General features: G+C 46.3%; 8 protein-coding genes across 10 annotated transcripts in view; 3 read left to right on the top strand and 5 right to left on the bottom strand.

Moving 5' to 3' along the window:
• Positions 1-1,328, top strand: part of LOC118769014 (cortexin-3-like) — a 13,357-nt gene extending 12,029 nt beyond the window's left edge. The window contains exon 2 of the mRNA XM_036516013.1: positions 488-1,328. Coding sequence (XP_036371906.1) covers positions 602-838 — 237 coding nt within the window. The 5' untranslated portion in view covers positions 488-601 and the 3' untranslated portion in view covers positions 839-1,328. The remainder of the gene's footprint in view (positions 1-487) is intronic.
• Positions 1,329-18,731: 17,403 nt separating this feature from the next.
• Positions 18,732-30,093, bottom strand: gabpb2a (GA binding protein transcription factor subunit beta 2a). Its single transcript, XM_036515612.1, has 8 exons — positions 29,931-30,093; positions 27,547-27,654; positions 26,502-26,669; positions 25,608-25,802; positions 24,700-24,838; positions 21,513-21,680; positions 21,028-21,146; positions 18,732-20,001 (listed from the first exon to the last, which is right to left on the bottom strand). Exons 2-8 carry the CDS (start codon positions 27,652-27,654, stop codon positions 19,627-19,629), a joined length of 1,272 nt encoding a protein of 423 aa, XP_036371505.1. The 5' UTR covers positions 29,931-30,093; the 3' UTR covers positions 18,732-19,626.
• Positions 30,094-32,701: 2,608 nt separating this feature from the next.
• mllt11 (MLLT11 transcription factor 7 cofactor) lies at positions 32,702-35,534 on the bottom strand. Its single transcript, XM_036515950.1, has 2 exons — positions 35,353-35,534; positions 32,702-33,316 (listed from the first exon to the last, which is right to left on the bottom strand). The coding sequence occupies exon 2, from the start codon at positions 33,308-33,310 to the stop codon at positions 33,038-33,040; it is 273 nt and encodes a 90-aa protein (XP_036371843.1). The 5' UTR covers positions 33,311-33,316; positions 35,353-35,534; the 3' UTR covers positions 32,702-33,037.
• Positions 35,535-46,189: 10,655 nt separating this feature from the next.
• Positions 46,190-57,202, top strand: LOC118769281 (CDC42 small effector protein 1-like). Its single transcript, XM_036516327.1, has 4 exons — positions 46,190-46,417; positions 48,948-49,055; positions 53,799-53,870; positions 54,843-57,202. The coding sequence occupies exons 1-3, from the start codon at positions 46,364-46,366 to the stop codon at positions 53,865-53,867; spliced, it is 231 nt and encodes a 76-aa protein (XP_036372220.1). The 5' UTR covers positions 46,190-46,363; the 3' UTR covers positions 53,868-53,870; positions 54,843-57,202.
• Positions 57,203-62,418: 5,216 nt separating this feature from the next.
• Positions 62,419-72,423, bottom strand: LOC118769091 (BCL2/adenovirus E1B 19 kDa protein-interacting protein 2-like). Its single transcript, XM_036516103.1, has 9 exons — positions 72,416-72,423; positions 72,170-72,180; positions 71,877-72,119; positions 71,000-71,197; positions 68,957-69,059; positions 68,118-68,249; positions 64,768-64,854; positions 64,160-64,258; positions 62,419-63,456 (listed from the first exon to the last, which is right to left on the bottom strand). The coding sequence occupies exons 1-9, from the start codon at positions 72,421-72,423 to the stop codon at positions 63,432-63,434; spliced, it is 906 nt and encodes a 301-aa protein (XP_036371996.1). The 3' UTR covers positions 62,419-63,431.
• A 10,426-nt stretch (positions 72,424-82,849) lies between these two features.
• On the bottom strand, positions 82,850-96,059 carry LOC118769026 (exopolyphosphatase PRUNE1-like). Its single transcript, XM_036516031.1, has 8 exons — positions 95,605-96,059; positions 90,259-90,363; positions 88,820-89,025; positions 88,244-88,428; positions 87,722-87,880; positions 87,119-87,213; positions 86,573-86,731; positions 82,850-85,495 (listed from the first exon to the last, which is right to left on the bottom strand). The coding sequence occupies exons 1-8, from the start codon at positions 95,641-95,643 to the stop codon at positions 85,016-85,018; spliced, it is 1,428 nt and encodes a 475-aa protein (XP_036371924.1). The 5' UTR covers positions 95,644-96,059; the 3' UTR covers positions 82,850-85,015.
• A 979-nt stretch (positions 96,060-97,038) lies between these two features.
• mindy1 (MINDY lysine 48 deubiquitinase 1) lies at positions 97,039-107,606 on the top strand. Of its 2 annotated transcripts, none has more exons than XM_036515633.1 (11): positions 97,039-97,506; positions 98,828-98,885; positions 99,897-100,607; positions 100,982-101,039; positions 101,283-101,347; positions 102,280-102,438; positions 103,071-103,173; positions 103,809-103,951; positions 104,637-104,825; positions 105,293-105,445; positions 106,067-107,606. In XM_036515633.1, the coding sequence occupies exons 3-11, from the start codon at positions 99,900-99,902 to the stop codon at positions 106,148-106,150; spliced, it is 1,662 nt and encodes a 553-aa protein (XP_036371526.1). In that variant the 5' UTR covers positions 97,039-97,506; positions 98,828-98,885; positions 99,897-99,899; the 3' UTR covers positions 106,151-107,606. The 2 variants fall into 2 exon arrangements, with proteins under 2 accessions (XP_036371526.1, XP_036371525.1); XM_036515632.1 differs by having other exon boundaries at positions 98,828-98,945.
• Positions 107,607-110,474: 2,868 nt separating this feature from the next.
• LOC118796579 (phosphatidylinositol 4-kinase beta-like) lies at positions 110,475-139,530 on the bottom strand. 2 transcript variants are annotated; one of them, XM_036555549.1, is made up of 12 exons: positions 139,177-139,530; positions 126,890-127,894; positions 120,583-120,627; positions 117,173-117,400; positions 116,510-116,737; positions 115,663-115,772; positions 115,349-115,453; positions 115,038-115,161; positions 114,673-114,938; positions 114,118-114,250; positions 113,233-113,353; positions 110,475-112,494 (listed from the first exon to the last, which is right to left on the bottom strand). In XM_036555549.1, exons 2-12 carry the CDS (start codon positions 127,892-127,894, stop codon positions 112,313-112,315), a joined length of 2,547 nt encoding a protein of 848 aa, XP_036411442.1. In that variant the 5' UTR covers positions 139,177-139,530; the 3' UTR covers positions 110,475-112,312. The 2 variants fall into 2 exon arrangements, with proteins under 2 accessions (XP_036411442.1, XP_036411441.1); XM_036555548.1 differs by lacking the exon at positions 120,583-120,627.
• Between the last annotated feature and the right edge of the window lie 3,149 nt (positions 139,531-142,679).

Here is a 142,679-nt window from a genome sequence, read left to right as displayed (position 1 = left end):
AAACGACATGTAAAAATCCATTTATTCCCTACGGCTGAAGAGACACTCGTTGTGCGAAGGTTAAAGATCATTATTTTTCCCCCGTTTGGTTTTTTTTTTTATTTTAATGAGGGGTTTGAGTTACAGCACATCTGAAGTTGGAGAACGCTACATTAACACGCAGCACATGCTGAGGCAATAAAGAGAACAGCGAGAGGAAATGGAAGCCGAGAGGGATCTCATCAATAAAACCGCATTGCCCAAGTCAGCGGTCTGACATAGCTTAGATAAAGGAACATTTGAAATTTTTTTTCCTGCAAGGCCACAGCAGAACAAATACGCCAAAATGAAAAGGTAAGACAGCATTGAAGATTAGCGATTTAGCCGAGAAAGTGAAATTATAGCCATTAGTTGCTTTCATTGCTCTGGGATGGCATCAAAAAGCCATCCACTCCTAACGCACCCACCACTCTGCCATACAGTAATGGTTTTGCTTGCTTTTGTGCAGGACTCTCCAGAAAGCTCTGTCCTCCCAAGCCACACCCAAGATGGCCTCCTAACCTGGACGCTGGCGTGGCAGCAGCAGAGGGGAGAGTCGCCGGTTGAAACCACGGCGCTCAAGATGGGGGGGGAGTACCTGAGCAGCACTCTGTCCTCCCCAGGGTCGGCCCTGCCAGTGCACTCCTCCCTGACGCTGGAGCAGAAGGCTGCCTTCGTCTTCGTCCTCCTCCTCTTCGTCCTCCTGGGTCTTCTGATTGTGCGCTGTTTCCGGATCCTTCTGGACCCCTACCGCAGCATGCCCTCCTCCACCTGGACGGACTACATGGAGAAGGACACCTTCGACTACCGCATCGCCTGAGGAGGTGGGCCACGTAGGCGGCTGCTGCATGGCCTGAGGGGTCCTTTGGTGCAAAATGCACGGGTGGCCGCAGCATTGCCTGAGGGTTAAGGATAGGCAGATTTCTCTGCTTTGTCCAGTTTGCTTACTTTCCAGCACAAGCCACTTCCTGAATGTGTCACTGCGCCACTGGTGGAAAGATGGATCCCCTGTGTATGAAAGACTTGATCAGGAGATTTCGTCAGTGCCAAAGCTATGGTGGTAACAACACAGTCGCAAACTCCCCACCATCTAGACTGGGAATGCTCTGAAGCACAAACCTTTAAAAAGCTGTAAAATGACACGTAAAGTTTGGGTCCAAAGCAAAAAGCTTAGTTTGCTCACACACACACACACACACACACACACACACACACACACACACACACACATTTGTGTTATTTTGCTTTACCACTGAAACTGTCACCAGCTCCTGCTGATTCCAGTCACGTCTAGGAAGAGATCACTAATAGTCCCGTAGTAATGAAAAAAGAGTAGGTGGTTGTGGGGGGGGCTATGTTTGCTCCTGCTGTTATCTCTCAAATTAGCCAGCATCTTTGAATTTTTTTCAGGCGGCGCATTAAATTTAGCCGCTGATATGCTAAGTCTCATTACTTCCGCGGTGAAATAAAGCTGAATGAAAGCATTCGGATCCCCCTCCTCCGTCACGCCTCTCCTAGCATTCTGTTCGCTGAGGTCTCCGTGAGAAGTCACCCGGGTGCCACCGCAGCGGTCTGAATTGAGGCTCACAGCGCCAAGCCGAGTCTGAAACCAGACTGAAGCGTGAACACCGCTGGAGCACTTCTTACACAGCGTGGAGCACAGAATTGCACAGCCCAGACCTGGGATGCCCTCAAGTTACTGCCTTCTCCAGGGCAGCTTGGAATCAATACACATCCATCCTGAATCAACAAAAATAGGACCAAAAACATTGTGTCTTCTCCTCCTCACTTTTTTCCAGCTTCTTCTGGGCAGGAATTCAAGTACTGCTCTCCTTTTTAGTCTTTGAGAAATGTACCCAACATCGGTTGGGACTGTTGGCTTTTTTTTGTGACTCGTCTAAATTGACTCGTTTGGCTGCACTGATTCATTAGTTCATTCAATCAGTCGGTCATTTGATGAATAGAACATAAACATATCGCCAGAGGGCGAGGAGGAGGAGGGGGGCGTGGCAGTTCTCTTTGAACGAGTGACATTTTTATTGGGGGTGAAAAGGACAAGTGAAGAGACATGAAAATGTCTCATGAAGAAGATGTCAGCCAATGGGAAGCCGAGCACCAAGTAGGCTGGATCTCAGAGTTAAAGGAGATGAAGGAGTCACAGAACTCAACGTGGTCATGGGGTGCAACAATATCCAAGCTCTGATGCTGTAAATCCAAGGGTTTAAATGTTTACATGTTTTTTTAATTATACACTATATGTAACGGTCTTTGAGTGGTGTTTGTAGGAGAGCTCTCTATTGGTCCTTCTGCCCACCTCTGATACTAGAAATTTGTTGTTTCATTCTTACAAGATTGTAAGATCTGTCTCGCCAGTCAGAGGGACATACGCAGCGGATATTGAGGTCACACAGTGACCTCATACAGCGGGCTTGAATTCTCCAGACTGTGATTGTGAGTCACAAGATGCCATCAGAGGAGCAGAGTCGTGAATCTTCTCACAAATAAACAACTATGATCTGGTAGCGTCTTAATTATAGTTTGAATTAGATTGCAAAGTACCACCAGTCATAGCACTTTTCTCCAGACGGGAAAATGGCATAAAATGGACTTGTGGTAAATGTATGAGCTTGCATGACCTTGGTGTAGAAAAGCACAGCATCACCTTTAAACATTATATGGTACAGTACACTGGTGTTAGAAGTGGGATGGCACAGATGGTCAGCATATTGAACTTTTATATATATATACTACTATCCCTTTATTGCCAATGTCTGCAGATCTCTGTGTGGACCACTCCACCTTTCTAGTTAGCTCTTTGCCTTATGAAGTAGCTTGTTTACAGTCCGCAGCTGGAAGAAAAATCAGCCCAAGCTCCTATGAAGACACCGCACATCATTTGAATCGGGGAGCACAAACCCTCTATTCAGCCTTGTGTAGGGTGTTGAGCTATGTATTTGCTACGCTGATGGTGTGCACTCTTTTCTATGGTACAAAGTGGTCTTTGGTGTACAAAAAAAAACAGTCACACCTTATTGTGCACAGTTGTGTCTTCATGTTGTCGATGCGCAGTATGTCTTTCTCGGCAGACTGGGAGAGGGCCGAGGAAGTCCAGAACTCTGGTGCGCTCTTGCAAATTCTGGTGTTTGAAGACTCTATCTGCGACTCACGTTAGGATTTACTCTGCTGTATACCTATGATTGTCCAGCCTACTTTTCAATCCGTTGCATATTTTCCAGGTGTTTTTTCTCTCTCTTCTTTTGTAATAAAAAAAGGTGCTTGAATTAAGGTGTGCCGTCACTTTGTTCTTCATTCGTTAAGTGGAATGAATGACAATGGGAGGTCCAATGAATTGGTCCAATTCGCCCTTTTCACATTTCAAATGTGGGCTGTTAGTCGAAACAAACGATGCTGACCTTTTCTGTACAGTAGGGGCTCTCAACCTTTCTGTGAGTTCAGACCCCCCAGGCAGAGAGAAGACAGCAAGACCAGAGGCCCCCGGCGGGCAGAACATGCTACCTTACACATTAAATATTTTTGGATTTAACATTTGTAAATAAACAGTGACTTAACCAGAACAAACAGCTTGCATTTTTGCCGTTACCATGGATACGACGGATACCTTTGCAAGTTACATGCAGCACAGCAGACTTCATTTACAATCAATACGTGTTACATTTTATTTACACGAATTTTTCAGATTGCTTTGTTTTGCTTTGTTATGATTTCTTTTGTATCCTTCAACAATGTGAATGGACCCCCCCCCCATCCTATTAGTTAAAAACTTATTGCATGCTGTTATATAGTAACGCTATTGTGGGTACACCTGGAATCTGGATTTGCTAATAATAATAGGAAAAAGAAGAAGAAGAATAGCTGTTGTACATAGTGCCTTTCAGTGATCTCAATGCACCTTACAGTGAAGGGGAGATGATTCATCCGCACGGGAGTCCTTTTGTATCAAAGCACTCACTACCCATCAGCTGAAATGGAGAGGGAGGGAAATATATACCTTGTTAAGCTAAGGGATTATTAGATACCCAGAGTGAAAGAGCCTGACTGGGAATTTAGCCAGGAAGCCAGAGAACCCCCTAAACCTCGCAATAAGTGCGAAGGGATCTTTAATGACCACAGAGAGTTGGGACCTCAATCCAACATCTTATCTGGAAAATGGCAGTGTACCCATTACTGCTCCTGGAATTGGTTTTCTTTTAGGTCCACAGGGAAGACTGCCCCCTACTGGCCCATCAACCCCCTTTCCAGTAGTTAACCCAATTTTCCCAGGAGGTCTCCCATCCAGGTGCTAACCAAAGCCCCGCGTAGCCTCAGCAGTGAAGCAGGAGACGGCGGCCAGGCAGTACGGCTGCGATGATGGGTGTGTGATTAAGCCCTGCGGAAACGCTGGCACGGGGTTGCGCTGAAAGCCTCCCCCAGTGATCTCCCACCCCACGCTGCTCGCTCCATGCCAGCGCCGCCCACCACTCCAGCACCGGGGGGGGGGGGCACATTGTGACAAATGGTCCCCCAAAATCCTGTTATTGCGGGGGGGGGGGGGGGGGGGGGGGGGGGGGGGGGGGGGGTTGGCGGTTTCGCTTGTTGGCATTCCTCTGCCTCTCACTCTCGAGAGACGATGCACAGAACCCACTACCGAATTGGAAGGAACAGCTGGTAAAAATCTGCAGCTAGGAAAAAAAAAAAACTGTGATCACAGTGGGGTTTTGCAAAGCTTAGCTACCCACAACATGCATCAGGGAGTGCTGGCGAGCGCAGGGTTTCTGGTGTGCTGTGAAAGCCTGTTACTATTGCATGCTGGGAAGCCTGAGTCTCTGTGGCCGTGAGCTCTGTGATCGTCTGAAAGGATGACACTAGTCCCCCCCGATACTGTGAGTCTGCACAAATGCGCGAAAATCCAAGGGTCATCATTTTCGCCAAAAACAGGGTCCTCATACATTTGTTGAATAGGCAGTACTGAAAATTCCATCACCTACTTCTCTAATTTTTGACCATGTTTAAAGGTGGGAATGGCCGATAATTCTCTACCTGTGATTTATCATCTTGCAATTAAGCTATATTTTTTCCCTTTTTTGATATTACAAAGTCATAAAATAATGTTATTTCCCCCAAATCGGCTTCGTTTAGGTCTTAAGAATTTTGTAATTTAGTTCTTGGCTGCTGTGTGTTTTGTCTACAGTGTAGTAATAATAATAATAATAATAGCAATGACAACACTAATAACAGTCATCATTATCATCCATTATTATTATTACATTATCTAACTAGGCAGGTTTACAACTTTCTTTGAGGTGTTCAATAGCAATTCCCTCCCTGTTAAATTCAACCTCCAACCTTTTACACTCTAATGCCAGCCCACACTGAGATTTGCCCCCATTTTGTCGGTGTGACGCTGTTAGCAGCAACACGTGATGCTTGGAGTGGCCCAGTTATTTTCAGCGTAGTAGACTCCACCATGTCGAGCAGAGGCCTATAATTACACCATGGGGCCCTTCATCAGAAGGGTTAGTGTGTAATTATAATGACAAGAGGCTTCTAACCCCCTAACTTCTAATGTCCCGCATTAATAACTGGTGGGGTGATTTAGCTCCTGATGTAATTGCATAATGGTGGGGACCTTTTGTGAGTGGTAATCTAATGTTTTCCCAAATTCACCAGTGGGGGGGATGGGAAACATGATTTCAGTCCTGCTGAACCCCGTGGAAATGGCAGCACAGGGTAGTTGAGGTGGATTCTGGGTAATTTTTAGCTGGGAAGTTGTACAAATTTTATTCACTGCCTGTCATCAGGCAGAAAGTAGCTGAAACGTGCTGGGAATCTTCTGCATATAAGTTGTGTGGGGCTTTTTTGTATAATTGTAGAATGGTTGTTATTCATTGACTGACACCTGTGCAAATGGTGGGCGTTGCAGCAGCAGGTAATGAGAATCTGTCCATCCAAGGTAGTCAATGCTTAACCAACGCAACGTAAAACTATATATATGCGAAATACACACGTATGACAAGATGTGGGGCGAAATGACATCCTGATGGGTTGCTATGCTTCCTTGCAAAATGACTCAGAGACGAGCGCACTGACCAATCAGAAGACGGTCTGTCTGTCTGGACACTGGCTGCACTGATCATGTGACCATACTGTCTGCGCGGAGGAACTTTGATTGACACACCCACCCCTCCTATCTCACCACAACGTGCCTTCTGCTCTACCATTACAGCTGGTTCCCATGGAAACTGCCCCCAAAATAGGTCCTGATGGCAACGCTGTCTCCCACCTGCAACCACGGTTTTCAGAGAAAATCACCGACCGCGGAGAGAGGGAGAAAAAGGGAGAGAAGCGGAGAGACAGGCTCAGACGTCTCCTCTAACGCCTCGTCTGCACACGTCCCTTGCTCTGCACCATTGCAACAGCTGATTTTCCTGTTGGAGCCAATTGCATGCTGTTGCCTGTGCTGCTGCTTCTCTGTCCAAATCCAGCTTTCTTTAGTTTTAAGCCTAAAATTGCTTTTATCACATTATTGCAGCAGCCTTATAAGTAGACCACCCCTGCATTCAATTTTTATATTTTACACATTTAAACATTGTATGGTAAGATCTCCTATGATAGCCCATACTAAAAAATAGGTCTGTGGAGACCAATACAGGAGAATGCACATTCCAGTCAGGCTTGGTGGATACAGAGGGGTGTAATTGCAATCCATAGGGGTGCACAAAACGTCATATCGTAATAAAAACGTAATAAATGCTATGTAGACATCGGGATATAAGAAGACAACTGGGGGTGCACTGAGGCCAGCTAAGTACCCACATAGCACCAGCCCTGTGACATTAAAGAGTAAAAAGCACATACCAGCCCAGAGCTTACGCAGGGAGGTCACATTCGGAAACACTGTGAACTTTTGACAGAAATGTTCGCCACCTCTTTTTCAGGTTAATTACAAAAATGAGCGTTCAAATAAACAATTCACTCTCTGCAAACACGGAGTCGGGGGGGGGCTTATGCGCAAACCTCTGCCAACGAAGTCGAGGCACTTCCTTTGACACTGTTGACACTGTTCTTCCCGGCCGCTTAATCAACCTGAGCCAGGAGGTGGAAGAAGAGGAAGGCGGAGAACAAAAGGGGGAGTGGGAGAACGAGGGAATGAGGAACACACGGCACGGAATCGGCGCCGCCGCAGTTGTCGTCTCTTCGGCGGACAGATCGAGGCGATACGTGCGTGCGGCTTCTTGCGCACGCTGAAAGGGCATCACTGTCCCGGTCCCGCTTATCGGGCCACAGCAGAGGCGGCTCGCGGCGATCGCGCACCGCGCGGCTTTGTCTCGCTGCCAGACTGCCAGGCACGCCTGTGTCTGTCAGCAGAGGCGGCGGGCAAGGCGCTCTTCAAAATACGCCATTTACGTACAGCACCCTCCTCAGACGCATTACCACACACCACAACAGATTATTTCAAAATCAGAGGGTGATTATTGAAAGGATAAAACAGTAATTAGATAACAGATAATGCCAGAGATAGACAACTCTTCAGCCTTTACACGTTATTAAACGTGACTGAAACCAAGGATTCAGACTTGAATTTACTTTTACCGTATGCGTCATGAAATATGTAACTGCAGTTTTCGTTGAAACATACAATGTTGTGAATTCATGCAATGCCAGCCCTAACCCTAAATATGTTCTTTTCCTTCTCTTACAAAAGGCCTACAAAAATCCTGCCACCTTATCAAGATGTGATACACGCAGCTGTGTAGTTAGGTATTCATTTCGCCAAGTCCTAAGACTGTGTGTGTATCATCTGAGAAGAGAAGACAGTAGGACAGGCAGTGGCGAAGAGGATGTGGTGGACCTGCCTGAGGAAAAATCGGACTTCTACAACACAGAAAAAAGTCAGCCCGATCAAACAGAACTGCAGAGTCCAAGGCTTGGCGGGAGAACTTCTTGGAATTAAATTGAATGCATTTTTCTTTCTGTGACTAATAATGAAAAATATAAGCCGCGAAACTCATGTTAAAAATCAATCGTACTGTTCGGGAGCGTACATTTCGTTCCTCTCATGAAGGCTCGGTGGGAGGGCCCGTGGGTGCTGTGTGGGCAGGTTTTATATGTCCATCCTGATCATGACTGATATTAAACCAACTGGCAGTGGTTTTATGTAACCGAGCCTTCAGGTCCACTGTACCTCCACTAAGTAGAGCAGATGGGTTTGCATATTAACTTGAGTATTAAACTGTAGCCTTAAGTTTAAAGTACCCAAGCCAGGCTGGGTCCAGTCAAAGTATGTCAGGTGTGTGCAGTAAAATGAGAGAGAATAACTCTGAGGAATTGATGCCTTCCTTCCAAATCTCATGTACACAGCCGGTGCTGTAAATGTATTGCCTGCCACAGTGTCAAACCCCTCAGGTAAGCACCAAAAAGTGTCCATTTCTCTCTCCTGCTCCACTGGTGCTGCAGTGAGGCCTACCAGCCTCGCGGCTAACAACGCATTTGTCTGGAATATTTTATTTACAAGCCTACATGCGCCGCCTGTGAGAACAGTGTCTCTCCCTCGTCTCTTCTAATCCGGAGACTCAAAGTGCTGTCACATTCCACAGGCAAGTCTTTATTAGAAACAGTATGGTAGAAAAAGAGAGAGGACATCATTGGAGCAACACACAGAAGTGATTCTGCAGCGAAAACACCCAAAGGTCCACTCAAATGAACAGACTGCTGTGTTTTTAATAAGCTGGCTTTTTTTGCAGGAGTTGTGCTGTCCAAGATGGCTCAAGTCCCAGATCACCAAGGAATTTGTTTGAGAGGATGGTGTGACTGTGATTGTTTTGACTTCATTCTGGGTTGCCTAAATCAGGTTCACAGTGGGTCTCCAGCACTGTCAGTGATAATGAATGTCTTGGCATATTTAATGATTATTATTAATGTTTTAATTCCTTTTTGAGCTGCAGTTAATGTTACAGTCAATATGAAGGCAAACCATGGTACGTTGATGAAATAAACGTTGTATACTGCATGGCCAAAAGCAATGTTAATATTACGAGACTTTTAATTCACAGTGAGTTATCAGTGCAATGCTGTTTGATACATAAATTAACATTGCAGAAAGTGTGCCATGGGCATTAATTGTTTTTTATTTATTCTAATGTTCAGTATGCATTATTGAACAAAGGAATGTGGAATTTCACAAGCCACTCCATTTTTTCAAGTTAATTTTCTAACAGAGGTGGGAGGTGTCTGGCAATTGCTCCATTTCACTAACCAGAAATGAACATGTTTCTGTTCCACAGTGAGGCTTCAAGGAAAACAATGCCTGCATTGCCTTCAGAATTTAAGAATTTGAGGAAACGACTCTTGTTACATTTATTCACATGTGCTACATTGATACTAAACATGCAAATACAGTGTAATAATCAATCATGGCCTCTGACTCCGCCCTTTAGAGTATCCCCACCCAGAAAGAAACATTGCACCAACATCCAGCAGGTCTGACTGGCAGCAGAGGATTAAGGACAGCAGAACCTGCCACTTCCCTGTTAGGCCAAGACAAAGAGCCGGAGGCGAGGCTGAAGGTGGGTACTGCCGGCACTGCAAGCTTAGCGTGTCTCACAGCTAGCCAGGAGAGTGTAAATAGACTCACATACCTACCCACGGGAAGAAATCAATACTTGGCTGTGCATGATTGGAAACAGAGGCAATCAGGTGTCAGTAATGATGCCCACTAGTGCATGGCAGTGCACCGAGGTCCCTGCCTGAACCAGCCTCCCTCACTTTGAGTAAATCATCATTTTTAAAAAAAAGTTCCAGGTAGTCACGTACTGAAACGAAGGCAGAATATTCGCCCCCCATTACGAACGCGTGGGTGTTCCCGATGCCGAAGGAAAGGGGTGAGGAATGAGGCGCACCCGCCCCGGAACTTCAGTTCATTTGGAAAAGACACAGTGTTCCGGAACCAGTGGGGACGTTGTCGGGGGTACGCTGTAAACCTGAGAAGTGCCACCCCCCTGACAAATCCACCGCCATAACGGCTCTTTTCTGAGCAAATTAAATGTGAGTGGAAGAGACTGTTTGACTTAGATCATTTGCTAATAATGGAAGCGTGTCCCTATTTCATTTTGAAGTTGGCAGGCCTGCCAGATTGCCCCATGCTAGTCAGCTATTTTTGAAAAATAAATCAATGAATACATTAAAACTTGATCACATTCTGCAGGAGCAGTTGCAGTCGTGCTGGGGTCTGCCACTGAGGTGTCTGATTGACAATGAGACATATTTTGTCTGGCTCCAGTTTGAATCTCACATGATACTATCCCACACATAAGAGCACCTAGAAAAAATAAGATTTACTTGTTACTGACTCTTTAGTCTAGTGAGATCTTACAACCTTGATGATGATCACCTTGATGGTTATTTCCACAAAAAAAAAAAAAAATCAGTATATTAATTTTGTGTGTGTGAGAGAGTTTGCAAGCACAGTGGAACCACTTACTGGGTATTTGTGATTCTGCTGAACTGCTTACACAGGAAACAGTTTATTTTAAATCGCACTCATAGCATTTGGCACTTTCTGCCTCACTGTCTGATCCAGAATCAGATTACCTAAAGTTAATCCTATAGCTCAATGTGTCAAAAAAATTTTAAGCAAAGTTGATAACTCCGGGTGTCCATCATCAGCGTCTTCAACTAACCTACCACATCATTAAATAATGCTGGTGGCTTCTCATCTGCTTCAAAATTCCACAGAAACCCACCAGGAAAAAGCCAAAAGGTTTCCTCTTCCTGCAATCAAAAATAATTCGTCTTCTCAAGGTGACTCTCTGCTTCACTTGCTGCCGCTGCTCATTGATTAAGGGACTGAAATCTCCCCCTGGGTAAGTGTCCCAGCAGGGGCCCCCACCCACCCCAGAACGGTGCCCCCAGGGGGGAATAGCTCCTGTATCTCTGCCCCTCTCCGCTGGCAGCTCTGAAGGCTAATTAGCCAGCTCACGTGTCTACAATGAACTCCACTGTCCACGACGCCCTCGGCTCTCGCATTATGCCTTTGTGCTGCCTTAAATGCACTCAGTCATTTCAACAAAGAGAACAAAATGTTCCCCAGAAGCCTTATCTTCCCGATCCCGCGGAAAGCGGAATTACGCTGTCAGCGCCGAGAATAAGCAGGGGCAATTAAGGAGCTGGTCTGAATCCAGGGCAGTCTTTAATAACGCATTTACTTTAATATTTATTCATGCTGGGCTAAACATCATCAATGTGTTTTTTTAGCCTATTTGAGAGTAAGAACAGCAAATGTCATGCTACTGTTGGCAGAGAAGTACATCAGGCATTGGGAATACAGTGGACGACATATAAAACATGTTGTTGATTGACAATGCATTATCTTTCTGACTCATCACAAGCGTTTTAATAATGTAGAAAGTTTGTAGCTTATTAAAAATGTTTAAAAATAGTTTAAATGTATTTTAGTTCTAATATTCCCATTATTATCTATTATCATATTATAAAGCTATATAGACTTGAGTGTTCCAGTGTTATCGCTACCTTGTGTAGTTTTTATTCCCCCATGACTTAAACATTCTCTCATTCCCTGCTAATTCTCACAGATCATTAGACAAAAGAGTCAAAGATGTATAACGGCATTAGTAAGGTTTTATTATGCGTTAATAGCAACACCATGTTCTGAAGTCCGCCCCATTACATCCCCTGTTTTCTATCTCTAGAAATTTCTCTAGATTTCTATCTGCTTTCTATTTAATTCCCGTCCCAGAGCTTCCCGTGGAGCTTTAATTTGGGGTTTTAATTCTCACCTGAGTGGGCGCGGTCTCTCCCGTGTTGTTTCCAGATGCGTGAGAGGACAGACGCTGATGGAGAAGTGACAGGGGGATTCGGAGAGGGGGGGAGGGGTGTGGGGGAGGGGTGTGGGGGAGGCGTCTGAGACTCCCTCCATCCATTTTCATCACCTGTTGTCAGCCGGATGAGGGAACGCCCTCTCTCTGTCCACGGGCTGGCTGACAGGTTGATTTCCCCCCTTCCGCTCTGTAACCCGAGATGAGGTCTCAGATTGCGGCTCGGCCGGTCGAGAAACCGCGCAGATCGATACTCATCATCAGCTGTAGAGCAAGAGCTGGTGGAAGACTGCTGACCAATCAGACAACACACTGCCCATGGCACACATGCACACACACACGCACACACACACACACACACACACACACACACACATACACACACACTGAACCATACGCGTGCTATATGCATATGCACATGCGTGTGAACATGCATACTCATGCATACATGTATGCAGAAGGACATGCACCACACACACTGCACCATACACATACTGTACACATACACATACACACACTCATACACATATTCATAAAGACATGCTCTCACACACACACACACACACACACGCCCGAAACTGATTAGGGAGGAGGCATGGGGACAGCACAGTGCTGCTTTGATTTATTGCTTATGTTCAGTGTTCTGTTGAAAATACAATGGAATAAATAGAAGCTCTGGTGGAAAACGCTGCTGTCACAAGGGCATAGAGACGCTTGCTGATGTCATTTTGGGCTTTTTAAGTGATGAGAGAGGCAGGGCTGTGGCACCCTGACAGCATTTATTTTCCAGTCAAAAACAATACCGGTGAGCATTTATTTCTCTGAAAGATGTGCATTTTTAGCAGAAAAAGTCAGAGAAGGAGGAGGAGGAGGAGGAGGGGAAAGACAGGTAGTTGTTGTTCTGTTAGTGGTAGGAGGCAGAGGATGAGTTGTCATGTTACAATGTTTCTCAAATCCTCTCTTATTTCAAAATATTATAACCAGTGTAAAACTCTTAAGGACCCAAACTCCCCACCCCCAGCAGCAAAAGCCCGTAACACGTACCAGTCCAAAATTCGACCTCAGATTTCATAAGTACACCAAGCAAAAGTACATGCTGCACCAAAACATAACATAATTACCAGCAGTTCGTTTTATATTGCAAGCAAAGCATCGTGAACTATCATTATCAAAGTCTGTTATCAAAGTCACTGCCAGTCAGCGCGCTCCTCTGTTCTTCTGAGTTTACTGTAAAGCCATTTGGACACATTGCTGCCATTAAGTCTCCACCCTGTGATCATTTCTCTCAGAAACGGGACTAAGCGTTTTCGCGGTGATGTTGTGTCTTCGCAAAATTCATGCTGTTGCGGCTGGGCGTATCGAAAGTGCTCCTCGGAATATGTCTGCACGGGTTTCTGAACACGCTCCAGAGAGGGAGACCGAGCAGGTGTGCGTGCGTACCAAAAAGCGCACCCAAGTCATGCTGTGTGCACCTTAGTGCCAGGAGAAACCAAGGGAGAGGGAGCATTCCTATTCTAGACACACTCTAGACAACAGCATCTCTGTTCTGTAGATTATAACCATATATGGAAAACACATGCTATTCCATCAATCTTATTTAATCTATTTATCGACCCATTGATTATGTCTTTCTTAGTCATTTATATTGCACTGCATGTAATTATTATGATTGTGGAAAGGTGTGGTTGACACGCAGAGGGTCAAAGTTAAACTGTTGTCCTTGAAGCATGGAGACATTACAGATCGCATTTATTAGTTTTATTGCAGACAGCTTCATGCAGCATGGGTGCCATCGCATTAATTTAGCCACAGAGTCCTTCCATACAGCCAGGCTGTGATAATAGTAATCTGTGCAAAATGAGTGAGTCTGGGGTCCGGTGACAGTATCTCAGGGTAACATTCACACCCATACCAATCAGGTCACATGACTGGCTCTGCCCACAGCCCTTCACTCGCTCTTACACAAAAGCTTGGGGCTGCTGTGGGTACATTTTTATTTTTTTGAATAGATCTGAACGTTATGAAATGACATGATTGGTATAACATGGGTGGTTTGAGAACAGACCACTTTTTTCCATTATTACCCAATTAGCATCTCCATCTGCTTTCTGCCTGCCTTTATGCTCAACTCCCCCCACCTCCACCTACACTTATTTTCATATGTATTTAAATGCATTAAACGTGTATTCATTTTAACACTTAAGCGAAAAACTTTGCTGTGTGCCACATAACCAAAAATGCCACATTTTTCGACATTTGTGAGGCTTTCAAATGTTTTCCTCAAAATATCAAACATGGTATATCAAAAAATCCAATACATATCGCTAATATTTTTCTGGCAAAAGTAACTGTTAATTTGAAAACTGGGATTCTGTAGCGACACCTCCTACACAGAGACCAGTGAAGAGACTGTGAAATGCTCTCTTGGTTCTATGAGTAGCCTCATTATCTCGCTGTTCATGGGCGAAGTCACCAGAGATGTAGTTGGAGACACATAGCTGGTAACCAAGGTTACATGGTGGTTCATATTGACCAAGCTTAGCTGCAGTATCTCAAAACTTAAAGAATGACCTGTAGTAACCCTCACACAGTCTAATTGCATGGGTTTCATTTCAATACATTTCCATGGCCATGACTCCCAAATCTGCACAGAACTGTAACTAGATGTGCAAACATTCTTACTTAAACACCCTATGTAAATACATAATAACGTTATACACAATATGAAAATAATGGATTCAAGATTAATGCCTTGGAGGTATCAGCATCTCCTATGGCTTGTTTCTGTTCTCAGTGGGGTTTTTTTTTTGTTGTTGTTGTTTCTGTCAGGAAAGAATTGGCATTGAACCTACCATCATCCTTGGCAATGCTAATTTCCATATTCATCGCAGTATTGCACTGCTTTTATGCACATGACAAATTTCAGTTCGAACGGGGGGTCAACAATATCCCGTTTGCTGAATGTACAGAGTGATTATGCCTCTTAAAAAATAAAGAACAGCTGAAAAAATTGCCCATTATTCACAGCTGCTATTAATGGCAGTAGCAGGCACCATTAAAATGATTATGTAAGTGCTTCATGTACAGACATTTTGAATCAATTGAAAGGTAATGGACTGACAAAGGAAAACCAGTGCGGCGCCCTGGAACATAACCATTTTCTCTTTATTTGTCAGTCACATTGTTCTTCTATAATAACCGCTGAGGAAAAGCACTTACATGCAAAATAATAAAATATATGATTTTGCTGGGGATTAAGTACAGAGCTTTGGGAAGTGGGGGGTGGAGGGGCCGGGGGGGGGGGGGGGGGGGTAGGAAAGAGACACTATCACTGTAGTTGTCGTTCAGCATATCGCAACTGTCAAACTGCAGCCAGCGCTGAATACAGCTGCTCAATGGAAACTCACAGGTTTAGCAGGTCCGGTGGAATCCATCACGGCTGGTGCAGGTTGTTAGGGTTGCCAGTTCAACTCCAAGGTGGAACTCTACCATAATGCACGTTTTCCTTCCTTCTCTCTTTTCTTTTATTCCTTCCCTCTTTCTTTGGCAGCTGCTCTTATCTTGGGTAGCTTTCAGAGCAACACGGGTTGCAATGCCAAAGACAAATAAGCAAGTGCAGTACAGCCCACAAAACGAATTAAAACGCACCACAGAGCCATCCTGTCTGTATACAACATACTTAATATGTACACACCAGGTACCTAATATTTCAAGGCACCCAGAAGGTTTATGCGTGATATAGTGATATGTGGCCACACATGGAAACCAGGAGAGAAGACTAAGACTTGATTAGTATAGTGTACACTGCAAAAACTTATTTCATATTTCTTTGTTGTTGTTAAATAGCTTGAGGCTTGGACTCACATCTGTAGCACTGCAGTTTGCCAGCAGCTTTGAACAGGTTTTTTTTTGTTATTGTTGTTAAATACTGGCAGCTGGCAAACTCATAAAGCTTAAAACCTAGAATAAAAGTAATGCTTGCCAAATTTCATTGATCAAAATTTAAAGTAATGTAGGATCTGGACATTGGAATAGTTAAAAAAAAAAAAAAAAAAGCAGGACCAGTTGAGCTTTGCGCTGGAGGTTCCCACATGTAATTTACAAGTACGCGTTTCAGAAATACACCTCTTGTAAGGTCACACCGATACTCAGGAGCCAGCTGAGTCAAAGTCATTGTTTTGCATTCTGATAGTGACACAATGCAAATGGACTTACCACCGGGTTCTGACCTTCCCTGTCACCCACAGACGCAGAAAACTCCCCGCTGTCTGGGAATTTCTCCCCGCCTGTAGAAGCAGACCTCCCTCCCAGCGTGCCTTGCAACTTCCTCCCCCCCATTATCAGCCTCTTACCTCCCGCTCCGACCATTACACCACCCAGGAGGCTGTGATTTTAAATCACACCCTCTGCGGTCATTCACGCTTACCCCCCGCCCGTGTGCCCCATCTACACATCTCATGTGCCCAAAGGCATATTTAATACAAGGATACCGCAGAGGTTATATTCCGGATGCTTAGCTACAACTGGCTTTCAGGACAGCTTGTGCTCGCTGTGCCATATGGCACAATACATCACACAGAGTGCCTTAGGCCTGGGGCAGCGGTGTGAAGCTACGGTTATGGGAACCGGACGGTTGTAGGGTGGAATCCTGTAAATTAAGCACATCATGTAAACAAAAGGAACAAGACCAGTCAGGGAGGCGTTCATGTTTTCTTGTAAATGAGTGCATATTTATTGGATTCTAAAAAATACTTGATCTGTTTTTTGTCTGTTTGTTTTTTTTTTTTTTTTTTTTAAAAAAGGAAGTCATTCAATCTTTTACAAAACTATTTCACTTTTTTTGCTTTTCCTTACTCTAACATTTCATTTGTATTGGTTTTGTTGGTTCTTGGGTTTTTCAAAAACAGAACAAAAAATAAACATGTCTGGAAGACAATCCCTGATAGTGTTTCTGTACATACATACATAGATACATACATACATACATACATTTTAAAAAAAAGAACAGAACTTATCAGATGTCCCTAACTGAAGAAGGGACACATGATTCCGTGGCACAAAACAGGAGTCCTGTTGGAATTCTAAGACCCTGAAAGATCTGTTGAAATAAGTGAGGCAAATGTTTTTGCATATGTCTGAAGCACAGGCCTGTCTCTAAGGCCTGCCTTCACATTACGCACCTGGTACTGAATGCTCACAGACTTAACGGACCACTGTAGTTGCCATTTTAAATGGGTGGACAGTGCTGCTTGTTGAAAAAAGCTTCCGACTACTTGCCAAGCATTTTAACTAAATATTTGTTTAGATAAATCTACAAAAAAAAAACCCTGAAAAAACCTATATGAACAGACCCAATGAAATTTCTGTGGTAATTCACCTGTCCAATCAGGTTAATCTCTTTAAGTGTAGTGCCACCTGCTGGTTGAGGTAAGGAGGAGTAACTACCCCCAAAAAAAGATCATCTCAGACATCAACACAACTACCAGCTCTACTTGCAGACACCTATACTGATCCTACTAATTTCCTTTAACATGTGTACGCTGTCAGGTAGCAGACGATGAAAAAATGATAATAGTTACATCTTCAAATGTGGGAGAACCCCACCCTTCTCTGAAAAATTAGTAACCCGGATGTTCTATCGCAGAGCAGGGACAACTTTACCATGAAGATGTCAGACACCCCTGTCCTTCACACCTAACCTGGTTACACATGTTAAACAAGTTTTTTTTTTTTCACCAACACACCTAATGAACCAAGGAAAGCCATAACCTGGAAGGACCCCACGATTAATAATTAATCAGAGTCCAGAGTAAAAAAAAACAACAACACAAGTTATACATGTATAAAAAAAAGCAAGTTCTGTAGAGTAAGTTATCTGCATAATATTCACTTCAACCAAGGGGAAAAAAAAGCAACTTGTCATCTTCAACAGACACACTTATGGGTTTCTACATGAAAAGGAGGGACAGACAGAAGGCCCTCATCAAACCAGCGGTTTCTCCCTCAGGCATTGTGAACAGGACCCTACAGTGCAAGTCCAGTAGGCAGGAACGGGGTCTATTTCCAGGGTAAGAGAGGGAAAAGCTGAAGGGTCACGGCCAGAGGAGAGGGGGAAGAGAGTTCAGTCTTTCCCCCCTGCAGCGGCCACACCAGGATCCCAAACGACGACCCAGTAGATTCGGGTTCTTCAGCGGAGGCTGCCTGCTCACCCTGACTCCCGACACTCTCTGGATGACGACCACAGACACGCGTGAAGTTCTTCTGCGTTACAAAGTATGCATGGTTTGCCCAGGAAGACGACTGTGATCAGCACAGCGATGCATTGCACTAGACCTGGTCCAGCACGCACTGGGCTCAGGCAGACACCCTACCCAGCATGCAATGCTTCAGCAGTCCTTACAGAGAGAAGCTGCTGGAGGTCCAAAGAGAGAGAAAGACAGCGGGGGAGAGAAACAGAGGGAGAGGGAGAAAGAGAGAAAGGAGGACATCCTTCCGCATCCATAACGGCCAACGTAATGGAAAACACTTCGCAGGCCATTAGCGACTATCTGACAACAATCAATTAGCCGTTAATTACAGCGAACGACACAGGACTGCGGGCCCGAGGAACGCCAGGAAGTTCACGGCAAGGACGCCAGGCACTGAGCGGACGCCGAAGCGGAAACGCCGGCGAGGAGAAGACAGGAGAACGCAGAGAGGAGCCGAGGAGATGCACAGCGAGGGCATCTGACACACTTCACTCACAGCCGCGCCGGGGGGGCTGATTATTCGCTCTGCAGGAGCCCAGATTGGCAGAGTCCATCACTGGTTTCATTGGCACCTTGGGGGTGGGTGGTCTACGGAACACGTGCGGTCGTCGCCGCGGGCAACGCGAAAGAGCGCTGATGCCAGCGACGCAAAGGTACTTTGCACTCAGGAGGACAAAGTTGAGGAGATTTCTGACAGCGCTGAGACGTATATAGATATAAAAAAGGAAAAGAAGCGGGGGAGGATGCTGTAACAGTGTTCTCACTTTCACTGCTCGCTGCCTGCCACCCACGAGCTCTCGCAGGCAGAGAGCTGTGACCAGCCGCTGTGGAGGAAAGGTAATCTGGAGACACGGGGAAGAGAGACGCCGGATCAGTGAGTCTGCGGGAATGACACGAGTGTACGAGTCCCACCTGAGGGAGCGTGCGTCCCTGATAGCTGTGTGTGCCCAATATCCTTGCCTGCCCTTCGCCCGTTAAAGGATTTTTCCATTACTGCAACAGGAGGTGAGGTGCAGTTCCTCTCCCACTAAGCTTTCAGAGCTCCTGCTGGAGAGAACAGGCTGCTGACAGCCAAACCTACACCCACGTCTGCGGGCGAACATTAGCCAGGTGAAAAGCGTCTGAGCGCTGCCAGAAACCTTCAGAAAGTGCAGCTGTAGTGCTCAGGGTGCAGCCAGGGATCAGGTGACCGGAGATGTCCAGTAAGGCGGCAGTGACATTTCTCAACAACTCTGGGCCTTACTTCCCCTACGCTGCTGCCTCTCTTCGCTCCCCTGGGCTTCTGTGTCATGTGAACATTACGTCCCCAACACACCCCCTCCCGTCTGGCCCTCACCCCAAACAATCCCCACCCCTGTGTCCCTCCCCTGGCTTCTTCACACATGTCCATTTTGGGGGGGGGGGGGAAATTTCAACAACAGGAATAAAAATAATTATTATAATACAAAAACGAAAAAAAAAAGAGAAAAGGAAGTGAAACAGGACGCCGCCCGTCCCGTCCGTGTGCCGTCCCCCTCTGAGGCCTGCCGTTACGAGGCCACCTCGGCGTGGGCCGACTCCGCCTCGCCCGGCGCCGTCACCTGTTCCTCCGTGGGCTCCAGGGCCAGCTCCTCCGCCTTGATGAGGATGGCTCCCTCAGGTAGCACCAGCACCTCCTCCCCCTCCACCCCCGGCCCCTCTGCCTCCCCCGCCTGCGCCTCCTCCTCCCGCGGGCTCTTGCCGCCAGCGGCAGGGGCGGCGGCGGTGCCATTGGCCTGGCCGTGGCCCATGGCCTCCAGCTTGAGCCGGTACTGCTCGGCCTCCTGCTCCTTCTTCAGCAGCTGCTGCCGGTACTCCTGCGCCTTGCGGTTGGCCTCCTGCAGCTGCTTCTGCAGCAGCTCCCTGCTGTCCTTCTCCGCCGCCTCCTGGAGAACGAGGGACGGAGGTCACACCGCAGCCCACGCCCCGCCTACACAGAGAATGGAATCACACACCACAACCCCCCCCCCCCCGATCACGCCCACTATTGCGCCCACACCCTTCCCAGCGTGCAACGCTCTCATAGCCAGGAAATGTTCCCTGGGAGATGGTGCTGAGAAAACGTGGGCTGGGATACTCGCTGGACTCTCGACTGCCTCTCCCACACACCCACACACACACACACACACACACACACACACACACACACACAGGCACACACAGGCACACACAGGCACACACAGGCACACACACACAGAAACACACACACAGAAACACACACACAGAAACACACACGCGCCAGCATCTCAGAAGAGCCTTTTACATAAGACCTGTTCTGCTCTGCCAAACTGGCAGACTGGTATAGTTATTACTGCACAAACTTTACCAGTGTGAGAATCGCACACACACACTCGGCCTCAGAGATTACTATCTGCACTTGGCGTACATAGCAAATCCTGAGGTCACTGCCAAAGTCAGGCGCCAAACAAGGGGATGCGCTGGCCAGATGGCACGGGCCAACAGTGTGAATCTGCTGCTCGGGACACCAGTGCACATCTGCCGCACTGGTACGGATCCCGCGAAAAACGTCGCCATTTTCTGCCCTGCCCAGTGGAGCGCTGCCGATCACACTGACAACTATAACCACAGCGGTAAGAGCTCCAGTTAGAATGAATGGAAACGACATTCACGCCATAATGCGAACTATAAAACTGGCCTAGAACAGTAACCACAGATATTTTTGTGATCACTTCCAGAAACACTTTTCTATGCATAATAATATGCCAAAATAAACATAAAATGCATAAGTCGGATAAATCAGAGCTATTTTTTAAACTAATGCAGAGGTCACTGTAAAAAAAATCATGTTTCTGAATAGACCCAACTGGCAGGTGTTTTTAGACTAATGACAGGGATAGTTACCATTGTGGTTATCATTCTCAGTGTGACCAGCTACGCTCGACCTCACTGACCTTGTCCTGGGGATCCGTGTGATTGGCTGCTGACTCCACTCTCCTCTTGCGGGAAGGCGGGGGCTGGACCTCCTCTTCCACCACCTCCTCTGCCACCTGACCGGCTGGCACGGCCACCACTGTGCACACGACACCAAAAAACAAGGCCTCAGGGCGTGACCCTCCAACTCTACCCTCCTGCCAAACAGCCTATGATCCCCTTTCTTGTCCCTGAAGGGGACAGAGTCTCAGCTGAAATGGGTCACAAGATCACTTCTGGTCTAGATTTCTGCACCATAAGACTATCAATCTTTAATGACCGTTGCACCAGTTTTCAAAATGGCAACTCTTTCTCCTTTAGCTTCATTTGAAGGGTTATAGCTAACATGAAGCTGCTGGGACTGCAGACAGCATTCAGTTTACATTAGGCATACTACAGGTACATTACACTACTCCCTGATCCTGGCTAAAAACTGATGTGTGACGGTTCGCCCCCTAGTGCTCACTCTGCTGCCCGTGCTGCATGGTGACGAAGAACTGCTGCCCCAGCCCGCCCGTCTGCAGGTTGCCGTACTGGTCCGTCACTATGGTGATGACCCTCTGACCCCCCTCGCCCACCATGTGCTGGATGGCAGAGTCCACCGATTCGGCGGCGATGACTTCCTCGGAGTCGCCTGGCGGAGACAGAGAAGGGGAGGGGGGGCAGAGGTCAGTCCCGGGAGCCCTGGACAGTGTGGCTGTGTCACGAATCTGCGGTCAGCTTAGCGCGGATGCTCTGCAGCTAGCGGGGCTAATGAGTTAGAGAGAGTACATTTGGCAGTAAGGGCAGGACTTTTTCAACGCATCACAACACATTGAGGAAAAAGAACTGAGAGACACAACAGCAATGCTGTTTCCAACACTCAGAAACTCACCCCCATACCCTGGTCATTTCCAACAAAATAAAACAGGCACAGCTGAATAAGAAGCTTTGTGAAATATGAGGTAAAGGGTTTTAATTTCAATCCTATCTGGTACTGATACATGGCAGGCTGTTTGTTATCAGTCTCATATCCTGAGCTGAAAGCCTTGTTTTAATGCCAGTACAGGAGAAGACAGTGTTATCGATAACACTGAACAATATGAGCTTGTGAGACAGGTAACAGCGAGGCTGGTAACAGAGCTATTTTTACACTGTTCAATGTAGAGGGTGATGAGAGAGATTTGGCTATACTGCTCTTTTTCACTGCGCTGCTCTTTACCAGATTTTCAGGTAGCGACTGAAGGCCAACATTTTCTTTCTTCGTCCTTCATGTGGTCCGGTTGTTCAGAACGAGTCAAAGGACCGCATTACTGGGTGAATTTTTAACCGGCTCGCTAAAGAGGCTGGCTGTATTGATTACCGATGAGAGCTCCATAGATTATGTAATACAGGCAGCCACAGGGAGCAACATATTGGCTGCCCAACTGTAATGTGGCTGTAGACAACACTACGTGCAACGCATAATAATTTCACTTTGCTGTGATATTAAAAAGGGCTTCATGTAGCAAGTGACAGAATGTGATGGCAACAGTTTATTTTATTTGGTTTATGGACACATTTATCAAGAGCAACACGCATATTAGACAGTCTGTGTACTCATCTGAGCACTTCCCGAAATCATTAAGGTTCAGCACCTTGCTCAAGGGAACAGTGGCTTTCCCCCACTTGGGAACTGAACTTGTAACCTACTGTTATGATGACAGAAGTCCTGACTTCTTGGTGTGCTATGCCTGAATTGGCTATGGGAGCAGCACTACAGTGGAGGAAACAGATTCCCCTGGAATCATTACAGGAACAGAGGAGGCCACGGCCACAATGTGCGTGCACACACACACACACACACACACACACACCCAACAGAGGCACCATACTCATAACTTCCCTCACACGCTCATACACAAACATGCATACACACATAGCACATAAATATGCACAACACACACTCGCTTGTGGACGCATTCATGAAATAATCTCCACACGCACAACGCACAGACATGCACACAAACAGTAACATACGCACACATACACATACCCATGTATAGACAGGCACAAACACAAACAGACAGACTCGCATATAGGCGGGCACACACACACACACACACACACACAATCTACACAGACTCATGTCCGTCCACACACACGCACACACTCTCACACACACTCACACACACTCACACACACTCACACACACACACACACACACACACGCGCACACACACTCACACACTCTCACACACACACACACACACGCGCACACACACAATCTACACAGACTCATGTCTGTCCACACACACGCACACACACTCACACACGCGCGCACACACACACACACGCGCGCACACACACACACACACTCACACACACAGACTCCATCCTCCTCTGTTCCAGGCTATGGAGCAATCCTGTGCAGCGGAGCGGAAAGGCTTTCTCAGGACAATCCTCTCGGCGTGTCACTCCCAGCGCTGGTATGAGAGCGATCCTGTGCTAGAGCGGCTTTATGCTCCCTGCGCGCACCCCTCCGCAGCCCAGGGCCCCAAATCCACACCCCTCCGCAGCCCAGGGCCCCAAATCCACACCCCTCCGCAGCCCAGGGCCCCAAATCCACACCCCTCCGCAGCCCAGGGCCCCAAATCCACACCCCTCCGCAGCCCAGGGCCCCAAATCCACACCCCTCCGCAGCCCAGGGCCCCAAATCCACACCCCTCCGCAGCCCAGGGCCCCAAATCCACACCCCGCCGGATCAGCCCGCCGCGCCGGCTCAGTTTCAGCGGGAAAAACGCGGGCGCTCAATCAGAAAGCCTGCCAAGCAAGCACACGCTGCGTGTCTGGTGAGCGCTCAGCTCGCTGCAGACCTGTGGTGTCCGTAATTACACCTTTATCAGCTCTGTGCAGCGACTTATCCTGCCTCTTTCGCCGTTTCTTTTTTATTTCTATTTTTGATTTGTTTTATGTCTAACCTCATCCTTGCAAACGGTGCCATGGTTATGTCTGCACTTCCTCCAGCATGTTTCTTTGGTATATCAGATACCTAGCAGCTTATGGACAGCTACTGTAGATACAGATCTGACTAAAGACATTCAGTTCCCAGCACAGAGAGCCTCCATCAATCTTTCTTGGTGCCTGAGCCATATGTGACCCTTCGGACAGTTATCCCCATGTCTGTCACTCCACCTAACCCTAACCCTAACCCTAACCCTAACCCTTCGGACAGTTATCCCCATGTCTGTCGCTCCACCTCTGTTTGCACCAGTGGTGCGAGAGAAGGTAACAGATTGCCTAGCTGCTACAAATTCTGTCCCGTTTTATTAAACCACACGCAGCCAGCTACATAGTCGGCTAATGTTACCTGGAAAGTTACGCATTCAGATAGGTCCTGGTGATACTTTCAGAGTTTATTCTCTTTCTATTCTGGTTTTTTTTTTTTTAAACTTTTTTGTTTAACGGATCTTCTTAAACATGATTTTGTGGCCTCATATTCACATACCCTGCCCTTTTTTGTCGCAAGAAAGGTACATGAAATGCAAACATATATTTTATCATGTTAGATGTGTCGCTCGCTAGCCAATACCACGGTCGCATCCCCAGCTAGTCTGACGGCACTAAGTACCTGTCAGCTGCACCACGTGGGCATCTGGTGGCCTGAACGGGACAGGTGGTGCCACCGGCCCTACCTGAGGTAGTCTTGGCGGTTGTAGAGATGAGGTCGGCGAGGTTGACCACCCCCCCGGAGGAGATGATGAACTGGGGGGTCACAGCGCTGCTGGGCTGGCTGGAATCGGGGTTCACATTCACCTGGTTCTGCATCCCCTCCTGGACACACACAAACGCACACACAAACACACACATACACATGTCAAGCGGAGGAGACAGCAGCCCCTAGCAACAGCTACAGCTCCCACTAATGAAAGCCCTCAGGTGTGTACCACATTGATCCCTGCTTTGTTTGCCTTTTGATTTTTTCTTCAGTTATGATAACAAAAGCACCAGGTCCTTCCCATTCAATACGTGCAGCAGGAAGTTACAAGACCCAGATCTTCTGCGTAGTCTCTGACAACGCAATAGCAACAACACTTGCACTTATTAGTTTGCCCTCTGTTCTGAAGGATGCTGGCGGCAAACTTTGTGATGATCAAACCCCACTCTGCAGGACAACGTGAGAGTTTCCAATGAGAATGCAGTCATAGGACAGGGCAGTGGCAGGCTCTCAGCTTTCACAGGTTGCAATAAAACGGTGTCAGTGGCTGGCTAACATCGAGAAACATCCCTAGCTTAGAGCTAGAGCAGTTGAAAAAAATGCTTGACAGTACAGTCTACTCAAACACACCCATCCTCACACTTCCTGCTTTATGGACTTAAGGCATTAAAGCTTCCCCGCAGGCAAAAATTCCCTTCAAGCACCAATTATCTTTTCCTTGAAAACAGAACGCAACAACTGGAAGTCACCACAGGGGGGCGACATTACAGCTGCCAAAGATTCAGGTTCAGCGGCCCTTGGAGAAACGGTGTCTCGGGAAGCAGCTTGTGCAGAAACCACCCGAGGAGGGCGCCGAAAACGTGTCAGGTGAGACAGGTGCCGCACCTGTAGTAAGACCATGAGCTCGGTGTTCTGGTTGTCCGCGGCGATGTCAAAGGGCGTCTTGTCGAACTTGCTGAGGGCGTGGACGTCGGCGCCGTACTTGATCAGCAGCTCCACCACGTCGCGGTGGCCGTGCTCGGCCGCCCAGTGCAGCGCCGTCATCTTCAGCATGTCTTTGGCGTTGATGTCAGCTCCGCTCTGCTGGGGGGGAGGGGGTAGAGTGGCCACAGATCAGCAGGAGAGAGCAGAGACAGTCTCCATGGAATCACACACATTACACTTGATCTTACACATTCTGTCTTCCACAATAACTTCAAAACCACTTCTCTTCTCGTATGACTTTTGATTTCGTAACAATCTGCTTTGTTGACAATAATCACTTCAAAGTCTATGCTTTTCACCTTAAAAGCTGAAGCCTGCTATTGGTTTCAGCCTCTTCAAATAAACATTCCACAAACGGTTTCCATTCCACAAACAGCAGGTTTCTATTAATAATCTCAATTTGATGTGGTTTGCGCTTTCAGAGATTGTTCATTGAAATTAATTAGTGAGAGCTTTAGATGAGTGATCATAGTGAATTTGGTGGTCCTCACTGTCCCCATTTTCAGAAAAAGCTCCCTCCCATTGTGAGTGCTTAAGAAGATTTTGGTTTGTATAACCTTCATCACAGGATTGCTCATGGCGATGGTTAAAAAATTCCTCAATATGAGTAATTGCCTGTTCCTCAATTTTTGAAAAACAGCCTGTTCAAAAGCAATTTTATTCAGAGCCCTGGTGAAAACTCTGCACTTATCTCGACAGCTGAAAAACCAGCAACATGAAGTAAACGGCTCAACCTGCTCTACTTCAAAAATCGCTGTTTAAACCTCCGATCAGGGGATGAAAAACAATGCCTACCCCAACAAGCAGCTCCACGATGAGGGCGTGGCCTTCCGCAGCCGCCATGTGCAGAGGGGTCCTGTCCACTTTGGTTCGGGCGTCCCGGCTGACGCCTGCCCTGAGCAGAACTTCTGCGGTGGAGTAGTGTCCGTGCTGGGCAGCCAGATGCAGGGGGGACGTCCCCAGCTGAAAAAAGGGGGGAGCGGTGTCACCAAAACCCAAACTTTACATGCAGTTTGAGCAGAAGAGAGCCACAATGTGTTTTTATAGTCTTTGGCCACCTCTTGTGTGGGATGTGTAGCATAATGGTAAGAACCAGTATACCTGAAGTAAGGAGCAGGACTCGTAACCAAAAGGTTACTAGTTCCATTTCCCACTGGGGCACTGCTGCTATACCCTTGGGCAAGGTTCTTAACCTAGGATTGCCTCAGTAAATACCCAGCTGTTTGAATGGATAATGTGTAAAACTGTAACCTGTGGAAGTTGCTCTGGATAAGAGCGTCTGGTAAATGACAATAATGTAATGTAACGTTAATAAAAAAGGAGAGGCTGTCCTTGAGTGGGGAGACACCTGAGGTTATCGCTGTGCAGCAGCTGCACGCATTAAAACCTAACTGCAGTGTGCTTTCAGGTCTCTTAATCAGAGGCTCCGGTGAGCAACAGGAGGTGCAAATCAGCCAACATCCACACTCAGAGATGGCCCAAATAATAATGTGTTCTTTATGTAATTAATTTATTCTATGATACAAATATCCTATGTTTTATTTAATGCCTAAATTAAGAAATATTTAAGTATCCCTTCTGTGTGTGGGCTTTTTATCTCAATTAATGTCATGTTTAAACTCACACCTCAACTTTACGTGAATAACAGCAAATTTATTCAAATTATTTTTAAAATGCCTTGACAGTGATTTGGGGCAAAGCACTGGGAGTCAGTCTCTGCCACTGTGTTCACATTTCAGCGCTGTACAACTAAGTCATCTTAAACTATGGGCCACAACAGACAATTCTCCAAATGGGTTGATGGGACCAGTGTTGAGGCTACAGCAGCGGGGAGCATTACCCAGTCCGTGGTGAAGGGAGCGCCGTTGGCCATGAGTGACCTGACATCATCATCCTGACCCTTCCGAGCCGCTTCCAGCAGACGCTTGCCTAGGTCCACCAGTGACATCTAAAGAGCAAGGGGAGACAGCGTACGGTAAAACTGCCAGTGTGGAAACAGCCTCTCTCTGTGGATTCTGCTTTGAGTTCAGATGAAGTTCTCATTGACTTCAGCTCAGTTGAGCTGGTAACTGAAATATGGTCCTGCCTCGACATCTCTAACATTTAGTCTTCTGCAGTAACAGTTAAAGTTACTGCAGTAGATGTTAAAGTTGTTTTTCAGGATGTTTTAATATCTGCCACCTGGACAAATTAATATTTATGGAATTTTCCAACAGATACAATATTATGTCTGGGATGTTTTGCAGTAAATCCTTGTTTATTGTAGCATAGTATTTTTTTGCAATATGCATCATAACAAGTAGTGCATAGTTGATATGGAGTTATTTAGTTATACTGTGGTAGCAATAGTGGTGATATCTTATGGTTGGGTGGGAACAAATTTGTGTTGTATTGTCCAGCAGGTATTCTCTAATTGGGTAAATACAGTTGGGGGGACCCTTGGTGTAAGGTACATATATCAGAGTGTATCTTAATGTTACAGTTATATAACCATCAAGAATGTTGGACATAAATACGTCAACAGTCCAAGTGAGATTTATGCCATGGTTTAGTGCATATTTTACAAGAGAGCAAGACAGTGGAGGAAACAAGATATAGTTCGTAATTTACCTATATCGAAATTCAAAAAGCTGTACGATTAATACCACAAACTTTTCATTTTGAGATGCGCTCCCTTTCGGGACAAAGCAGTGGTAAACTTCTTTGGAGTAACTTTTTTTCCCCGCTGGAAACTTGCGTTTTCGGATACCCATCATTCCTCGTTTGGAATTATTAATTTGACCTAAAGTTGTCTAAATTCCGCAGCTCACGGACAGTCATTTTTTCGGTTGTGTTTTGTGTTCCCTTACACTCCCACGCGTTCTCAAAATCTGCTGAAGCCACACGTCGACAAACACTTGACATCTGTTGTTTCAATAACATTTCAATTTCTGTCTCAAAGCCAATAGTTTGGAGTAACCTACCAATAAGCTTTCGCGGCCATATTTAAACAGTAGCAGGACACACAAGCAATCGGTGCACTGTGGTGGTCGCCCGAATAAGACTACTTGACTATAGCATACGGTTAACTAAACCCCACTTGCAAACTAACACCATTTTCAGACTAATTTTTGATCTAATTCCCTCTCATAAAACATAACTTTAGCCATGGATGGGGTTCAGGTTTGCATCAAGTTGTACTGGCTAGCTGTCGAGCTAGGAAGATGTAGCGCCTCGACTGTATGTTACAAATGCATTCCACCTTTACGATGACACATTTCATCTAGCTGACTAGTCAACACTGTGCCCAACGCACGGCTACAGCATGAAGCACGTTATATACCGCAGAAACGGGATGCGAAAGTTAAGCGCACAAACAGCGATCCAATTAAACATGGCAGTGGCTGAGAGACCAGCAGCCATCTTATTGCCGCAGCTAACTGATAGCGCAGCAAAACAACACAGAAACAGCGCGGGATCGCCGTGGACAAACCACGTCTTCACAAAAAAAGCACAACATTAACCGAGTTTAAACACACGGTTAGGACAGGAAACCGTCTTTAATATTTAGTTGTCGGTGTTCCGGGGGAAGTCGGATCTGAAATTCCTATTTAAACTCGCAGAGGAAAAAACCACTTCCACATCCGGTCGGTAAAACATTGTCACGGTGCGCTCAAAGGCTTTCCAACAACTTTTACAAGTACGTAAGACAGCTCGCTTGATTGACTTTGCTTTAACAGAATTATATTAGCGATATTCGTTTTCTGATCGCTAGTTTTCATAGCAATGGTACCTTTTTGAGCTGACGCATCGGCGCATTGTTGTTTCACTGAGTTGTAGATTGTTAGTCTAACTTGGCTAAGGTTAACTTCAGGCGATCATGAGGTGTCACTTGCCATTTAGCTAGCTGCATAACATAAATCACTTTCCACCACAGGTAGCTAACAATAAATTTGCAGAATTTCATTTACCTGCCAATAACTACAGATAATGGGAACTACAAACCACTAGCATCGATGCTAACTAAGTAGCATACCGCCAATACCACGTGGAGTTAATTAAGAGTCACTGTTTACCCGCTGAAACGAATGGCTAGCTAGCTAATGCGGTAAAGTTAGCAGCGTATCCATTTTCAAAGTAATACATTTTAAAAGTAAGTTTATCCAGCTGACGAAAACGTTACAGCTAGCCAGCTAACGTTAGCTACTTTTTGTTAAGCCATGTGTTTGGTAAGGGTGTACTTACCTCGCTGTGGAGGAGAGGCCGTTCGCTAACGTTAGTTTTCGTACATGTATCTAGCCTCTCCAGGTCAGTTGGTTTATTTTCTCTAGTCTTCGCACAACTTTGGAAAATAAATATTTATTATTGTTTTTCCCAGCAGTGGCTCAAATATGGCGGCTTGCGCGACACCGGAAGTGGAAACTGAGGCGGACGCCCCCCTCTCTTGGGGCGGATGAATACTCCAGTTATAATTTGATGAGTTTGGGCCTTCGTGATTTTTTTTCGTAAGGCCAGGATATTGTCAGTATATTTACGACATATCCAAGGATGCCAAGTGCACTCTATATTTAATATTTTAATTTAAAGCGCTTAAATAGGGGTAAACCAGAGATAACAATGGGCGTTGCGGATCCTAGTGCTCAAGTGTCGCTCAAGACTGAAAATCCGATCATAATATGTCGTGGTCGCTAGGTGGCAGTAATGTCTAAAACACGGACACCTTAGCAAAATTCATTTTTAAAGGAGTCTGATATCACTGGTATACTGTTTACCGTGCTGTAACCGTAGGAGACTTTGACTCGGTGTTAACTATTGGATTTAAACAAAACTACGAATTTAAATTTCAGACTCTGCAGTCTTTCAGAATTCGATTGTGGGATTGGACATTGTCAGCCTGAATATATCTCTTTGTTGGTCTCCAAAGTTCAAGAAGCGGATTGCTGCTGCTTTAAATCTTAAACAAGATTTAAGACACCATTTTTAAAACAGAATATTGAATTTAATTGTTGGTAATGTAAAAGTATTTGCATCCACTTTGAGATTTTGATCCAGTTCAGATGTTTTGTGCATCCCACTCTTTGGCTTGATGGTTGTTAAGCTGTCAAATAAAATTAATTAGTTTTGTTTAATTTGTGTTGTCTTGTTTCATAGAAAGCCTAAATAGCTGTCTTTGTCCAATATTTGTAATAGACAGAACACAACGTTTGACCTGACCTTCCTCACCTGCTGAAACCTGTTTAATCTCAGTGAAGCTCATCAAATATTCTAAGGATAGTGGACTTTGGAGTGCCATAGGTATGGATATGTGAACATATGTAAAAGTTTGACAAGGTATATCTCTTTGTTTCTACTTTGTATTTGTATACTTTCTTATGTTTTATCACAAAGGTTACGTAGGATATGTGCTGTGCTAGTAGAAAAAAGGGAAATGAGGTATCCAAACCATTGGAAAAACAGCAAAAAATGAACTTTCAACACTGGCTAAAGGTCAATGTCCAGGTCTCTTGGTACTATCTCTAAATAATATATACCGCTTCACAGCAGACTGCCAGGGCTGTGATTGCAGTACCTTTATGTGACAATTAAATAGAGCATGGCAAAGTGTGTGCAGGGTAGCAGCATCCACAGGTGACCCTTATGTGGTAGGATAAATGACATTCTGCACATAAAACAGTCTGGGGTAGGGATGAAAACTATGCATACACACAGCTGATAAATGAGTCCTCTGGGCTTTTTTCACTTTTAAGGCTGGGACATCAGCCAGCAGTCTTCACTTGGTCAGGAGGAGGCCGTGCTGGGCCAAATACAGTCCATAATGCACTAGGGGCTCATCTTTCTGCGTTAAGCTGCGTTAGCTTAGTTTGCCGATGTATGACATCACAGTAACCCTAAGCAGGGTCATTCTCTATGCCTGCCTGACCCTCAGTCACACCCTGTTCTTGCATACCCCTGTGACAGCTTTTTTTTTTCTCCGCTTATGTATTATTTCAGAAAATTGGCTGGATTTTTTTATTAACCTGACTATGGACAAAAACACTTCAGGGCTTTTAGGACTTTTTCCAAATGTCAACAAATTGATTGTCAACAGATTGAGTTTACTAAGATAGTATATGTATAATTGTAAAAAAAAAATCTTTGATATGGCATGCATAAAAATTTCAGCTTCAAGAATTGGCATACACTTCCTTTGTTCACATTTGCTTTATTTCACTAAAGAGCCAAACCGCTGAGATGTAGCCATCACCCTTGACAAGCGGCCAGTACACATTACCAGCCACTCAGTTTTGACTTCTGATACCTCAGGAACAGACTTATGTTCTGCTTTCAAAAGTGGTTGCTGTGGTGCAACAGTATGACAACGGTATGATCCAGCTTGAAACATTCATGACACAAATTATACACCTATATCCCGTTTCCCTCAGACATTCAAACAATAACCAGAAACTAAAGTTTTCAATCCATGGTTTTAATTCTTCTAATAACTTCTGTATTATGAACTATTCAACCCACATAATCACTGTGCTCTGTTGAGCCCTGCTCAGAGCAGACTGAAGCAGCAAAGTGGATGCTAGTCATAAATTAAATAATACTTCAAAATTAATAATTCCATAAAGTGTCTCAAAATAAAAGGCAGTTCATATAAAGCGCAAAGTGGACTGTCATGTTTTTGGCTTGCTGAGAACTTGTACAAAATCTGCCCTTGCAGACATAATAATGCTTTCTGTGGTTCTTTCCCTCTTGCAGTAAAGCCTTCCAGACATAGACACAGTGGCTGTATTTGACACACGACAGCTTTTTTTTTTTTTTTTTCTTTTAAGATACAGCTTATAGGGGTTTATCTTATTCTGTCACTTCTACCATCACAGGCCCTTCACGCCAGCTCTCATTGCAGATCTGGTTCAAGAGGTTTGCTTGAACCACCTCTGGACAAAGCTGTCAGGGGAGCCACATTAGATTAAGAGGAAGAGGAAATTAATCGACCTCTCTTGGTCCCCCAGTTCAGAAAAGGCTTTATCTTTTCAGGAATTTACACCCGTGCACAGATGAACTAAGTGTAGGTTCTCAGAAAAGGTCTATTGCAGACATGCAACATGACGTGGTCAAACTGGACAGAACTTCACACACTTAGTTGGAGGACACTACCAGGGAGCCCTGTTCTGTGTATTAAACCAGCTGATTTCTAACACTGTAGCTGTACCTTTTTTTTTTTTTCCAAGACAGTTCCTCACAACTACTGTAATATAATAGTTCGGACCGATGCAGATTCTATAGTTCTTATACAACAGGCCAGAAACTAGACAAAAGGCGTGGTCTTATCCAGGCGGGATCAGAGATGGTGGCCGTGGGAGGCCTTACAGCAGCAGGTTGAAATCCAGCGAGTCGATGCTGGCGATTGGCTCTCTCCAGTAGTTGAAGGAGTTGTACTCAGATAGCTCCGCCTCCTCATCTCTCCCCTCCCATTGGTGGGCCTTCTGGGCGCCCTTCTGCTTTTTCTCCGCCTTGCTGACCTTGGCTGACACGCTGTCGGCCAATCCCAGGCCCTCCAGCTCTGACAGGTCGAGCTCCGGGATTGGCTGCCTCCAGAACAGGAAGGAATCATACTGGGTGTTTGCGGTGTCCAGCATTTTTATCTGGTAAGGATGAGAGAAGGAAAAATAGATACACATGGATGAACAGTTAAAAATTTAATGTATTTTTGCATTGCAATATGAAAAATGATGCGTTGGCAAACTCTAGGTATATATTTTTGGCTCCTGGGTGAATCTCATTTGTACAGCATTTGATCCTCATGTTGTGTCAGTACTGAAAAAACATAGCCACAGTCTACCATTTCACCATAAAAATGTTAAGAATACTAAATGAATGCAATGTAATGTAAAGTCATCTCCGTAAACATGTATAGTCTATTTTTCACTCCAAATTGGCATGGCACTGTACTTCTTGAATCCTCCACAGCTAGAGAGAAACACTTGCAGCTAGAGCTGTCCATATGCAGCCAGTCACCAGAGCACTTCATTTTGTGGAGTGTTGTTTATTAATTTTGAATGTGTGTTACACAATTTGCCAGGATATAAAGAAACAGGTTGTGGCTTCTATTTCCTAATGTTTATCGTTTCTGGCATTAACTGATGAACTGCCACCTAACTACTGCTTCAATACCTAGTGGCTTTAAGAGCTAAATCTACTGCCACCCTGTGACATATGATCAGTGATGAGGGGTGGGGTTCTAATGCATTAGGAGTGACTCAGCCAGGGTAATATTCAGTATTCATTCATCTTTTATTTGACAATGCTGCTCTCTTTTTCTCAGTTACAAAAACACTATGGAGTCACAGCATAAAAATGAACAGCGGTATTTTGAAAAGTCTCCACTATGAAGAGTCTCGATTGTTTCATAAGAGTCGGTGATCGACAGCATGGGGTGGCTGCACCCCATATTGCATGGATGAGACATCCATCACTGATCAAACCAAGTGAACGTTTCCCTTAAAGACCGATGTCCAGATTTTACTCGCAAGCTGTGCATGATACTTTACTGTGCATACACAATTTCAGCCTTCGTAAATGATAAAGGACAAGTTCATGCTAAACTTGTCTGTAAGAACAACACACCCATTTCAGAATATTTCCCCGCTTATTTTAGGCATTGGTATGGTTTACCCACACTACGCTCTGTCGTGCTGTTGCTCAATACTGCGGCATCTGCCTAAAGCCTCCCTCTGTCTCTCCATTCCTCTTCGAAGGTCTAGTCATTCTTAATTTTAATTTAGCATGCTGCCATCATCAGCAATTTTACGGTACCGTGTTCCGAATGTTGGATCACGTGACAGGCAACCTAAAAGCAGTGGTTTATTATTGCAAATATTAACCGGTGAATCCGGTAGCCTACCGACTTCCGAGTATACCTCGCGTTTAAAAACCCAGTCCAAAACGCGAAGTATGTGAACACAGTGGGTATGTACCCCGGCATCTAATGTCAACTCACCGACTGTCTCGGTCTTAGAAAAACGTCATCCACTACCCATCTCTGCCCACTGCCCGTCGCCATCCTTTCTTTTGGGGGTACAATAGAGCGGCCCACACCCACCGGCTGGTACGGTCGCGAGCGAGCATGGAATTTTCTCGCAATGTCTTCCGCACCTTTTTTTCGTCCCCGTGCAGCATCACGCCCATTCGTCCATCATAAGGCCTAATTTAAGTCAGGGGGTCATGCAATACCAATTTACCCTAAAAATAGGTTAGCTGGCCAACTGCGTTCACAATCTAAATCTGGGCGTCGAAACATGTGACAAAGCATTCCATACATATAATTAAAACAAAATATAGGCTACAGATGACTATAGGAGGTACACATTTACCCGCAACATATCACTTAAAACACCCCATGCCTATTCCCTAATTTTCATGATTTTCAACCAAAACTGAAAACGATGTCGCAATTTAAAACGTATAAACTAAATGCGTGTCTGTTGTTGATTTTTCTAAAATATGCATCTATCCCCATTTATACCATATATTCAATCAAAATACAAACGGACAATCCGTTCAAACACATCTATGATAAGGCGAACAGGTGCCTTGAATGGAGCTCATAATGACAAATTTAAAAAAAAATGCGACGGTCCAGTTGCCAACCAAACTACCAAAATCAAAGCTGCCAGTTTACCGTTTTTGAAATCCCTGCAGCAGAGAGAACAGCTCCTTCTTTGTAGCGGTGCCGGCTTCCTCCTCGGTGAATGGCCGCTTTTGTTCAGCTCCTGAGCAATGCTCGTGCAAGCGGCTCCTCTGTATCTCCTGCAAGTGCACAGTACGCGCGCTCTCGTTCATCAGCCGGGTCCTCAGCCACGCCTACAGCAGCTCACGCTAAATTGCCCCCGCCAGATGACCCTTCACTAACAAATTTGCAACCTGATACCGTATGTCCAATGCAAAATAAAACAATAGAGTGAACCCTACATAACCGCATGGCGTGATAATCTCGAGAAATAATGAGTTTGAAAAGTGCCGATACAGAAATGATATATAAACCTGTACTGCTTTTGACATAAGAGGTCATTTTTAGTTATGCAAGATTACCACTGGTGTACTTCGCCCTGGGATTATCAGGAATTGACTAGTGGACATTGCATCGGGACCAATCTCTCTAGATCAGCTCTGACTGTTGTTCCGTAGTGGGTTTCTTAACTGGGTTTCTGTGGCACTCTTTTCAGTCATCCATATAACCTGATTCAAAACAAAGTAAAAAAACACATCTTGTCAATGGCCTTGTAGCATGCGAGCTAATACTCTGCAGGAGATTCATAGCATGCTGCTGAGATAGTGTACCCCAACCCTGCCCTGAATTTACCCTGTCATTCTGGTGTCACACCACACTGCACATTGCATGCTTGCTTTTAAAAATCACTTGCTTGTTAAATGTTCCAAATGCTTTGTGAATTAAACATGTTGCTTGATGTTAATTTAGGCTGCTAAGTGTAAAGGTGCATCAAAAACATTTCGTCAGAATCTGCCCTGTTTTGGGACAGCGGTCTTGGTTAAATCTAATCAGTGGTTACATAAATTGTTCTGGGTCATAAACCAGTTAAGGACAATGAAAAGGGGCATTAATATGCTCAAATGGTAGTAGGGTGGAAGCAAACAGAAGTTTGAGAAATAATGGTAACCCCTCTTTCAGTCGGTGTAAACACTGTCGCAACATCACCTTTCTCATTAGATGATGTCAAACTCACATCAGCATTGAATTATACGAGCCCAGCTGCAAGCCAAACCAGCGAACACATGTTCCCTTTCATCTAGGCTTGGGAAGTACTGAACAAACCAACCCTCACTTCATTTTACGCACAATACAGTTCTTATCCATTGGAGGCGCTATTTGGTTATGTCGGGGAAAATTAGCTTGAAAAAAAAAATTTAAACCTAAGAATTTCCTGATTGAAAACTTGGAACCACACCTCGGTGGCTTTTAGAGGAACTTTATGAATGCGGCGGCACGCGCTACCGAGAGAAACACCGCTTTTGCGCGAGGATATCGATGCAGCGGTAAAGTGAACCGGTCGGCTTCGCGCACATAAAACGAGGTAAGTTAACACTACGCTAATATGCCATCGATGTTCGAAAAATGGACCGTGGAAGTCTTATTGAAATAATATCGTGGCTAACTTTCGGTGTAAATGCGATTTTCTGCATTTTCAAACACCTCCTTAGAACAAAGATCTTTGAATTTGTTACACTGGCGATATATCTCGTTCTTACATAGGCTACACTACGCTGATCAGGAAACGCAAAATCATTTACCGACTTTTTATGTTAAACTTTAAACGTTAATCTGGTGTATATCGGTGACTCATTCGTTCCCAGTTCGGCGAAATAATGCTGACATGGATGAATAAACTGTTGGATTTAGCCTAGTTGGTCACCACAGGATGTATGATTGTATAAAAAGTGGAGTTAATACTTAATACTCGTTAATACTTGAGTTTACACACTGTATGCAAAGCGAGTTCATTTAATATTCGCTGTAGCTGAAATGAGGGGTATTGATCACTAGCTCATATACTTGACATTAATAACAGAATTTACATTGAACAGGAATGTATCTGTTGTAACGACAAGCAAATGATCGCTACACGCAGAGCCAGATAGGACTTAGAATAATCGTTTGTTTGAAGTATGAGATTGTCGCGCACAAACGAGCGGTCACTTACTGCGTTACGTGTTAGTCAACTTCATGGGGGGGGGGGGGGGGGGGGGGTTTATTGTAAATAATTAACTACAATGGCTTTCTTGTTCCTCGTTCTGATTTCAGTGGACTCTCACACTCAAACGCTAAAAACAGCAGTTTCGTCACACGGAGCATGACCAGGCTACAGGTCTTTTGGCAACTGTTCAAAACAATAAATAAATAAATATCGGAAGCATTCTGTCTGTGTTTGCGTCAGTGGCCCAGTAACTTTCCCCCGGCGGGGTTGAGAGTTACTGGTTTTTATTTTCACAAGGGGAAATCCAAGAATTGGCTCGTCTGGCCATATGGAAGTTGCAAGTTACATGTAGTCGGTGGTTATGTCGCGGGGGGAACAGCGGCTCCACATCTCCCGGGGTTCTCAAGAACCGCCCATCGCTTTGGATGTTTTTGGGCTGATGTGCATTTTCGAATTTTGGAAGTGGTAATCTTCTTCCAAAAAAGCACAAGGGAGACCATTCATACCCATGCGTGCTGGAAAGGGAGTTCCACCACCGCCGAGGTCTGAGCGCAGCCACTGTGCTAACAGCTTTTCCTGCTAGCATGGCAAAACCGGACGTCTAGAACTGTGCGTTAGTTCACCCATTTCTGGGCTCTGCTGCACCATACCTTAATCGCCCCCAGCCTGCCTTGCAATTTCCATGCATCAGTATTTCCGTCTACGTTTATTTAAAATCCTGAATGTCAACGTCTGTCTCTTATCTGTTAATCTGCCTGTGACTAATCCCGTTTTTATTTTGTGTTTAATGAACCTTTCCTTATCTGGTCTTGAACCGTAGTAAACATGAGCCTGCGAGTGATCCGCTGTGGCTCTGTGTGTTCGCCCTACACTGCATGTCGCCTTTTCGCATATGTCACCGCAGGGCTTTGTATTTGCGCGTTATGTCAGCCCGTTGGCGCTGCATAGGTATTCGTTTCTACCGTTTTCCATGGCTGGGAGCAAGGAGGAGAAAGACGTGGCCCAGATGTTTCACTCGGCCTGCGTGTGATGTGATGATGCAGACGAACCCCACATGGTGCGCGCTCCCTTTGCGGTCGTTGGCGTGACTCAGGCAGGAAGAGGGACTGACGTGGGATGTTCCCATAGAGAATGCCAGCTCCCATGACTAGCTAGAAATTGAGCACCATCACTCTGCCACGAGAAAGAACCAAACTGAATGCTCACGAATAGTTTATTAGTGTGATTTATTTTCGTATATAATTATTATTATTTGCCCAGCAGACACCATTTTCAGGGTCAACCTGAATGGCTTGCTCGCATTTTTTTGTTCTGTTTTGTTTTATTTTTTTGTTTTTACATTTTAAGGGTTGTAGTTCAACAGTTGCTCAAAGGTGAAACAGCAACACCTCTCGTGGGACCCTGCAATATTTTGAATTCAAACCCTGTTCACTTACCAAGAACAGTGTAAACTATAGCTCAGCTTATACCTCAGATATTTGACTCTTTGCAGACCTTTTGTCTTTGTTGGTAATGGTTGTACTCAGTGTAGAGAAATCTCCCACAAACTGCTTGTGGCAAACAAGTCAGTTTACTTTGCTTGAGTAAGCCTGTGACTTTAGTTGCGTTAATACTGAGTGCAAAGTGGCTGAGATTTCACTTCTAAAACATGACTTGTCTGTTGCTTTGGAATGGAATTCGTTCTGGCTGTAAACTCACCACAAATGCTTTTAGGAGCAAACAAAGCACTTGCCACATGACAAAGAGTGCCTGGCAGTGGTGCCTGCTGGGAAGCGTGTTCCTCTAGAATGCCTTATCCATTTTAATTATACCCAGCAGCTATTCATAATCTCAAGAAAAAGGGAAGAAAAAAATAGCGTATAACGTATACATCGTCCCATCATATCCGCTGGTGGTGGCCATTAATTAGGGAAAGATTGCCGGGTGGCGTTCGTGTTGGCATTGGCGCTGGTTCCATAGTGTGCACTTGCTCTGAGATGGCCGCGAGGTGAGCCAAGCGGGAGTGTCCTGTCGCAGGCCGCCGTGGCGATGTCCGGCTCGGCCCGGGAGAGAACGCAAACATTGGCGGAGAGAGAGAGAGCGAGAGAGAGAGAGAGAGCGGCGCTTGTTTTCCCAGGGTTGGGGGGTGTTAGCAGCGGCACAGGCAGCTGCAGCGCGCCGTTGAACGGTCAGCGGTGGGAACCCCAGTGAAAAGCCCTCATTGTGATTCCGCCGTCAAAGAATCCACACATTTTAACCCCCCCCCCCCCCCCCCCCCCCCCCCCTTTCCCCCCCTCCCTCTCCCTCCCGGCTTTCAACTTACTGGGCCAAATCGAAACACAGTTTCCATGGCAACGTAACAGCACATGTACCAAGGCCCTGTGCCCGCCCTGAAAGAGCAGGTATTTGCCTTTGTTCCAGACTTGGTCCTCAGCCACATTCACCCTGGATTTTTATTTATTTATTTTTTTGTTCTGGTTTATTTTTTTTCCATCCAGGATAAACCATGCCAGACTGAAAACTTGAGCCAAAACATCTGGAATTATATTGCTTATAATTTACTTTTTATTTTAATTGTTGAGGAGTCGATCAAATAAATCTGAATTGGGTTTAAACACTTGACATTTAGACAAATCTTACATCAGTGCTTCGCAACAATAGCAAGTCCTCTCGCCACTTCACGCAATGCAAATGGAATTCATGGCACTTTTTTCAGTTTTATCATTTGTAATGTTGTGCCTGGTCTGTAGTGTTGTCTCCCATACGATATTAATGGATGTTAAGTCTAAGTCTATTAATAGCACCACACATCACTTTGCGTCATGTGATTGGTTTGCTACCGGCATTGTTCCATTGTCTGTCTGGAGACCTGTGACATCGGCTCTTTTTTGAGCCCCACGAGGGGACCGCAGCAGTTAGTCATGGTTCGAGACAATAGCGGGGTTTCCACTGGAGGTTTCTGGCTGTGCACCGTTTCCCTAGCAATGTTACAGGGCCACCAGCACCAGACCTGAGAAAACAGGGGATGTTGTGTTCCAGTGTTAGTAATTTCAGAGAAATTACATGGAACGCTGCAGAAGGCTCAGCTGCTGAGTGGTGATTTGATCACTGTTGTTCATTATGGCAAATGGAAAAACCCACATGCTGACTGGTGTTCCAAGTTAAGAGGAGTGACTGCGATTGGGGGAGTCCACCCTGCCTCGTTCTCAAAGTAGAATGTGATTGGCTGCCAAAATGATGATGCCAATGTACTAGTACTGCTCATCCATTGATAGGTCACAGGCCAGGTGGCTGATCATTACACATCTTTTCGTCTTAAATGTTTTGAAATTTTGGCTATTTTCTCAAAAGGCATTCCTGTAGTTTGGGATAAAATGTCTTTGCCTCCAGCAGAAAAGTACTTTGCTAGCTGTGACATAATTGTGTATTTGAAAACCTCTGAAATGGTTCACAGATTTTTGCAAATTTGGGGCAGTGTTAGACACTGGAAGCCTTCAGAGCTGTTGGCTCTGTTTTTCTGGTAGTGTTTTCATTCAGTATGCAGTGTTAAGTGCTTCACTGTTACATGGCCTCCTACTCCTGTACAGGTTGTCCCACCAGCAACCCCGACCCGCAAGACCCTAGGTGAAATAAGGCTTCCTGGCAGGAGATGATTTGATTTAGGCTGATGTCCTATTGTTCCAGCGTTTTTGGGCAGAACACACTGTTGCCCTTCTCATTGTGTATTCAAGGTGAAATTCAAACCGAAGGTTTGCAGTCTGAGTTGGGTGGAACGCAGTTCCGGTCGAGTACGACTTTGTGCGACGGAAATATCACAATGATTGACCAATATGTTTTTTTGCGGTCTGCTGAGACCAGCTCAAGCCTTTTAAAAATCGCATTGTATAACCCTACGAATGACAACCGTGTCGGTATGTGTGTATGGATCTGTGTGTCTGTATACACGTGTGTGTGTGAGCGAATGCATGTGTGTCTGTACGCATGTGTGCACGCGTGTGTGTGCATGTGTGTGTGTATTTGTTATCAGCGTTATAGCAGGTCTCTGTAGACACCCGAGTGGGTGTTGTCACTATAACAGGAAATTACTTGTCAGCACAGTGTGGCTTATTCTTGTTTTTTCTTGCATGGCTCTGCTGGAGTGTCGCAATATGCAGGAAGGTGATTGCGAGGAAGTGTGAGCCATGCCAGGGTTCGACGGGCCAGCAGGAAGTTACGTCCTTGTCGCCTTGGTTTGGGAAAAAGAGCTGTCACTCAGACGGTGTTTTTCTCATTGTTTTGGTGATGAAATCCTCTTCGCCTTCTTGTCTGCTCAGATCCTGTTTCCCTTGCTTGCATACCTTCATGTAGATGTAATAGGCGTGATCTGTTGCCATGTCAACAGACCATCAATATCAGATTTGATTGGCCTCACATCCTTTATAGATGCTATTTGGTTAGAGTTAACCCCATATAGAGGTTGGCCTGATAGACTTTATGCCTGCGTAGTACAGATACGAGTGGCCAGTTCAACACCATACAAATTGGGCATGAGAAATCTAGGACTGGCCTTTAGCTCAAGACTGCAAGGAGAAATTGTGTTGTGAAAACACAATAGGCCAAATACACCAGCCCCTCAAATTTATTGGAAGATGACCGAATTCCTATCCCCTCTGGACAGTCTGCAACAGCATCTCCAGACTGGTGATGGAGATCACAGAGTAAGAGGGGTCAAGGGTCATATGTCATCCCAGCACTCGTGGGCAGACATTGACCTTAAGAGAAACTCTGCCAGACTGCAGCTCTCTGTGAGATTCAGAGTTCACTTCCCAGGACCATGCCTTGAGCTATTTGTAGTAACGAAACCAAATACAGATTGTTTGTTCTGTGTGTTCCAAGCCTTTGGGTACTATAAATCTCACGCAGATCAGAGGACTTGCCCTGTTGAAGGGATCTGAGTCGTCCTTATTATGGGGAGGATAGACTTGATTCTTTAACATTTTTAAATATATTTTCTTATGCATTTCTCCCAATTTTCACCGAATTTGCAGCTTCTACTTGCAATACATGAAGCTTGTCTCTTTGTACCCACTCAGTGCTCACATAGGAGCACCTAAGCAAGCCAGGAACAATCCTCTGACAGCCACTCGGCTGCGTCCAAGTGTACTCACAATGCACTAAAAAATCAGCTGATGGCAGTGGGAGAATGGGCACATCCCCACAGACACCACCAAGGGACTTCACAGGTGTCTTACAAGCCGTCGGAGGGCACTGCAGCAGAAAGACAAGGGAACCCTGGCTGACCTACCCATCCCTATCCCCCCGGTGGAACGAAGCCAATTTGTTCCGCTGCTGTGTGCTGCCAGACACCATCAGCAGATGACATGGCCGGTTTCAAACCACTAATGTGCATTTAACAGCTAAAGTTTCTCTGGTGAGCTGGTGTGACCTTGAGAAGCATACTAAACCTGAAGTACCCTAGTGAATAACCAGTTGTGCAAACATATAGTTTATAAAATTTAGCTGTAAGTAGCCCCAGATAAGTTAATGATTACCAATGAATGTTAAATGATATGTCTGCCTATTTTAAAATATGTTGGCCTCACCATGAATACATGAATACATTTCTCAGTGCTTGGGGAGCTGGTGGAAGAACCAAGGGCGCTGGAACTGCTGTTCATTTGCCTCCTGATAAATCCTGAATGAATCTTGTATCTCCACCCAAAAGCTTTGGCTGGTGTCCAACTGAATCCACCTTGAATTTAATCAGATAGGAGCATCTCCCCTTAAGGTCCCTTAGAGCACATTCAACCCGATGTTAACTTCTCCAACGGGTTTTTCGACCACTGATCTTTAAGTTCTTGAAAAGACAGTTGGAGTGATTAAACTCAGGGAAAGTGTTTGGTTGGTAAATTGGCCTTAAAGGTGCAAACTGCTGGCATGTTTGCTTGGAACTGGTATATCCAACAAACCATTTTTCCCTGGAGTTGATTTCCAGATTCTTTTTCCAGTGACCAGTAAAATGAATTTCAGTCTCTGGGCATCCATCTGAAATCATAAGTGGGGGAAAACCGCCGGTAGTTTTTCGTAGCTGACGTTAAGATCTTAAGGAAAAGTCTTTGTTTAATGAGCCGCCCCCACATGTGAGCAAACCCAGAGCTGGCTTACAAGAGCAAAAGTTGAGCGAGTCGTTAGAGACCAGCTGCGTCTCGGGGCATGTTTTGCTGTTCCTCTTTACCTTACTGGGGAACTATTTTAACAGCTCATTTTAACCCCCCTGCCTTCTCCCCCCACCCCACCCCCCGCGCCACGCCTCCTCTCTGGTGTGAGTCATGAGAGGCCTCACGGTGAGGTTGCTCTAAAACGACGCGGTTCAGACATGCTGCCGCGCGGTACTGGGTGCTCTCCAGCTTCAGCTTCTTACTGCCGTCTGCCTCATTCTCTCAGCGGATACCGAATAGGCCAGCGCCGGGCCTGCGCTGCTCCGTCACGCCACGCCAAAGCTAAGGCGAAAAGGAGAAGGCCCCAAAAAGCAGGTATTACAGTCATCCGTTGGGTGTCGTCACAGGGGAGTTGTCAGGGAGACGTGAGTTTCGGGTTGGGGCGGAGACTCACCCTGCAGCTGGCAGAATTACCCCAGGGAGAAACGTACTGTAGCAGACGCGTCAAACTAAAAATAGGCACCCGCAGAGGCCCCCAGTTCATCTGTGGAAAAGGGCCACTTTATCAGACTGTGTGTGTGGGGGGGGCATACATACCATGAGGAAGAGGAAGTCATAGTGTTATTGCTTAACTTGGTATCACCAGCTGCAGATTAATATATGGGAATATTTTCTCTCTTAATTTGTGTCTGTATCTGTAGTCTTTATTTTTAGTACTCATTCTTATCATTCCAGTTCCCTACTTGAAACCAAAGGGTCTCATGTGATGGAGGACAGTTACATATGAGTTAGGATGCTTGAGGGGCATAAACTGTTATCTTCCAGCATTTCCGGTGGGGTAGCACTATATTGTGCTTGCTTTGTATGCTACCTCTGCCTGATACATCCTCCCTTACCAAGGAAGCCCAGGTGGACGGCGCTAGTGCCTCAAAGACAGAGATGGCACCACCGCACGTTTGCCAAACTCCACATCTTTCCTCTGCCCCTCCCCCCCCCCCCTTTACACCAACCAATCAGATTTAGTCAATTTACACAGGCCCCTCCCCTCGCCTCAGAGGCCACCTTTAAGAGTAAACAGGCCCAGCTGACTTGCTGCTCTGCCCTACCCTTTCCGGAACTCTCCCTTCCACTCCTGTAAACTACTAAATTTAGAGTTGTTTACCTTACAGGATTGTTGTAATATCTGAGAAAACGGCAAGGGCATCCTCCCATGGGCTGTTTAACAACTCCGCGTAGCTTTTGGGAACGCTTCACTGAACATGGTATTTGGTTGGCTCCCAAATCCTTGTAATTAGGAGGGTAACCCTTTGGTGTGGTGTCCCTCACGTGTTGGCCCACTTAAAGCGACTGCTCTGCGTTTCTTCCTTTTTGGTGGGTGTTGTGAGTTCGGTGACTTTAATGGAAGCCGATGTGGAAATCAAAGCAGTTTGTCAACGTGTAATGAAAGTATGACCGTTACTAGCTATACACAGGCTTGTGACTCCTGTGACAGGAATTCCAAGAGTTGAGTGAGTTTGAGCTATTTTCTGTTGCACTGAGAGTTGCATTAAGAAGTGTAGAGCAGGACAGATTGCTGTGTCTGATAGTAAAGCTTCTCTAATCTCACATTGGGTGGAGTGTCAGTGATTTTATCTAATCCTAGTCTTATTTTTTATTTCTTTTTTAATTGAAACTCAAATTATAACACGTTATAATATATAACATAGCAGTGGCATAGATGCAGAAATGATGTTTGATGATGGCTGGAGGGTTTCTCAAACTTTGATGGAACACCCATGACCTTAGGGTGACCTTTTCTGGAACCTGCAGCCTGCGTCAACCTGAAGGGACCTGATGCAGTGCATGCTGGGTAGTCCTTATCTCCTCCCTCGCTGGGGCCCGAGGAGCCCCCCGCCGCAGCTCAGAGCGGCATAATCGGGCAATCAGCGCCGTGCCAAAAATAAGCTGCAGGAATGAGCTAAGTGCTGAAAAATGGCCTTTAGGGAATCAGCCATTCACAGGAGCCGCAGAGCAAGCCCGTGCAGGGGGGGGGAGGGGACTGTCAGACAGGCGGGCCAGGGGAAGTCTGTCTCTGACTCACACTCCTGCCTAGTGTTTGGAAGCGCTGTAGAGGGAAACTTTAGAGAGCTGTTTTTTTTTTTTTTTTCAAGTTTTGGTTTTGATGAGTTCGGGAGCGGGAAGAATATTCTAGGAGCGCGGCAGGGAAGTTGAGGTAACAAAGCGTCTTGTGAGGTGTGACGCTCTTTAATTACGGTCACGCTGCTTTGTTCTCCTCTGGCCTTTTCCAAAACTGGCCCTAGAAGGGGAAAGAAGGCGGAAACTTCACCAGAACCTTGACTGAATAAATAAGAATACTGCAAAGCGGTTTTGTTAGACAGTCTAAGCAGGAAATTCTCCAGTAGGTCATTAATATCCTTCCCTCTGTTTTCCTTGTTAATGCCTTATTCTCTAATCACTGATGTACCCTTTCATCCATTGTTCATTCGGTCATTTTTCGGCGGTGTGAAGTCACACATTGTATGCGTGTGGAGTTATTTAACAAGTAGTCAACGGAATCTGTTTTTGTCTCGACAGGTCTATCCAGAGGCAGGAACAGAGGCGGAGAGAGGCTCGCAGGGACTCCCGCCAGAGCAGCGAGAAGCAGCGGGAGGTGCTGAAGGTTCGAGAGGAAGATCGCAGGATCTGAGCATCGGGGGGGGTGGGAACGGGGCAGGGGGGAGGATCGGCACGGTTTCCCGGGAGCACCAGAGGGCTTTACCCAACCATCGAAGGGTACGGAACGGCGGGCCACTGTTCCGCCGCCTCTTCCACAGCCAGCAGGGCGGCGAGAGAGAGCCAGGAGCCGAACCGGAGGACGCCAGGAATGAGCGAGTTCTGGCACAAGATAGGCTGCTGCGTGGTGGCCAAACCCCCGCCGGTGAGTTCACACCCCGTCGGCCTCCTCCGCCCGTAATCCGCTCTGGTTTGCTGTGCTCTGCCGCCCTTCCGCTGCCTACCTGGCAGACCAGGCTCTTAGAGGTGTTGGTATAGGCTGTTGATGCTGATCTGCCAAATTTCGTAACCACAACCCACACCAAATTAGTTGGTACAAATGGAGTTATTCATTATCACTTGTTTACTGTCCAGAACGTCAGCCAGGTCTCATTGAACGTTTTATGGTTTCATTAGTGTGAAACACCCCTGGATGTTGCTTTATTGAACGGTAACGGCAGTGTGTGTTTGGACGTTTATTGCGTTTGTGCATTATGACGGAGCTAATCATATTGCTGAAATGTATCCCTTTTGTTCTTCAAAATTTCCATACCAATTTAGTTGCCTCACAGGTCAAGGTTTATGGTGGAAAAGAAGTAGTTAGCCCACTGTCTGAATTACGGTTTACTCATTTTAAGCTTGTTTGTTTATTTACCTGCCGTTTCCTTGGTAACTGTAATTGCGGTGACCGCTTTGGGACCGTTGTAAGGGTCTGCCATCGTCTCGGTGTCTTCAGCCAGCTGCGGGTCCGTGTATCTCAGCCGGCAGCAGGTGCGGTCCGCTCCCCGCCTCGTGCCACACGTGTTTCAGGCGAGTGTTTGTTTTTCGGCGGGTTTCCGTCACGTGCGCTCCGAACGGGGCGGGGGACCTGACGGTTCGGCCACGGGACCGCTTGGCAGGAGCCTCACCGGGCGTGCAAGAGGGCCGCCCAAACACAAAACGCAGCCGAGGACAAAGAGGGTCTCTGTGTCCCGTAGGAGGGACGCAGAAGCGGGAACGTGATTTCTGTAACGGAAACCTTACAACAGTGAATCGGTGTTCACCACGCTGGCCTTGTGACTTGAGCAGTGGGTTTCAGAGTGCAGCAAAAAGTGGGGCAATCCGTACACACGCTTCAGTGTGTTGGTGCATTTTTGGCTCTCTCTAAGACGTTGCTCAGTCTTTCAGTCTTTGATTTCAGTTAAGGGATAGATCTGAGTGCCGTGCCGGTTATTTTCCAGTGCAGTGTGAAATATTTATTCACGGACAGCTTATATTGTGTCTAGCAAGCAACAGACAGTTCATGTGGCTCACTATCTCTCTCAGTGGAAGTCAGGTCCATGGTTTCTGACTTAATTGGATTAGCTATGAGCCCAGGTTAGTCCAAACTGTCATGTGTTTAGGGTTCACGGGGAGGGCAGGTTTGAATCTCCAAGGCAAATGTATTGTTTCAGGAGGGCTTTGTGAACACTGTTAGTAATCTTGGTCTGTGTGTGTGTGTGTGTGTGTGTGTGTGTGTGTGTGTGTGTGTGTTTACCTCAGTCAGTGTCAGGGATTTATGTGTACAAAGAGGAAGGAAACACCCCTCTGTAGCTCCCTGTAATTCCCACACCCATGTGTAGACCCCTTGTGCATGAAGTCCAGTCCCTTTGCTGCTCTCTCTTCTCATGCAGGTGTTTTTTGTGGGGTCCCTGGTTTTGTGCGGTGTGCTAAATTCAGGTGTTTTGTGGTGTGTGGTTTTGTGTGATGTGCTAATTGCAAGTTTTTGTTGTGGGGCTTGTGTTGTGAAATGCAGATGTTTCCTGTGAGGTCCCCACTAGTCCTGCACATTGCAGGTGTTTGTTTTTGGATCCCCCCATTTTGTGTATTGTGTTAAATACAGGTGTTATGGGGGGGGATCCTCATTTTGGGGGTGAAGAAGGTCCAGCAGGTCAATGCTCTGGAACAGCGGTTGCATGCATGTGTTATAGCTAGCCTGAGAGCAACTTATTCAGTAAACCCCACAGCAACAGAGGAAGACTGGCTCTGGTTCACCACACCAGAATACGTGTGACGACAGGCGTTCCGCAGAACAGAGGAGGAACTTGCTTTAACAGTACGAAAGTGAAATGTGAGAGCGTGAACAAGCGGCACACCACATACAAGAGTAGGAAACTGATGACTAAAAAGCCGTACATGTGCATACACCCGCACACATACACATACTGTAATGCACTCTTTTTAACTGTTGTGGGCGTGTGCATTTGTGTAAGTATATTTATATATGAATGCTGATTCATGCTTCAGATTTGTATATGAATACAAATATTTACACGGATATGTTTGTGCCCTCTGCCAGCTGAAGACCCTTCATGCTTACATTTTTTGCAGGACAGTATGTGACCATATGTACTAACCGCCAAAATGGTTAGTTCCGACCCATTGTTCCTATTGGTCAATTTCTAGTGCTGACAACATTCGTCATCAATGATTCAGTCATCAAAGGCAGCAATGCAGTTATCTGCGTAGACCTCGTCACAAAATGCGCACAACAAATAGTGCAGCTCTCGATGCAGATGACCGCTACTATAGCAAGTACGTCATTTCATTCATGTGAAGGCTGACCACAACAACCATAAATCAGCCTTTGGTATGTATGCTTCCGTGTTAAGATGTGTCATGTAAATAAGACATGGGTGCATGTTGGTCTTAACATTGTGCCTGTTCCTGTGTTTCAGAAGAGGAAGAAGAGGAGGAAGATTGACCGCAGCATGATCGGGGAGCCCATGAACTTCATGCACCTGACACATATTGGGTCTGGGGAGATGGTGGAGGGTTTACCACCGGTAAGTGAGAGATTCAGAGATCCCAGGGCCTGCTGGGAAAGATGGAAAATTATTCCCTGACGCCAGGAAAATGCAGTCAAAACACTGTTGCTTGCTGTTATTTTATGGAAACAGGCTATTGCTATACTTGGACTCTTTACCCACTTCAGTTCTCACTACCTCCAACGCCCTCTTTACGCATCTCATAGAAAAATATCAGCACTCAGGGCAAGCCCTGCCTTCACCAGATTCATCTATTCATCCTCTGACCTCCTTAAGCATGGTTGGTCAGTTCAGTGACTGAAGGGGAATTGCAAGAAATGACGCTGATTGTTGTTTAGAAGGAAATTAGTGCTTGTTGCTTGTGTTGTGTAAAAGGAGTGTGTGTGCGTGTGTGTGTGTGTGTGTGTGTGTCAGGGGGATAACTCCTGGGCGATAGCGGTTGTTACTTAATCCCGAAGACGCGGCAGATTGAGCATGCTCAGTTCGCGCTCCTCGGCAGAGCGGTGTGGCTGACAGCGTGTCTGGAGGAATGTTGGCACCGCGCCCGCCTCCCAGGGGTTCCAGGAATCCCGCGGAAAAGGTGGCGTGTGGGAAACGAGCCTCGGCAATTCGGCTCCCGCTGCGCTAATACCCCTCAGGGACGGGAGCGAGCCGTGAGTGTCTCTTCCTGGAACCTCTGGCCTTCCCTACACCCTGACCATAAAGCCATCCGGAGTTTCCCAAATGAGTTTCGGCCACTTCCCTGTTCTGAGTGTCCTTCAGTTGACGATTGGTAATTTTTTTTCTCTCTAATCCAAGATGAAGGATTGAATTAATTAAGCCGTGCCTGAATGAGGTCCAAGGCTGATTACAGGAAATGTTTTTCAGACGTTACACAATACAGTGGGCAGAACCTTTAAATGAAAAAGCAGTAGGTCATTTAGTGAAAAGGTTCCTCCGTACAGAGCTGCATTATATCAGCCCGGGGGACCACAAGATGAGGCTGGGAGGGGGTACCACCTGTACTGAACCAAGCATTCCCTTCATGTTTGTGCATCACCATGGCAACAAGCCTGGGGATGCTCACTGTGGTTGATTGAAATGTGGGAACTGGTTTTTCTTCGGTGGCTGGGGTCCAGAGAAACCTCTCTTGCACCTGGAGACTTGCAATGAATTGTATGATTGACTGAGTGAGTGAGTGAATGAATGAATGAGTGTGCTTGGAGTGTCTGGGTGTATTATTCTGACTATATCAATATTAGTTCAGCTCCATGATTCAAATACTGGAGATGGGAGAGTGAGAATTTGTGAACCCCATACTGGGTGGAGCTACCATGTGCTGTCAATCACTGATTCATATGAACCATTCGTTCTCATAAAATATTTCATCATTTTGATCTTTGGATGAGTATCAGTGTCATTCTGTCCTTGTTACAGCCCTCCTTCCTCTCTTGAAGCAGCTCACATAACATCAGCCGTATTGACAATGCATGTCTGAAGAGACTGAATGGGAATCAGTCTGACCGTCCTGAGAAATAGGACATCAGCCCAGCTCGAATTTCATAATCCCCACACGCACCCCCGCACCCCTCCACCACCACCAGGGACCCAGCTTTAAATAAGATGCTGACGGGACAGAGGAGCGGAAACGCAAGCCTTAAAATAGAGCTCCCACCCCCCCTCACTCCTCCCAAGCCTGATAGGGTACAGAGACAACAGTCCTAGTGCCAGTTCTCAGCACAAAGTGGCCATGGAATCTTTCACAGTGGTGCCAATGGGAAGGCGAATTCTGAATTCTGAAATATGTTGGTTCTAGAATATGTTTTAACCGGCTCTGGACTTCAATTCCCACGATCCCCTCTTCTGAAACACTTCCAGGATTCCGTAAGTCTCCCAGCCCAGGGTCTCTTCTGGCTAGCAATCTGTGCTGAAAGAGGAGTCAGAAGGCCAATTCCCATGTCAGTGCAGTGCATACACAGTGAGCAGAAAGAGGACCACACCAGATTATCGTAGATTTATTTAACACAAATGCCGCTAATACCTGTCGGGCACTCCTATTATACATAATACCATTAGTACCTGAGATGTACGACATAACCACTCCCTGTGTATCCCATATCCTGCACTCGGCCCTGCCTGGACATGGCGAATGCTGTGCCCCAGGTGTCAGGGGTGTGTGTTTGTGCAGGTCTTCAGAGAACAGCTGGAATTGCAGGGCTGGGCTGTAGAGGCTTTGTTCTCAGGTTATGGTGGTGTGTTTGCATTACACGCCACACTACACTGTAACACGCACAAGGCACATCACAGAATACTACATGATAAAACTGCACACTAAGCTACAATATACACACTACATTACAGTGCACTACAACGCACACAACAGTACACCACAGAAAAACAGGCACGCTACACACTGCAAAAATTACACTACACTACACTATAAAACTGCTACACTACAAATACTACACAAGACCGTATATACTACAAAACACTGTATGCTTTGCGCTACACACGTTATACATCACAAACGCACCATACACACATACCACATTACAAAAATTAATATACACTAGACTACACCGCACTGCACGGCACACACACTATACCACACTACATACCATACATACACATACTCGCTCAATAATGTATGTGAAATGGCCTGCCTCAGGCAGTGTGTGACGTCTCTGTAGACCCATATGTGGAGCAAGGTATCAGGTAGCCTGGATTCCCTGAGGCCCCTTATTTTGTTGTGACGTCTGTAGAATGACCCAAGGACTCCCATGACCTGGAGCTGTAACTAAATATTTTTACCCCAGTTTTGAAAACATACCATCCACACATACATAGGGTATCAGTGGTGCAAAAACAGGTGTTTGGTATGTTGGTAGGCCTCATGTATGTGTGTGTGCATGTGTGCATGCGCGTGCGTGTGTGTGTGTGTGCGTGCGTGCGTGTGTGTGCGTGCGCGTGCATCTGTGTGTGTGTGTGTGGAATAAGACAAGCATGCACCCACACCAGTTGGCAGGGAATTCTACCCACAGAGCAGGCAAAGGGGGAATTCACAAGCCTGCAGCTGAATGCTGGGAAAACCAGGTTTTACTGGAAATAATCAGGCCGTATAAGAATGGGAGATTCTGAGAATTAGGAAACCCAGGGCACGGCTGTGGCACAGATTCTGCAGATTCCCCTCATTCACTGACCCAGGATCAGTTTAATCTCCTCCTCCAGTAATGGTGTGGATGAGGATTAGGGCAGGATAAGACTACCATGGAACGGCCATCGGTGGCAGAGACCGTCCTTGGAATCCAGCCCCGGCATCCCCCTGGGGGGCGGTGCAGTGCGGGAGGGACAGGGCGTGTTTTGGGGTGAAAGCGGGAAGGGCGTAAAAAAGGGCCTTCTGTGCTCCGATCTCCTCTCCTCGCCTCGCCTCACCACGGGACGCACACAATGCCACGCTTTGTCTGACGGCGGGCAGGAGAGGACTTGTCCCGCTGCAGAGGGCCGGGCCTCTGTCTCTCTCACACACACACACACACACACACACAGGACTCCGTGTTCTCCCTCGCCGAAGATGGCCCTGGATAAAGGCCTGAGGCTGCTCTCCCACACAGCGTGCCAAGCAGGGAATTCTGGGAAACTGCCCACAATCGCAACATCAGGGAAGGCTGTCAGTCAAGAGGGAGAACATGTCAGTGGGCAGTCTTAGCTCTCAGGTGTATCCAGTGCGTTTGACGTGCACCTGTGCTGTGCCCACAGCCAGGCTGTGATCAAATGGACAATTTATGACCCTGACAACCTATACCTGCGTCTGACTGCCTGTGAGGCAGCTGATCTCTAGATAAATCAATGATGAATACTTATGTACTGATATACTGATGTAATCAACTATAGGGTAGATGTTTTTCCCAGAATCATTATGAGCTGTTGAGATTTTGTATCCATACACTGGTCTGTGCTGTGATGCTATGCTTAATCAAATGCATTTATTGCATCAAGCACATGCTCAAAAGTTTGAATTATTTCAGCCTCGCTGCTCTGCGTGGCCGCACTGTCATTTGCTTTGAAAACCGTAACGAGCCTGATGAACTATCACAGCGACAGTGTTTGTGTGAAAGCCATGAAAGCTATGACAGCTCAGGCCCTGCTGTAGATCAACTGCAAGACTCCAGAGGAGAGTGGGAATGACTGGAATGGGCGAGAGTGAGAGTGAGAGAGAGAGAGGGAGGCGTTTGGTCGTGTTTGGTTACCAGAGCCGTGGTATTTTCATACCTATTCAGTAGCATGTATTTTGAGGTGGGATGGATTTAGAGGTGGGATCACCTCAGGCACTAGATATGGGTCATGTAGACCAAGCAAGTCCCCTTTAAAATAATACACTGTCATCAGCACTGTGTTTTAGCTTATAGTTTCTGTTGATTTTATAGAGGATTTAAATATTTTCCTCATTCAGTGCTGGGGTATTAAAAATACACAGGAAAGGATGTGCATGGTGGTTTCTTAGAGAATTACTAGCTTCACTGCAACAAAACTGCTTTTCAGCCTACAGTTGAAACAGTAGTGACAACAGTCAGCTATATTTAATGCCAAACTGTAAATATTATGAGAAACATGCCATTGTCATGCTAAACCCGTGGAATGTGTTTCTGCGTGACGTAGCCGGCGTTGCACAATGGGAAGCGATTTTCGGCTTTCTCGACCCCGAGTCCAAGGTTAGCACATCAACAGGAAAGGAAGGAACCGGGAAATGACCCTTTGTGCCGGATGTGTTTGTGTCTCCCACAGTCCGGGTCGGTCCAGGAACAGATGAGGTCGAAAGGACCTGGCGTCAACGGCCGGAGTAGCCTGTTATAGCTGGTGAGTAAGCAGGGGCCCTTTGACCGCTGACGGTCACATCACGGTCCAGCAGTATGGGACTTCTCCTTTACTGCATGACTTGGCAATTCTGGTTGTACCAAATGTCAGAATGGTGTCTATCAGCCTGGTCACCTGGCTTTTCCAACGTCTTATTTCTTACCAATTTTACATTATTATCTGTTATAGTTGAAATTCCAATTTCTGGACAATAATGGGTTATATATTTTTTTAAACCTTTCAGTATACAATGTGATGGAATGGAAGTGTAATTCACACAACTATAAAGCAAATTTTAATGAATTTAAGCAAGGACCTTCAATCTCTAATCTCTAAAATAGACAGTCTTCGTGTCTGTGTGTGTGTGTGTGAGACTTGGATCAGTGTTCAGACCTACTGACTGTGCGTGAAAACCGCTAAATGCCACATATAAAACAGATCCCAGTCCCTTAGTGTGAGGGCTTAACTGCTCTGTTCAGAAGGCTTTTGTGCCTCGCCTGAAAAGACCCCAGAATGGCATTCACAGCGTCACACAGTCCAGTGTCCCGCTTCATGCTCCCCTGAGGAGATTACACGGCCCTGTGCAAAGCAGGCTTTTTAGTGCCAGACAGGGAACAACATTGTAGCCTGTCTGGAAAGCAATATTCGTTCTGTCAGCCAGAAGTGAGTCTCACCAGTACAGCTCAGATTCCTTGGTTACATGTGTGTCACTGTGACCTAAAGTTAAGGCTTGCAACACCTGGAAACTCTTTAATTCCCTCGATGAAAAATAAAATATTTATTGATTGAATTATTTAATGTGTCCCATGTGCATGGAGACCTAAGAATCCTTGTAAGTGTAAGTGTGTGTTCTGTTCTAATTATTCATTTGCTTCCTAGTGATTAAAACTGACCCAACAGAGCAACTCCTCTCCAAATACCCAAGAAAGGGTCACCTCAGATCAGTAATCCTGATTTCATCTTTTTTTCTTTCAGGAATGAGGACCAAGCCAGGGACCCTCTCTGAATATCCAGCCCAACCCCTACCCCGACCCTTGTCTGACCCAGACCCAGTTGCAGCCCAAACCGACCAATAAACAGCACTTAGAAATCCAGAACTCCACTACTCCCACCACCCCCATTGAAAAGCATCCACAAGGTCATCCTGAAAGTAGTGTATTCTATAAAGAAATGTATTAAGCCTTTAATTGATCTCCATTTCGAGTGGAGAGGAAGGCGTTTTGTATTTTTTTTTCTTTTTTTTTGTTAAAGGAAAGTATTTGCTTGTTTGTCGAACTGGACTAGTGCAGAGAACCCCGGCTTTATTGTGTGTTGTGATCTATGTGGGAGTTCAGATAAGAGAGAAGGAGAAGCTGCCGCTGGTGAATCTTGCATGAAAAGCCATGCGTGGGTGCTGGCCAGCTTTTGTTTGACACCTCAGGTCCTTTAAACTCCCACCAAACTCCAAGGGATCGTCTGCGAGTTCCGCATTTTTTCCCCAACTGCAAACCAAAAGGGATGCTGTCCAATGAGATGCTGTTTGCCAAACAAAAAACGAGGATGCTCCCTTGCTTCGAAATGCCAAGAGGTGTACATGCATGCTTGCGAGTGTGTGGTCTGTGTGCTGAACAGCTGTTGTATGTTTATGTTGTATCACATGTTAGTGTGCCAGATTTTTGTTTTGTTTTTTGTTTTTCTTGTAGACTTCAAATCACGTGCAACAAATTCTGCCAAATCAGTTTTCCATACCAGCTACCACTATTAATATTTTTGCTTATGACTAGGTAGTATTTGCCAAATTTCTAGTTTTAGTTCAAGTTGTCAGGAACAGAGGTGGATCCATTTCCCATACACCAGTTTAGCATTTCCTGGAATGGGAGTGGCTAAAACATTGTAGCAATATCATTGGTCCATCTCACACATGATGGACAGTAAGGGTCAACATTCTGTAATTGGTTCCCAAAGTCCGACCACCAAAGACTTCTGCTGTATCTCCTCAGTGTAATTTATTTAGATTTATATGTGTCGCTGTTGTAGCACATTAGATCAGTGCTGGAAGTTAGGCTTCCAGGTATTTTCTACACCACCACCCCCCCACCACCACCACCCCACCAACAGCTGGTCCAGGATCAGTTGTCCCTCCTTATTCCTAAACTCAGCTAATATCTGTGAAAGGTTGATATTGATCCAGAATCAGTATTTGAGAGGAGAACATACACTTACACTTTCCCTCACCTCCTGCCTGCCAGTGGGGGTGGTTTCATATTGCATGTATTTTTTTTTCCACATGTGAAAAGCACAGAGTGCAGTTTTTTCCCCCTCACGTTTTTTCATCACTTAGCTTAAGTCTTCCCCGTATCTCCCGCAGAGTGACCGTGTCTTTAAAGAAGCTGACTTGACTGAGTCATTGCTCGGCAGTCAGTTGCATGGAAGATCCAGAGCTGCTTTTTAAATGAACACTCCACATAAGGTTCCCCACGTCCCAGCCAAAAAACTTGTTTTGACAGACGTTCGTTACTTACGGTTACTCGGTAGTCTCCCGGGGGCAGGGTGCTGCCACACATTCGAGCCATTACTTTAACCCCAGCACAAAAGTCTGATTGCTATTTATCACTTAAGTAAGTTGGAGGGAAAAATCCTTATCCAGCCTTTCTAATGCCTTACTTTCAATGCTTTGCTAAGGCATTTACTCGATCGAGGTAGTGAGGACTGGGGCTATATTTGATGAAAGCCTGGAGCTGGTGTCTGTTGGACCAACATTGAGGGACCTGGCCGAGCCAATGCCTAAACAGCAGGAAGCAAAGCTGGCTCCAGAAGCTCAGATTACCCAGCAAGTGAGTCTGGAATGCTGCTGGTTTTGTGTAAGACCCCAGATTCAGCCCACGTTTCTGAGTGAACAGCCCGCCCCAGTGTCATGTGGTTTGCAGAGAGCTGACAAAGACACTGGATTTTCTAGGGCCAAACTATAGGCATCCAGACCCAGAGCAGGCCAGAGCAAGGAGACAGTTGATGGGAGGGTTGCCATGATCCTTGCAGTGATCAGAGCTGTCTTGTTGTCATTGGCTCTAAGATAAGAACAAATTCTCCCAGTCTCTCGGTCAGATTAGAAACGTTTGTGATTTACCACACACGACAGCTCACTCTCCCATCACTCACACTTCTAAGACCAGGTCCAGTGACGCGGTTCTACGAGGTACGTTCTTTGAACTGCCACTATTTTCCGTTTTCTGCTGACCATCAAAATGCGTCCCAGAGAATGCCTGCTTCTGAATGCCTGAGTTGGATCTTTCTGCTCCACAGTGGAGGCTCAAAGTTACCTTCCCCATTTCACACAAGGAATAAATGCCAAGCCCCCACCTTTAAAATTCATTTTTATTTGTAGTTGCGGTCAAGAAACTCTGCGTCCACTGGATACATTTCAAGCTATGTGAACTGTGTGAAATGATTTTTTTTTTTTTTTACTATAACTTTATGACTGCTAGTATGCAAGACTGCAAGTTGTATGAGTGGATTTCAGTTTAAGTTTTGTTGAGTAGTGGTCTAATATTTTTTCTTCATCTTTGGGGGAAGGGGGGTTGAGATCTGATCAGTGGAACGCTGAGCTTTTGTTGAATTTTTTTTTATATCTATGAGGACTGAATAAATCCAGGATTCTATGCTTATAAATTCTGCATCTTCTTTGCTCACCTTCCGCACTGTTGATGACGTGAGTCTGTGTGCTCTGTGTGAGATCGGCCCTCCATTTGAGCCAAAATCCTTTCATAGTGCAGCTTCCTGCTGGTTATATAGGACTGTTTTTTTATGGAGAGATTATCCAAAACACGCTATTAGAATATGTATAAATTATTGTCATTTTCATGAACACTTTTATACCTGTACTGAGAAATAAAGTATTACCATCTATTCTGTACAGTTGTATGTGCATAAAACTGCATATACAATGATGGGAATAACTGGTGTGTGTTTTTTCTAAACGCTATCTATGTATTTGCTGTACTGTGTTTTTAAAAAAAAAATATTTCCCGAATGTTACTGATTACACGTGTTGCCTTGTTGTGAAAGATTGCTTTCATCTGTGAGCTTGTGAGGTGGGTGTGTTGTGAAAGAGCAACAGGGAACTGTGCTTTATAACCAGGAGCAGGCAGGTTCAAATCCCAAGAGGCGTAATACTGCGGGATGTGGGTTCTAGACGTGGGTAGCTGTAGACCCGTCCTCCCAGAGCACACACACTGAGATTTATGTAACAGCTTGTTGTGAGTGATTGTGGATGTGAACCGCTACTTGCTTTTTTAAATCTACTTTGTGGCCCTGCGCTATCCTGGATTTTCATGGGGAAAAAAAAATACAGTTGATATTTTAAGTACCCTGTGTGCGTTGTTTGAGTAGTCTTTGTATTTATGCAAAACTGTAATCGGTCAGCACGGGGCAGATATAAGCCCAAAACCAGATATTAGGAAGTGCAGCTTTTAAAATTGTCTGGATTCAACATCTTCTATAGTTGATAGTTCCAGCATTTTATAACTTAGAGTTGTTTTTATTGGTGTATCAGTTCCAACTGAATATTTCTACATATTTTCTGTGAGTTTTAATTTCCATCACAGCTAAAAGGTACCCTGGGCTGTTCTCAGAACATGAAAGTGAAGGAAGGTGATTGGTTGGACTACACTAAATATTCAGATATTCACCTTTGAAAGGTCCATTGAATTGGTAAGTGTGTGAAACAGTATTTTCACTGGCATTTATTTTCCGATATATATGTATATATTTTCTTTCATAAAATGTCAAATTAATGTTAATATTAAATAACTCATACATATTACAAACTTCATATAGATATTAAACATATATAATATACATTAAATCATTGTAAGATCAAATGTTATTCAGAATTTTGTCTTGCTTCTTAAAGAAACCCCCAGCAACATGGAATAACAGCAATGTTTAATGAAAAAAAATATATATTTCACTGTCTTGAAAATATATTTCGTCCAGCAGTGCCATTCGTTGTGCTTTGTATTCATAAACACCATTTAGTTTTCTTACTGGAAGCAGCTGTCAGAGACCGCGGAATTCCCAACTACTTATTTATTTTCTTAAAATTTGCTCAAACAACCAAACAGTGAGCCCCAGTGAAACTGCAGTGTTAATATTTACACAACATTCCAGCAGGAAGCAGGAAGCCCCGAGGAAAAAGCAGTCCCTTTAATCTGTTAAAACGTGTTTAAAAACATGACACTTTTATAAATGCACTGGATTGCCACTTAATAACTACAGCAAAACAAAAACAGAATGAAACTTTTTTTGTGGTCTGGAAACACATGTGTCTGCCACAGGTCCTCATCAGCAGAGGGACCACAACATCCCTCTTTAAAATAGCTTAATTATATTAGGATGAAGATAATTCATTCAGGAGAGCTGTTCACTCTAGGCACTATGGTGTTGTTCTCAGCTTTGAGTCTTGCATTTATTCAAGTATCTCCTCTTATATTTACTTAAGTGTCATGAGGTAGATGTTACTGAAATAATGAAAAACTGGATATAATGGAGAAAATTATAACGCTGAAATTCATAACTCAAAAGCTGAGGGCCCTGTCACAGTGCTTAAACTGAGTGTCCTTCAGCCTCCTTATCATTCCCATAATGCCCCTCAGCAAGGCAAATACAGGGCACGGCTACAGACATCAACATGGAGTGTCCTTGGGAAAGCATTGAGCATTTACAATGAGTGAGAAAATTCTCATTACATTAAGTGGCACAATGATGTACAATCAGTCATTGTACGCGATAAGAACTGATTTCACACGGTTTAAAATGGGAGCGTGCAGGGGTTATGGTTAATGTTTAATGCAGGGTTATGTGTGACAGGAAGTGAGCGCAGTCTGCCAATTTCATTTTGATTGTAACACAAGTCTCATCAGGTATAATCATCAACTTATGACCCAGCCCCACTAATATGCTACATACTAAAATGCATTTTATCAAATTTTCTTTTAAGAGTAATTGTTTCCAAACACATTATGGTCAGTACATCCCCATTTAAAGCCACTGGTGCTTTTTTACAACATCTCGATTATTACGTCGAGCGTACTGCAGATTTAAAGAAGTGTAACAGTCATGCTGGTTGTTGTAAAATGGTTTTGATGAATGCTGCACTGATTTTGCTTATAGGCGCTTGGGGCTGTTTTCTGTAAATCATATCAAAGCCTCACGCTCATTGCCAGACACGAAAATCTAAATAGAACTGCAAAAAATAATTTCATGTTAACGTCTCAGCAAAGGGGTCAGACAGTGTTTTTCCTCTGGTAAACGAGCCGCAGCGGGGGTTTAAGCCTTCCTGAAAAGCCCGTGCGGAGCAGAAATCGCAGAGACGGCACCGTTATCAGCAGAGCCATCACTTCCTCCCTTCTGCGGAACAGAAACAAACAATGGCGGGTCTGCGTCGGGCCTGGGAGTTTCCTCTGAGGGCCGAGGGCCCGGGTTCCCGCACAGTCAGGCCGACGGGCGCTCCATCTCTCGCTCGCTTGAATAAGCCGTCACAGCTGAGAGCAGCCAAATCACACACACCGCCTCGCACGGTTTGCAAAACTGAACCAAAGTGGGACTCTGCAAACACTTCTCCGGCTTCATGGAGATCCTTGGGTCCTTAGATTTTGGCTGGCTGTGACCTTTTGATTAGTCCAGTTGAACATGGGTTAAACTGGTCCAGGACTGGGACAAAAACCCGGTCATTGAAATCAGCAGGTAAAATGGGTGCTTTTAAATTCAGTACAGGAGGAACAGACTTTTTTTTTGGATATAAAAAAGCCCAGTGCTACAGATCTAATAGTACCATATTGAAGCGGCAAAGTACAATTTATAGGAAACATTTCGCCTGTGAGCATTTCCTGGTAATGACAATATAACTTTCAAATGCCTATGAAACATGTTTGGGTGAAAGTGCAAATTCCAGAATCGCAACAAGTGGTTAAAACACAGGCAATTTACACAAGTATTTACTTTTCCAAGGGTATGAAATCCTGGACGGCCCGTAGTTTACCTCGCAGTAAATAAACCGTAGTTTATTTTTAGTTTACTGTGTCTCAGTTGCAGAATGCACCCCAGTGCATGTTGGGCCACGAGAAAAGCGCCAAGCTGAAAAACACATTATAGCCCACAATCTATCAGACACTTCTCTGTTCCTGTTTATCAGTTAAGCGCATACAGTTATAACGGTCCCCCGCAGCTAGCGAGCTTCCCCTAGCTGCAGAAGTCCATTTCCTGAGGGCTGCAGCGCTTTCACAACGTGAGTTTCACAGGTCACCTCTCCGAGCCAAAACCTGTGAGAACGGTCTACTCTCTCTCTCACTTATTTACAGCCGACAGTGGAAACAGGTACGGCGCCTGCCAAAAAAAAAAAAAAAAAAAACACCCCTCCCTTTGTACCGAGGGCTCTTAAAAAACAAAACACAGTACACCTCCCTTTGGAAAACAGCCCCTGCAAACCTGCATCTGGAATGAGCACTCCTAACCTACGCTATAAACCTGAAGAAGCAGTAAAACTCAACCATAAATGAGTGCAGGAAATGTGAAAGGAGCAGTTCACTGCACTTGCTTTAAACTTTACCTCCTTATTACAGGCTTGATACAAATACATTTAACACAGCATAAGTCAGTACTGAAATTAATCATTTTTAAAGTGAACTGAAATGTAGAGTGATAGTGCTATTTGGGCAAGGGCTATGTTTGGACACACAGTCAAGTATAAAAGTATCAAGTATAAAACACATTAATCAGATTATAGTTGGGATGATCTTTGCTGGTTTTTCTCATTTAACAGGCCATGTGTGAGCATCAGGGTGAGTTTCAAACATTCAGACCTTTAGCAGGGATGCGCAGAGTTCACAGAGCACTTTTACACAGGCTTTGGACTTCATTTCCCATGACTACCTTTGTGAAAACATACATGCTGAGTTCTCAGTGAAAACCCCACGGCAGTTGCTGTGCTTTGTGTTATATGGATGCTTCAGCATAAACTACCTGTATCTGGTATCAGCCCATCCAGATGGCGTAACGACCTGTGTACACAGACATCCATGTTTTACATGTTGAATTTTCCCCAGCAGTGCCCACACCTTGTCCTGAAAGGCCAAAGTCAACCAGGTTCCCTACCTACTGTATACGCCTTCCTTGTCAAGAATTGGGAGAGGGTGGTGAAACTGGTTCACTAAATTTAGTGATTTAGGGCTGACATGGAAAAGAGACTGCTCTGCATATTCAACAGCCCTGGCAAAGCATTGTAATGGATTGCATTTTCAAGGACCTCAAATTGTTTCACAGTCATAGTTAACCTCTGTTGAAAAGTAAAAATACGAAGGCAAGGGTTCAATGCGAACCATCACTGATTCCAGTCTTCTTCTGCATTGGCTTTGCACAATCAAGTGTAGCACATCTGATGGATATGTGAATGGTATCTTGCTCCCCTCCCTCATTCTTCACTCTGAGAAAGTTGCCGATAAGAAAAAGAGCAAGAAAACTTTCCGCCTGGCAGAGCTGAGAAAGGCTGTTTTACAGAGACTTTGGAAATCTGCACCATTCCTGACCCTTAGAGCCGAAGTATTGTGCTAGATTCATTCATCATTACGCCTTTTATTCCTATTATGAGGCCTTTCAGATGCTCTTATCCAGAGCAACTTACAGTAAAAGACTACAGTACGTACCAACAAACATACATACATATATACATACATAAATACAGATGACATCAAACAGTATAAAAAAATTAAAAGAAACACTACCCACAGAATTCGATAATATGGCATGCAATTTAAAAAGAAACAAAAAAACATCTGAAGCAGTCCTGAATGTTGTGTTATGACCTGTGGCTGACCTACAGCTAAAGTAGCTATGGAAAATAAACGATGGGGGAACCAAAAGCATGGGGCTTTCAAGGTAAGTGAAATTGAAAATTGGCCTTTAAGTCATTGTCAAATCCCCCCCCCAAAAAAAAAAAAAAAAAAATTCCAGCATTCAAGCAGCCCATAATGAGATCCATAAGGTGGCATACAGCAATGATCTTCTACCCATAAATCACATGTTATGTAATAATCCCGGTGTTATGTAAAGCCTGGCATGGGCTTGTTCTTACGGTTGCCGTGGTAATCGATAATGAGAAAGCTGTGCTTTGTGAATGACCTCACTCAGTAAACCAACCGCATCTCTGTGCCTCAGACCACAAAGGAGGCATTCGGCTTGCCAGTTCTGACAAAAGTCCCCTTTTCTCCAGTGCTCTTTAAAGTTTCACCCTTCACAACCCTGGACTAGCTGTTCTTCTCTGAAAGTACAGCACAACATTCATCTATGATTGGTACAGCTGGGTCACATGAAGCACTTGGACAAATCAGAGGAGAGAAAATCAACATGCCCAAAGTCAAATACCCAGTAGCATGATTGGTTGAGATCTCAGAGGTTAAAGGGTTTTGCTGTGTTAGGCAACCTGCTGACCATGTAACCTTTGGTCTCACAACATCTGCCCGTCAGCCTGTTGTCCAGGCCTGTCCAGGGTTCCACCACCTTTATATACATATATGCAGTTAAAGCTTCTGTATTTCAACCATTCATATTCTGGTCAAATCTGGGAAAAAAACACATTAATGTCAATTACTCTCCCAATAAATATGTATAGTATTCAAAACACTGTTCAAAATGTAATGACAAAGATATTAAAACTATTGAGTGTTACACACTAAAACATTAAAAGGAAACACAAATGCAAAATACAATTTTATTCTCAACTTATCCATTATGTGCATCAATATTAACAACAGTCAGAGTGTTGAGGGCCTCAGTTTGTGTGTGTGTGTGTGTGTGTGTGTGTGTGTGTGTGTGTGTGTGTGTGTATAGTTGGGATATTCCGTTCAGTAAATGAATAGCAGTGTCTTTTGTCATAATTTATGCAACATTTAAAGAATTCAATTGTATATGTTTATGATTCTAAACCTTTATGTGGTTACGTTATTAGTTACCTCTATTTTAACTGAGTATTTATATCATTGATTTGATTGATTTCTGAAATGATCATGCTTGTTTTAAGCATGTTCCCTATCTGTTGTCTGTTTAGTGCCTTCAGTTAAGATTCCCCTGACGAAAGCGCTTTCTGCCCAGGCGTCAAGAAAAATTGTGTTCTGTGACCTTTTAAAAAATACTCATAAAAAGGAAAGAAAATCACAAAAGGATACATTTTTTTCAAGACAAGTTTCTGTCTTGAAAGGTAAGCGGAAATGAACAAATAAAAAAGAGCTTTGCACAGGTAACTGAAGCAGAGTGATGTCACTTACTGTCTGATGCATTCTGGGATCTGTACATGCTCCATGGGGATGAAGGCAGACAACTCCTGCAGGCTTGGGATGAAGCGTACCTTCCTGCTGAACTTTGCACTGTGGGGAAAAGACAGCGATCAGCATTATCAGGTCAGTGCGTGCAGTGTAATCAAGGGCCACAGTGCCTGCAGGGCTACTCTACCCTGGTCCAATAGGGCCACAGTGTCTGCAGGGCTACTCAACACTGCTCCAATAGGGCTGCAGTGTCTGCAGGGCTGCTCAGCCCTGCTTCAGGCGGGCTTCAGTGTCTGTAAGCTTCAGTTCAATTAATCACAGTCTTAACTTAAGCAATTTAGCTAAACCATATATTTGCTAGTAGTGTATGTAGTATATTCCATTATTGCAACAGTCACATCATTTGGGAAGACATCACATTGCTCTCACTCCCACACACTCTAGCTGAACTGAACAATGTGAAATGCACAATGTGAGTCTCAAACCTGCAAAAGGCTATCAGCTAATAGGACAAACCGCGTGTCCATGTAGCTCCAAAACAGCTCTGATTCGTCAGCCTCTCCTACAGATCTATCCCCATTGGTGGGTGAGAGCTAGGACCGGGTCCTCACCTGATGAAGGGCTTGATGATGGTGAGCAGAGCTTTGATGTACCAGACCGGGTGAACGATGAACAGACCCTTCAGGTTCTTCCTCAGCCTGGACAGAGACAGCACAGTGAACACAGAAAGTCCTACATGTTTCCAGCACCAACCAGTGACTTTTGACAGGTTAAAAAGAAAATAGTCACTTTCTATCACAGTTAATAGTCAATTTCTACAGCCCTACCCTGCTGTCATCATGTGACTTTTACGTACCCACCCCTATATCACAGATGCTTTGTGATTTTGACTTGCAAGGCACAATCTGTCAATCACAGCCATCACAAGTGAATTGTCACAGATAAACTTTGGTTTGGGAGACGTGTGACAACAACCAATGACTGTGCAGTTGTGAACTGGGTTCAGTACTGATGGGAAAGCACTGGCTCTACACTGCCCACCTCTTCTTTAAAGTGCTGGCAACTGCTGTAACAGTACATTAAACTATTTCACAGCTCCACACAGAGTGTCAGCTACATAATAAAAGTCTAATCCTAAAAAAAAAACCCTTTAGCACACATCGGGGGGGAGTCAGTGCCGGGGCGGTTTGGTGACGACAGAGAGGATTGTGGGAGGAATCTGTCTGGTGTGTGGAGGTGTTTTTGGAGAAGGTTCTGGGAGAGGCCACATCCGGAGCTGAACAGAGTGACTCAGCATCGTGTCTGAGGGGATGTTACAACAGAGGAGTCATAGGCAGACTATGCTGCATTACGCCTGTTTGGTCGGGCAAGGAGAAGATCCTCGCTTCTGTGCTCTTACTGGGCACAAAAGACGGTTAAGACAGGGAAATGGTCCACTTAACTACTGCCACTAAGACGGGGTAACAGACCCAAACACTTGGTACAGCAATGAGACAGTCCAGTCGACCGCTGCCAAGGGGTAGGGCAATCAGAGACTGTTCACTTCTATTGAGATGACACACTCTGAAGGGCTTCCTGGCTCAACTAAGGAGTTCTGGTTGCTATTTAAATTGTTAAACCTGGGGGATTTTGTTCTCTATTTAAAGCCGTTCTCATTGGTTTAAACTATTCAATGCACTATTGATGGAATCTTAAGCAATGCCAGGGACTGTTAGCGTGTAAAGGGATATCTTTCTCACCGCTGATATAGAACCTGATCTGACGGAATTCTCCAAACGTTGCCATGGTGCAAGGCAACTGTCTTAAACAAACAGCATGAGGCAAGGAAAGGAGTCTGGTCAACCACTGTCACGGGACGAAGACACCGGTCCAAACACAGCCATGGTGCAATTACACGGTCCAGTCACCGCCAAGACCACAGGTTTCCTCACTGGCGAAACGATCACATGGGTTTGTTTATTTCATTACATCAGTGGCTGGATTTGAACCAGACAGCAATGGTCCTATATAACCTTCGTCACCTGCAGCATAGTAATCCACTGTTAATGTCCCAGTGGTGGTTTTTTGAATAAAGAGATGAAGACACTGCCACACCCTCTCATCCCAGCCACGCCCTGTGTGCTGCCTCAGACACTGACTCACAGTATTTGGTCACAGAGGAGAATCCTGGGCTGACACAGCTGTGAATGGGCCAGACCAACGTGAAGTCCAAAGTCTCAAGGAATTGTGGGATATGTGGCTTTAGCAAGGCAGACTGCGGCAGCCACACTCCTCAGCACTGTGATACATTTCCTCACACCTCTTTCTGCTAGTTCATCTCCCAGCTCTGATCTCTGAGTTCGCAACATCATGTTTTCCATTTTCAGCCTGAGAAAAGGAGGAGTCCTGTGGCAAGGACACCAAGTGACACGATTTGTAACGCTCTGATGCATTTGCCAGGTTGTGAAAAATAGAACAAGACAGCAGAAATAACTCTAATCTATTTTTTGTAGCCTGTGTCTGTGTGATTATGTAATCTGCTCTGTCTGGTGCGTTCCCTTATAAGCCCTGATAGGTTTTCTTAGCTCACCTGCCCACATTTGCATTTTATTATGAGAGCTTGTTTAACATTTATTTTCCCTGTGCAAATAAACCTAACTCCAAGGGAGTGAAGCTCCATTGACACATTTAATACATTGCATAGATTATTGCATTTTTGAAATATTGCAATATGTTAAATATTATGACTTCATCTTCATATTATCATTTTCTGCATTCCAGAGATTTTGGCAAAACATTGCTTCAAATGCACATGCTGTGAGCCCTGAGATGGAGGCCGCCGGAGAGCTCATAAATTCAAGGTGAAACGTCAGGTGAAGACCGGCTTTTAAAAAGATGTTGGCGTGGGAGTGAACTGCCTTTACAAAGAGTAGGCAAACATATATAACAAATAGTGATCACCCATACAAAAATGAAATAATGTAACACTGAAAAATATGTTATTCAGCCCAGGAATAGCAAATATATTTAAACTACATCAATTCAAAACAGAAATATATTTCAGTATACCAAAACAGCAACAATTTACATATTTTCAAAGCTATAAAATATATTGTATAAAATATATTCTCAATATAATTTTTGTTGTATAGGAAGAAAGTTGGCAGTAATCCTGCTACATGCACGTAAATATACAGAACTGAACATACAGACATGTACCCTGAGGTTCAGTGTAATTATGTATTCTTTTTTCTTTTATATGTGGTTTAACTGTCAGCAGTCCATCTTAGCTACACCGCCAGCCCCTGTCCTGTTCCCTGAGCCAGACTCCTCCTGTTTTTCTGTACTTGCTGTTGCATGCAATTCCAGACGGCCTGTTTCACAGCGGGGCACACACACACACCCAGTCTGTGGCACGGGAGACCAGCGCCGGGGTCAGTGGGTTATCTGAGGAATGCCGACATGCAGCAGCTCCCCTCTGATAGGGCCGTCTTTAAGTTATGAATTATGCCGCATTCCTGTCATATTTCATGCTAGGAGTCTGACAGGGAGAGAGAGCGGGAGGAAGGGATTGCCCGTGTAGGGATCCTCAATGCTCACGAGGGGTACCCAAATTTTGTTAAAAGCGGGCCCGTGGGGTTTTGTTCAGAACTTGAAGAGAACTCCAAGAGCAGGTCCAGGATCAGCTGATTCAAACTATATAACCCAACACTTATGTGAAAAGAATTTAACTTGAATCTGTGCCAATGCTTGGGGGCACAATCTATGCACTCTAAAGAGGAGCTAGATAAGGGACTAGGGCAGGAGAGGATCCTTGAGGGACACTATGCTGTACATTGACTTGAGCGCCATCTCCTGGCTTCAATAGGAAAGTCCACCTGCTGTAGGATGGTCAATAGAAAAGAACTCTGCTGCTGATGTCAAGAACCTAAAAAATAAGCCAATCAGCTGTATTCATGATGAGGGGGGATACAAATCTTACCTCCTGTCGATGGTCATGTAGCACTGACGCAGCCATTTGATATTGGGCATCTTGCTCCGCGGGGCCATCCCACACAGGTAAACTATCACGTAGTTCTCAGACACCATCAGCTCCAGGGTACCCACTATATACCTGTGGCAAGGTAAGACAAACCTGACTGAGATTCCACATAAACAGCCATCACACCTGGCTTGTACAAATAATATACAGGCATTCAGAGCACTTGCTGTGAACATTTAGGTGTCAGAAAGGATTATTCACAGCAATGATCCTGAGCATACAGTGACAATAGCAATAGCAACTGAAGTGAATATTAACTGAAGGTGATATCAATGGTTCAAGTAATAGTAACGGTAACAATCACAGCATGGATACAGGCCAGTGCTGTTTCCTGTAATGTCCCTGGGCTTCTGGTCTTCATGTCATCATAGGTATTAATTAATTAGTTGGATTCACTGATTGCTGGGAACTTGAATGACTTGTATTTTTTTATAGGTGCCAGAAACATCTTTAAAACGCAGTGTTATGGCTATCCACGGCCAATAGAGGGCAGCACTGGTATAGACCCACAGGTATTTTCAGCTGTATCATTTGTGGTTGTTGACAAGAGAAACCACTACAGGATATTTCTTAAGTGTTACTAATTTCAACATCCCCAACCTAAATATATCTGAGTTTGAAATGCTACTCAATGCACTTCCCCATAATCGGAATTGAACAACTTAGGTTCCTCTCCCCCAGTGAAGTATTTGCAATCTGTAAAATCAATTGTATGCCTCTTACTGTCATAGTTACTCATGAGGACAGCTTGCATTTTTGCCTGCAGGTGTTCACACTACCTGAAGAGATTGTCCATGACATACTGGTAATCCTTGATGGTGTTCTCCGGGAGGTAGCAGGAGGAAAACACGATGATGGCATTCAGACCGTCTCCATAGTAACCTGGATCACAGGGGACATTGGATTATGAGATCATCTCTGATCTCTTTCAACCGTGCGGATGACCAGGGTGCAACTGCAGCTGCTTCTGCGAATGAAAACCGCTGTCCCTCCTGGATTTGAAGCACGAGATGCTGTCAGAAATCCTAACAAAAATCCCGTCACTTGTGCTGAAGGCATGGTTCATAGCCATAATCAATAAAATATGAAACAAAAGAAAAAAGCATACCCAAAGCATGCTGAGATACCCAGAACTAACAGCACCCGAATCCCTTTCCTCACAAAGCCTTCCTTTCCCCTCTTGTTACATTTATACTTGATATATGTATATATATATTCATACATTAATATATTCATGACTTGATCCTGTGAGACCAACGAGGAAACATGTGAACATGTATAAAATCATAAGATCTGTGTCTTGCTGGACGTCCAGTAATTCCCCGATGTTCAAATTCAGTTTCATTAATAAATCTCATCTACTTTACTTCTTGCTTATTTTTTTTCCCCCCACTACATTTCCATTTCCACTTTGTCACTCGGCAGACCACTCTCAACTCTCACTCTCAACCGGAGCAGCACATGACATAAGGGTAGAAGCGGGCGGCTGATTGAGTCACAGGAGGAACAGTACGTGCGGGACAGGACAGACCACACCTGCGCGTGTGTCAACCCATCACACAACGCCGCACCAGCCGTGCCATCTTCAAAAACAGGGGGGCTCCACGTGAGGAAAGACTTGATTTACGATTAAGTATCAGAGCCAAGATGCAGTGTGAAGATGCAGGCCTTTGCTCTGCTATGAGATTTTAGCCAGCAGCTCAGTTGTTCTGAACACTATACTATAATAGCGGATGTCAGTGTTCTCTGAACAGCAGGCAAACCAGCCCCAAGTGCAATGAGTCATACCTCATAACATGGGATTAGTGAGTCTGCATATGGCGCTACGGACAGCTTCTTCTAGGCCCCTGTGTTGCTCGACATCTGTGTTATGAGTCTTGGTCTTTAATGAAGCCCTAAAGACCTCACTTTCAGCCAACAAACCCCGGGGGTAAAGGGCCACTCTCTGCATTACGCTCCAGAGACCCAATTAGTATGCGGCTTTTGAGAGCTGCGATGTGAACAACCACAGTATGACTAGGTTAAGAAAGGGTTTCTCAAGGAGTGAGGCAGTTGTGGTAGTGTAGTGGTTAAATGGGTTACTGCTATTTTACTCTTGATCTAGATCCTGGCCTGAAATGCTGATCTCCTTGGGTTAAATATCCAGCTCTATACAGGGATTACAGGGGAGATGTCCACTGTGCAAGTCACCCCCAGAGGACAGTATCTGAGTAAGAAGGCGTGGCTCATAGGGGCTCATGTCTGTGGTGTGTGGGGCTTGATGAACAAGAACATCCATTGGACAGGCTGCCAGTCAATCACAGATTTATTACCCACAATCCATCCCTGTTATGCTGAGTACCAGGCACAAGCATAGAGGCCATAAATATCTTTTTTACAAATATTAGATCAGCAGTATGGCACAATGATAAGAAGCACATCTCATAACTGAAAGGCTGCTGGTTTGATTCCCTGCTAGGGCACTACTGTTGTACCCTTGGGCAACATACCTAACCCACAACTGCCTCAGTAGATATCCATCTGTATATATGGATAAGTACGATATACTGTATATGTATATGAAAATCATTCTGGATAAGAGCGTCTGCTAAATGACAATAATGTAATGTAATATGACTCAGCAGAGGACTGAACCCAGGGCATCCGGGGTTAGATATCTCTAAATATGGCCAGTTTCATATGTATAACTTTTTATTTTTGCATGCTGCACTTCAATTTTATATTGCCAAGTTATGACTAAGAGATCAGCTGAGCCTACAGACTGCAGCATTCCAAAGAGTCTTAAACTTTCCCCCCTCACAGCGCCCCCCTCCCAAACTTACCCCCATGGGACAGCACCTGTAGGTATGGCTCCAGCACGGTCATGTTGACGTAGCACTCCTGCCCGGAGATATTGAACCGGCGCCACCTGCGACCGTCGCTGTCCACCTGGTCCAGCTCCATGTGTCCGATCTCCGCCTGCTCCGTCACAGACGCGCGGGCTACCGCGCCCACTCCTCTGCCCACCCGCGGCAGGTCGTCTGCGCCAGCCAATCCGCACACCCGAGGGGAAACGACCTCCGGGTCAGAGGTCGTGCACACCCATTACACAAATTAACAACAGTAAAATAACATGCCATGCAATGGTATAAACAGGTCACACCACAGGCTAAAGCCAAATACATAGCTGGAAGTTCAAACACACCTCGGGCTGTTTTCTCCAAAGCCCAGTTCTACAGAGGAGCTGTGTGGGTGGGGCTTAGTTGAACTTTTACCTCGCCCCACCAAGCATTTCAGCCTCTGGTCACAGTTTTCTGTGCCAAACCATGCTTAAAGGTATTTTAGCCTCTATTAAAATATTATAACTTTTTTCTTTAATTTCAGCTTATGTTATTTTAGCTAAAATGCTTAATGGAATTTTAGTCCCCCAGCATTCCAGCTGTATTTCATGTTTGAAGGAGCTAGAGCTGGTCTGGGTTTACTTTGCTGACAACATATGTATACAATGTATTTTTTAATGTATATGTCAGTAGTTGCTGGGATATATTTTCCCCACATATTTCTTATTTCTAAAAAAACCCAGAGAAGGCATATTGTTGGGCATTATTAGTAAAAGACTGGGAAGATGGCCCTAAAAAATATTACATGCACACATGGTTAGTAACTGGCTTAGTGCTAGTTGCCCTTCCTATAACTGATTTCCCATGATGCCCTGCTCACCGTCCCACTCCAGGTTGTGCGAGCTGTCGGGGAAGCCGAAGGACTCGCTGTCAGAGGGCGTGTCCAGGTCCTCCAGGTTGATGTCCAGCTCGGGGTCGTCGTCGGGCGACGGGGACAGGGCGGCAGTGGCAAAGTCGTCGGAGAAGACCGAGTCGCTGCGCTCCAGAGTCAGGCTGATGGCGGGCGCCACCAGCCGCTTCTTCCTGGTGCAGTTTCCGGAGAGAGCCAGGCTGGCGGGCGGGGCTGGCGGAACAGGATCCGTAACCTCAGATTCCTGTTACAGTGACCCTTACAACTGCCTTGTCTGCCCTGAGCACACAAGGGTGGGTTATATGGCAAAGAGACCACCTTTCAAGCTGCCTTGACTTCAGTGTAAAAGGGTACCCCCAAAAACCTGGCCCTCAATCACCTTTTCAAGCCAACCTCAACCCCTTTTATACTGCAGAATATCCACCTTTCAGACACCTTCACTCCACCTTTCAGACACCTTTAATCCACCTTTCAGACACCTTCACTCCACCTTTCAGGGAGGGGTTAACAGCCTCATTCTCTCAAAGAGTGCCATGGGTGTTGGGGTGATGTTTTTGCACACTGACAGTGGATTTTTGGCAAGATGTTTAATAATCACTGTCAGGACCTCAATTTAACGTCCCAGTCCAAAGGATCCGATTACCTGGTCTGTCTCCACTGGCTGCGTGACTCTCCTGGTCATCATCTGGGCCATGTGCATCTTCTGGAAGAGGCCTAAAACGAGGTATATATCTGTCCTCATCATCTGTGTTCATCTCCTCTAAAGCACGCAATTATTATCCACTGCTCAAAAAAGACAAAAGCAATTTCAGGAATCTGGGATTCATCTGTGGCAGTTAGTATGAGACAGCTGAAACCTTGCAAGATGAATGCAATCCTCCAATACACTTGCACAATGCCAATGGCATTTTTTTGCATTGCTCAGCACAGCGCTTTGGAGTGGCCGCTCATTGGAGGACAGGCGTGACTATGCTGTGGTCATCCGAGCAATTTGCTGGTGTCTGACGCATTGCAGGGTGCCTGAGAGCAGTGAGACCAGGAAGCCCTGGACAACCTACCAGCCCCTATCCCCAGCAGAGCGAAGGCAGTAGACAGCAGATGTGTTAGCATGTGGTAAAATAGCAGGGTTGATCTTAAAGGCACAATAGGGCATGACCTCTGACCTGGGGAACTCCTCGTCCTGCCACTCCTCTCTGAGTTCCATGTCCTGGATGTTGGGAGGTGCCTTTGCGCTGTCTGGACCCCTGAGAGAAACATTAAATACTGCCAGGTAAATTACATCTCATTGCATACATGCCTACAGGATGCCTCTGTCAAAGGCAGTTTGTACAGCTTTTGTGTCACATGAGCTCTCTCATTTATAGAGAGGTATAATGTATAAGAAAAAAGTCAAGTACTTTGCTTAGCATCAGCACTCAACTCCAGATTCAAATGTCATGTCATCAGCGTTCAACTGAAACTCACTGACCCGTTATCACTGCAGTTGTGTAATTTTGATGTTTTGCTTACAGCCTCAGAGCAATGAAATTGTCACCATCCTCCAGGCTGAAAAAACAGCGAAGGCTGGAGCTGGAAGGTATGTTGAAGAGAGGGAGTGCTTCTTACCACCCAAAAATTGGTAATTATGTTCTCCTTAGACCTACAATGTGACCATTTCTGCTTCAGATTATATCAAGGGGGTTGAGAAGGAAAAAGCTGCAGTGGAGTGTCAGAGGGGCCACCTGGAGGAGCAGATCAGCACAATCCTCCAGAACATTAAGAGCACCAGCCCCGGAACTTACTGCACCCAAATTCCCTGGTCAGCCCTTTCTAACCACTGAATTCTCTCCCTCTCTCGCTCTGTCTCCCCTTCTCTTTCTCTAGCGCTTCACCACCACCACCTGCAGTACAGAACACAGCAAACACAATGCCTGGACAACTGCTGCACCACCCTAACCCTAACAATAACCCTAACCCTAACCCTAACCCTAACAATAACCCTAACCCTAACCCTAACAATAACCCTAACCCTAACCCTAACAATAACCCTAACCCTAACAATAACCCTAACAATAACCCTAACCCTAACCCTAACCCTAACAATAACCCTAACAATAACCCTAACCCTAACCCACTCTCAGAGGGAAGGATCCCCATCATAACCTGCTTCAGGCCACCATGCCATCCCCCGTCCACCTCATCGGCTGCAGAACTGAACTGCCACGACGATGCCTTTTATGTGCTATGCCGCAATGTTATCTTTTCCACTGGAGTCTCTCGACCGCCTTTTCCCGGGGTCAGGGAATAAGCCTTTCCCAGTTGGCCTGGGTCTTCTGTTTTTTTGATTCCCTCTGGAAAATACACTATCCGCTAATCCGCTGCATGGACAGCACTACAACAAATAAAATTTGATTGACTGACCGATTGATCTTTCTGTGCAGAAAATTAGAGATACTGGTCAATTTGCAGCGGTCTGTGGTGCAACACTGACGGACCCCTCTGTTACCACACAGTGTGGCTCAGGAAAAGCAGTCGTAAACCAGATAGCCGTGAAACAGGTACTGCCTGTATTGCAAATGGATTTTAGGCGCAGAGATCATTTCACTGGTGTCCAGGAAAATGAGAATCGTAAAATGGCTGTTTCATGGGGAAAAGAGTTAGTTTGTATACTTCAGTAAAATGAGTATATTGAAATAACTGCCAACAGAAATACCTTGCATTATCTATAAAAATAAAGCTGAATAAAAATCACTCATACAGAAACACACAAGATATGTATAAAACAATAGGTTAGTGAAAATTGACAGCAGAATTCTTAAATACAGAATCACAAATTATTTATGCCGAGACACAGACATCACTACTCTTTTGAAAGCCCAAAAAATGAATATTAATCTCATAATTCATTTATTTACTAACTGCATAATTACGACTTGTAAGTGTTTGGTTATGTTCTGAAAGTGAAATAATTTCATTCATAAAAGTACAGGTATGTGTTTTTAAGAAGTTCCAATACCATTTAATTTACAATCATGCATTTCGATACAACCTGCCTAGATAGAAATTTAAAATAAACATGGGACAATCAAGGTTTTCTCCCTTTAGTAAAACTTCAAAAAAAACAAAAAATTTAAATGAGGTGAACAGGACTTGTAAAACATTCACAACCAAACAACTGAACACATCATATTATCCTTCTTCTAAGAATTTATTTCTGACTCCTTTGAGATCACCTCTCAGATATTACTAACTTGGCGGTGGTACATGATCCAATTTGCTATTAAACAAAACCTCTGCTCATAATGACAGCAGGCAGGAGTGTCTGATAGGAGTTCCATTTTGTGCTACCCTTGATCTGAGTGTTGTCGTCCAAGCAAATGACTACAAGGGATACAAGTTACCATGCATTCTGCAGTCTTTAATTATCATTTCAATACACCCAATGCATGCATTCTGAAGTAGTCTTTCTGTTCTAGCTTGCTACACCCTGCAAAGTGACTAGCTAGTTTGATTTGTGTACAATGCTATTTCCTCCATGGACCTACAGTTGGATAGGGAGGTGCTACTGTAGATAATACGATGCCCAGAGGCGAGCGTGAATCCAGATCGAGGAACTGCATGTAGCATGACCACATAGCAGCAGAGAAGGTCTGCTTCAGGACTTCCTCTTCTGAAGCTGAGCACAGAGGAAGCAGCAGACCAGCAGAGTTTAGAGTGACCTTTGACTGAGCTACACCCTGTTCTTGGACATTCAGTCAAAAACATACAAAACACAAAGTAAACACACCAAGCAAAGCACAAAGTAATTGCCCGGGTAAATACAAACACTGCAGAATCAACACCAAGCTGAACCTACACAAGCCCTCCCGTTCTTACGCTCACTGCCCTGTGCACTTCAGTATTTTGACATGCAAGGACTGGTGCCAATGCTAATAAGGAGCATTGTTGTGTCAGTGGACAAATTGAACAATCGTGCTATTATTAGTGTTCTCGCTTTACCACAATACTTGTGTCCAGGACCAGGGTTGAGTTGCCCTGCAGGCATTTCATCCCTCACAAACCTGGACTAATTAGCCCTATAGGCACCTTAGTTCTCTGGAACTAGGACTGAGGTGCCCTACAGGCACTGTGGCCTTCCAGGACCAACTTTGAGAAGCCCTTTAGACTCAGTCTAGGCAATCCAGCACTGTCCGCAGGTAAACCTTAGTTCTTACCTGCCTTATTTTGCCGTAGGTGTTAGCAGGAGTCATAGCTTCTCCAACAAGCTGTGGCAAGCCTTTTCCACGTAGTAGTGGAACCAGAAAATCACATGCAGGGCTGAACTAATGATCACAGCGCACTGTTGTTGATTAACAAAACATACATTACCAGTTTAAATAGGTGAATTACATCTGCGTTCCCAAATCCCCAAGCACACGACCCACTTAATGGGTGAAACATTTTCTGTGACTCCACACGAAAATATAGCATCACAAATGTTGAAATTGGGAAATAAAAAAAATATATTTTACATGTATGTCAGAATGATTGCACATACACGGGGTTCTGCAATGTTTAGTCCACTTAGTACGCGTGTCTGTAGACGGGGTACAAAACCAACATGTATATTTCATGTGAGACTTGCGACCCACCTCAATCTCTCTAAGAACCCAACCATGGGTCCTACCTAAAGGGGTGCAATAAGTTACAAGGCAGTCTGGTTTGTAAGAACACCCCCAGGAAGGACTACTCATGTTCGTCATCAAACATGTGTGCTGGCGGGCCATAATTATGTGGAAAATTCAACAAAATATTTAGCAGGTACTGACAAGACCAGGACATATTTCAACTTGACAAGTCAACCCTGTAATGGATACAGTAACACAGGGAGTAACTTGAGCCAGGATATCTCGTCCTCTGACCAAGTAAAGTGATCGAGTAAAATGATCTCTCCTTCTGTGCACACAGGTACACAACCAGAGACCGCTATTTCTCAGATTTAAAGAGAGAAAAACTATTCAAAACTTAGGTCACCAGGAGCAAGAGATACAAATGCTATTTAACAGTGCTTATTTCTCATGGTCTTAATCAAATTATCAGATTCAGTGTGATTTTTCTGCCCTCAAACACATCAATTCCTGTTTGAAAAATAACCCCAAAATCCAATCCAAAACCTTTATTTTTCCTGCTGAAACCATTTTTTTGCATCGCTGCTCAGTGACTGAAAATGATTCTCTAGATTTAGACTCAACTTGTCAAAGGCCTCTTGGATTAGACTTACACATTGAGGAAGTACTGGTCCTTCTGGTCAGTGTAGGTGCCCATTGCTTTGGCCCGGTGAGATGAGATCAGAGAAGTCCTCAGGATAAAGACGCTCGGAGAAACTCCTGCGTTCCCAGAACTCCTCTCACAGTGGAAGGGTGTGGTCCTCCTGGCTCACCTTGCAGTGGGAGCGACTCACGCTGGGAGTGTGTTTGTGTGTCTCTTTGTGTGACCTCACCCTCCTTGTCTCCCGGCAGGTTTTCTTGTGCCTCGTGGATACCTGGCTCGGCCGCTCCCTGTTGGCCTGGCTCACCTGAGCGATCCTGCTCTCCCGCATCTCTCTCAACCTCAGCTTAGCGGAACGGAGGGAAACACCTGAGACTGGCTGCCCCATGGTCCTAAAGCCTGCCCAAGTAAACGCTCTCCCATCTCCCATTTTAAGCTTGTAGGAGACTCTCACCAAGCACAGCAGGTAGCATTCCTAGAGCCCAGATTAACAAATGGCTATACATATTAATTCCTTTTTACTGCAGTGTTAATAGATTTCTTTAATTAAGTTGTTTCTACCCTCAAAACATGGTAGTTTTATATCAGGAGTCAATTGGTACAGTACAGTTTAGTAGGATTTACAGGTTACAGATTAACTTCAAGTTAAAAATAATATATATATTGGAGGGTAAAAAACAACCTACAAGAGAAAATGAATGTATTCAATATCAAAGCTGAAAGAGCCAGATGTCCATGTCAATATGAAGTCAGCAGTCATGTCAATCAAATCCATACTCGTACGGAAAGAGAGAGCGGATCCTTCCTCTCAAGCACTTGGGTTTCATAGACCCGTAAATGCAGGCACAGTACTGCCATCTAGTGTACCAAACGGTAATGCAAACATGTACCAAACACGGAACCATTGTGTGTACTTTGCAGATGCTCTCATCCAGAGCCATGAACATAGCTTACCACTTTTATTGATTTATGTTAATCATTTACATATGCTGTATACTTTTTGAAACAGTTCATTTAGGAATCTTAAGGGTACAAGGGTACCACAGCGGTGCGCCATCTGGGAATCAAACCTGCAACCTCTGGGTCCCAAGGCCTGCTCCTTTCCACCACACCGCACTGCTGCCAATAACAGACACAAACCCAGCCTCTGACAATCTGTCACTGTCACTAAAGAGAGTGAAGCGAGCTTACAGTGATAGCCATCAAATAAGGAACAATTAGCCCTCATTCATCTATAATATGACAGTCCTCATAAATGCAATTCATGCCTAACGAGTTTAGCTTTGGTGGTCCCACAATGCACGGAGATTACATCAGGATTCCTCATGATGAAGCCATGCTCTCGTTGCTACTGAAAACCCGTCAGACTGCATCACGGTCACAATGAGCCGTCATCGGTTGTGTGATCACAGAATGGAGAGCTCTCTTGATTTCAAGAGGATGCAATAAAACGCTTAAAAGACCAGCATGTTGCTGTACCATTGTGAGCTCAATGTCTCCTCCTAAAATGGTAATGGCATTAGTGATTTCTGACAGCGGGTTCTGTATAGATGGCATACAGGCATGAGTAGTCAACTACTGATAAGAACTGCAATGATTTCCTATCTGCCCTCAGACCCAGTTGTGAATGGCTGATATGCTGATGATGGCACTTTTCACTCAACAGTGCCTTCCTGATTAAAGAAAAACACCCACCATCTAATGTGGTTAATGGAAAGCATCTGATTGTGCGTCATGAGGGCAGTGTTGAACTGGTGACAGTCAGCAGTATTTTTAGCCCGATTGCTGAGCAAATGGTAGCTTTCAAGAAAAACGGATCAAAACAGCTCATTGATGTCACTGCGCTAATTGTGGAACAAAGCCGCCGTTTCCCTGAAGGAGGCCTCTGGAGCTGGAGGACCTCAGGGTGCTAAGTGTTGGGGAATCACTAGAGTGCTTCCTAAGCCTGCCCCCTTGTGGACGTGTGGGGAAGTACCAGCAGTGACATGCGTACTGCAGCACAGAGTGGAACACGGCTTCTGCATCTCTGTGGAAAGCACCTGTGGTCAGTACGTCTAAAATTTTATCATGTCATCCTCTCTAAGTGAGATAACATTTAGTTTAACCCTGCTATTGTGGCACTTAGAGACAGTAGAGATTACTAGAACGTGCTATACTGTAGCTAGCTGCTGTGCTGTGATCACATGCAAAGGGTATTATATACGGTACACACATGTTGGTATGCTCTCATTCAAGAATTTAACTCATAGAAAAATCACACATGAACAGCATAGTGTAAAATAAATCGGGTGTGTAGTGCAGCAGTTTCAAAACAGGGCTAAGCAGCTGAAGTTTGAAATTTGAGCTTTTTTACAAGGGCTAAATCACTTCAGTGCATATTATCCGTTTACACAGCTGGGTATGTAAGTGATTAAAACCATCCTGAATCAGGCTGTCTGTCAAGAATATAAGCACTGTAACAGCTGTAAAATAACTATCATATGAAAATGAATGTATTCAAAAATAAAATCTACCAGTATCCGAGTTACCCAAGCTCACCAAGCTGTTGAAATGAAATGTCAACTTCATGGTGTGTCACCATGTAAGCAAATACAGGCCAAGAGTATTCAGTAACAGCGATAATAAAGCAAGGCAACGTGGGATGAGCTCACATGCTTTCAAAATCAGTTTTAATAGAACTGTGCTTTTTTTTTTTTTTTTTTTTTTAAACAATTGGGTAAATCTATTTTGTACCGTACAGCCAAACAGTTTTGCATTCACATATAAAAGGAGCAAACAACAATGCAAACAGTCGTATTTTGCATACCATGAAGGACGGTTTAGTCTCGATTGTCCTGGGTTAAACAAAACCAAAACATCCCCTGTAGAAACAAGTACCCAGTCGGTGTAGTTCAGTGAGGTACCTGCAGGCTTTTAGGATCTCTCCACCAACACTAGGGGGGACAGAGGCCTGAGAGGTTGTTTCTCTTTTTTTTTTTTTTTTGATTTCCGCCACTTTAAATCATCATGGAAACATTTTCAGTGGAAAACTGGCAAACCTGAAAAGGCAGGGCACTGTAGGGGAAAAAGGACACAAGCGCAATGCCAGGCTTCATCTGTGTTGACAAAACACCAGTTTGGGTGAGAAGCCTAATCCGCTGGTGTCGGATAGCCTCCCTCTGCCTGCTTTTGCTCTTGTGACCGGCGTTGCCAGGTGGTCTTTTATCCCCCATATTTTTCAAAACCCGTCATTTTCAACAAACACTAACCAAAATGTAAGAACCTCCCGCCCCCACCCACACCTCCATTTTAAATACCCATCACCTCCCTCCGATTCACATTTCATTTTTTCCCCTCAGACACCCCTCCCCACACTTTTTTCCAGTATCTGTATGATGGGGGCATCACTTCCTGATCTGGCCACCCAGTTTGAAGCGTTCACACTGAGGACGCGTGCTGTGACCTGTGAACTCACAGAGCATGCTGCTCAATCATTTCCTCAGCATGCTTTTTTTCACCTTGTACACTGCCAATAGACTTTGGTGACAGCAGGATGAAGTTACAGAGAAACAAAAATCGGTAGGCAATTTACATTTACTGCACAGGGGAGATGATACTGCATTTGGAAGATGCATGCATTAGCATGGTGAATTTTGGTAAGGAAAGCTGTACGCATCTAAGTTTGTTTAATATAACATCAAAATAGCAATCCATGTAACTGACATTAAACAGTCTTCAATTCATAAGTTATTTTCAAAGTCTTGCGGTGCCTAAAAGTGACCGAAAGTTAATGCAGAACATTTTTTTCAGCACATTTCACCATACATTAACCAAAATTTAGTTAGGACACCATACCATGCTTAAGCATATCCCATAATTCCCGATCAGGCATATTATTTGAAAAATCCAATTCTATACTAAGTAATTAAAACAAACTAGAATCATCAACATAAAATAACACATACATAAAAAAATAAATCATAGCATTTTATATTTTCACCTAAGTATCAAGTAGTTATTTAAGAATATTTAAAATTATCAAACCTCATTAATATTTACATAAAAGGACTAATGCAATCACAGGAGAAAGGGGAGATCCTTGGAGAGCATGAACAAGTAGGTTGCATTAACTTCAGTCATAACGTCATATGTTTCAGTTTGTATAAAAAGGCTGTGTGAAATAAAACCATATGTATACACAACAACATAGGGCAACTCTGCATAAAACTCCAAATATAATGGCTTTCCTTGCGTCCAGATTGAATTAGGCCCTATATTTCATTTGTCGGTGAAAATAGTCAACAGAATGATTGTCCATCTTTCAGACAACAGACTCAGCTCTAATACAATAGGGGTCACTGGAGTTCCAAAGTTCTGTAGACCAGGGCAGTCGGTCAATTGAGGAAACTCCTTCCATTTCCAATTCTATTTTTCAGTAGTTTAAAGCAGCACTGTGAAAAGGCCCACTCTATCTCCAGATAGAACTTAAAACACCACTGCTTCATGCTGCCAGAAAGAATAAAGGTCTGTCTATCTTCCAGATGTGAACCACCTTACCCTTCATAATGATATGAGGACAATATTTGCAAGTATGATCATGTTCTCTTTCACAGAAACATGGGTATGCGGGCTATGCTCTGTAAAGAACCTAAATGAATGTGGCATTGCTGAATGTGTTATTCAAGGCAGGTGAGACAAGATAGAATAAAAATAAAAAACTCTTACAAAACGTATGAGAGCTACTTCAAGACTCTGCAAATTAAATACATGCACACACTTGACAGTAATACCAACAGCAGTAAAAATGTATAAAATGACAATGTAATTCCAAAATTAAAATCAAAAAATCTAAAATTCCTCCATCCTAAAAATATATTGGCTATATAATAGTAATCATGACACTTCTTCATTGGTATGGCTGACAGGGAACATTACTGACCCTTTCATGGTCTGCATGTCACAATGTACACTGCTATTAACTATTAACTGTACAGGGTTCGAGCCATCTGGGTGGGAAAGGAAGATGATTCAGGCAGGTGATTCACCTGAAATGTTGCAGTAAATATGTAGCTGTATGAATGGACAATATGGAAAATATAAGCTGTTCCAGTCCAAAACACAAACAAAAAAACTCAATATTTTTGTTAAAGCGCTTGAATTACACACAAGCTTTTCTGATCAGCTTGTACAAGCTGGTGTGTCACTGTGATGCAATGATGATGGGTCAAACTGCCATTTATCCCTTTTATCAGGAGAAAAAAAAAAAACCCAAAAAACATGTAGTGGCCAATCACTAAGCAACATCACTATCCCAGAGCCCGTCAGTTGTTACAATAGAGGCCACAGATCCATGTTTGGATTCAGATTCGGATTCGGATTTGGATTCGGGTTCAGGTTCAGATTCAGATTCAGATTCAGATTCAGGTTCAGATTCAGGTTCAGATTCAGGTTCAGATTCAGGTTCAGGTTCAGATTCAGATTCAGATTCCTCCATTCCCTCCCGGTCCCTGTTGCAGTGCTGTGTGAAAAGATCGCTAAGGGTCTTTGGTTAACAGAGGGAGCCAACACGGTGGATTAGGGCCCATCTGAGCAGAACAGCGCTCATAGATGCCAAGCACACCGCCAAATTTGAAAGCTGCACCACTGAAACCTGTCAAATTGCTTCCAAAGCTGAATCACACAGTACATAGCGTTCTGAGGTGGGGTGGTCTATGAAGTGACTGAACAGATCTTTTTTTTTTTTTTTTTTACCCCAGTTGGGTACAAATCAGCAGACAACAAAGCTGGTGAACTGCAGGGAGGACTGAGAACAGCATGGTGTGGAGGACACCACAGATTGTAATATAATGCGATTGTACCTTTTTTTAAATACTTTTTGATTGTACATGGTCAACATCGCCCATTGGAAGGAAAGGCATATGAGTCTGCCGGGAGGGAATAGGTGAGTTGTCACAAGAAGGACAGTCCCCCGAATCAGAAGTGTCCAATACCAGCCCAGCAGAACTCCATCCTGGGGTTTCACACCATTTCACAAGGAGTCAACTTAAAAGCCCAATTCAGCAAATTATAACCTTATTTCCCCTACAGAGAAAAGCAGCACCTCACAACTCTGACACCACTTCGTACCATGTGACCACAAGAACTTTTGTGCCACAAGAATAGCCACAAATTCAGGTACTTGCCACATTACCATAGTTTTATCATATCAGTACGCCTTCATCCAGAGCTGTAAAGTGCGACTAAATTCAATTCAGACCATACAAACATTTATGTCAAAATACACTGCTTATATTGTAATATGCACTGTCCCCTGACCTGTACTAGTAAACATATATACACACTGCACATCCGTGTCTATCGTTTATATATATAAACTACAATACGTAAAAATACCCCAACAGTGGTGATGGTCAGTATACTACAGTATAGGCAGTATACTGTGACATAAATGAGAGAACATGCTTTAAACTTAGGCCATACATTTTCATATTAGCACATGTTGATGACACAGAGTAGTTTTAAAATAGCACCCACCAGAATCCAAATTCTAAAATCTAAAGTTCAGTCACATCCGTGGACAGGAGTACTGGAGCGGAACAGTCTGTCTACGGGGAAACGGAATCAGAATCAGAACAGCTGCCTCGGTCACCATGGCAACATGGGATGGGGGGAGAGTGTGTCAGCAGCAGGTTGTAGTACCAGGATATCCAATCGCTCAAACATCTGTGGAGTGGGACAAACTCCCACAGCCACGCACACAGACAGACCTGGGGTCAGTTAATGTCCGTAAAAATGCCGCAGCGTCCTCAGTTGCTTGGTCCAAACGGGGACGCTGCCGCTAACTGCAAAGCAATCGCTGTGTGACGCTCTACTGTGGGAAAGGGAGCCCCTTTAACCAGGCATGTTGGAAGCCATCATGAGTGGATTGGCTAAATAACCCGAGACAAGACAGGCAGTGCCCCCTTTCTCGCACTGAGAGCTCAAAAATAGAAACCCCCCAGAGCCACAGCGAAACAAGAGCTCAAACAAAATGATGCCGGGTGCTGTTAGGACACATTGAGGGGTCTGACTCAGGGCAGACAGCAGGATTGCTTGGGTGAGCATGAGGCATCTTCCCCTCTCCCTCTCCCTGCCCTGACAGCCTGGCTTCAGACAGAAAGACTCTGTTATCCTGCCCTTTCCCGAACAGAGCGCTGTGAACTGGGGCGGTCCCAGAGAGGCGGCTTCACTCCGGGCTGGATGAAAAGACAACAGCAGGATCTTATTCCGAGTGGCACATTTCGTATCAGGGCTGCGTAAGGACTGACTACCAGGACAGGAGACACAGTACAACAGCGTACGGTTTGGATCCACTGTCCAGGTGGATCGGGCACAGGTGACTAGAACATCCTCAAACGACTCAAACTGGTTTCCAAAATGACAGAATGCCACCCCCGTCTGTCTTCCCTTACGAAACAGCCATTCTTCCCTATGGCCCCATGGGTCACCAGCACACTCTCCACTCCCCAGCGTCCTAGAATTCCGGTGGGGCTGGTCAACTCCGAGAGGTGTAACAAGGTGTACCAGGGACAGTCTGACAGAGACACCCGAATGTGTGAAAAATCATTCCTGGGGCAGAGACGGGGTGTCCACGTGTACCAAATCAATAGCAACAGGTTGCCTTTGCGCTCAAACTGAACACCCCGATCCACAGGGTTAAAGCGGGCAGCGGGTAGCAGGTTTTCCTCAGTGCGAGAGCCCGCTCTGGGACAGCGTGCCGTTAGGAAACGGCAGGTGAGTGTGGTTTGGAGCGCACCTGGTCTAGTGAAGACTGGGGAGGCCGGTGAGTGTGGGAGGTATTGCGACGGACAGTTTTGGGGAGGGGGGGCAGAGAGAAGACGATGACTGGAACAGCGGGGGGAGGGTTAGAGCTCCCCCGCTGCCCCCCCCTCCCCGGGCTCCGCCTCCGCCATCTTGCTGAACTTCTCCAGGATGGCCTCGGCGCTGATCCGCGGCATGCCGTTGTCCAGCGGGCAGCCCTCCACCAGGCTGTTCATGGGCGTGGGGGGTACCTGGGCGTCCTCGTCCGGTCCGCTGTCCTCCGCCGCCACCGCCCCCGGCCGGCGCTGCCGGGACGCCGAGTAGCGCCGGGGCCGGGTGTCGTCGTCCACACCCGGCGAGCGGGACGGGTCGAACTGGTCCTCCAGCTCGTCCAGGTCGTCCAAATCCCCGCAGCGGGTGGTTCTACGCTCCCACTCCCTCAGGAAGTCCTTCACGATGGGCAGCACCTTCTTGCGGGAGGCTAGCGTGTTGCCCTGTATGTAGGCCTTGACGTCCGCATAGGGGCTGCTCATCGGGGACAGGTTTAGGCAGGGATTCTGGGCCCTCTCCAGGGCTTGGCTGACCTACAACATGCCCGCCCAAAAAGCAACCACTTTACGGCCAATTTAACCAACAGAAAAGTGTTTTTACATATTTCTCACTCACATACTACTTAAACCATGGGAGGGTGTTATTTGAAATTAATGTTTGTTTTTTGTTTTTTTTTTTTTAACCCACTTTCATAAAATATTGCCTTTGGCATAAAACCCACAGGCACACAACTAAACTGTTACAATGTACATGAATAATACATGAGAGGGAAATCTCTCAGAGGGAGAAATTTCATTCAGAGCGGGGCTTAGAAATGAAAAAAAAACTAATCAGAATGTGTCTCTCGAGTTGCTGTTAATTACCTCCCTAATATGTGTTTGAATGAGCATCTACGACGGGGGACTAACACAAATAATCCCTAATGAAGGCCAGACAGTCCTGCAATTCAGCTTCACCCTGAAGAATGTAATGGCCCTGTCATCTTTACTTCCATTTGTATTTAAAAGCCACCCAGGTTCCATTCTGCATGAAATTAAACGTCCTCAAGGGGTGATTTTCCAGGACAAACACGCATCTATGAATCTGCTACATAATTTGCTAATTTGCTAGAATTTGCTACATGCAAATGAATATGCAAGTTAGACAGGTCCAAGAAAACACTTTCCTCCTACACTAAAACACTAAAAAAACAAATTCCTAACTCTTAACAGATATCTGAACGAAGTGATAACTGTACGGTTATTCTCAGAGAGAGAATGACCATTTGTGCCCTTTCAACAGCACATTAAACTGGTGATTCTGTACTGGGGGGCCATTTTTTTCTGACAGAAAATGTCACAGAAGAGTGCAATGTCACCTTATTTAATAACCCACCTACTGAATTTCAAAGATTCAAGTACCTTCCATTCTGATGCTGCAAATTTTAAGGAACACAGGACAGGCTCAACAGGTACCTTAAAAATTGCTGATCTCACATTTTATATGCTAGAATCATACTTCCAAGTTTACCTGATTTTTGCCCCTTGCCTGAACCCGCGGTGTGTTGGACCACACCCTAAATTTAAAGCATAGCTGTTTTTATACACTCATCCTAGGGCTGCAGTTCCTACCTCCTCTCTATAGAGGGTGCTGGAGCTGTAGACCGCTAGCTGGCGGAAGGGCTCGTTGTTCTCATTAAATGAGATGGTCATGGCGACCACCAAGTTGAAGCGGTGTTTGTGGCAGAATTCACACAGCTCCTGCTTTAGGCCACGTCTCTGGAGAAAAGCCTGCACCGAGCGGGAAGAGAATATCAGGAAAAGACACCGGCAAGCCAGGAAAAGACACGCATCTCATTCTAACCACGAGAGTGCTGATTTACTCCAGGGAGTGGCAAAAACTGCTTTGATTTCTGTTTAGGAATATATTCTTTTACACAGTTGCTCCATCTGTTGGCAAATTCAGTTTCTCTGACCACTGCCTGAACACACAAAGCTCTGGTAAGTGACTGGCTTGACGTGTTAAGACCAAGGCTGTAAAGACAGCTATCAGGAAGCTATCACTATCACCAATAACATATTTTCACACTAAATTTTTTTCATGATTATCTTAACATATGACAACAACACTAGTCACTCATCTTATAGCACAGAACAATCACACCACTGTGAACTCACATCGAGTGTCATGTAGACCACACTGACGGCCAGCTTCAAGTCTCCCCCAGACGCTGCCTTCATGTCTTTCAACAGCATCTGTTCTGTTGTCAGGCCTGCGACACATATAACTGGAAATGAACAGTGCCTCAGGGGTCCCTCCTTGGGGGAATGAATGTTCTCTCCCTTCCACCCCATGATCTCCAAATTATAGCACTTTTCTTCCCTTTCTTCACCAAACAGTGCATTTTCCCCTCAGAGGATGTCAATGTCAATGCAGCAGAATGTCAATATGCTCAAGAAAATACATTTACATTTATTCATTTAGCAGACGCTTTTATCCAAAGCGACTTACATAGGTTACAGTTCTTTACAATGTTATCCATTTATACAGCTGGATATTTACTGAGGCAGTTGTGGGTTAAGTACCTTGCCCAAGGGTACAGCAGCAGTGTCCCAGCGGGGATCGAACCGGCAACCTTTCGGTTACGAGTCCTGCTCCTTAACCACTATGCTACACTGCCGCCTACGGCATAATAAACACAACATGCGTTTAACTGAAGTGTTTCGAAAGTGCTACAGTCGTGTGCCTTTGACCTGTCCACAAGACGCTTTTGATCTGACCTGACACGTCGAACTTGGCGCTCTGCAGAGACTGGAAGAGGGCGCCCCTCGGTGGCAGGTCAGGGAAGCGCGACTCCAGCAGGAAGGCGTACTGGCTGTCCTTGGGCGTCACCTTTCCCGCCTCTGGCGCCATGTTCACGCAGTCTAACACGATGGTGCCTGCAGTCACACAAACCCGTGACTCACAATCACACTGGCGGCCACCCAGCCTTTCTATGGCTTTTCCCTGGGGGACTGTGGGTAGCCCGTTTCCCCGATCAATATCACAAATTTTTCCTCAACGTCATTAACCTGCACGGAAAATGGTAACAGCTGCGAGAAATGGTTTTTGAAGAAATAATGGCAGAATGCTTACTAAAGCTCCAGACAAAAACTACCCTCATATCAGCAAATCTTCACACCTGAAATGGAGGTGATACATCTGGCACCCGAAGCCAGCCTGCTGATAACAACAGCTACCCGTTAGGGAACAAAAGCTGGCTGTGTAAGCTTTCCTGCTGTCCGCGTTGCCATGGTGATTACCGTATAAGAGCTGTGCCACCTGTCGGTCCAAAATTTCCGGTGCCTTCTGGGCGATGCGTTCGGTTACCAAGGTGGCACATGAGCCCACGGTCTCTACGGTTACCGGACAAGAAGGGGAAGGCAACCTCTCCAGATGATGGTGGTCAATCACTTCCACTACTGCCCCCTCCAGGTCACTGTCAGCACTGCAGGATGAAGATCGGATTTATGGGCATTAAATACTATGTAGCTTTAGGTTCTGTGGTCCATTGTCTGTTGATGGTCTACACGCTTCAGTCAACTGGTGTATGGAATGGGTACAGAGTTATGACAATTATAACACATAAGAACCCTTAACATCTCAGCCATCGTTGAACACTGATGAGTTACTGTAAAAACATGCGAACATGTGAACAAGATGATTTTCTAAATGTGGAAACGTTTCGACAGCTGGGATTTGAGTCTTTAATTACACTGTAATCATATGTGTTCCATCACGAGTTACCACAATGTGCAAATGGCCTGCTAAAAATAGAAGCCTGAGAAGGCATGTATGAGGGAGAGGCTGAGATGTCGGTGGGAAGCGTGACCCCTGACCTCGGCAGGACGTTGTGGTCCACGAGGGAGAGGGCCAACCGGCCGGCGCGGTGCAAGCCCAGCAGGTCCACCTCGTCCCGGAACACCAGGCTCTCCTGGGCCAGCCCGCTCTCCCGCAGCAGGAAGGCGTTGTCCGTCCGCAGCGGGAATTCCGACCGCGGGATGTTCAGAACCGGGACCGGAGTCTTCCCCGCGGAGCCGGACGTCTGGGGCAGGGGCGAGAGGCGCAGAACCCGTTGGAACACGGAACCAGACGACCTGGCGTCTGCAGCCAGGGGTCAGTAACTGCTCATCCGATGCGCTTCGGTTTCAACTCACACAACCCTGGGGGGGCTCGGGTTATCTGAGCCTTCTGAATATTTAATGAGGGGAGGGAGCAATGTGCTGCTATCACTGGGCTATATCTATATCTATGGGACACTGGGGAAAAGCCTTTCTTGATCTGCATCACTGCAGAGAGCTTCAGGACAGAGCTGGGGCCCAACGATCCCTGAAACAGGGGACATACTTTGTCTCTTTAGAGAAACAAAGGGCATACACGTTTTTGATTAACGCTGGAAGACACTCGTCATTGCAGAGCAGCATGAGTCACAGATAAATGTCTCAATTAGATGTTCCAAACCCTTTGGCCACCTCCTGTAAGTCATACAAGCAGTTAATTACAACCTCCTGATCCGCAGAACACAGCAGAGCCACTATTTGTGAACTTTGGGTGGGTCTTTGTGGACTTATTCCATTTAAGGACTTATTTTACAAAGTGTTTATCCAACTCAGTTCAAGTTTAAAGGGTGACTGCGTCTTAAATTCAGACGGTCATGCTTACATACATAGTGCAGGTGTTCATATTAAAAGAGATGAAGAACGTTTCAATAACTAAGAACACAAACTACCACAAACCATCCACAAAGTTGGACACTTTCATGGTTTCCTAACTTACTTCAGCCTAATGCTCATGCAATTCCTGGAATGCCTTACAGCTGTGTCTTCACTGGAAAATTGTGATGTTCTTACTCACTGTTTAAAAAAAAGCCTCTTAGACGCTGGAACATGCATACAAACTTCAAGCACTAAGCTACAAAGAGTCTACCCTTAGAATACTAAGTTGATCTGTGTTTTACTGAATTTGAATTTGCATAAAATTTAGCAGCATTTTGTGAGACTCATGCTTACAAGCAGAACAGCACCAGCTTCACAGTGCATTATAAGTGAGAAAATTGGAATAAATTTGGAGACCGGAGAGAGAATGTTTCAGAGAGTTATAAATCTACTGCTCTTTCATCCTTCATGCATTAGAGAGGTTGGATGGCACATGCTGACATCAGAGTATGAAACATTTATGGCAGGATTATGACAGATTTTTCAACCAATGAAGTGTTAAGAAATTCTGTGAAGCCAGAATTCCAAACTGTTTTTTGAAGTGAGGGAGGTGCTGTACCCACTTTGAACAGGAAGTACGCGAAGGTGAGGGCGGACACCATCGAGTCAACGTCGCAGGCCTCGTTTCCCAGGACGACGTGCACTCCGGAGCCGTCCTCTGAGCCGTTCTGGGGAGGAGAGAGGGACAACCGAAGGTCAGGTGCTGCATCATGTTCATCAGGGCAGCGAAGGCAAGCCGTCCTGGCGAGTCACCATCAGCATCACTCAGCAAAACTCAGCTTGACTTCAGCCCCTTCTCTAGAGGAACAGGGGTTAGGTGCACACCGCTGCAGACAGGAGGTGTGTGCAGACCATGTCAAGAACATATGAGGTGATTGTGTGTGTGTGTGTGTGTGTGTGTGTGTGTTTGGGGGGGATCAAACCTAGTCCATTCAGGGTTAAAATTAAGGTGTAAGGCTATGGGCTGTGAAAACACAATGACGTTGTTTACATGCTAACTGTTTATGCAGCCTGAGTCTATATATTGACTGAAGGCATTCAGGTTAAGCAGTTTGCTTAAGGATTCCGCAGCTCTGCCCCTCATGGGAACCCAACCTGTGACCTTAACCTGACTCCATATCCACTACACCACACTGCTGCCCACAGCCCCCAGCTCCATCCTGCAGCCCAGACACCTTCTGCTTTAGGCAGTAATCAAATATGGGCCTTAGCTCTGTGCCGATGACAGCCCGCCCTTGAAAATCAAACCTGTTAAAATAAATGTGCTATCATCTCTTTTCTGTCACTAGAGGTGAAATCAAACACCTATTCTGAGAGCTAGATAATTACCCTGAATTCTTATTCCTATTATGATCGCTGAAAAAATTAGAACACAAGTGGAGAGTGCAAACAGCAAAAAAGGAAAGTCGTGCCTTCTCTCAAAACACAAAGATGACCTTTCCATTTTACAAAATGAAAAAAAAAAATACAGGGGAAAAAATAAGCAATTGCTGCTGAGAAACCAAACAGCATTCAGATGAGCTCTTTAATCTAGGCTTCTAGCTTTCTGAAACAGCACTCAATCTTGCACACCGCTTCATCGCAGGAGATATCTATCTATCTCCGCCCTTCCAGAGCGGACCCCCTGGCCAGATTCCACGAAAGGCACAGGCAGATCACAGCCGTAGCCACGGAGATCGATAAGGCCAGGATGTAAAGGAGGACGGGTGGTACGGGGGGGGGGGGGTGTCTCCTGTCTCTGGCAGGCGGATCCGCCGAGGCTTGGCGGGTTACCCGCGGTCCGCAGTGCCCGGCGCGAGCACGCCGCGGCCGATGATGCTGATCTCTGGCAATGAGGTGGCTGTGAGATGTGGCGCCATCAGCCTCAGCCGTAGCCCCCCCCCTCCCCACTGCCCCCTCCTCCTCCTCCTCCCTCTGTCCCCCGCCCCCTCCCTCGCAGTCAGCTCCGATCGGCAGCGGGAGACGGCAGGACTTCGGCAGGCTGGAAACAAGGCACAGGGATGACTATATTTAACAGCAGGTCAGCCGCAGAGCGACAGGCCCTGCTCGCCAATCCGCCGCGCGGGAGAAGGAGCACCGCCACAAGCCCTGCGGCGCTGGGTCAAGGTGCCTCATTCGAACAGGTCCACGGGATGTGTGCGTGACAGAACACTGATTTACGTCAAACGTCAAATTACAAACATAAAAAGGGATTGTGCTTGAATGTATTAATATTTTTTTGGGTCCAGTATTGACAACGTTTTTTCATATTTGCATGTAGGCGGGTTTTCTACATTAGTTAAATGCTAATTACAAACATAAAGAAGGGATTGTGCTTGAACCGATTCATTTTTTTTGGTTTCCAGTACTGACAAGGTTTGTTCTTATTTGCATGTCGTCGTGTTCTCTCATTAATTTAACCATGTGCCCCCCTCCCCCCATCTGTGCCAAATCAGACCACAGTGCCACCGCTGCCCCACTTCCCACACCAATCAAATGCTAAATTTAAAAGCAGTCGGTTAGCGAGACAGCAGTCAGCCATGTCAGCGCCATTGGCGACACGCTGAAATTCCAAGAATCAGAGCACAAACAAGCGTATCTCCAGCCATGTAGGGGCTAACAAGTTAAGCTAAGCCCTCCACCCTGACCCTTAATGTCCTCAGATGTTTGCCACAATTCATTCTCTCAGATAACGGTTGATAAAACTCCCTGAAAACAACATTTCAAACAACGTAACATTCTCATATCGGGTCTTATCAGCTGTCATTACAGGGGGGTGCAACCATTTGATCAGCTGGTTATCAGTAAATCACTGAGCATCTCAAAAGGAACGTGTGAGGGGAGGGTATGTGATTCACATTATTAATCAGCAATGAGGTCATCACTTGTTTTGGTTCTGATTCGAATCACAACTGATATGTGTTGTGACCGTTCACTGATAGAAAAACACACATTCCACGTCGGCCCACTCATGAGGAACCCTTTAGAGTGGCCATTATTGGGACTCTGTTCGTAGGAAGTGGAAATCTTTACGGACAAGAAGAAAATACTGGTCGATCTCCTCAATTACCTCTGCAGATTCCTTATCAGACTGCCATTGTTGATGGGGTGGCCTGAAGGAGCCACCTGCAAGATATGGACCCACTGGCCAATACAATACTGATCTATGACCCATCTAGTGATTTCACAGCTGTCTATGCAGATCACAGTGTCACTCAGTATAGATGATTTCATCAGAGTGGGATTTAAACCACTGTGCTTGTGTTTTCTCAACTGTTGCTCCCTGGCTCACTGGGAGATTTCAGCCACCTCCATGACCGCCATGAGCGTTATACTCATGAGCCCATAGCTCCTTTATCCCAGTCATGGGAGGGCTGGCCTTGCTGGCCTCAAAACCCCCAGCAGAGCACAGCAGAACAGCGGAGACTGCCCTCTGGTTATGCGTTCGCTATGTGAGGGGACACAAGGCTCGCTTCTTCTGCTCATTACAACAGTCGCCAGGCAATGTCAGCATACCCACCCTCACAGAAATAAACACAGCCACTTACACACACACACACAGGCGTTTATGCTATGACAGGAAGGAGGCCGGGGCAAACCGGGCGAATACAAGAGCCCGATTGTGCGGCAATTTCCAGGCTTAAGTGGCCAGGGAGAACAACAAAAAAAGAGAGAGAAAGAAAGCTCTGCTGTCCGTCCCTGACAACAGGCAATAACCGGTGGCGAAGGGGAGAGGGGAAGCACGACACATGGCTTTGATTAAGCAGGATGTAATGGGTAAACGGAGCAGACAGGGGACATCTGGGAAAGGTAGGACCCAGTGCCCAGCTCTCAGCTCCCAGCTCCCAGCTCTCAGCGTCCGCTCCGCGGCATCCAGTCTTCAACAGCTGCATATTGGGGCTGGTGATGCCCTGACACACTTTAACAGAATTTGGAGGATTATTTGAAACTTTATTTTCATCAACATAAGAGAGAGTGCAATTCTCTGTCTCCACAGATTTTATGACGGAGCAATGACAGATTACCCAATCATTTCTCAATTGTTTGTTCACTCCTATTAATTAATGAATGAATAAATAAAAGTCCAGGTGGGTGTTTACACAGCATGTCCTTTCTAGGGCCATAAACACGCAATCTCAGTGTAATTTTATGAGAACGAAGCTCCGTCCACAATCAGACCTTTGCCATTTAATCGAGTTACCTATCACAAAGCCTCTGGGTTGGTTAAAGATGAAAAGAAGACAAGTTGATCACTATAAACATTCTGAAGATGAAAAGTTGTCAGAAATGTCCCCACATTTCATCCACACCTAACTATGAGGGTGTGTCATCAAATGAACCACCCACAGTCATTGTGATGTCACTGCCTTGTGTTCCTTCCTCATTTGTGGGCATCATGGGAGATGTGAAGGGCATAGCTGTCTCCTCACTGGTTGGTGCTTAGCACTGCTTTCAACATATCTCACAATAAGCATCCACACCGAGCAAGTGTTATGGAAAAGGGGGACTAAAAAGCAGAACACCCAAGGGCCCACTACAAAGGAGAAAAGAACAGAGTCAAAAAGGCACAAGTGAGGTCGTGTAAGCTAAACATGGAAATTCTGAATTGCTCGACAGTCTTGGCTCAGTGTCAGGACAGATCATTCTACGTCACTTCAAGAAAGCATCAATTCCTCCTCGCTGGACCCCAGACAATGTCTGTGAAGCAGAGTTTGTCAGTTTGTGTGTGGGGGTCAGTTTACGCTTCCCCTGTTGCCATCTACGCCCTATCTGGCTTGGGAAAAACCCTCCCCTCCCCATTCAATTACATAATACATGTTTTCTCGCCGACGTTGTTCCTTTGTCCAAATTCACAATCATATCATAAGTCATAACCTTATATTTGCTCATCCGCAATGACCACTGCCAGATGTGAGCTCAGGAAGGGCAAAATAATATTAAACATAGCAACACATGCTAACTAGCAAAGAATTGCTGTGATGTCTAAATGTCCTCAAGTTTACTTTCCAATCGTCGAAATACTAACATTCTGCCGTTTTAATGATTAATATTGCATTGCCACACGTTTGAGGAGTGGATGCTTGTTGGCAACACATTCCTGCAAACAAAAAAATTTGCCAGCTACGCAGCTAGATGTGGCAACGGTGGGGCGCTATCTTTCCTACACAGTCTAGGCTACTCATCCAGTTAACAATATTTGCAAGACAGATAGCTGGATATAACTCGCATTGTCACGGCAACCGTCTTCTACATACAGCAGCTAGTCAATAATGGTACCAAGCTATTTCCCAGTGGATCAACTGTACAAGCCCTATCATACTAACTACTGTCTGTGCCTACAATGCAGAGGTTTATTATTTGCAATGAACGTGTGTATAGCTATAGGTGAATTATACCTATGGAACTGCAAGTGGTTTGAAAGTTTCAAAACAGTGTCCCAGGTGCTAAACTGTTAAAACAAGTTATCAAACTGAGAATAACAGAAATTATGGAACGTTCCCCAGCAAACTCGTATTTTATGAGCTGGGTAGCTCAATTTCATCAAATTAATCGACTAATGAAATCGCAAGCCTTAGCAAACTAGTCAGCTAACAATGACTGCTGGCATACGACACGTGTAACTTGAGACATGAAATATCCTGCAATATGCAAACTAGAGTTGCTATATATTTTAACGTACGGCAGAGAGAAAGTTGGAAGCGGATCAAAATGTTGCAACTGAAATTAGCTAGCCAGCTAGCTAACATTAGCTAACAAGCTGTAAGTGTGACCATGCCAGTTAGCTAGTTGACAGCGCGTCATGGTTAATACAGTCGCAGCCTAATCGTCGGGTAGTAACACAGCAGCAAAAGCAGACAAATATAGAAAACTAATAATAGCAAATATTGTGGCTACTACCACTACCCTCGGAAAGCCCTCGCTGTACGTACCTTAAAGACAGCGCTACAGCTCCGCAAAAAACCCTCCATTTTCACCGAAGCACGGCACAACCGCGATATTCCGAGAAAGCCAATGATTTATCCGCTTGTTATCTCACAGTTGCGCGAATTGATGCAGCGAGATAATACTACTTCGCCGTTTGAGTAAGCATGAGCAGTTGGTAGGATTACTCCTTTCGTCGGCAGGTGTGTGGATTCATTCAGGCGCAGAAATACTGCCCGGATTGCAGCCTCCCGGAGACGTCGATGCTGCGCAGTTTGAGGATAGTCAAGGTCGTGTTTGACGGCGTCATGCTGCGCAGATTTAGCCCAGATTTTACCAACTTCTTCTTAAGTGGATCGGCTTACGCAGCGTGTGTAAATGAGGGGAATGAGCCCACCCACTTGAGACAAAGTTCAGAGAATCTGCGCAGCGTGACACGCTGAAATACTACCCTACTTCCAGAACAGTAAAACCGGCCGTGAACGCGACCGACCAATCGCAGTTCCGAATGAACCATGTGTTTGTACGGAGTTGCGAGATTCGTATGCCAAACATTTTATTCTCTGCACTGCACCGTAAACAGCACTTTCTTCTGAGCTGTTTTATTCTCTGCACTGCACCGTAAACAGCACTTTCTTCTGAGCAGACAAAGATAATCGTGGACGTCTCGTGTTTTGTCTTACGCATTGGGACAAACAAAATTTGGCTATGTAGCAAAGTCTCCCAGGGTAAGGGCGTCTGGTAACGACATGAATAAATCGTGGCAGTCTCTTAAGAGACTGGGAAAATAAATGAGCGAAATCTGATGAACGTAGTGTTCTAAATAAAAACCAGCCTTGCTTTCTCAACAAAACAGTTATTGCTCCAATCTGGCAATAATTCCACGTGGTCAACAGGAACGTTTTGTTCAGTTCTTAAACATTACAGAGATGTTCTAGTAAACTAATCTTTAACGTTAAGGAAGCATTTCCGCGGTCTAGATTTCTTTGCTCAGACTTAATTCAGACTCAGACGCCAGACTTCTGAGGTTCTAATGTACTAATATTAATTATTTGTGTACGCATATATGTATTATTATTATTATCATTAATAATAATAATAATAATAATAATAATAATAATAATAATAATAACAATAACAATAATAATAATAGCAATAATAATATAAATACTAATACTCACGAAGCTACTAATATTTTGGGTAGATTGTGGAAATATGGGATATGATATAGGGTGGGGTACATGTCAAACATGACAGAATAAAGTCGGGTGCATGTGCGGTCACTTACGTCACTTCCTGTTGACCGGTATTAACCTTTCATGGTCTTTACTGGTCATCCCTTTTTAAGGCCCAGCATAATGGACTTAATTCAGCAAGACGGCCAAGTCCTGTTTTAGCAAACACTTGCAGTTCAGTCATCCCACCGCTTGAGTCCTCACAAAGGGAAATAATACTGCCATGTTAGCGACACCGCTAGCTGGCAAGCAAGATATTCAGATAGGGTAACATTTGCCAGCTGTTTTTTTCCTTTCCCTGCCTAACCAGCATTTTGAGTGTTGAACTCTGCCTCCTTCTTCTTGCAGCCAGCAGATGTTTAAGTAGCCCGGCAATCGTCCGCCGAAATTAACGATTTTAAAAGAGACATATGGGTCTGATAACTGGGTTGTGATACATTTGGTCACGTCATTGTTTACAGACTCTGAAAGAGTGACTAGAGGAAGTAGAGCTGGCGAAAACAGCAGTGCACTCAGCCACAGACACTTAGCAGTTCAGCTAACGTTAACGTTAGCTTGCTAGTGATGGACCTGAACTGATTAGTTAGGTAGTTACACTTGGTGGCTGTGCATACGCTGAGATATGCTTAGCAGCCGAGGAAGACTAGCCTGAACCTCACAAGTAACACGAAAACGGTAAGTAGGGTTGGCTAACTAAGCTAGCTAGCTAGCTAACTAGGCAGATAGTTGGATAGAGATAGTTAGCTAGCACGACTTCTCAACTGTAGAGGGCGGACAAACGAGTGATTTGAAAATGCAGTATAGCTAGCTTAATAGCTACCTTGTTATCGAGTGAAATGGCTAACTAGTAAGCTGACTGTTAACGTGTAACGTTATTGTGTGCAGGTATTCAGCAAGTCATCTTAATTTAGCCAGCTAGCCCAAAGCGACGTTGCTTCTCACTTGCTGCTAGATTGGTATGTTTAACTATAACTTTCAATTTGGATTTAAACTTAAAATACCACAAAGAGACATAAAAAAGAAGCATAAAGAGACCACGTGACGAATGTTACTCGCTGTTAAACTACATAGCTAGGTAGTCTAGTTAGTCAACTAGCTATCTTGGCTTGCTGCTCTAGTTTGCCAATGTTTGAACTGTCAAAAATACAGGAGATAGACTAAATAGTGGAAACACCAAATGAAAAAGGACTCGTATTCAGAAGTAAGTCGCGATTAAAAAGGAGTCTACACGTGTGTTTCATACTGCCAGTTCTGATGACTAATATGTTTCTGTTTTAGATCTCTTAAAAATCCTTCAAAATCAGAACACTTTAATGTGTGAGGTTCCGAGGCAACATGAGACAGCTAAATTTTTTTTGAAAGAGGTCAAACAGCTGGTGCCCGAATTGCGATTGCGTCGGTCACAGAAACAGCATGCTCCCAGCTGTTAACATGGAGGTGGATCTGTTGTGACATTCGCTGCCGAGTCACTGGGTCTGATTATTTCTCTACATGGTGGTATTATGGCCAAGGAATACCAAGGCATTTTAGGTGACCAGGTGCACCCTATGTTGCAAAACTTGTTTCCTCAAGATGATTCCATATTCCAAGGCAATAACACCCCATATACACTGCTAAAGAGTAGTTTCACGAACACTAGGATGAAGTTGAACACCGTCCTTGGACTTCACAGTTACCAGATCTAAACATCATTGAACGTTTATCGGACGTTCTGGAACATATAGTGCGGAGCAGATTTCTGCCTCCATCTCTCAAAGAATTGAAGGCTTTCCTTCATGAAGAATGGTGCAGAGACCCACTAGAAACAGTTTGAAACACATAAAACTGCAATTCAAGAAGAATTGAAGCTATTTTAAAGGCAAAGGGGGCACACTTTCTTGTTAGCTCATAAAGATTCATATATTGTTTGGTGTTTACATTTTTGTGTCAAGACCTGTATATATTGCTAGTAAATAATGGTTGGTTGCTAATGTGGTAACTTTCTTTTGTGCTTCAGGACTGAAAAAGCAAAGAAGATGGTGACTCGAATAGCATACAACTGAAACTTCTGGCCAGTAAGCAGAAGTGTCATACCCTGACCAGCTCGACTCTCAAAGGCACGAAGTCAAAATCAGGTGTTGCCTAACACGGAGGCTTGAGGACGAAACCAGCTGCATAGGCTGGTTAGATTGTTAATGTTAGCTAGTTGGCAGCTGGTGAAATTAGCTTGGTAGCTAACTATAAAATTTCCTTCAGCTACAAGCATCGTGTCATCCACTACTGGTTGAAGCACAATTTGTATACAGGTTTTTAATTTTATTTTCACTAGCTAATGTTAGCAATGTGGAATCAATGCTGCTAGTTAAGTGCGCAAGGGCCCAAAATGCTCATAGCTAGTTTGCTGTCTACCTTGTCTCAATGCTAATGGCATTTTTCTAGCTAGTTTAAAAGTGGAAGAAAGAGACGAAGCTAGCTAGCAAAAGATGAACTGGGAAAATAACGACCAATGTATACTATTCATAATTAGGCATATATTTTACGTATAAATTTATCAGAGTAACACATTTTTAAAGAGGAAAGTAGTTTTTGGTCTGTGTTGAGTTTTGTATATAATGTTTAAATAAACAGCTGAATAAGTCTCAAGGTTAGTAGGTCAAAGTGTAACTGCAGGTAGAGAAGCACCTATGTCATTTGTTTTAAATTACAAACACGGGAGGAATGATGCAGGAGATAACACTAGCTTTTCCAGAAGACTGAAAAAAAAACACAGTGATTTCTGTTGCAGCCGTCCAGCACGCTAGTCTCTTGAACTCTTCAGAAAAAAGCTTTGCTGCGTCGTAATCCTGACTTACTCAGGAATGTGTACCAACTACACCTAGTCACCAGAACACTGAACTGTACAGAACATTTTCATACCATTGTCTGAGAAGGAGAAAAAAAATTAGTACACTTCAGTAACCTGTACCTGTCAAAACTATACTAAAGGGCTGAGTGGTTTAGTCAGTGGTGCAGAAAGGTAGTCTTCAAAGACAGTTTAGCCTTATTTTCTCACTCTCAAGTGCTCAAATAAAAAGTCCCATTGTCAGGCCATGGCTGACTCAAGCTTGGACCTGATTGGAGGGGATCTTCAGAGCGTTGATAAGGAGGAAACCTCGGTGACCCAGGATGACCCCAAAGAAGAGGGTATTGTGCCCGCTCATCCGGCAGCAGAGGGTGTCGACCAGGATCAAGATGCTGTTGAATCTAAAGACTCGACCGGACTTTTACTCTCGGAAACCTCGGCCCAAGAGTCGGAGGACTCGGCCAATCACAGAGAGACGCCAGCCTTGAGCCAGGTCACGGAGTCCGCTATGGGGGCGATGGAAGAGTCGCGTTCCACCCCTGTGAGCGAAGGTCTCGCGGAGGATGAAGAGAGCCCTGTGGGGGCCAGCAGGTCGGATGAGCAGAGCCAGTCGGCCGACTCAGCCTCCTTCTCCGTGCCCAGCCTGGAGTTCTCCGACGGAAACAACGGCAACTCCCTGGACGAGCCGCTGTCGTCATCCTACTCGGCCCTGGGTGCGGAGGGGCAGTCCCCGTCTGTCGACCTCCCCTGCTTAGCCGATGATGTCACAGGGGCTGCCGCCACCGCCGCCGCCGCTGCCGCCAGTGGTGGCCCGGACTCGGAGTCAGTCATGCCAGCCTACTACTTTGTGAAGTGGATCACCTGGAAGGAGAAGAAGACTCCCATCATCACCCAGAGCGAGAACGGGCCCTGTCCGCTGCTGGCCATCATGAACATCCTGTTCTTGCGCTGGAAGGTGAGGATGGCGGCTGAGTTAAGTGGTGGTGGGGGGGGCAGGCAGGCAGGCAAAGGGGAAGTTCACAAGCTGAGGATGCACCAATCAGAGAGCTGCATGTAGCCCATTAGCATACACTGCCACTCGCTTTTAGTGACGACATGGGGAACACTGGAACAGTTAACTTCATCTTGCAGTCAGGTTTAGTTTCACATGCTACAGTGGTAGAAGGAGGCCTGCAAAATTTCAGGGTGAATCATTGCGCGTTTGTGGGGGATTTGCTTAGATTTTCTGCTCCCTCATGGTTACTGAGCATTCATGTGAATGGGTTGATTGTCTGGGAGCGTCCCACCTGTGTGAGTCATACATTGGGTGGGTTTGTGTTTCCATCTTAGGCCAAATTGCCTCCCCAGACCGAAGTAATCACCACAGAGGACCTGATGGCACACCTTGGTAAGTGACTGGTGGGGAGAAAAAAATCCCGGACAAAATCGTCTTGTGACCCTGAAAGCTTGGATTTGACTTTGCTGTTGTTTAACCTTCCCGTTCCGCACAACAATGCACCACGGCTCTGAGCTGTAGAAGAAACTGGCACGGTGACCGTAATGTCTCTGAGCTTTTAATAAATGCGCAAGAGTCGATACGCTTATCCTTCATTCCGAATGAATAACGCTTATCCTCCCCTTCCCGTTGCAGGAGAGTGCGTCTTATCCGTTAAACCCAGGGAGACCGCGAAAGGGATGGAACTGAACTTTCAGCAGGTAAGTATAAAACCCGCTGCTGAAGTTAATATTATTAATTTATTTGACAAATGCTTTTATTCGGGGCGACTTGCAAGGCTTCATGCATTAAATTCTTTTCACGGGAGAAACAAGCACCACAGGAGGGGAGCTGGCTGAACTGGAGGAGATTACTGTTCTTATTCGCACGGCTTGGCAGCTCGACCAGAGTCCAAAGACAGTATGTGATAAGCAGTCGTGGGGGCTTGACGTCAGAGGAAGGAGCCAAGTCTTGTTTTCAAAACAATGCGGTTTGTGGTGTCATGGTTGCTGGGCCGCTGCCAGCGCGCATGAATGTGAAGAACAGGAGGAATGAACTGATGTTCAGGCAGCATAATTTCACACCGCGAGGCTGAATGGTAGGTCTTGCATTCCTGCAGCCGTGGTTGTTGGCCTGATCGTTTCAGCCGGTTCGACCCCAACCGCAGTGCGAGGCTGGAGCCTGGAGACCAGGGCCGCAGCAGAGCGATTTTGCCTTTTCTGGCTGCATCACCGCTGCAGGAGGAGAACAATGCAGACCATGATTACAGAGGAACTGTTTCATTTTCTCATGAAAACACTGTTTTTCTAACAGTTCTGTCCCATTAGCTTTCCATTTAACTCCTTTACATTATACACAATGACAGCTTTCCTTACCCTCTAGGAAACTGTCACATGCAGAATTTTCCACTACCAGCAAAAAAATCTATTCAGACCCCATTTTGTAGTTAGTTTGCATCGGCGATGCTCTCTGAAGAAGTGTGTGAGGATGAAGTGCCCTGTGCACCCAGGCCTGAGTGTAGGTCATGGTCCTGATCTCCTGAGTACTGTCTGAGTGATGGAAGCCTGCACCTGTGGAGTCAGAGGTGCAGGTGTGCTCCGTGCACTCTCACCACGGCTCTCAGGTGTGACAGTGTTCCCACGTTTCCCTGCAGAACATGAGCGACGCCATGGCTGTTCTGCCCAAGCTGTCCACCGGCCTGGACGTCAACGTCCGTTTCACGGGGGTGTCGGACTTTGAGTACACCCCTGAGTGCATCGTGTTCGACCTGCTGGACATCCCCCTCTACCACGGCTGGCTGGTGGACCCTCAGGTGAGCACAGCATGGAGACTGGGGGCAGACGTTTTGGTGAGGGGAGTGAACAACTGTGACCCATCTAAACTCATCTCAAAGCCCATTTATCATACAGTGCAATAATGTAATACAGGAGTAACAGTTCAGTTTTGGGCTTCAAAAAATGTTGGTGTGTAGAAAAATGACAATGCATACAGTATCCAGATACAGCATCCACACATGTAACATTCAAAAGAAAACAAAAGAGAAGGTGACTGATGAAAGCCCTTGTGAGGGGAGGTGTGAGGGAGTATCATTTGTGTTATGAAGGTATGTGAACTTACAGCTAAGAAAGATGATGAGAAATATTGTTAATCGGTCATACTCACACAATATTGCTCTCTCAAGGCTGTAAATTCAGGGTTGGTTAGGTTTCACTGCAGAATATTCCAGTAATCTTCCAACCCAGAGGCATCAGCATTGACTCCACATGCTGCAACGTCCATTTCTCTCTACTTGCTTAATGCCCAACAAGCTTCTGGTGAAACACAAGAGGGCACCACTGATCTCTGATCAGCGCCCCACAAGTGAACAGCCTACCTGAAGCAGGTGCCTTGGGGGTCACACAGCTGTTAGGCTCTGACGGTACGATTTGACCTTTGCCCTGCTAGAGCCCAGAGGTGGTGAAAGCTGTGGGGAAGCTGAGCTACAACCAGCTGGTGGAGAAGATCATCGACTACAAGCACTCGGCCGACAGCAGCCGCGTCAGCGAAGGTACGAGCCGCCGCATCACGTACCCTCTGATTGGCTCAGCTTCTCCTGGACCTGCCCATTCCCATACCCGTGTCCCCTCTCCCCAGCCGCCTCTCAGCTTCTCCCTAATCTGTATCCCTGTGTCTGATGTCACTGGGGATGGAAGAGGCGAGTTCCCTCCTATATAAGAAGAACAGCTGCTGTCTCCTGCTCTTGCTTTTTTGTTGCCTGAAGGATAGAATAAGGTATCACCCCGAGGGCAGTGTACCTTACTTTCTGCACAGTGACTTCATTTTATGATGCTCTGGTATTACGAAAAGTGCATGTTCCCTTTTTGTTGATCACTTGGTAAAGAAAGAATTCCAAAGTGTAGGAATGCGGTGTGCAGACACCGCCAGGATGCCGGTAGGGGCCTGCAGATTTGGCAGCAGCACTAAGCAGGCTTTGTGTGAATGCAGAGGATTGTTGTGAACAGTGTTAATGCTGTGGCACAGTGGGCAGCAGGCTGTGGGTAACTGAACACCAGAGATGGGGAACGGCATCCGGTGAAGTGGTGATCCCTCCCACAGCCCTCCGTCTGTCTGCCTGCCTGCCTGCCTGCCTGCCTGCCGCTCACCTGAGCTTCTCTCCTTCCCCCCCACTCTCATTGGCTGCAGGACTCATCGCCGAGCAGTTCCTGGAATCCACGGCGACGCAGCTGTCCTATCACGGCCTGTGCGAGCTCAACACCACCGCCAAGGAGGGCGAGCTGTCCGTCTTCTTCAGGAACAACCACTTCAGCACCATGATTAAGCACAAGGTAACCCCTCCTCCCAATCCCCCCAACCCCCCCAACACCCATCCACTCTCCTGCCACCACGACAACAGAGGAGTGAGACAGATCTTCCCTCTGCTGTTGGCATCGTGTCGTCTCCCTGCATCAGGTATTAATGAGTTATTAATATTAATAAACGCTGTACGTGTGCTGCCCTGCTAATGTCCTGGGGACCCTTCATTGTAGCCTATCCTGCAGGAGTGAGACTTCGGACTCCAGGTTTAACAGCCGATCTTCAGCTTTTATTTTTCTTTCAGATGCACGGTGTGTGTGTGTATGTGTGTGTCCGTCCGTCCGTCCGTCCGTCCGTCCGTCCGTCCACTGTGCTTTGCCCCATCGTGAAGGTGGCCGAATTGAAGCTGACAGCTTGTGGTATAGCTAGAAGTTGCAAAGCTACCCACAGCCTGAGTGGTCATAGAATGCACTGTGTATGAATGATTGTCTTTATCATGTGTGACAGGGGTGGAGCAGTGAGACCTGGCTTTACACTTGTGCACTAATGAACTGTGATCAAAGAGCATGTTGTTCCTCAGAGCCACATTTAACAATTTAACAGTCACTGTTATTTCTTCTCCACACAGACTTCTCCAAGGGACTCATACTCATATTGTCTGTCATAGTGTTCTTCATTCAGTGTTGAGTGAATGGTGGCTGTGCCCTTTGACCCCAGGACCACCTGTACCTGCTGGTGACGGACCAGGGCTTCCTGCAGGAGGAGGGGCTGGTGTGGGAGAGCCTGCACAACGTGGAGGGTGATGGCAACTTCTGCGACTCGGAGTTCCGGCTGTGCCACCCGCCCCAGAGGAGCGGCCCGCTGGTGCCCCCTACCCCCCAGCAGCAGCAGAGGCAGATCGACCAGGTGGGCACCGCCGGCAGGGGTACAGCCAGTTCGGGCTGGAGGGGGAGGGGGGTAGCAGTTCATACCTTCTGGTTAAAAGGCCTGAAATTGGATACCAGGGTTAAGGAGTGGGGCTCCAAACCAGAGGGTGTTAGGTTTGCTGTCCAGGTGAGCCACTGGACAACTGCTAAACTGTTGAGTAAGGAGCTTAATAAGAATTGCTTCAGTAATTTTAGCTGTGTAGGTGGATACTGAGGGAAATGCTGGCTGTTAAAGTCCCCCTGGATAAGACTGTCAGCCAGAGTGATAATGGCAGTTATTCACCTGCACAGGCATCTCCATTTAACAGCTCCACACTGGGGCCTGGTGACAAGACATAGAAGTAACTATGGATAGGGCATCTGTTGCCCAGAGACTGACCCTGTGTAAAAGCTCAGATTTGTGTGTGTGTGTGTGTGTGTGTGTGTGTGTGTGTGTGTGTGTTACAGGACTACCTGGTGGCGATGTCCCTGCAGCAGCAGCAGGGTGTGGCCCCGGGGCCCCTCAGCGACCTGGAGCTGGCCAGACAGCTGCAGCAGGAGGAGTACCAGCAGCAGCAGCAGCAGCAGCAGCCGTCCTCGTCCCAGGCTTCAGCACAGCAGGTACTGCGGATCGCACGCCCAGAGAGGGTCAGAGCGCAGCGGGCACTGAGGATCGCACACTCGGAGAGGCTCCGCCAGGGTCAGGCTTCATGCAGGCAGAGACTGTCGCAGCCAAGGGAGAAACATTAAAGTTATTTACATAAATTAAAGTTATTTGCATAAATTTATTTGATTTTTTTTTTTTTACATTATTTACTTTAATTAAAAAAAAGCTATTTCATTTACATAAAAATGCATGCAGAAGTTTGTCAAGGCTGCTTCAAGGAAGACTTTTGACCCAAATGTTACTGTGCATGTTTAAGTACATTTCCTTAATTATGTTTTGTTGTTTTTGGGTTTTTCACTTTTCTGTGATAAAATTTTGCAGGGAATCAATTTCAAAGATAGCAGTGTTTGAATGTGTGGCGGGCAATCTCATCCCACTTCTCACACCAGTGTTACTTACACCAGCATGCACAGCTCTCACTTCCTGTGATGCTGACCTGGCAAGAGTGAGGTCACTTACCTGTTCCCCCTGCTTGCCAGTCAGACATTGATTGTTTGACCTTCCAGGATCCTACCCAACACACAGATGCACAAACAGGTGCATTCACGTGTCTGATGGCTTTCTGTCGTCCGCAGGTCAGAGGTCAGGTGGTGGCCCAGCAGGGAGGCCAGAGGAGACGGGCGGAGAAGAAAGAGGATTCGGATTGTGCCATACTATAGCCAGTCCCTCCCCGGCCCAGTCCCTGCCCCTCAACCCTTCCTGTTCCGGAAGCCTGGGTCCTCACAGAGCCTGGTGACCCCCACCCCACGCCTGACTGAGAGGGGTGAACATGGTCACCCCCCTGCCCTCACCCCCCCCCACCCTCCTCACACAATCCCTCACACCCCGCACAGCCTTGAAGTCCCGCCAACCCACTCGTGGAAGAAGAGAAACCCCCACAGCTTCACGTCAGAATTTTCTGGCACGCCCAGACAAACACACACCAAGGGGGAGCGCATTGTATGGGCCTGCTGCTTCTCACTGCCAAGTTTAACTACAGCTGCTAGGACGGATTAAGCAGACAAATGATCTTAGCTTCGGGACAGCCTTTGACTTTGACCGATGTAGGGGACCTTTGGGTCGACGTACAGCCAAGCAAGAGACACAGGAGAGTTACCCAAAGTGCATTCTTTAGTAACCGGATACCTGCTTGAATTTCTAACTCATCCAGTACTGTCTGCTTAATATACGTTTCTCACTGAAGCCAGAGCTTCTCACCAGTCAAACGTTTAGTTGGTGGTTTTTTGGTTGAGGAGATATCTGGGCTGTATTGTATTGGCAGAGCCCCATGCATGTTGCAGTATGATGGGAGATGTAGTCTAGAGCTTGAGAAGTTGAAGGTTGGGACTACAACTCCCATCATCCACTCCAACAGTCTAAATCCAGTCTTAATCGAGGCAGCCCAGGAGTCCTGAGGTACTGAACAATCCCAGTGTCCCGTGTCAGAAATGAGAGCCTGAGCAGGCAAAAATGTGGTTGACCCAGTCCATTCCACTCCAAGATTTGCGTCATTCAGTTAAAATTTAGCACTCGAATAATAAATTGGAACAGAATGATCGTAGTTGACAGCAGTGATCATCTTCCAGGTGCGAAACACAATTTAACTGAATGGGTGGGTATTTATTTTGAGTTTTGAGCACAAGCGTGGTTTCTTTCTCTGGGAGATTCCTGGCCTATTTCTAGAACAGCTTCTCTCTCAGCTCTCGGGTCCTGACCCCGAGAGAACAATGTCTCCAGTGCTGCGGAGCCTCCACTAAATTCCTGTCAAATGCACTGCGCGCAATTAAACTAGTGTGGGAAAGGGGAACGGACTGCATTAGGCTTTTTAAAAGCGGATGCCTTCAGGGAAGCGTTTGCAGGGCTTGGGTTGCTTTGGCGGGGCCTTGTCATCGCTGTCAGCAGCTGTGGTTGGCAGATGTAGTACGAAACTGATTTGGGGTGAGGGGTTCACCACAAAGGCCTGTCGTCTTTCTTATTAATATTTGAAAATGAATGGTGGAGGGGCGGGGCAACTTAAAAGAAGCATACGTAGTAGCAGAGTTATTAGACAGCAAAGGGAACTTGGCACTTTAGCCCCTGGGGCTGGCAAATCAACATTACTTGCAAAAGTTCAAATCCGTAAATCCTCAGTAAGAAAGAGGCTAATGTCCCTTACGTTTTCTGTAGCTGTGGGGGGGGGTGGGGTGGGGTGGGGGGGGGGGGGTCGTGCCACACTAGACCACTTCATATGCCATGTCACGTTAACCGTCATCACACGTTGCTTTGTATTTAATTTTTAATTTCATCTCAATAAAGTAAAATCTTAGTGAAAAACCCTGTGATTGTCTCATTCATGTTCATGCTGGTCAGATGATAAATCTGTGTGTATGGATACATGTTAGTGGAAGTGGTAGAATCTGTTCCATGTGCCAAGTCAGATAAATAGTTGCTCAAAGAGCTTGCGGAATTGTCACCGTCGTTTAGCAGGAGCTGAATTTTATTTCTGATGCTCAAAATCAGACGAGCTGCATTCACTGTTACACATGGAACTGACACTTACGGTGGGAAGTTGGTGAGCTGACACTTGCTTACTCATTTCAGACTGCCATAGTTCTGCAGTAAGTGACACCAGTGGCACTCATTGGCTCATCCACAATATTATGTTTTAAAAGAATCAATATTAAATCTACTTTTAAAAAACAAGTAAAGGATTACCTAGGTCAGATATACACCTAATTACTGCTACTATATCAGTCCTTGTCAGTGGGTGCATTTGTGATTTTTTTTCTTCCCCCCCCCCCCCCCCCCCATCTTCTTTTAGTGTGTTTCACAGTGATTGTGTTTTAATGCTTGTCCTTCTTATTCAAATAATTAATTTTTGTGTCTTTGTATTTTTTTGGATGTCTTTTGCAATGTAATGTATTTTTAACTTATTAGAATTCTTTACTTTTCGGACCCCAGGAAGAATCGTGGGGCTGTACAGCTCGGCTAAGGGGGATCCTAACAATAAACAATAAAACCTGTGACCTTCCCCGGAATGCAGTGCATGCCCTATTTTACAGATTTCCAGTGCAGCTGCAGCTTCCATTTTATGAACGCACGTTTTCCTCACCTTTACTGTAGTAGCAGTAAACACAAAAGAGGCTTTTCTTTTATGAAAACGTTTTGCTGCCACAACTCCGTAAAGTCTCACAGGAAACCCCCGCCTGAGTGGAGAAGAGGCTAAAACCACCTTGCTGTCCCTGCTGGTGACTGCAGGCAGACAGCAGCTATGTTGCCAGGATCACCGTTTCAACCGAAATCTTTCCCAATAACATAACCCTGTGAAAATATTTAAGTAGTTGCCTAAACAGGCCTCTACAAGTGAGATCAGAAAACGTACTGACTCCTCGCAGGAAGACAAAACCCATTGTTCAATAGCTTCACCCTTCCTGCAGCCGAGTTAAAGTCAGATGGAAACTGAGAAACCTGAGAGAGCTCCCTGCTCTTTAGAGGATTTAGCGCATCGATTTCTATGCCAAATAAAGCACAAGGTACTCAACAACACAAAAATATTCATCCTGAGGTTCAATGCCCTTTAAAGTCTGCTGCTGTCCCTCTACCGGATGCTTTTTTTTTTTTTTGCTTAGTCATGCTGTCCCACAACCAGTCAGACAAGTAAGTTAATTTTATTATACAAAGAAACATTCACAAGTTAAGAGATGTCATTCACAGGATCATAAGAGCTGGTTCTTTTACATAGCTGTTAAAGAGGACAGCGAGAGATTCGACAAATACAACAAAGGAAAGAAGAATTAAGTTACAAAAAAAAAAAATAGAAGAAATGGGCTCTTTCTCACACTAACAGTATTCGCCCTTGAGGTAAGTGAGTGAAGGACAGAAGGGATGATATATTTAATAATAATTCAACTGACTGGCCCAGAAAGCCAATATGACACACGGACCAATCCGAACCATGCATTGAACAATCAATGAGTAAATAAGGAAAATCCCCCATATTCATTGGCTGCATTCCAAGGTCATGTTTTGTGCCATGAAGAGCAATATAAAATAGCTCATTCAGTGTAAAAGTGTTTCTGTCAGGCATAATGCCTCCTGATAGGATCTCAGAACGGTCTTCCTGACCAGTTACGGTCAGGCTATAGAAACGCATCACTCACTCAGGAGGGAGGGAGGGAGGGGAAAAAGGTGTCCTTGACCTTCAGCATCAGCTGTCAGTCCTCAGAACAACAACAATATGATGTGCATGAAATAAAAAAATTTAAAAATTAAAATTGAGAACCCTTCTCAGATAGCAGACAGTAAAATATAACTCACTACACAAACTAAAAGGAATATGTGAAAAAGGATATGTGAAGGACCATATCAATTATCACAACTTTGCTTTGAACACGTGGGGGTTTTTAAGATAATTCTGTAAATATTCATGAAATTTATTTCTACGTCCACATCTGTGCAGTGAAGCATAGGACTTCTGCTGTTTTGTTAGTGTGTAAGGGTCTGCCTGTGTTTTATGAGTCTGGGTGTATTCTGAAAGGGTCTCTTCTCTGTGCTTTGGGGAAGTTGCACAGGCACACTGAAGGCTTCAAACAGGCCTTTTGATGGCGGCTGTGTTGGCCTCACACCATACTGTAAGAGCACAAGGGTTGGGCTTGGAATGCAAACCAAGAGTGCGGCAAGACAGAAGATGCCTGGTGCATGATGGGAAAAAAAGGTCCATGTGGAGATACTACACAAACAACAGGAGTGACAAAAACATTTCGTCCAGGGACAACAGAGAGACGGCACTTGTTTGGCCTCGGAGTGCAGAAACAATTTCGATTTGTTGCTCAAAATGTTCCGCGACGTTTTTACACATTGCAAATCCCCCCCCCCCACAAAACTCTTGACCCAACAAACCGAGATGTTTCTCCTCCTCTGACCGCAAACACTGAAGGAATCGGTAGAGAAAGGTCTTAGTTCACTCCCAGAATGCACCTCAGGAGTAGGCAGTAAAAAAAAGGGAAAGAGAGATGCATCCAAAGGTAAAGTCTTTTTTTGTTATTTTTTTGCTCTCCTGACTACCTCCTTTTTTTGAAAACCACAGCTACATAACCTATTTGTTCAAGTATGAGGGAACCTCAGAAAATGTCCACAGAAATACTGCGCTTCCACAATATTGTCTTCAGCGCCAGTGACTTCATTACGATCCTCCTTAGTGGCTTCACAGTCAGCGTGACGATTCAAAAGTCCAGTTCTGCCTCCTAAAAACATCTAAAATATGTAAAATATCAGCTTGTTTCTGGTTGGGGGGGGGGGTGGATTTGTGTCTTAGAGAGGGTAAGAGGTTCAAGGTAAGGTTCAAGTCCATTTGATATCACTGTGCTGTTCTTTGCCATAATGTAAAAAGGACAGCAGTCCCAATGCAGATGCTGTAAGTGTTCTTGCACTGCCCTCCTGGGCAGCAGTTTACCTTGAAATGACTGGTGCATTTGTGTGCTTTCATGCCCCTTGGTCACATGCATTAAATGCCATACAAGGAGGGGGCATTCAAAAACTTTAAGTGTTATTATTGTCCACCTCAATGCCTCCCCCCCTACCCCCAAACTCCTCCGCCTTCTCACTGAAAAATGGGAGGAGCAGGGCCAGGGGGAGGGGTCATCAGCGGGCCAATGGCGTGTGCTCTCAGGCCTGTCCTGTTCTCCAAGCCCAGGCAACCCCAGTGCCCAGCAGTGTAGGAAGGTGAACGTGTGGCCATGTTTCACCTGCTAGCCCCTCCCTTCCCTTTGAATTTTCAGTCCACAGAGAACGAGGCACCGACCCACCGCCCCTCTGTTTACAAAACGCTCCGTCAACAGGTTAAGCGGAACCCATATAGGTCAGAGATTTGGAGCTTAAGGCCTGGCGGTATGGGGGACGCCTACACTGGGCTACAAGGCAATCCTCCTGCCAGGACAGGGACCTGGAGCTTTGCATTAGGCAAAGCCTGCAACTGAAATGACACCTTACGTACTTACTACCTCAGGGATTAAAACATACATATGCAAGAGCCACCCAGTATAGATGTGTAGTACGCTAAAAGCTTTAAAATGAGACTACTTTCAATGCATAGCGCTTTACAAATGAAACTCAGTCTCCACAGATTATGGCTTGGGCCTTGAATAGCTTAAAAACACTGTTTGGGTTAAAACTACAATAAAACAACTATAATAAAATTAAATTGAGACCATTTCATTTTCAGTATGTTTCTTTTTTCAAGAAATGGGACTTTTGCAAGCATTACCTAACCATAGTCTTTTCTGAATTACCACCAAGGAATAACAGTTTAATTAATGCAATTTTTCTTCCTAATGGCAAATTTACCGGTCCCAGTTCATGGAAATAAGTTTACTTAAAGGCAGCCAGTGTGAATCCCAGTGCTCTGTGATGTCACCCTGCGTCCGCTGCAGTCCCAGACTCAGAGGGCCGCAGTGGCGCAGAGCAAGCACACAGCCCCCAGACCGCGAAAGCAGACAGGGAGGGGGGGGGGCAACGAGTGAAACCGGGCAGCGTCTCGACTGCAATGCGTGATGGGAGGCAGAGGCAGGAGACGGGGCGTGAGGGGAGGGTTCGAGAGAGACTGGGTGACCGGTGGCACAGAGGTACGCAAGAGCAGAAGTGTTGATGACGGCACGACCCGGCCGTGTCCCCTGGGCTCCCGCAGGGTCCCCCAGCAGCAGAGAGAACGCCGACTCCCTCACAGGGGAGGAGCCATGACAGCGCCAAGGGGAGGGGCTTCGGGCACGGTGTCGGGTGACAGAAGAAGGAGGCGTGGCCTCCGTAGTCTGTAGAGGAGTCCGGTTCTGTGTGTGCGCGCGTGTGTATGTGTGTGTGCGCGCGTGTGTTTACAGGATGCCGTTGGTGATGTACTGGTAGCCGTCGTACAGCTTGGTGGTGATGGAGCGCATGGACCCGTCCACCATCTGCTCCACCAGCACCTGCAGCTGCTCCTCCGTCAGGTTCATGTGGAAGCGCTCCTTCAGGTTCCGGATGGTGCTGGAGCCGTGGAAACAGGGCAGGTGGGAACCTGCGAGCGGGACATTACATTACATTACATCAGTGGCATTTAGCAGACGCTCTTACCCAAAGCAACTTACATTTTATTTTTGCTTTTATTTTTATTTTTTACGTGTTATCCATTTATACAGCTTGATATTTACTGAGGCAATTGAGGGTTTAGTACCCTGGGGTACAGCAGCAGTGCCCCAGCGGGAAATTGAACCTGCAACCTTTCGGTTACGAGTTCTGCTCCTTATCACTATGCTACACTGCTGCCTCCGGAGGGACAGAGAGAATACAGACCTGATTTATCCTGGAGAGGCTACAATGTGTTTAAACAAACACACAACGATTAAAATGTCCACCTCCAGACTTACACTAATCACAGAACTTGCAAACGTGTTTTTATATGGCATATTCACTCATGAAAAGTACCCCCAAAAAACTCTAATAACGCTGTCCATGTCAAACCATTGGAGAAGTCTGAAAGGGGAGCGCTCATTTTCAACAACATTAAATAAAGATGAACCTGATATGAAAAAAAGAAATTTAAAAAATGGAAAATATTCCATCTGCATAGCAGCACACTGTCCCTTCAAAATGAAAGCTCTTCCAGCACTGGCTAAAACAGCACACCCTACAGCAATACCTGCATCTGCCAAGGAAATGCCTTCTTTGCAGTTAGAAAGCTGAGTGGGTAAAAGACTTTAACATACTTTAACACAGCATTTTCATGTGCCCGACCAGATCGGCATAGGGTCTGTACCTTGCTGCATGATCTCCACGATCTGCACCACCTTCTCCATGTGCTTCCGGGCGGCAATCAGACCCTGCAGCATCAGCATCTTGTAGTAGATGAACATGTCGCCATCCAGACCACCCATTACCTGTGAAAGGGGGAGGAGACATTACGTTACATTACAGATGCTTTTATCCTGAGTGACTTTTTTTAAATATCCATTTGTATAGCTGGATATTTACTCTGGCAATTGCCCATGGCTACAATGGCAGTGCACCAGCGGGGTATCAAACCGGCAACCTTTCAATTATGGGATCAGCTCATTACCAGAACAGCACACTGCCGAGACAGAGTGACCACATGCGCGCACGCTTACTGATGAGCCGCTCTTATACCATGTGAAAATATCACACCATCCACGACCTGAAACCATTCAGCATCTCAGTAATGCTACCTTAACTGTTATACTTTTAAAACCTACAGCCCTTGAAACACCCCTCAAAGCAGCCACAACAGCTAACCTCAGACCTCAGACCTCAGAATCCTTCCCATTTAACACTTATATTATTGGTCTTCAGGAATTCAGAGGGGTTTTGCCTGACATTGTGGCCGTTTCTAAATCCACCACCAGAGGTTCAATGTGTGCTTGGTGCGCCCAACTCAACACCGGGTGACTGTTTTCAGACATTTACCGATTTATTTCACTAAACTGAAAATCAGCCTCAAGCCTCAATTAGATAAGCATGTTGTATGAAAACTGAAGTGAAGTGCTGGTATCTCCACACAGAATAGCGCTACATGTCACTTGACCCTGTCAGAAATCCAGGTGTGTCCAGAACAGGGCACCCATGTAATCCGCTCCAGGTGTCTTACTATCTCTTTGCTGGTCTAAGGATCTGAACTCGCACTCACGTCCACAGACTCGCTGGTGAGCTTGAAGGCTGACGTCTCGAAGCCCAGGTTGCGGGGGGAGCTGGACAGGATGAAGCCGAAGTCGATGTGGATGATGTGGCCCTCAGAGTCCAACAGGATGTTCCCATTGTGTCTGTACACGTGAGGGAGACATTTTGAGAGCGGTGAGAGAGAAGGGACATCAGAGGGAGAGAGAAACAGAGAGACCAGAGAGAGAGAGACAAAGAGAAAGCGAGAGATCAGAGAGTGAGAGAGAGAAAGAGAGAAAACAGAGGGGGAGACAGATCCAGAGAGAGACCAGAGAGGGAGAGAGAGAGAAAGAGACATATATGATATGGAGAAGAGTGAAGAAAGGCAGGTGCCTGAAGAATAGCAGAAAGCAACACAGACAATAGGGGAGGGGAGAGTGAGAGAAGGAGGGAGTGTGAAGCAAGGGGAGGGAGAGAGACTGAAGGTGAGAAAGGGAGAGGAGTGAGATGGAGGCTGGGGGAGAGGAGATAGGACAGAGAAAGGGGGGGTGAGGTGAGACTGGAGATGTGTTGAGGCCTGTCTCACCTGTCCTTCACCTGCAGCAGGTAGCAGATGAGGGAGTAGCCGGCGCAGCTCTGTACAAAGTTGCGCTGGGCGGTGAGGAAGCCCTCGGTGGTGTAGTTCCCATGCTCCTGGAGGAAGTAGTCCAGCAGGGACAGCTGGCTCTGCTTCTTCACCTGGTGGATGGACACAGCGTTCACCACCGGCTCGATCATCCCGCTGTCCGACGAGATCACCAGGATCTTATACGGCTTGATCCAGAGAGGAACCCTCTCCTGCTCCCAGATAGACTGGAGGGGACGAGAGACACAGAGGGAGAGTTTAAGGACCTAAAAAGTGATGGACATACAAACCACACACTGAGTTTTGTTTATTCAAGGCGACGTTACCTGCAGCTGGCACAACACCTGGTAGGCCAGCAGCTCCTGACGCAGGTCGTCCCCGCACTTGACGATGACCGAGAGCAGGCGCCAGTTTGGGAGGTGGCCGTAGGGCGAGCCCTCCCGTATCCGTCTGGGGCGGAGAGGAGGAGAGAGAGCAGTCACACTGTGACCCACACACCAGTCCACTGGCAGTACCCAAACACTGCCTTTACCACACATCAGGGTCACAGTACTGATGAAGCTAATGTCAGTTAGGATTTAACAGTGAACCCCATGGAAATGCTTCACTCAGCAGGTCCCCTCCTAGTGACACTCACCGGACTTTCTCCTGCCAGGGCTCCTTCAAAGCCACCGCTGAGGGGTCCTCCGGGTCTCTCCGAAATGTGGTGGGGGTGTGGGCCAGCTGCTCGGACAGACGCCTCCTGTACACACAAACAGGGGGACAGGTGACAGGATAGAAAAAGTAAGTATACTGCCTATACTACAGGCTTTTAAATTCGCATCCTGACATTGTCAAAAACACTGCCAAAATTACATTATTACTTTCTCTGTGTTACCATCAATCCAATTAGACTCCTCTTAAGGCACATGTGACATGGTTCTGACATGGGCTGCTGTGATGTCACTGTACCTGATGTCGCCGGCGGCGATGAAGACGGGCTCTTTGCTCTCCTGGCTGGTGAGACTGTCCACAGAGAACTGGGAGATGTTGTCACAGCTGTTGGTGTTGATCTCTGGGAGCTGCAGAGACAGCACACGGGGAGATCACTGTACAGCCACCAGGGGGCGCTCAAAACACATAGTCCATTCACCTCCCCTGAGCACTGTGGGAAATGGAGGAGAAATTCCCGCTGAGCTGGAATCAGGCTTGCCTCCTTCAGCCAGCTTCATCAGCAGGGGGGATTGTGGGTAGGCTCAGAGACGTGGCGGAACCGGAAGTCCGTAGGAGCGGCACGGCAGTCCCACATGGTGGGCGGAGCCATACAGACTGGATGGACAGCGGCCAATGAGCACCCGGTGTGGGTGTGTGTGACAGCGCACGATCACATGGCACACGTGTGTGTGTGTGTGTGTGTGTGTGTGTGTGAGCGTGGGAGGACGTGTGAACGGACACGCCGGCGCAGCAGGAGGCGCATTTGTTTGCGGGCAGCTCGCTGGCACGAGAATGCGCGCGTTGATGCGATTATTGTTATTTGTGGTCCATGAGACAGAATGCAGACGCAGACTGGATGTGGTGATTATTGAGGTGAACAAGGGCTGTGTCACTGTGTCCATGTGTGTTAGAGGGACAAAGAGGCAGGGCAAAATACGGGCTTCAAGTCACAAATTAGCGCTTGCACCAAATTACATACAAGGGTAAAGAAACGTAACCCGCTGTTAAACTTCAGTTGGACAAACTATGTTAACAGCAAGCAGTCGCTCAGGAGCCCGTGGTTAAACTCCCCGAGCGGACGTATCCCCAGGTTTCCTAGTCTCACCTCCACCTGCAGCTCGCCGATGTCGTCCACCGACCAGGCCTCGTCGTCGTTGTCGTAGTTGGGCACGGTGGAGAAGCTGCCGGCGCGCTGCTCGGCCGTGATGCCGCAGTCCGGAAGGTTCTCCGCCGAGCGCGTGCAGCGGATACGCGCCTCCGGGATCCGCGCGGGCACGCTAGACGTCTCGAAGCCCTCGCACTCCAGCACCTCCACGTAGATCAGGTACGGAGCCTGGCAGGGGACAAACAGCACGCGTTCGCGGCTCACACCCTCACTGGTACACTGAGTCTTCATACGAGCGGGATTTATGAGAATTAAGTCAAACAAATTCAGTGTAAAATCACCAAATCCTGCCAACGAAAGAGTAAATATATACAAATAAAATATATAACACGTGAACACATACAAACACACACTTCTGCACATATATTCATTGTTTCTCTTACTGTAGTCTCTTTGCCCTAATTAACCCACTGACTGTCAGAAATAGGGTTGGGGAAGTTACATTTGCCCAATCAAAATAACAGAATTAGGTGGTTAAAAGTCTGGCCAGCTTGCAAAACTTCAGACACTGCTGCCCTCCAGGTCCAGTGCAAAGTAGCCCTACAGGCACTGGGGCCCTCCCGGACCAACGTAGGGTAGCCCTACAGGCACTGCATTGCTCACCTTGTCCTTGGAGTTGAGCACGACAGCCTGGGTGTGGGGCACGCGCACCACGTGGTGGTCGAAGGCGGCGGTGGGCAGCCAGACGCGGGCGGGCAGCTTGTGGTTGAGCAGCGACAGCTCGGAGATCAGCCGCTGCGTTTTCTGCTCCTTGGTGGGCAGCGTGGCCAGGCGCTTCCCGATGCCCATCAGGGACTTCATGAACTCCCGCTGGGGGGTCAGGCGAACCGGCTGGGGGGGGGGGGGGTCGCACAGGGCGGGATTGAGAGAGGAGTGTTGGAACATGGGGGGGGACGGAGTGTGTGCCAACAGGCAGGGAGAGGAGGGAAAATCAGGACACACACACAGAGAGTACAGAGAGGGTAAGATGAGGTACACAGATTACAAGAAATACAAGGACAACGGGAAAAGGGGAGAGAGAGGGAGAGAGAGGGAGAGGGAGAGAAGGACGGAGAGAGAGACAGAGGGAGAGGTGAGGGAAGGACAGAGAGAGGGAGAGAGAGGGAGAGGGGGAGAGAGAGAGAGAAGGTCACAACGCAGGAACCACAGGCACAGTGCGGTGGTTGCTTCCCACAGAGTTCAGTGTTCCTCTTCGTGACGAAAGCGAGAGGAAGAAAACACTTCATTATCGCAGCACAATGGGGGATTAAGCGCAACACTTCCCCAATTACGTCCCCACCACCTGGCCCCTCGCAACACCCTCCAGCCTGTCCCATGACAGCAAATCAGTTCCACGCCAGCGCATGACACAACCCGGCAGAACCAACACTCACACTGAGCATGTGAAACAACACTCACACCACAGACACGAGAAGCTTTTCAGATCAGGGATGGGCCACTTTCTGACCACAGCACACCTGTACGGAACTACTGAGTAAATGCTATTTGGGTCTGGGAGGACAAAATTATTCACCACACGAGATTTTGCTACATCAACAACAATGTTGGTGTCATTGTTTTTCAATTGCAAATGGCTGCCAAAATTTGGGGTGGCTCAAATTTTTAGGGTCTCCTTGAGAGTACAGCAAAGCGATGAACGAATAAAATGTATTATTATTTACTAGTACAAAAGGACAGCAGGTGGCACTGTTAGAAGTGTTTCCGGAAAACGAGCACCTATACCGCTGCCTGGAATACGGGGAGATTAGCGCTAAGCGTGTGGGTGTGACACAGCGCAAGGGCAGAGTGGCTGCGTGTGCCGTCACGCTCTAACACTCAGTCTACACACCCACTGCACACTACAGCTTCCCACAATACATTTCAACCTCCTGTCTGTCGTACACGGAACCATTACCACCACCAGCCCATATAAGAATGCACAAAAACACACAAAGCCCCACGAAAAATTCTTTATCGTTTATGACAATGGTCCTTCAGTATTTCATCAGAAATAGCAACGTAAGAATATTACAATGATAAGTTATGTTCATCTTGGCTCATCATTTTCTTTATATAAAAAGATAAGCTTGCTTAAACGGCACTTCTGATGCACTGAAGACCAAAATAACAACAGCAATAAATTCAGGAGTAAAATCTAAAAATAAGTGGAACTGTAGGGTATGTCTAACAGTATATCAACCACCTTGTTGAGTTTTAATAAAATACATAAAATATTTTACATACAATTTAAAATATGGTTAAATTCACATATGAAATTTTTATTTTTGTGTGCAACATGCAATTTGCATTCCAAAGACGTCACCGTTTAAAGCCGTTACGCAACTCTGCTTTCTGTAGCAGGGCTTCCTGATGTAGACGTGGCACATTACTCTAACCTGGCTGGCCTGGGCTACACCGGGCCAAACAAGAGTGCACACCCTTTCTGCGTCACCAGTCAAACCTGATCTCCGCTCCGATACGCAATTCTCATAACCCAGAGCCTGAGAGCCAATCAGGGCAGCTATACAGCCCTGCAATGCTGAAGGCCAATGTCCACACAGGAGACAGGAGGTCCACATTCTTCAATAATCACAAATGAGCCTGATAACACCTTTCCAGATATCATAGTTTGGCTACTTGCCATCACTTTTTTTCCTACAATGTTTTCACAATGACAATTAAATACTCAAGTAAAATCAACAAGTATATTAAACCCAATTAAGCTGATAGACAGAGGCTGAATTACTTAGAATTACTGAATCACAGGGGAAAATGGGAGTGGGGAGAAAACTCATTGGTTCAAGGACATGAATCAAGCCGAAAATTACACTCCTTATCAGAACTCAAGGCCTAATCTGTCACACTGAAACCCTGGTGTTTATCTAAACCACCTTCAGCACAGCCATAAACACCAGACAGACAGACACAGACACAGACACACACACAGACACACACACACACACACACACACAGACACACACACTCACTCACTCTCTCTCTCTCTGCGGTAGCCCTGCGGTTTTCCCTCCTTAACCAAATACAGATTCACTTCCTCCCGTTGCTTGTGTTCAGGTGCTGCAATCTGTTCCCGGCTCAAAAGAAGCTCCTCAGGCTATAAAAACACTTCCATTCAGAGGACTGTAGTGTCCCAAGCTTAGAGCTGGGGACCATCTCTTTTCCACCGCCATGTATAGAAAGAAACAAGGCAAAGAAAGAAACAGGCCTTCTTTTAAAGACTGGTTCCTACTTTTCACTATTTTGAACAGTCAGAAATATTAGAATCCTCTCATGTTAAACAGATCAGATAGTGGACTATACAAGAATGCTCCTGTATTAAACCAATCAGACACTGAACGATATGAGGTTTCTCCCATATTAAATTAATCAGATCCCAGACAACACCCATCACAATTTGCTGTTGGGGGTCATCCTTGGGGTCTACCTGAGTCTGGGTCTTACAGCAGGAGATCTTCCTCACAGTAACACGAGCCCCTCATCATCCTCCCAGATCCTCCGAAAGCAGACACCCTCACACGCCCGATTACCATAGCAACACTGTGTTCCGTTTGCCATCGAGTCTGTAGGAAATTCCCAGCATCCCCTGCTGTGGAAATGCACAGGTTCTGTGTAAGGAAACTCAGTATTTACAGAGGAGGAGTTGGGGTCACTTCCTCATGGAACACTGATTAAAATAAAGGTCTATAAAAGAGACAAAAAAAGCCCTAAAACTTGAGCTGCAAACTCGAGGCAAACAGTAACTGATTGCTTTTGAAATCAAAAAGGAAGAGACTGCATGTGCCCCAGGACGAATCAGAACTATGGCCAAAAAAAACCCCTTTTGTGCAGATGGCATTCAGCCGCTTTAACTTTATCTGCATCTTGGGAAAGTGCCGGCAGGAGTTTGGAAGGGCCAAAGTTTGGATTCGCTCCTGGTCACACCAGCAGACGCCGTTTGATCCCGAGACAGAGGCAGATTGCATCGGCTGTGACAGAGGACAGCCGACATCCCATGATGCACGGCGGGCAGGACTTACTGTACCAGTCTCTGATTGGAGGCTTTCGGTGCTGTCGCTCAGCCCCTGTGAAAGGAGGGTGAAGCGCAGGAGCAGGGAAGGGGGGAGAAAAACAGGACACGCTGTGATTTTTACACCCACGCCATCCCCAACCCCCCCCCGCGCGCGCGCACACGACGCACTGGCCATGACGGGGACCAAGCGTGGCTAACCATCTGCTATGCGCCGATTTTCACACCAGGAGATCTGCTGGGGAGGGTGGAATGTGCTGTCCGTTCCAGAATTGTATGTCCCTCCTCCCTGTCCGCCCCCCACCCCCCCCAACCCCCCCCACACACAAGAGAAATGGACCGTTCCAAGGATATTCAGTTTATGGTACCCTCTGTTTCCAGCTCTTACTCACCCACCCTCCCACTGTGGTGCTCACCATTATGCAGCGCTGGGGTGTGTGGGGTGGCTTCCATCCTTTCTCCCTCACTTAAAGCCATTGTTCTCTACAGCGGCGCTGACTAACAATGAGCCGATAAAAGGAGCCGTTCATGAAACTGCTGTAAAGCGTTCCCCGATGATGTCCGCCACTGTTTCACCAGAATAAAACAGCAAGTAAAGTGAGGTCTCCCCATCTGCACTGGGAGCCCTGGAAATGAGTCAGTGTCACTCTTCCCCACACTGACTGGCTCCAGCCCCACACTGTGAGCAGCTGAACTGAACGCAGAGTGGCAGTTAGCTATCTAACCACACTCTGCTATTTCGCTGTGTTTGGCAAGCTAGCTAGAAGTTCCCCAGGTCCCTCTGGGCACACCACTAGCCTCTCCAAACATGCGCGGCTTTGAGTTAACGCAGTGGGCTGCCCAGTGTTCCCAGAACAGACTGACATCACAGGGGCGGGGAAACAGTGGCAGCTCCACAGTGGAAGACAAACACATTCAACTCACTTCTGAAGTAAATAATTACAGATAAGTTAAGTGATCACAAGTAGCTTCTTCAGAAAAAAATAAGTCAGTCCCTCATTTTTTTCAGTAAGGAATAAGACCTTTAAGAGAGGAACTCCAGGCTTCCTGTCCTGTACTCTCAGTGGCCAAGAGGATCTCTCTGGGTTAAGTCCCAAACTGCTTGTGTGGGGCCCATAGTCAGGGGTTTCTCAGCTCTGTAGCACCCTCATGGGGAGCCCACAAGCAGAGACGCTCTTACTCTGACAGAGAGGACAGGTACCCCCGTGCCAGACGCAGTTTTCACCTTAGGGGATTACGCCACACTTACGTCACCCCAGGCTGCTCACGTTCTCCTCTGACACTCCAACATGGCCGAAAGAAGGACGCCAGAGATGTGAGTGTCACACACACGCCCAAGCGCTGTAAAACCAGGTACCCTGCATGTGGTGGGGGCAGTGTAGCATAGTGGTAAGAGGCAGGGCTTATAACCGCTGATTCGATTCCCCCAAGGGGCACTGCTGCTGTATCCTTGGGCAAGGTAGTTCACCCAGAATTGCCTCAGTAAATATAAAGCTATATAAATGGATAATAAGTAAAACTGTAACCTATGTAAGTCACCCTGGCTAAGAGTCTCCGCTAAATGAGTAGCGAGATGAGTAACAGCACACTACCAGCGCACCAAGCTGGACTCTGTGATCATCGAACAACAGAACAGATGTGTGTCTATGGATGTGGCCTACGAGTTCTACTGGGTCTCTGCAAATGCTGGATTAAACAGCAGCAATTCTGGAGCAGCGGAATCAGTTGCACAGTGCAGTAGTAATCAGAAAGAAAGAAAAAGAAATCTGTGTTACATTTTGGCCACGGTCACCGTGTTTAACGTACAGGCTCAAATCTCAGCCAACAACTGCTGGACAAAATGTCAGTGTTTGGATGGAAAACACCTGACAGTAGAAAGTGACTCAACTGCATTACAGTAATGAGTGTTCTGGGTGAACAGGTGGCCCTTTCGCTACACTGACTCTCAGATGTGGGGATGGAAAGGGGAAATGAGAGAACGCATCCAGCCAAAATCACACACACACACGCACCCACACACGCGCACCCACGCACACACAAAGGGGAAAACCACTCCTTCCATTAGCTGGTTTGCAGCTTCCATGATAAGTGTTTGAAGACCCTGACGAGATCTGATTGGGCAACTGTTTGCTCAGCGGTCGACCAATCAGATTAAAGCCCAGCTCCAGGTGAGGTGTCTGTGCTGATAAGGCCAGCCCAGCTGTGTGACCTATGCTACATGCTGTTCACACCTCAGGGGTTGCATGTTAACTTCCATTAGCTATCTCCTGATAACGGTATGCGCTCAAGGCTGCTGTGACACCATGCGCTTAACCAGAGTCAACACATTACCAGAAATAATTAGAGATTAAAACAGGACCAGCTACATAGCATGCTTTACAACAGAGTATGCAATTAAAGGGAGCTGGCTGTAGTCACAGTTAAAAATTAGACTTTTCTAGATGAACCCACCATGTTAATCTCAGCAGATTTGGAGAGAGATCATCTACCTGCACATCTAAGTAAAGATGCTACACTCTGGGCGGCAGTTTAGCACAGAGGCATGGAGCAGGACTCAAAACCGAAAGGTTGCTGGTTCGATTTCCCGCTGGGGCACTCCTGCTGTACCCGTATGCAAGGTACTTAACCCAAAATTGCTTCGGTAAATATCCAGGTGTATAAATGGATAACACGTAAAAATAACTGTAATCTGCTTAAGTCGCTCTGGATAAAAGCATCTGATAAATGACAATAGTGTAATGTAAAGAGGCTCTGCTTCATCCAGAACAGTGTTAAAACCTCCTTTTACAATCTGGAGTGATATACTGCCACCAGCAAACAGGCTGCAAGACTGAAGCAGACAGTAACAGAGTAATCAGCACAACGGCCATGCAAACACAAAGGCTGCAGTGCGCTCCCGTCTGAGCCCTGCTTCTCAGCAAGGCGCTCGTTTACGGTGCTAATGGCTGCTCTGTACCTGGGCTCCGGCTCTTTCTGCTGCTCCAGCTGTATGCACTCTACGCAACCCACAATAATGAGAAAGTGAGTAAACAAACCAGATAAAAGCTTCATGCTTCACATTTCGTCATGACTGACTCAGCTCTGTCCTTTGGCAAACACCAGGCTCCCATATGAACAACCCCCCCACCCCCTCACCCCACCTCTACCTCCCATCCCCCTTCAAGGTAAACTGTTGCTGTGGCGACAGGTCAGCACAAGGGAGATGTATGGAGAACATAACATTAGTCATCGAGAGTAGAATGAGGAAATGTGTGAGGGAGGGGGGTTTATAATAGGTTACCATAGGTTAGTGTGAACGCAAAGCCCACATCGCTGTGACGAACCCCAATACAAACACAGACACCTTATCTCTGTAGGTGTGTAAATCACAGCCCAGTACACCCCCTCTGAAAGGCGTGCTGGGTGAGGCTATTCCTGCGATCTGTATGGGAGATATGATGTCTACTGAAGATCCAGGGCAGTGTAATAATGTCCCTGTATGTCCACTCTTAGTGGTGACACTGGGTCTGCAGGTATGATGTATTTGTCCATCACTGTTGACATCACAATGAACTGCTAAGTCAGCTGACTGTTTATTGTTGATGACATCACAGGCAGTAAAAGCCAAGCAGGTTGAATTGCGCAGGCCTGACCTTCAGTCGTCTGCTGCTCTCGGTATTGTGACATCACGCCAGGATACCAGCTACAGCCCAGCCATTGAGTCACACTGGCAAAAAGCCATCCTTACACTGACTTTCCCACAAGCTTCACCCTGCCAGCCGAGCACAGCTCAAAGCTGAACTTTTCACTCTGAGCACACGCAGCTTGGCCGGCCTCCAGCAGGTGGCGGCGGTGGCGATCACGGTCGGCCCGCTGATGGCCGCGAACGCTGCGACACCACCACCCTGCCGATGGGCCCGTTCACTGTACTCTGCTCGCCGACAACAGTTCTGAAGAGGGGGAGGACGGCGAGCGCCAGTGAGTGATCCAGGGGGGACACAGACTGTGAAGGTGAAAAAAGGGACACTTCAGGAAGAAGGGAAGGCAGATCTGAGAGCGGGAGGGAGAGACAGTGATGCTCCAAACAGCCAACAGCAAGGGTGGAGAGAGGGATTAAAGACACAGCTGGAGAGGGAAAGGAGAGCGAGAGCGAGAGATGGGAGGATATCTGCGGAGTGAGGGAGAGAGGAGAGAGAGAGAGAGGGAGGGAGAGACAGATGCAGCAGCAGGGCAGATGGGCGACCCGCCAGCGTCACGCGTAGAGGAAAAGGGAGGAGGAGGCCGAGCCGCGCGGAGGAACGATCCCTCCTGTTCTCACGACGCCCCAACACTCGGATTCCCCGCTCTCACCTCCAGGGAGAGGGAGGAGAGCCGATGAGGCTGCGCCACACCCACCCGCCTGTCACACGCAGCTGTACTGAAGATTACTCTACTTCCCTCCTCTCTGTGTTCAGTATTCTGACCTTTGACCCCCTCTGTAGCAGGCTGCCCCTCCCAGGGAGCTGGGAGTCTCGCCCCTACAGCAGGACCCACGGAAGACTGTTTCACGGAAAATCATCTGTACTCAACTTTACGACCATCTTACAGCATCATTTGACACGCACGTCCAATTGGAGCATGCAATACATTTTCATCGGCCTGGAAAGTAGTCAGCAAGTATTTGAAGAAAGTAAAACCAAAAAAAAAAAAAAACCAAGAAGCTGGTTCAACGTACCAACCACCTACCAAGCCAGCAGCTGCGTCCAACCAAGCACTTTCCCCGCAACACTCCCGAGTGCCCCGTGTTTTAGTGTGTATAATGAGGAGCTCGCACACGTGCGCACACACACACACGCACACACACACACACACACACACGCACGCACACACAGGCACCGGTCTTAGACACTTCAGCCTGCTAGTCACTCTGGATAAGAGCATATGTCAAATGGCAAAAAAATGAGTGCAAAGTGCACCTAATTAGGTGTCACGCACACACACACACACACACACATTCCACACACAAGTGCACAAACTCACACAGACACAAAAACAGTGGTGAGCACACTTGCATAGCACACAGAGCCAGCTGGACTCACACTACACTCCTGCTGGCTGACAGCTGGCCACTCCACCCAGGCGCTCCCCATCTCTCAAAAAACCCCCCACCCTTCCCCTCTCCAACTCCTCCTAAAAGCCCCCACTCCCCTCCCCCTCTCACTTCCCCTCCCCCTCCATCCCCCCCGGCCCCACAGTGACTCCAGGCTGTGACCTCTTCCACTTGACAATGGAGGCGGGACCCACAGAAAGCAACCAAACAGATGCCACACACCCACCTCCCCCACATCTGAACTCCATTCAAAACCAAACAAACCAAAGTGGCAAAGACATCCTTACACACCTCCCTCCCTGACCACAAGCAGAGAACAGCCTGCTTTTACAGCAGTGAGCAGAGGCCTGTGGTGTTCAGCGACCTGCCTGGACTGTGATCTGAACATGAGTGTGATCTGACACAGGGACCCCTTACACACCCATCTAAAATAACTGCCCAGAGTTCTGAATTTCATGAAAGACATTAGCATTTACCATATTTCTATATCTATCCAATATTAAAAGCTGTCTTTGGACGAGAACAGACAAAAGATCGTATAGGGGCTGCAGTTACACTAGTCAGCGTAACACACACACAAAAAATGTGAATGGGTGACTGTATTACTCCACAACAGGCAATGTGCTGCTATACAACGGTCAGTGTACTGTAGCACAATAGGCACTGTACTGCTCTATAATGGCCCAAGCACTGCCGAACAATGGAAAACATACTGTCGCACAATGCATAAAGTATTGCTCAACAACAGACGATGTACTGTGACGCGCTGGACCCTGCCGTGCGGCAGAGGGGCAGCGGTTCTGCCCGCACACGGTCCATGCCCCTGGGGCGGCAGTGTGGCAGACTGCTAAGGAGCAGGGCTTCTAACCGAAAGGTTGCTGGTTTGATTCCCTGCTTGGGAAATGCTGTTTTACCCTTGGGTGAGGTACTTAACCCAGAATTTCCTCAGTAAATATCCGGCTGTATAAATGGATAACATTGTAAAGAACTGTAACCTATGTAAGTCGCTTTGGATAAAAGCGTCTGCCAAACGAATAAATGTAAATGTAAATATAAGTACTGTAACCTATGGAAGTCGCTCTGGTTAAGAGTGTCTGCTAAATGACAATAATAATGAAGTGTAATATAATGTAATGTAATGTAATATAATGAAGTGTAATGTAATGTAGTGTAATGTAGCGTAATATAGTGTAATGTAGTGTAATGAATTGCGAGGCTGTGGCTGGGGGGGTGACCAGGCGGCCCTCACCTCCTCCTGGCTGCTCTCCACCTTGGGGTTGCTGGCCGTTCTCTTCAGACCGCCGCCAAGGCTGACGCTGGCCGCCGCGTCCGACTTGGAGCGCTGGTGGGTGCGCTTGGAAGGGGACAGGCAGGGCTCGGCCGCGGGGGGGCAGGGGGGCGGGGCGGGGTCGCGGCGTGGGGGCGGCCGGTGGCCCCCGGCGGGCTTCAGCTCCTCGGACATGATGAGCTTTCGGAGCCGGCTGCCGCGCGAGTGGCGCTGGGTGGAGATGTGCATGTCGGAGGAGTAGGCGCCCAGCAGCCAGGCGCACTGCAGCGAGAAGCTGATGCTCTGCCGGCAGCGGTGCACCACGTACGGCCGGATGGCGTCCCCGACGTCCTCGTCCATGTGCACGTACATGCTGAGCAGCTGCGGCAGGTACACGTCCACGTCCTCGTCCCGGAAGCTGAAGAGCCGGTTGCCGATGTAGGCCTGCACGCCTGGCTCCTTGGACTTGTACAGGTAGGAGATGGCCATGGAGATGTCGAAGAGCTTGGACTCGAAGAGCCGCAGGAGCCAGGACTGCTTGGCTGCGCCCCCCCGCGTCTGCCCCCGCCCCGCCCCCGGGGACGGCCTCCCCTCGCCCTCGCCCCCCTCCTCCTCGCGGATCCCGAGGGCCGGCCGCGCCTCCTCGCCCTCGCGGAGCCTGACCTTCTGCAGCACCTCCTGGCAGGCCCTCCTGGCCACCTCGGGGTCGATGAGCGGGCCGATCTCTGCCACGCCCTCGGAGATGACGCCCAGCGGTGGGCTGCCGCCCCGCACGCCGTCACTGCTGCTGCTGCTGCCGGGGCTGCCGGGGCCGGCCGAGCGGCACCGCTGATGCTGCAGGTGGCTGAAGCAGGAGGAGGACGAGGAGGAGGAGCTGGAGGGAGAGGAGGGGCAGGAGGAGGCAGAGGTGGAGGAGGCTGAGGGGCTCCGCTGGAGTTCCTCCATCTGGGCGGGAGACAGCGCCACGTCCGTGTCACCCATGGGCATCTGTGGGGGGGGGGACAGAGGGGGGGGTCAGGGATGGGTCAGTTCTGTGTACCCAGCATGCATTGCTCCTTTCCTGCTGTTCAGGAAGTGTAAACAGGGAGCCACACCATCTGCTCTTACCTTTAAAACACTGTAGCTACGTCCATATGCTCTGACTGTATCTATTCTGTCGCGTTGAAGTGTCGTACTAAAAGCTTTTGCAACTAGATACATGCAGAAAAAAACAAAAAATGACAAACCGTGCTTTTGCATCGAATCCCATCCTCACTACAAGCTTAGACTTACATAGCATATAAACACCTTCTCTGCTCTTATATGCTACGCTCTAACCTCACTAGGAACTTCACCTAACCTAACTAGGACTTATGCAGCATATATCAGCAGAGAAGGACATTGTCTGCATAACTTTCCACTTTCAGACAATTTATGACATTCATATATACACGACACATGTAAGCTGCAGCTCTTATGGGCTGTATGAACTGGGGAAATTAATCAGGTCTACTTTCCCCAGAATGCATCAGGATACTCTAGACTTTGGGGAGCAGCGATGTGACACATATTTACTTTTTGGCTGGTCTTGAATTGGTGGAGACGCAAGCTCCCGGCGAGTAGAGACAAGGACCCAGACACAACCTATCTGCAATGAAATCTGTCCCTGACGTTAAGCGTCTAATCTCAGCTCAGTGTTACACTTTCTCGTTTTTTTTTCCCTTCTCTTACGCAACACGGCTTACACAACGAGTCGCCTTTGAAGGCTCGCTCTAGATTTCACGTAATGGCCGCAGACTGAACACAATCAATTTCGAGGGACCAATCACAGAGAGATCGTCCCATATGGGGAAGTCCCACCTTTCTGCTCCGCTCATTACCGACAACGCGAGAGTACATCAGTTACACTCCGCTCCGAAGCTGTTAGCCCGAAAGGCTAATGTGCAACCTTGAAAGGCTTGTTAGCCAACAGGCTCCCCGGCTATTCGATCACATATCTAAAAGCTATAACTAATACATTACTCCAGGCAGCTGCATTGAGCAGATCCAGCTCTTCTTACAGATGCCACATTTTTTCCTGGTGAGATCAGATGTAACAGATCACAGGATTACGAAACTGGGGAATCAGCCTCATTAAATTCGAGATGGGTGTGAAATCTATTACTTCATAAGCACAGCATTCAAACCATATGACCACAGCATTCAAACCCATTTTCATAAATTGTATCTGCCAACAGGACACAACCACTGCTGCTGCGATTGGTTGAGATTTTGCATGAGGCTTACTGTGAGACTTTATCTTGGTCACTGCTCTGCAAAAATACTGAAACTTGCATAATCTCACACATATATGCATACTACAGCCATCACCAGAAAAAGCTTGCTCATGTCTTAACTGAAACTTTCATTCTATGAAAATATCTGAAGAATTGAAATAGATGAAAACTGAAAATTTAAATATCCAAAATGACACATGGAAACTCATTTCCACCAGAAGCCGAACGGCAAAACTTTCAGGCCATTTCTCACCAGAGGGAATGAATTAGTCCTGCTAGTTTAGGAAACAGTTCATTTAACAAGCAAAATGTCTGGGATGAACGTTTCAAACGAAAGTCGTCATCATCAGACGTGTCACTGGTTTCTAAACCGAATGCTATGGCTGGGTCACAGGCTCCCAGGGGAGCAGCGGAGTGCCAGGTGAGAGTGCGTGTGCGTGCGTGTGTAGGTCGCTGGCCGCCCGGCTGCAACCAGCTGCACCCCCCCCCCCCCCCCCCCCCCCGATCCCCTGCAGTGGAACATAGGCAGACCTAATCTTCCTGAGGGGATTTGGCTGTCACTGGCTGTGTCTGTCTGTCTGTGTGTGAGAGTGTGTGTGTGCGTGTGCGTGTGCGTGTGCATGTGCGTGTGCGTGTGATTGTGTAAGTGATGTTGAGAACGTGTGTGCATGGTTTTGTGTGCATGAGACAGCAGCATGGCATTGAAGCTAAGGGGCAGGGCTTGTAACTGAAAGGTCGCTGGTTCGATTCCCTGCTGAGGCACTGCTGATGTACCCTTGGGCAAGGTACTTAACCCACAAGTGCCTCAGTAAATGCCCACCTGTACAAATGGATACAGCTGTAATTTACTGCATGTATGAACGTCTGCTAAATGACAATAATGTAATATAATGCACGCATGCGTGTGCACCTCTGTGAGCGTGTGAGTGTGTGTGTGTGTGTGTGTGTGTGTGTGTGTGTTTGTGAGCCTGAGTGTGTATGTGCATGTTCCTCTGTGTGAGCTTGTGTCTGCATGCATTTTTTTTGTGCAGGCCACTCCTTCCTCATCTCTGCAGATTACTCCACTTGGCCCCCAGTTTACTCTGGCTTTGGTCAGCGGGGCAGACAGTGTGGTGTCTGACAGTTTTAAACCTACTGCTGTCTGACAGAGAGAAAGTGGGTCATGTGACCTCACAGCCCAAGAGCTTCAACCAGGCTTTTAAATGGGCCACTGTCTGCATGCACCGACATCAGAGAACATACACAACCCCAGAGATATCACAGACTTCCATTAGTGTCGACTTATGACAGATGCACTCAAACAACCTTCTTTGAAAGTAAGAGAGGATCTGGGAAATGCAGAGCCTCTTACAACATTGCAGGACTAGCAGACATCCTGCTGACCCTGCACCACCCAGCGCTAGGCCAAACCACACTGCTTCGCCTGCATACTCTGCCTTTATGTCCACTTTAAAATATCAATGTATCATTAAAATATCAATATCCGATTTGACTGAATCGACATCCGAGTCATTTAAACTGAGATTCACCAGAGGTGAATATTAAAAGCTGGCAGGCCTCAGCATGCTTGGACTGTAGAAAGGTCCGACCGCTAGATGTGGTCAAGACAATTAGCGCTCTCTCTCACTCAATAACTCACGCTGATCCACTTCAGTTGTACATCTACTGTCCAAATGAATTACAATTCTTACACAATGTTTATGCAAGTCCCAAGTGGGTGGGTGGGGTGGGTCTGTGGCCTGCTCTGTGAGGCCACCAAAGTGATTCCCACTTTGGTACAATAGAAGGAGTCAAGAGACGCAACAGAAATGCCACCATGGTGGGTGTCCACAGGAGGGGGGGGGGGGCAGTAACACACCCCCAGCTGACTGCTGTGGAATGTGCCTGTGTTATAAACCCCATGAAAATCACCTTTTCATGTGTGTGTGTGTGTGTGTGGGGGGGTTCCTTCCAGTTTGGTGGTCCTGCATTCCAACTGACGGAGTCACAGGCGCTGCTCAAGGACTACTGACCCCAGATCAGCTTTGTTTGACAGGGCCGATGCCCACCCACAAGCCAGACTGAGAGATCTGCATGTTTGCCCGCTGGCTCATGAAGACAGAAGATGCTGAAGCTTCTGCTTCTATTACTCCTGCTCAAGGAGGACCACGAAACAGCAGCTGGTGGTGGATATACGTGGACCTGGCACACAGCCTGGGAGGTAAATGTTTGCTTATCTTCTAGCATGAACTAATGCTGGTCCATTACGAAATGTTGACAAGACGAAGCCAATTAGGAGGGTTCTGGCTACGGCACAAACACGTCTGCTTCAGCTCGACTCACCTGGGCCCTGGGCCAGCCTCATAGCGTAACAGGGGATGAGCAACATACTGCTCTGCCTGGGTGAAATCGCCATGGAAACATTTCTGGCTCAGAGCCAGTGCAGCTGACCAGGAGGTCAGTGGAAGCGTGGCCTTGATCTAATTCCTCTCTGTCTCCAGCCCTCTCTTTCTACATGTAATTCCTTGCGTATCTGTCCATCTCTCCCTCGCGCGGATCGGCCAAGAGCGGCCCCACTTCTCTCAGCGCGTCTTATCAAGGAATGTACAAAGCAGCACAGCAGGTTCTGAGCCAGGCGTCCGCACGTGTGTCACCCCCACCCCACCCCACAGAGACGACGCTGCTGTCAACGGTAGCCGCGGTAACGTGAGCGCACCTCACGCGTGTGCGGACTCCTGACCTCGGCGTCAGCCCGGGAGGAAGCAGAACCGCTGAGCTGAAGCCAGGCCTGTGCGGTGGCCTTTCTTGGCTGAGCGCTTTGTCGCACAGAAGCTGCTTTTGTTTGTGAGTTTTTTATAGCCGCTGCGTAAGGCACTGACAGCTTGCTAATATGCATACGCGACAGATTGCTTGCGGTTCCACGTGCCAAAACCAACAACTATTTGGTTTTCGAAAGCAGCCTGTGTCAATGTGGAAGATTCCTTAGTCTTAGGGTGGGCACGATTACTCAAGCGCTCCGGTGCTACGAAAGGAACTGCGCTCAAACATTGCGAATGGTACCCGATTGCTGACAACTGTTGATTAAATATGATAGCAAATAAAAGATTCTGTTCAAATTTAAACAATTTACAACATTTACCATTTTAAACAAACACTGCCCTTAAAAATGGCACTTTTATCATAGAGAACACTATTCCAATACTAGTATTCTGTCATACTGTATAGTATTACTACTTACTATGAAGAAGTGCAACATGCCCTGGCAAGGATCTTCCATTTTTATCAATAACTGGAAATGTGCAGATTTGAGACAGTCCTGTAACGAAATGCTGGAGTTTTTACACTGAATGCGTTAAAAAAAAAAAAAAAACTTGGTTGAATCAGCAGAAAGAGTAATATGTCTCCAATATGTGCAACACCTATGTTGAAATACCACCAAAACACCAACGCTGACAGGATATGCAATCAAGGCTTGCAAACAAACCATTACACTGGAAAGGACGGAGAAAGCACAGCTATCGTTACATTCTCCAGGGCTACCACCCACAGAGCAGTAAGAAACGTTTTTTTAACCCAAATTTGCTTGTCCCATTCCCGGGTGGGCCACTGCTGTTGTTCCCTCAGGCAAGGTGCTTCACCCCAACAGCCTAAGCAAATTACCAACAGTATCAATGAATAAGTATGCAAAAACCGTAAGCTATGCAAGTCGCTCTGGATAAGCAAATGTGAAATGTAAATGTAATGTAAATGAGGAAACCACTGAGCTCCCCTTATATGATTCAAGGGATATGCTGTCGCTGAATTTCAACCCATCCCCGCCAACCCAAACGCACTGTTTGTATGGTGAGCTAATGTTAATTAGGAGTGCTTCACCCATTTGATTTCTAATGTAGTATCTGCAGCAATAGATCTTACCACAGCATCCATTGTGGCGGTGTGTAAAGTACAGAGGAATGATGCAGCTTATAAAGGTGATTTTCACATGAGTCTTGGTGAATTACTTCCATTAAAAAAGAGGGAAAGAAACAGGTTAAGTATGTGAGTTTTTATTATGAGAACCGACAGACAAGCTGGACAAGGATGTTCTTGCCCTTTCAATCCCTGGCTCTCCTTCAGAGTTTAGTTTCTGCTCTGTCTGAAGCGTTCCCTGAATCTGACCATGCACTGGTGGGGTATTGTTGGCCAGAGTCATGAACCGCGGACGGCCATTTCCCACAAGCAGACTGGGCCCGCCTCCTCTCTGAGAGAGCAGAGCAATGAGGCGCACCTGAAGCATGTGATCGCTGTGTGCAGATGAGATAGCTGTTGCACAAAACAAGGTGCGCTTCCTGTGGCACCAGTGTGCATGAGGGCAAGCCGACGCAACGTGTGGAGTTCAGCGATAAAGATCAAACGGACGCCATAACAACGCCGGAGCCCAGCCAGCTACCTCTCGCACAAGGAGAATACGCAGGTCCTGCTGCAGTTCACTTCCCACAGCATGCGTGCTCATTGACGATTGGCTCAGATGGGTCTCATCTGACCAATCAGAAGGTCCGCGCTCTAAGTGAAGTAAAAAGCAACAGCATTGACCTACTTCAGTGCTGAGGGATGTCTGTGCGATAAAATGATAACCCCATCCCAAGCCTAAATTTACATAACATAAACACACCAAGTTGCTAAGAGGTATGCTGCGTTCTTCTCTTCGGAGGAGTATATTTTATGATAGCACATCTAATATATCCAACTGGTGTAGTATGTCTAACTGGAAAACTTGAGTACTTGACACCTGAAGCACAGGTGTATAGCTGGATAGTCAATGGCCCTCACAAAGCTGATCTATGCATGCCTTATGCATCTATATACACATTACCTTGGGCTTCACCTGCTTCTATAACCACCTCAACTGCCCCTGAAGGCTACCTTCTTAACCACTCACAATAATACTGGGGCACCAATGAGTGTGAATCATGTCGTATGATGCAGACATAGTGTGGTGATTATTCGCTGATCGATTAGTGATTGATCGACCATGTGACACGAAGGGAAGTCCGCAAATTGAGCTGTTCTCCGGTTCCCCTGCTTCCTGCCAGAGCAGCGCACTGCGATTCCTTCCAGATGTGGGAGCCGCTGGCCGCTGCTCTGCGGAGGAGGAAACTCCTTCCCTCCGGAGTGCCCCACCCAGACGCTGTCAACAGGCTTCCCCCTGCACTCAACGCCCCCGAGCCGCCCGGGGGAACGCCGCTACACACCCTGCACACCGCCGCATTAGCGCCACCTGACCCTGAACGCCGGAGCCAGTTCCTGGCAGCCGCACTGTTCCCCCTCTGCCGGTTTCTAAAGAAAACACGGAAGTTTCGCCTTTCGACACCGACACCGCCGCACTTTATTTACAGAACTCAGCTGAGACAGAGCATTTGGCAGTGTGGAAGTTAGCAGCAACTAAATACCCCTCAGGGGGGGCAGAACAATGAGGCAGGGGGAAGAGAAACGCCACAAGCCTGTTCCCCAACGCCTTAATGCCCACAATCAGACCTTTAATCTCTGTATGTAAATCTTACTCCTTGTGCTGAGAGCTGGAGACACTAAAGGAGGTTGAGTCTGAGTGTGAATAGTTTTCCAGATAAACACCAGCTGTGGAACAGGCTGTCCCATGCCTCCTTTAAATGGCCTGGCTGATTTCGCTCTTCTGCAGCTGAGACCATCTTCACAGCCTGCTCAGTCAGTCAGCTACGACCTGGTAATGCCGTGACAGCTCTCACATGGCACATCCCATCCACCACTCTATCAGTGATGAGGCACTCAGGGGTACATCTGGCCTCCTGTTTCACAAGCCAACACACACACACACACACACACACACACACACCCTGCAGGCGGAACCTGATTACTGACTGAACACAAGATTAAAGTTCTGCCTGAGTCAACCCCCCCCCCCCCCCCCTCCACCCCCACAGGTGACACAGAGCAAAGAAAACCAGAATACAGTTTCCCCTTTTTCTCCACAGAATACTGCTCTCAGTGCAGTGCTGTGCCCACCTGCTCCAATCACATAAAAGCCCCAGCCACAACATACCACTGTCCTCAGTACAGTGCTGTGCCTGCCCGTACCTACACTCTCAGCGGTGCGGTGCAGTTTTCTGCAGATGGTGTCCGTGCCCCACAGTGCAGGACTCCTGCCTCAAGCAGGAGAGCAGGGTCAGGGCCAGCCTTCTGCAAAGCCAAACCTGCACTGAGCTTTATCAGAATTATTTCTGCTCTTAATGGCCTCCTGTAAGATGCATCTCTGCAGCTGAATTACTGAATGTTGATTGTAGATTGTAGCTGGCTGTGTTCACAGGAGCAGACTGACATCTAGCCTGATCACAAACATCCCCCTCATTAATTCTGCCCCTTTTGGCTGCAGGCGACACAGAGGCACACTCAGGGGAGAGCTGCTGATGGAAGCGGCAGCAGTGACGACCAGGATGGGAGATTCTGCGACTCTCCTCCCTTAATGCCGTCATTAGTAACCCTTTAAGCTGGAACTAAGGTAACACTGCTCAGGGTCACAACAGTTGCGCCCCTCCGGGAATCGCACCCGAAACACTTACCGTTATAAGCCCATTTCCTTAACAACATCACTCGGCTACATTTCCTCATACCAAGTGTACAGAAACAGTGTTCATTGTGCAAGACTCTACTTCGCTCACATCTACGGCTGTGTCTGCATTCACTGCGTTCAAAGAGACGGGGTGTCTGCAGCGCAGCAAAGCGCTGGCCCTCTCCCGAGTTCCCGCTCTTTCCCCCCCGTCACGGTCACCTCCCGCCGAGGTCTGCTCCTCTCCCCCGGCAGGGAAAACGCAGCCTCAGCAAAAGCCAGACGCGGCAGAGCCAAGCCACGTCCGCTGCGGAGGAAGCTCCGGGTAGCCAGCGAGAGACAGGGAACGCTTCCCTATGCCTGCGTCTCGGACTGCCAAACCAAACCCAGCGTCTAGAAAAGCAGGTCCGTTACACGCCATCCACACCAACAAGCCATTCTCACAGAGCGGTGAAAACTCACAGATAACATGTAGGTACAGTCGCATTACATGGGAATCAATGGTGTCCTCAACACCAGCTCCACAGGAAAATCATGCTGAAGATGGTGTGTACCAATAGTAATCCTGCCAAGGCAAGGATACATTACACTACATTGTATTATTGTCATTTAGCAGACGCTCTTATCCAAAGTGACTTAAATAGGCTACTATTTTATATGTTATCTATTTATACAGCTGGACATTTACTGAGACAACTCCAGGTTAAGTACCTTGCCCAAGGGTACAGCAGCAGTTCCCCAGCAGGGAATCAAATCAGCACCAATATAGATCTAGCCTAAGATGACGCCGATCTCTTCTTGGTACAGAATGTGAGTCAGCATTTCTGTAGAGTTCTCCTAACATTTTCACGTCTTTAACACCAAGAGGCAATTTTTGCTTTTTTTTTTTTTAATGGCATTTCATTTTAGTAAGCGGTGTCGCCAAACTGCGCTCGCTGTTGCCATGCAACAATATCCCCCACATACACAATCAGCCAACACCTTACTTGGACATTTCTACTCTTGGGCTGGGTCTGTACCAACCCACAGACCCATCCCAAAGTTGCTCAAGAAAAATCAATCTGGTATGGACACACAACACAATAACTGCCGCTATGACACACAAGCCGCTGCGGGTGAACTTTGGTTTGGGAGCGGCTTTAACCAGCACAGAGGCCCCTGTAGGGAACCGAGGCAAAGCCCCTTTCACAGGCGAAGCACCTCATCCATCACAGACCCACCCCGCAGTCATAGCACCGGCAGTTTCTTCTCCTGAAAACAGGGGGAAACGGCGCAGAAAGAAAGAGAAAACTGACTCTGGCCGAGGTAACAGACACCGCAAGGCTCCTGTAAGCACATCCATCTCAGAAAGGGCTGTCGCGGCAGTGAAGCCGGAGCCCGGGGTGGGGGGGTGGGGGCGACAAGGTCAGACGGGTCCGGTTCACGTTCAACTCCAAACGCTGGCCCCGCTGAACAATGATTTCTAACACGTTTTTTGCCTGCTTGGCAAAGCCCCCCGAGACAAGTACGTCCCATAAAATAGCAGCGGCTGGAGGAGGCTGTACAGGGATGCCAGCGGCCCGCAGCTGGCCAGATCTGGAATGTCTGACAGCCATACTGTGGGAGTCATTTCCACCCCTGTGAATGACCTGACAGCTCTGTCACTGAGCTCAGCAGCGGAGCTCTCTCTGCATCTGACACGGCACTGTGCTCTCTTTCTGAGAGAGTCCCAACGAGGCCAGACAGGAGCCTCTCTGATCTGGTGTGGAAAGACAGCTGGGGCTGCCACCACACTGAACAACACACCGGGGAAATACAGCATATGACAACGAGGTTTGTTTTCTTCTCAATCAGAGAATCCGACCTGGAAAATCTGTCACCACCTCCGCTGCAAAGATTGCAATTTGAGTATGTGTGTGGTGTGTTGCTACTTTTCCCTACAGAATTTTAACTTATCTTCTTGAAACAAGGCACTTTATATATATATTAGGACCACAGCTAACGGAGCATGCATTTATCCAGAAAAGTGACACTCAAGCAGCGAAGACATTTGTCAGTGTCCGCCGATAATGGACCAATGTAATGGACCAATATTATTTATTAGGTCTGAAACGCTGCTGTAAGTAATATGACTCAGGTTTTGAGCCACCAATAATCCCATCGCTAAATACTCGCATCGCTGTCCATATTTAATCACAGGGAAAACGCCTGTGTGGGTTTTCAGAGGCGAGCCGCGCGGTCAGCCGTGACCCGTGCCGCCACGCTCCACCGGAAAACCCCCCCGTCACTCCCACGATTCCGGAACCCCACGCACCGTTAATCACGCGCGGGGGCTCCGTGCAGTCATTACGCGAGGCCTCGAAATAAACACGACCACACGTTACAGCCTTCCTGCCACTCCGCGAAACCACGGAGGTGAATCACAGCAGCGGTCCTTTGTTTCTCCGATGCCATTTTTTCATTCATTAACGACACCACTGCACTTGCATGTTTAGCTAGATAATGTCAGCATAATCAAAGCGACACCCAGGTCTTTAAAAAAAAACAACGACTCTGAGATAAGGCGCAGGCAAAGACACATCGGTCCATAAAGCTGCCTAGTTTGGCACAAATTGTCTGCTAGCTTGCTGACAAGCCAGTAGACAACTACATTTCTTAGTCGTATACTGTTGTAAAAGTTGTATCCGTTACTCTGAAACGCTGTGTTTTGCACACGTTAAAACAACAACGTACAGCAACAGACACCCAGCTAGCGAACAGCGAACCGCGATTGCCTCCTAGATAGCGAACGCTGGCATTCTTAGTCCATCTTATCCAGTCAATGTTAGCCAAATACGCTAGAGATGAAAGACTACCAACCACGGTACCAAGCGCACAATCCCACTGCATCTCGCATCTCATTGCTACAGATGGCTAGATAGTTTGCCATTGTTTGCTCTGAACCTATAAAACGCCGTTTACCTCAACATAAAAAAGCTAACCTTAACTAGTATAGTTAGCTACTGTCAGCTAAGTTTGTCACTCTACCTGTGGGATACATTAGCCTACGACTTACATACATACATTGTCAGCTTTTCAACTAGGACATAAAATAAGAGATCACCAAGGAACGTAGCACCAGCGTATTTATTTTCCCCGATATCGAATTTAATTACCTAGCTACATGTCCACTTAGTCTGGCTAGGCTGCACAAGAATAAAAAATCGCTTAATTTCCTCGTTGGTCTTACCTTGCAGCATCTCGATGTCTTTAGTCACAAGATAGCTTATAAGGTATTTGATAAAGTAATATTTTATACGTTAGCCACCTACCATGCACTGCTAACACTTTCGTTCTCCTGTCGCAAGTACCTGCTAGTTAGGTTTTCAATTAGGTGAGAAAAAAGACAGACTTAACGTTAGCTAGAATCTCAACATCACTGACGGTTTGTAACAGCAAACTAGTTAGGAAAACGAGTTAGTCTATAAACTAAAACACCAAACGCACAACACCCTTACCTGGTAAGCAAGCTATTAGTCGAGTGAAATTCGGATGCTCTTCCGTATCTCCAGTTTTCACTGCTCCATCGGGGGAAATCTCCCGATCCCCCCACCCGATCGGCTCCCGACTTTCGGCAACTTGGCCGCAACCGAGGGCCCGGAGAGTCTGTCTGCTTCTGGCCTGCAGGGTCCTGAAAAATTCAATTTAAATTTAACCGGCGATGTCACAGCGGCGAGTGGGCGACGCTGACGGAATCAGAGTCCATTGGCTGGCACATGTACTCTAGAAAGGGCTAATCACCCGCAGATTATAAATCACGTATGGAGGATCATGACTGTAACGCTGCCTGTAAACGAGTCGCGTTGTCGGTAACCGCATTTAAAGCACAAGTTTGTGTTGTTGTTTTAAGGACCCCAAACGTTGCGGACGCACCGCGACAGCTGCCCAAATATGTGCCTGAACAATAAATAAAACTTCCTTAAACACAGTACGCAGTAGAACCGTGTTGTAATGTTTCCACCACTGCTGTTAATGCTATAAATGTATTGGATTAAGAAGCATGCGAGAATTACGCTGCTTTTTTAAACCGTATTTGTCTTCAAATAATGTTATATCCTCATCTGGTTTAACAGAAGACACATTTGGAATTATTTTAACTATAAGCAGTTCACCTGTCGAGCTTTTAATGCTTCTGTCCTACACAGTACAAATTGCGAATAATTTAACAGAGATTTCACCCTGAATGGGAAGAGGCGACGCAAGCAGTTACATAAAACTACTTAAAATTGTAGAACGTAAAGAGGGAATGATCAAGTTACTGCTTGCCATCAATATTGATATCCAACTATAGCAATGCCAAATTCCAACTGTTTGGCATTACTTGAACGTTTAATCATATGTTTTATATTAAACTTAATCAGTTTAATTCCTTGTCAGGCATTCGAATCTTGGAATTTTTCTTATTGTTAAGGGTTATCCAAATGGCAAATTATTGTGCTTATGACAGAGCTGTCTGAACATGCTCAGATGTGATCTATTGTATTCTGTATGTACTGTGATTTTTGAGACTTTTAGACGCATTTTTGTACCGTTGTTTGGTGCGTCTGTCTGAATAACAGGGTTTACCAAGTAGGAAAATTTCAATATGTAACTGATGCTCCACTCCAATAACTGGTATCGACGGGTATTTATATCAACCGATTATAACGAAGTTCCACGTGCCAAACATCGTATTACTATATACATCATGTTATCTACTCTCTATGAAGATAGATGACAAATAGCCACAGATCTTGTGGAAATTTTATAATACAATCCTATATTTTTTGTCATTCTGAATAAGGAAGAAAACGCATAAGCTGCTTTATTCTCCTACTCTTGCAGTACCTACACGTTTCTGAGGTTTTTGTGTCAGACATTTTCATCATGTAACATTTGCCGCAATGAACCTCATATTTATACACGCATCTTGTCCTGGAGCGCCCTCTCGTGGCTACATAGGGACATGGCAAGATTAGTTTCAAGCAAATGAGTATGGTAACTGAAAAAAATGTAATATAGTCATTTACTGCTTAATGTATGAATAATTCTGGATCAAGACTGGTATTATGAGTTATACACATATATAATTTACAGACCACCTACTGTTAATACAGGGATAAATCAAATTAAGGCATGTCATCCAACATAAAGTGCGAGTATTCCCACACTGTGTTTTTAAAATACCTTTCGCTCAGGCTCAATAATATGTCAGAGAAGGAAGATTTACAAAAATAAGGTCAGCGTTAAGCACCACGCCTGGTGCACCTGGGCAGCTGTATCTAAATATGCCAGGTGCTGAACGACTGGGCTTCAAGGCTGCTGGAATCCACCCCGCTGGAAAAAATCAGCAGGAAAGTTACAAGAGCAGCCTCCAGGCAAACGACATCAGCTGTACACACCTAGCTGTCAGCTCTGCTTCCCTGAATGCACAAAGGACGACCAGTATTCAACACCTGCGCCGATTAGCCACCCGTGTGAGATCTGTCATCCTTTTCTTCGAAGCTGTTGCATTTCAGGAATGTAGAATCTGTGTGAAAGCTCTACCATTTCTCTGCTGCTCAGGAGGAAAGGTGCCCCCTGGTGGCCAAGCAAGATGTTGACAACAGCAGTGACGTTCTGGCCAAGCATACTACAGGTTACGTCAACCAGGACATTCTATGCAGCATTTTAACAAATGTGTTTTTCTCTTGTGAGAAGCTTTAAGTTAACTGTTAATCAGTTAAAAAAAAACTACTGACAACAATGAGAAACATCCAACTATTACACCGCCAAAGAGAACACTTTGCATTTTTCAATAATCATCAACAGTACAGAGCATGGATGAATTCAGAGACTGACTGTTAAACCTTTACTTTTCAAGGCAACAAAAAAGTTGTACAAAACCAGTGCATTTCACCACAAACGTATATATATAACACAACATTTATTACAGTCAGGTTAGGAAAAATATATTCACATTAGATGGCGACACTTCTGTCTGGACTGGTTTTTGAAAAGGAAGCGCTAACGTCGATGTCATGTAAACACGCGACACAGAAACACAAGGACTCCCAACATGTAAGTGCATTCCAACTCACACACATAAAAAGGACCAGGATACACTGTGCTCTTCCCCATTCGCCAGGCCCGGGCTTTCCGTGCGCACGCCACCGCAGAAACAAAATGGGACGTACCCCTCAGGTCATAAATAAAGTGCAGAACACAGGCCACCAGAGGGTGAAGCCAGCCGAGTTTAGAGCTTAAACCCACCTCTATGAAACACCACTCTCCGCCAGGCTGAGCTTGGCTTTCATGGGTGTCATCCTAAAAAATAAATAAATAGCTTCAATTTTCAATTGACTAAAACTCATAGTGGTATCCTTCAAGTTAATGTATATCAAAAAATATAGAACTTTTGCAATGTTGCAGTAATAAAACTAATTAGTCTATTATTATTGTTATTATTATTATCATTATTACAGTAGCATGAATAAGTCTGTACCCACACATGATATTCTCATGGTAATAATCACTGTGTCAACAACAGGGTCGGGGGTCACATAATTCCAATTAAGCTGCATAAAATAAGTCTAAAAATTATTCTCTCTCAAATGCGATGCCATAATGCTCAATTCCATTTATTTCAGTGATTATTTCAATCTGACCTGGCTGTGTATTTCTGCCCAAGTGCAATTACCACTCCATTCGCGTCTTCCACTTTCAGTTTGAGCCTTCTCAACACTGCTGTCTGTCTGAAAGACAAATCACTCTCTCTCTCTCTCTCTCTCTCTCTCTCTCTCCTCCTGTCCATTCTCTCATTTTCTCCCACTTCTCCTCACATGACGTTCTGCCAAGTCTCACACTCGTACCAGCAGAACTCCTGTACTCTCTCTCCAGTACTGAATCAGCAATGGTTCCTCATCTTGCATGAGGCTGTTACGTGACGCTAGCATTACATACTTATGCACTGATCCAGGAATGCAAAACCGGACAGAATAGG

Source organism: Megalops cyprinoides, chromosome 21 (assembly GCF_013368585.1).
Source record: "Megalops cyprinoides isolate fMegCyp1 chromosome 21, fMegCyp1.pri, whole genome shotgun sequence".
NCBI lineage: Eukaryota > Metazoa > Chordata > Actinopteri > Elopiformes > Megalopidae > Megalops > Megalops cyprinoides.
This window is presented reverse-complemented; position numbering and strand designations above follow the sequence as displayed.

Bases quoted from the DNA above. Each gene is read 5' to 3' on its own strand.
- gabpb2a (XM_036515612.1), bottom strand. From the start codon at position 27,654: ATGTCACTGGTGGACCTAGGCAAGCGTCTGCTGGAAGCGGCTCGGAAG. The intron at 26,670-27,546 runs GTAATGCTCCCC...CCCTTTTTTCAG, and splicing joins CTCCCTTCACCACGGACTGG to CTGGGGACGTCCCCCCTGCA. The intron at 20,002-21,027 runs GTCAGTGAGGTC...CTCGTTCTCCAG, and splicing joins ACACGGATCCCCAGGACAAG to GAGGCGGCGGAGAAGGACAG.
- mllt11 (XM_036515950.1), bottom strand. From the start codon at position 33,310: ATGCTGGACACCGCAAACACCCAGTATGATTCCTTCCTGTTCTGGAGG.
- LOC118769281 (XM_036516327.1), top strand. From the start codon at position 46,364: ATGAGCGAGTTCTGGCACAAGATAGGCTGCTGCGTGGTGGCCAAACCC. The intron at 46,418-48,947 runs GTGAGTTCACAC...CCTGTGTTTCAG, and splicing joins TGGTGGCCAAACCCCCGCCG to AAGAGGAAGAAGAGGAGGAA. The intron at 49,056-53,798 runs GTAAGTGAGAGA...TGTCTCCCACAG, and splicing joins TGGTGGAGGGTTTACCACCG to TCCGGGTCGGTCCAGGAACA.
- LOC118769091 (XM_036516103.1), bottom strand. The intron at 69,060-70,999 runs GTAAGTTTGGGA...CCTGTGATCCAG, and splicing joins ACAGGTGCTGTCCCATGGGG to GTTACTATGGAGACGGTCTG. The intron at 64,259-64,767 runs GTGAGGACCCGG...TTTTCCCCACAG, and splicing joins ATCATCAAGCCCTTCATCAG to TGCAAAGTTCAGCAGGAAGG.
- LOC118769026 (XM_036516031.1), bottom strand. From the start codon at position 95,643: ATGGAGGGTTTTTTGCGGAGCTGTAGCGCTGTCTTTAAG. The intron at 87,881-88,243 runs GTAATCACCATG...GTGTGACTGCAG, and splicing joins GGTGGCACAGCTCTTATACG to GCACCATCGTGTTAGACTGC. The intron at 86,732-87,118 runs GTGAGTTCACAG...CGCTCGGTGCAG, and splicing joins TGGTCTACATGACACTCGAT to GCTTTTCTCCAGAGACGTGG.
- mindy1 (XM_036515633.1), top strand. From the start codon at position 99,900: ATGGCTGACTCAAGCTTGGACCTGATTGGAGGGGATCTTCAGAGCGTT. The intron at 100,608-100,981 runs GTGAGGATGGCG...TTTCCATCTTAG, and splicing joins TCCTGTTCTTGCGCTGGAAG to GCCAAATTGCCTCCCCAGAC. The intron at 102,439-103,070 runs GTGAGCACAGCA...TTGCCCTGCTAG, and splicing joins GCTGGCTGGTGGACCCTCAG to AGCCCAGAGGTGGTGAAAGC.
- LOC118796579 (XM_036555549.1), bottom strand. From the start codon at position 127,894: ATGCCCATGGGTGACACGGACGTGGCGCTGTCTCCCGCCCAGATGGAG. The intron at 117,401-120,582 runs GTAAGTCCTGCC...CCCCCCCCCCAG, and splicing joins TCCAATCAGAGACTGGTACA to CCGGTTCGCCTGACCCCCCA. The intron at 114,939-115,037 runs GTAACGTCGCCT...CGTCCCCTCCAG, and splicing joins AGGTGTTGTGCCAGCTGCAG to TCTATCTGGGAGCAGGAGAG.